This window comes from Chaetodon trifascialis, chromosome 1 (assembly GCF_039877785.1).
Source record: "Chaetodon trifascialis isolate fChaTrf1 chromosome 1, fChaTrf1.hap1, whole genome shotgun sequence".
Classification (NCBI taxonomy): domain Eukaryota; kingdom Metazoa; phylum Chordata; class Actinopteri; order Chaetodontiformes; family Chaetodontidae; genus Chaetodon; species Chaetodon trifascialis.
Window position 1 is genome coordinate 25,158,757 of NC_092056.1, and position 144,179 is coordinate 25,302,935.

Below are 144,179 nucleotides of genomic sequence, written 5' to 3' on the forward strand. Positions count from 1 at the left end.
CATTTCAGTGACTTTATCAAAGTAAAACAAGAAATAAACACCTCACCTGAAGACAGAGGCTATTTGTTGTTTCCTGCTGGTTGGTCAGTTCCGTTCATTGACATCTCTTTAACTTTGGAAGAAGAAATAACACAATAGTTCTCTTACAGATGAGACTTGAATTCATAAGCTATAAACACAAAACCTGATCGAGTCAATACTCTCAGGGCTTCTACTGTCTCAGCCGTGTTTGTTCTGGTAAGGCCATTATCTTAAGGTGGCTAAAGGTAGTGAATGTTAGCAGGTATCTGATATTACTGAGTCAGTTTTCTGACTCTGGTGCAACTGTTCTACAACATTTTAGCATGATAATTTTCACTAGAGTGAATATGAAAGTGACACTATTGCTGTTTGTTCAGTAAAAGTTCCGTAGGTTTGCTTAAGGGATGCTTCTACAGTTTGGGCACACATGATCTGACCGCTTTAGACGTGGGTCTTGAGTTGAGGACTCATATATCAAAGTGTTCATTCCCAGAGCACTTTTATGGCTTTTAAATTCTGCCAATTAACATCCAGCATGATGTGACTCTACTTTGCAGATGTGTTTGTATCATTACCTTTCATCAGAATCAATTCTTGTAGTTTTAAATTGTTTTGAGTGCACCTATTAGTCTAAACTGATCAAATGGGGTCCCAGACCTTCAGTACAATTTCAATTGCATTTATTAATGCACTCATTACGCACTATATACAGTTATACTTCATATTTCCCAAGATGCAGCATGCCATATCTTCTCTATACATCATCTTGTCATCTTGTGGTGACCCTGAGGTCTGCCTGAAGCCTCATACTCCATCTGTTTCTTGTGAGAGTTGCAGCTTTGTTTCTCTCTCTCTCTCTGTCACGCACACACATGTACACACACACACACACACACACACACACACACACACACACACACTCACACTCACAGATGCACACAAACAAGTCTCAAAAACATCTTCTGGCAACTAGCTACATTAGCAATGGCAGCTAAGATGGGTGTGTTGGTGTTCAGAGGATACTGATCTATTCATCTGCTTCCATAACACACACACACACACACACACACACACACACACACACACACACACACACACACACACACACACACACACACACACACATTCCTCTCCCCACATGCACATCCATGCCAGCATCATGCATCCTTTCCTCCTTGTTACATAACTCCCCTCCCCCATCAGCACAATGAGAAGTTATGACCTGAAGTCTGTAACACACTCCTCACTCCTGTTTCTCCTGCAAACACACACACACACACACACACACACACACACACACACACACACACACACACACACACACACACACACACACACACACACACACACACTCACGCATACGCAGGCTCTGCTGTCACTGAAGCGATGACGTTTTCCTGCACGGAGTCACATGCAGTTGAGTCACGGCAGAGGTTGGCTTGTTTTTACATTCAAATAAACACAGTCTTGGTGTGTTTACACTATGACCACCAGCTCCCACAGTCTGACCTCAGAAAACCTGCTCTCTGGCCTGTCTTAACCTGGTCTGCTCCCACGCAATGGGTGAATTCTAGGATTCAAAGCAAACAAAAGAGAGGAAAAGAAAAGAGAGCTTCTCCCTCAGGAATGAGAGCGATTTTCAGGATTTTTCAGACCCTCGTGGCAAAGACGTGCTGCCTACAGCCTCTGCAGCACACTGACCCAACTCACGCCAAAATATCCTCGCCGACCATGTGTGTATCTGTGTTTGGCTTTGCGTGCAGCCTCTCTGTCTGTCCATTCACTGGAAGTGTGTGAGCACTGATGTTCACACAGTCCCAGCGGATATAAGCAATCTGAGAACAGCTGAACCGCTGCAAACATGAGGCCTTGTGGAGTCGGGGCGAATCGGAACGAGGGCATTCTTACGTCCTATAAATAGTTGTCCGACATTGGTGCTTTATGAGCTTATTAACGGCAGCATGCAAACTGTGTGTTTAAGTCTAGCTCATTATGGTCTGAAACATGTCCACTGTCATATTCTGTTAATGACAAGCAAGACTTCAAGGGAAAAAAGCTGATTAAAAGCATATCTCCACTCTCTCAAACTAGCACATTTATCTGATTATTCTCCATTTGGTCTGAAATATCTTGCGTATCTATTTTGTGTGTTTCGTATATGCTGAATTTTTGCTCTTTTGGACACTGAAAAGTGAACATTCTGACATATGCTGCAGTTAAGAGCATCCTCTCTCCCTCAAAAACACATACAGCTGACTTCCTCACAGAGCGGCGGCTCAGGACAAACTCCTCTAAGCTCGCCATGCCTGATGACCTCGTCTGATCTCAGCCCTCACACATCACTGCCTCTGAATCCCAGTTATCCTTAGAGGCCTCATATCTGTAAACACCAAATATACACAGACAGAGTGATTTAGTGAGAGGCTGTGCTGTTCCCCATGTGAGGAAGGAGTATGAGTCAGTGTGTGTCTGTGTGCACGTGCAGTGGGGTGTGTGGAGGTGGGGCTAATCGCCCTCATCCTGTCACTTCCTCTGTTCCTCTGTCTTCTCAGGTTCTGGGACGACCATACAGATAAACAACAGACTACAGACACAGAACAGGTTAGAGACCAACTGACACACGAATCGGCGTCCTCTTCACCTCACACTGATGGTCACAAAAAGTCTTTCCAAAAAGGACATTTGGTACATGCATCAAAACACCAGACGTACAAGGAAGTGAACAGCAGAGCAGGCCTCATTTCTTCACTCTGTGATAAACAACCAGCCTTGACTTCTACAACAAGAAGAGGAAAAAGACATGAAAAAAAGCATGCATGTTTTTCATTATCATAAGCAATACATTGATTACTGAATATATCAGGTGTTGATCATTCATTAAAGGAACAGTTCACTAAATCAAGACAGGAACATACTTGCCTCGAGTGATATTTAGCCACACAGATGCAGTAGATTTGCAAGTATTTGCACTCAGATTTGACAAAAACAAATCTCTGCAGAAACAGTGTGAGAGTTACTCTGGTTAATCCACATTTTTTGTAGGGGCTATTTTTTAGTAGAAAGTAGTTTTGTGCAAGGCTCAGTTACTGTGCAGAGCAAGCAACTGACCTGGAAACTCTCAGTACTACCACTTACTTCTTGCTTTGATGTATTCTGAATTGCAAATTTGTTATGAAAAATGCACCTCTAAAGCATAAGAACAATTGAAATGAGAATAGCTTTAAGGTGGATTCACGTGTTTTGTCAAAACCTTCTCAAAATCAAATAAAACCCCAACTACATAGATGGTTACAGGTACCTCCAGAAGTGGTTAAGACAGAATGTTTTTGTGAAATGACCCCTGAAAATGTTGGCTACAGAAAAACAAAATGATAACACTGAACTCCCCTCTGCTTTAACATTTGAGGCAGGTATCTCCACAGCCCCTCACCCACTACAGCACAAGGAGTAGTTACATAAGATCCTGTGTATTGGTAAATGTCTCTGCCCAACCTCACGCGGCCTCTACCAACCCAAACAACATGAAGCCAGCGCTGATGAAACCCACTGAAAACGGCTCATATGCTCTACTGAATCGAGCCCTCAGCCCAAAGGCAAACTCATCATCTTCGTCCCTGCTGGAGCGCTGACGTCCCGTCCTCTCCTCCCTCTTCCCCAATGTCAGACCTTTGCTCACCAAATTCAATTAACTCTGGCTCAATCAGAGCGTCTCTGCACGCGTCACGGCTGAGGGTGAAGGTAGGGTGAGCTGCCAAAGTAGGCCGTTGACATCGGAGAAGTCAGGGCTGAACATTAGAGCCATCAAACTTCCGGAGGCCGGACAGGATGGAGGATTTATGTGACAGGCTGTCTGAAGACGTCACAGACCTCTCCATGCCGATGGCCTCCACGTGACATAGACGTCTGAACGTAGGCTGCGTAGACGACTCCCGTCCAGGAGAGAATGTCCGTCACGGCTTGTCCCCGCTAACCATGCAACCTGTCACAGTCCAACACTGCACACCTGGCTGACACATCACAGGAACCACTGTGGTTATATAAACATCACAACAACCAGCAATAACAGAGTGTAGGACTTTCTCTGGTGCTGGAGCATTGTTGTGTTGCTATTTTTATTTAACTAACAAGTTCTTCTTTCACCACTGAATAATATGAACAATTACAGACACACATTGTTTTCACAGTCATTACACCCAGTCCCTCTCCCCGCCTCTCATTGCATGGATATGGATCCTACAGTTTGTTCATTTGGGGAATTTGATATGGTGGCGCCTCAGGCATGTTCATGCATCAGTGCAGTAATCAGCTGGACCAGACTGATGCAGGCCAGTAGATGTAGGACTGGGTATCCATAAAGCTACTGTGTGACACACCTTAATATCAATCTCTAACCAAGCGTGGTCTTTTTCAGCTTCATTTAATTCACATTAATTCAGCGTTTTGTTGTATCTGTGCCTGTTTAATGTTCTATTTTTATGTTTAATACACCAATGTTGCATATTTTTTGTGTGGTAAAGTAAAATAACAGTCATAGGAGCCGGTGCACAACAGAGCTTTCACAGTCTATCTTGTCATGAGATGATGGACGTTCCCTCCTTCTTTTTCTCTGCCATCAGGTCTAAAGCAGGACATTCAAACCATCTCCTGTCATCCTCCTTCAGGGATACAAGTTGTTTAGATTTCAAAAGACACAGAGGTCAACACAGTCTGATGGCTGAAGTAATAGCCTGGAACAGTTTTGTATGAGTACATATTTATTTCTCTAGTAATGAACCTTATTTTCTAATATTTAAAAAAATGGGCAGTTGGCATGATGGCTGAATAGTCAAAGATATTCTCATAGATTTCATCCTATAAAGTCTCTGAAAATGTAGGTTTACTGGTTGGCTGCTGGTTTAAATCGCTGGACCTGCTCCCAAAACCTGGATAATCAAAATAAATGACAGACATTTCAGATCTGTCCCCTGACTCTCTTGACTCTGAGGTGCTCTTGCTGGTCAAGGAGACGTTGACCGTTTGAACTGGGCAGCTGTCAGTGGATATTGATGAATATGGATCAATATGTGGTTCCCAGCAAGAACATTCACCAATAAAATTGACCAAGGTCAGACGAAATGGTATTGTCGATTCAGACTGATTCACTGTGAACACAGGTAAAGTACGTCACCTTGAAATGGGCCACTCAGGATCCCATTGTATGCCACATTTTACTCTCCCTCCCTCCAAGTTTTCACCACCACACAACCAATCATCTCTTCCAGCCAGCACTGAAATAAAATGAACATTCTTGAGAGCCACGTGAGTCATGCATGACGTCGCTGTCCACGTCTGCGTATGGGGGCTGATGAGTAATCCAGCTTGGACTGAGGCAGGAGGCGAGCCTTTGAAGCCAAGTCTCAGTGGAGTTTGGAAATATTGAAGCACAGACCAGGCTAAACACACCGCTAATGCAAATCAAAGGCACACTTAGTCACCTTGATTTCACCTATGATGTGTTCCTATTCAGGGTTTCACACCTCAACGTTTCAGTGAAATAACATGATAACAGGATCGTAATTCATTAATACAGCCAGCTGAGCAGGAATAAACTGCAGACTCTTGACTCAGTTGACCAAAAGGTCACCATTGTAGCAGGAATAATCTACAGCAGAGCCGCTGCGAGAACAAGAAAACAGTGATGTAAAACTGGCCGCAGGCTGCATGAAAATAAAAGCTAAATGTAATTCTTTTGCAAAGTGAATCAGTGGAGTACTATCAGCTGAACCATCAGAAGCAGGGGTCAGAAAGCAGCCAGTCCAGACCACTAATCAACCAATTACACAGAGACAGCGGACGACCCACAGGAGGAGCAAGCACCAAGCACCAATCAGGAAGGACAGAAAATTAATGTTTTCAGAAATGTTTAAGCTATTTCTCAAGCAAATAAGAGAAGCCTGTCCAGGTTTGAGCTCTTCCAGGGAGAAGATTTGGACTGTTGGTCGAACAAACAGCAACATAACACAGAGGGGTTTGTCAGCCTGTCAGCAGTAACATGTCAGGCACCTGCATCATCAGTGCTGTCGGCAATGATGTCAGACGAGAAGTACCGCCTTGCGTGTTTCAGTTCAAAATTAAGTGCAAAGTCTCTCTTTCCAAATGTCACAATGCACCCGGAGATTAGTTTTTTCCACATGCATTCAGCTGTTCCACACTCTCTGTCTCTTATTAATATTTGGCATCTCCACATGCTGCTATTTTCCTAGTGGAGACTACCTTTACCTTGGCATCAATGACAATTTATCCACTAGAATATTGACTAAGACTGAAGCAGGGGGCAGTGTGGAAGAGAAAGTCTGAGTGAATAATTCACCGGTGTTTTCAGTGATACTCTGTGATTACGTCTGATTGAACATTTGTGTGCACAGAGATATTTATTTCCAAGAAAACACAGGACTGATCGAACAGCAACATCAGACACCACAACCATAAATCCAGAGTGTGCCCCTTCTGTGTGGGCCCTGACATGCTGGGTCAGTCCACAGTATCCACAATATAACTCAGTTCTTTAGTGCTGCTGTCCCACAGGTCATCAACATGAATGTTAAACTGAAGAAGTCAATGAAAACAGATGGTGGATGATGGGAAATTGACATTAAATTGGATACATTTGCAAAATAAGTGAAGTGCATCTTTTTCAATGTCCACCTTATGAAAGAGTGGAACATGAAGCCAAGAAGAATTTGCTTTTAAGACAGCTGGTGCTACTCTACAAGGCAGTTGACCCTGTCTGTCTTTGTTTGTCCTTTTCGTCATGTTACAAAATGTGCATGGGGTGGAGGCATATACGGCCGCGACTAGGCGGGGAATTTAATGGCAGCCTTAACTTGTGCTTCCATTTCATCAATGAATCCCACAGGGACTGTGGAAGGGGATGGGGGGAGTCAGGAGGAATTAGAAAGCTAATCCATGAGCTGGTTATCATCATACTGACACTGAGTCTGTGATGTTTTGTCTTTGTGGCTCTGAGGATGCTGGGTGTCAGGGTGCATCATCTGAGGCCTGGCCGATGAGGTGTCACAGACTGAGCCAAAAATGGTACATCAGGACTCCAGATCTGCTTGGGTGGAGGCCATCAGCCAAGAAAAGACGCATGAAAAGATTGAAGCAAATAATGTAGTTTAGCCCTGAGAGTCTGCTGAACCTGTTGACCTCTGTATTGATGGTTGACATTGGTCAACTGGCCTTCCAGAGTCCAGACAGTTCAACAGTTCACTTTAATGCCCAAGTTTCTGATAATGGCGTCCTCTACAATGACCAAAGTTAGAGCTGCAATTGTCACTTTAAATGGGTTTTCTCCCCTTTGCTCCATATGAGACTTTTTTTTCTACTTATTTCTGCAAGCTGCCACCCACCATGATACTCCCATGTCCAAACTTATCTAAAGTCATCTCCACTTCTGTCTCACTGAGATTTATTAATGGTCCAAACCTATTTTCCAGCTGTAACATCATGGTTGACTGTGGTCTACATTCATGCAGTGATGTTTTGGGTATCAAGATAGTTCAGAGTGGATAAAGTTGTCATCCTCCGTATGTCCTCCTAATGAGGAAACCTCCATAAAGGTATTATAGTTAGTGACAGGTAGGAAGAAGCAGGAAAATCTGCACTGCAGCAAAGCAGGAAGGGTGCATTGAATAGAAGATTCTCAAAATGCTCTACAATAATTACAGGTGGTAATCAGAAGCATCTGTTTCACAAAGTAATGAGGATTAACCAAAATCATGCAATCATTCAGCATTTATGATGCTCAAAACACAGTGGTGGTAGCATGCTGTGATGATCAACAACATGGTTTTAAATAGCTGGTCTTTAATGATCACATTATCACAGTTTCCACACAAAGCACCTTGTTATAACGCAGCAAAGATGCATCAGGCCCACAAATCATGCAGCGCAGGAATGCATCAGGCATCACAAGCCACTGAGGCAATGATCCATTCAACTGACAACACAAAGGGACAAAAGGGTCAAGCACTGCCCTGAGTGACCTACGGGACACGACAGCAGCGGAATCATCCATACGTACACGAGCTTTCATACATTCCTCCACAGAAAGCTCCTGTGTATTGCCTTCTGTTTGGCGATCATGGAGAGCGTGTACTCACAAACAGCTTGCTTTGCTGCAGCAATGTGATTATACATGTCTGTTCACATGTGAGTTGCCACGATGCATCAACTTAATTAATGTGAATGTGCTCGGAGCAGCCCGCAGTCATTCCTGCCCACGGTAGGGAGGCTGTTACATCACTCACACACAGGGCAGAAAACACAGGAGCACACACACACATGCATACACATACACGGCTATTTGGAGACATTTTTCTGCCTGTGAATGTGGAATAATGGCCTCCTTGTAATATCAAAGACACATCCCTGTTCATTTGTTGCACTTGGTGAGCTGTTCTGTCCTCTGTTTCCTTTTATTTTCAGCCCAGCTCCTGTGAAGTAGTGTGTGCTGTGGAGCTGCAGCTGCTGAGCCACACACTGACTTCTGGCTGCATTCATTACCTTCTGTGTTTCTACGAGGGTCTGGCTAACAACCCTGCACGGGCTTTCAGCCCTCATCTGCGTCTCTCCTCCCCCAGCCCTCCGTGCCAGGCTGCAGGAGTAAAGCTCAGACGGTGTGTGTGGTCCCCCCGTGGGTGCACGGGGGGCACTGGGCGGGCAAAGGGAGGGGGCTTTGAGTACTCACACAGCCAGTAGCCCCTTCTTTAAAATGTTGTTTTGCATAAATTTGTCCTCATAAACAAAGGAAAACCTACCTCAGTGTCAAGGTTAACAAGTTATCGTCTTTTTCTGATTAAGTTATAACATTCATAACAATTTACTTTTTATTGTCATCAAGATTTTGCTTAATTCCTTAAAATAATTCAATCCAGAATTTTTTGTGTCTTGTTGTTTAAGTGTGACCTAAAGACAGTCTTAAGGACTGTCTTTTACAAGCATCCCCCACCAAAAAAATCCCAGAATGCAGCTGTGAACATAGAGTTGTGACAAGCCTTTGACTGCATGGTTTTATTTGCAGTCTCCGAGGCATTTCGTGAACCTTAACATTACTCACGGTTGGCTGCAGTTCCTCATGTGTCACAACAGTTTATAGTGTGCCCTCTGTGGATGCTCGCTAAGTCACAGAAACAAAGCCTGGCTCGTTTGTGGCGGCGGAAAACCCGAAAGACAGAACATTAGTTTTCATTTGAGACAGGAGATGTTCAGGCGTCTCTCCTCCTCAGTTTATCATTACATCTGTACAACTGTCACATGCATGTCAGTACGTACCTCTTTGTGGCTGCACTGAATTCTTGTATGTTGTATTTGTAGATAACTGGGATTATATTTCATATATACTTGTGAACACTAACAGACCTGCAGGTTTCTAGTAGGTCCTGTGTGATCTCACCAGCTTCTGGGAGGTGAGGTGTAGTTTTAGCATTCTGTTACAAATGGCAGCCTAGACGAGGATGCTGTCTGCTCGGCATTCTGCCACCCAGCCAGCTGCTCTTCTAAAAAAAGCGATAACAAACTCTTACTTCTGAATGACAGCAAGCATGACGAGTCTTCACCATCAGACTGTTGCTCTGACTCATAAAGTGAGGATTCATCAAGCCTCACATCGTCTGCCAGACCTGTCAGAGGAAAAGATTCTTTCAAGCTGAACAAACAATCTTTGCTCACCAGCGTCTCCAAATGGCAGCGAGATGTCCCCGGAAACTATTGGAACTTCAAAACCCAGAAATCCCGAAAGCTGATGTCAGTAAACTGAAGTCAGCCTGGTCATGTTTACCAACCCAACCAGTACAGATGAGAGCAGGCTGATGTCACATTCCTGTCGTCAGAACGTCCACGACTCCTTTTGGGTGAAAACAAGCTAAGTGCTGTCAAAGTGCTGACCAATCACCTCGTGTATGCTTGTGGCAAACACTTCATCACAGGTTTGTTAAATATGGCGTCCCATAAAACACCTGCTTTTAGAATGGAGTTTGGTGTGACAGTCTGTCCACTGTAAAGGCTGCCAGGAGTATTTCAATGTTAATAAGTCACATAAATTGAGCTGATCTCCCTTCCAATAAAAAAATATTGCAGACAGCATAAAGTAATGAAGGAAATGGGACTGAAACTGTTCTGTTTTTGTACTTCTCTCAGCTACAAAGTAAAAAAAAATCAAATAGAGAGAGCAGATCCATGTCGCCACAGCGGTGTAATTAGTTTACAGCAGGGGTGCCAAAACTTTTTCCCTTGAAGGGCCAAAACTGAAAATTAATGGTGGGCCAAGGGCCAAAACAAACACCTGCGGTATTATATTGTACTGTAAAGATGCAAAATGGCACTTTGGTCCCAAGTTCCCTTAACTGACTGACTTCCTGCACAAAGTATCAGTTTGCCTGCTGCGCTCAGATTACGAACAATAAATGGATAAATAATAATAATCAGGACTCCGACATATTTACAGAGAATGTTTAGTACTACAAAACAACATAAACAGTGATTCAGATAAGATTTTTTTTTCATTAGAAGCATCTGGCGGGCCAAATGGAACCTTATGGTGGGCCAATTTTGGCCCCTGGGCCCCACTTTGGACAACCCTGATTCACAGTAACATCACATTGGTTAGACTACCAAAACAGCAAAACAAAGCATCTTAATGGCAGAAAAAGTGACAAATGTCAGAAATACATTACCTGCAGATTCAATGAGGCAGTTGTTAACGTCAACTCTGGCCAATGGGTGGGGTCGTTCATCCACTTTGTGAGTGGAGTATCTGTCTATGCTCTTTCAATACTGCTACCCGACATAATGATGGATGGGAGACCCGACTACAGAAGCTGAGAACAGCTGTGCTTTCAATTATATTTAATGCTGTTGTCTCAAGATCACAAGTTACTTATTTCGTTATCTCAAGAACATGAGCTTTCTTATCTTGAGATAACAAGATCATCGACCCTCTTCTTACTCATTATGTTTATCAGAGATCAGCAGGGCCATGCCAGCATACATAGATCGCATTTGGACAACTTTAGCATCTGATTTAAGATGAAAATTTCAGCTCATTGAGCCACTTTTATTGATCGACACAGCAGATGTTATCAAGCTGAAATATTTTGGTGTCATAACTTTGGTGTCATAAATCTTCAGTGGATGTGATCCATTTTCATTACACATGACATCCCACTAAACAAGCTACACCATAAATGTGTTGATAAAAGTCCAGGTGAACAGGTGTCTGCAGGCTGTGTGGACATGCTGTGGGTGTCACTATACACAGTGGGATGGCCTTAATAATGTCCTTACCTCTGCCATCGCAACAGGATTTAATGGAGCAGCTCCTGACTAAAGCAGAAAGAGTCATTGCCATGATAAATGATCTTGATACCTCAAGAAATCTGCCTTTTGTTTTCTAATGAGATAAATTAACCCATTAACAGGATAAAACAGGCTTTGCTATCTAGAAATGATGAAATAATGAACTAGTGATCGCCTGATAACAGCATTAAGAAAAAGAATTACAAGGCTTCATTTGAATACGTCACAGCTCCAGCTTACTCATAGAGAGGACATACTGACTTGAACTTGCGACATTTTTGCAAAACACTGAGCAAAGCATCCCACCCCAGGCCTGTCTCTCACACAGTGGCAAAGTTACACAGCTACCAGTGGCAGTTACCTGCTGAGAGATGGCACCTGTCAGCTGAAAACCTACACTATTAGATTAATCTCAAGTGGGATCATGCACTACAATCCTTGTTTCACTCTCCTTTCAGCTCTGTTTTGGTCGCCACCAGCTTCTGAGAGAAATGTTGACTATTTCTGTGAACAGTTGTTAATCAGAGCTTTCTCACAGGAACAGCTGCCTGCTGTGATTGGCAAACCAGATCAATGAGAGATTAAACTGAACTCAAACATTTCATTTGTTAACTGTTATGCCAAAATAACGAGTTAAAAGTAGTGGTGTTAAATTGACTGATTTTACTTTTTCTCTGATGCAGCTCTATTTGTAATTTTGTGGCTTAATGTTATTTCTTGGTGCAGCAGAAATGTTCCTCTCTCATGTAGCTTTTGTCTGCATTTGGAGACAGTCAGCAGGATAATGTAGGCAGAAAAAGTTACTACGTGGAGTGAAGTGGTATCAGAATGGTGGCTCCCAGAGGCTGCAGGGCCCGTCACCCTCTCCTTATTGGGATGTGTGTTGGCACGGTTTCCCCCCCGCTGGCAACCAGCAGGCTGGGGGCCCGGGGCATGGGGAGGTGAAATGTCAAGCACAAAATGCAAATTCATGCTGACAAGTGGTGCAGAAAACATGTTCTCTGCGACTCGGGGAACCTTGATATTTCACAAAGTCAAATGAACATGTCAGCCAACACTGCAGGGCAAGTATTGGGTTATTTAAAGAGGAGGTTCAGAAAGCAGGCCGGTGTTACATCACAGGCAGCAGGGACTGTTTACGTGCAGCTCAGCGGACAAGGCTAGCCTTTGTTGTGGTTGTTATCCTCCTTCTCCAGTCTCCCTCTGTCTGTGAGCCATCGCAGTCTCTCATAGTGAGACACAGCGAGGTTGGGCTGATAGATGTGACACATACTGGTTCACATTAGTCCGTCATTACATCACGGCTGCGATCCCATCCGCCAGATCCACTGTCGGACCCAGTCCCCATGTGTTCTCTATCTCCAGCACTGAACTCCGAAAAACACTATGTGGCTCACAGCTTGAGCTTTGATGAGCAGCAAGACACCTTCAAGAATTGAGAAGCAGATTTAACCTCAGACGTTATTAATTCAGGGTGCTGTTGCTGTTGAGTGCTGTTAAAATGGAGATCAGAGTGTGATGATCTTCATTGAATGGACTGCCTCTGCTATGTTGAAGGACAACTGCATAGAGCTGCTATAAGTCTAGTCTTGTTACGATATATGGTACATGGTATCATCATGAGTGCTGTGTTACTGCTGCTTTGCACAAGCAAAGTGCAGCACTAACACTGTCACATGATAGGACAGGTTCGCATTTTCCTAAAAATCCCCACATGCCCAGATGCACAGTGAACGTGTTATTGGTTGTTGCAACAGTTTGCCCTCAACAGGCCATGAAGGGATTCCTTCCTAACGATATTTTAGACTCCAGGGTCCTCATTCGATGTTAAAAAAACATTCTGACAGTCAGCCAAAGCAAATATGAGGCTTTAGCAGTCTGACAGATCAAGTGCACATTTTCCAAAGTTAGTCTTTTTTGTTACTATGCATCCACTGCAGCTCAGCAAGGAGACACAGTCCATGAATTTAGGAAATATTGTACTAAAAAGATGGTAATTTTGGAAGATTTCCACTGTGTTTAACACAGACTTCTGAAGCCTCAAATTGCTTTGGCTGAGCTTTAGAGTGTTGTTTTTTTGTCACAGAACACAGACTGTGGATTTTGTCCCTCATTAATTACAAACAATGTGAGTTAGGAAGGAATCTCTTCATGGCTAGTATGGAGAAAAGAAATGATTGCAAGCACCAACAACTGTTTCACTGTACATATGTGGGTGATGTTTTACAACACCCTGCAAGAAATGATAAGCTTTCCTGCATTCAACATGTATGCACTGTGCAGTGTGTACAAATGGAAAACAGAATTTTTATATAAAACATGTCTGGATAAGGCACGAGTTCATTATATGTGCATTTAATTCATAGCTGAAGATCTGTTCCTTCAGTACAGGATGTCCAGATGACGCACACCGACGTCTGAAGTCGTGCTGTCTCTTGTCCTGAAGTTGATGGATCGACGCTGTGCTGATCAGCAGCTCTGTTTATGAGGTCATGCCTCCTGCAGTCAGACATGAAAAATACACTAAGCTGTCGATGCAACTGAGAGTCAGAACTTCCAAATGTGACGTTAAGGCGCCAATAATTACGTGGCATAACTGATGCTGTATTAGAGTAAATAGAGCATGTAGAAGAATAAAAGTCCATATGTTGCATACGGCCAACAGGGGAGGGATCCAGCCTGCTAAAACTACTTAAACTACGACACTGCGGTGACACAGCACAGGGGCATGAATTCAGTGCCTCCACACAAGGACAAAAAAAGTGGCACCCATGTCTGGAAGGCTAACATCCCTGTCTGAGCGATTGTCCCCAAATAGAACCTAATTGCAACAGGAAATTGTATATTTCAGGCTGTTTGGCAAAGTGGCGAGCCCAGACAGAGGAAGGCAAGTGATGTGACCATGTGAAAAGATCTCTGTCACTGAGCCCATGTGCACATTGGACACAGTCAGTCACAAGTTGGCCTGATAATGTCAATATCATTTCCTTCATCTTCTGTCAGCTCCACGCCTGCTCTTTGTCACTGGAGGAGGCTGGAAATGGAGAACTCCCACACTCACTCAATCACAGAGCTGGAGCCGTATAAACAAATCCCTCAGTGTCAGTAATTCAGGGGTATGTGCCTTTCTCCCCTGCAATCTCCCGCATCACTGAACTGGCTTTAAAGGAAGAGTTCAACATTTTGCGTAAAACGCTCTCTTGCCGAAAGTTAGATGAAAAGATGATTGCCGCTGTCATGCTTACAGGCTAAGATATGAAGCTAAGACCAGTAGCTTAGCATGAAGAGCTAGCCTAGCTCTGTCCAAAAGTAAGACATGTGCATTCCAATACTTAAATTAACATCTCTAGAAATGCAATGTATTAGTTAGTGAGCTTCAGAGGTGATTAAAAACATTTTTATCCAGTTCACCCACAATGGGTGTGAAAACATGCACGGGTTTAATAGATTCACATACTGGCGTTAAAAGCCGGAATAACTCTGGGAAAGCATCATTCCGTTCCATAATCGTGTGCTGAGGTGCCCTTGATCCATTTCTGCAACCTCCAGCTGCTTCAGTGTAACTGACTGATTTTACAGGGTAGCTTCCATGCAGCAGTGGTTCATCTGTGCAAATATACAGCAGTTGTGCTGCAAAAACTATGATGCTTGGGAAAAAAAACACATCCCCCTGAACACTGACAGTAAAAAACTGTTAATGCTGAGTGATCCAGACCAGAGACAGCATGCAGATCTGTGTGTCTTCCTGGTGAGTCACGTGGATTCAAGAAATCTGCCATCATGTAGGCCTAACCCAGCAACAGCACAAGAAGCCAAGGCTGACTGCAAGTAAAAAAAAAACAAAACTTCACCACCTCACCCTCATTCTGTCACACATGTAAATCTGTCAGGTGCAGCTTGACACACAGGAGAACAATGCACATGCCAACTACACAAAAACACACGCAGCCCTCAGCATCTTCCTCGGACTCGCCCAAAAAATTGTGTTGGTGTAATCAGATTAATTCAGGAGCTAATTTGTTGCTGTTGAGTGTGCCTGGCTGCAGTCAGCCTAGCACAGATCCATAACTTATTGAGAGCAGATTAACACATCAATCCTCCTGCTGGTCCCTGCTAAGAACGCAGAGCTGTGTGGTTGTCAGGATTATTTAAGTGTGAACGAAAGACCGAGGCATCCAGATGCGAGAGCTGTGCATTAACTCTCACTTCTGTCATCACAAGCTCTCATCACAGTGAGAGGCTACCTCTAGTTGGGCTCCACGTTTTAAAATATATTATCAGAATTCATGTTTTATTGAATTAAACTGGTTTACTGCACTAGCGGACTAGAGACAAGATCTGGACAGCAGCAGCAGCAGCTGTGTCCATCTCTAACAGAGCGTCCTTGAACGAGGCGCTGAGCGTCATTAAAGGGTGCCGCTGCCTCTGACCTTTGATGGAACATGCACATCTCCAAATATAATCTCTGATATTTTGAGTAACTCAAAATGCAATTTAATCTGAGATTAGAGTTCTGTGCTGCTCCTTCTCAGATCCCTTGGGAACTCAAGATTGTATGACGCCTCCTGGTGGCGACTTTTGGCAGTCAGGCGACATCCAGAAACGTTCCCTCAATCTGCTAATGAGCTGTACTCTTTGCCAGTGAGTCGAGGAGACAAAGTGAGTGGGGGTGGGGGGCCTCTGCAGCGGGCTGGTCTCGTGCGGCCGGACGGTAGCTGGCGTGATAAGTCCTGACAGCAGCACAGTCTTGGCCATGAGCACTGACTGCCTTGCTTACGTAACCTGCCCATTGTTACCGCCTGGTCATTGTCGTTAAAATTCATAGGAATCGCATGAAATTACGCTACAAACAGTTGTTTTCTGCAGCTGCAGAAGATGCAGGGTTTGGTCAAAGTCACAAAGACGGGATTTGAGTTAAAGAGGAAACACACGACAAACACGGACACATTCAGGTAGACTGGTCACTGGTCTCCTGTCCTCTGGTAAGTTACTGCACAGGGGCCAATGGGCTCTCTCTAAAGAGCAGAGGAGGCACACTGAGGCCGGCGTCTTGTTAACTGGGACCTGCTCAGTTGGCAGAACACCAACTGCTTCACACCTACAGTATAAGGCTGTGTTGACACTTCACCACCTGTTCATAGCACTTCTGCTATCAAAAGTGGATCACAGCAGGATTATTTATAGCTGTGAAGAGGCTCTGCTTTGAGACAGACGCAAGACACGCTTCTTTCATCACTTCAGTCGTTTGGTCTCGTGATCCTCGCCACAGATTGCTGGAGAGCTTAATCAAAGAACTATTTTGTCTTTTGATGTGATTTGAGGGGGCAGGGAGGCTAAAAACTCAGCAAAACCTGTTGAGAAAATAGCTGTCATGACAAAGTAAAAGTGTTTTCCATGCTGTAAGCCATCTCACTCAGTCTGAGTGGCACCAATGTAACAGCAGCTAAAAACATGTTTAAACTAAATGATATTTTTTATTTCTGTGCATTAGTTTGAGCTGCTGGCTTACGGGCTCCCCTTTGAAACTGGGGTGGCCCTCACCTCTTTCTCATGATAAGCGCAAGCTCACTGTAATTGACGGGGGACAAAGCTATAGTCCAAGTTCAAATACTCAACGTGGTACTGTTGACTCAGCTGCTGAATTCATCTCTGCTGAATATTTCCACAGTAGTATGAACACGAGGCGATGCGAGGTGCCATTTGAAAATCCTTTATGTAAAACCCTGATACAGTGTGCACTCAGATCACACACAAGCAAACACACAGGAAGGAAATGTGTTTATATGAACACAGTCCTTACCCTCACACACACACTCTCCCTCTCCCTGACACACACACACGCTGATATAATGATGCAGGTGTTGGCACTCTGTTCAGATGGAATGATTTATTCATAATCATGATAGCATAATAAAACAATGAACATTGAAAGCACTGACAGTTGAACCCAAGGCCTCTCACACACAGCATGCACCACCCCGACCCCAGCGTTCCCAGAGACACTGAACATTCCTAACGCCAAGAGACTCCTGGCTTCTCAAAGTCCTCCTTTTTTATTCTCTGCACAAGTCAGTTTTTTCCTTGTTCTTTTTTTTATTCCTTTAAATATATTTTGATATAAAAACAAGCCCACATATGATGAATCAACCATGTTTGTGAACTGCTTCTCCCCCTTCTCCTCCTGTTATTGTCCCGCACCCCCCCACCACCACCACTCCTCCGGGCTGTATTGGGTGAAGGACGAGCATGATACTGGCGCCCAAATCCTCTCTCTTCCTGTTCACACTCTCCTCATGGACACTTGGAAAAAAAAGAAAAAAAAAAAAAGAAAAAACAAAACAAAACAACACAGTCTGGTGGGGTGATGGTGGAGGTGGGGGAGACAGCACTAAAAAAACGGTTTGATAACCTCCCTGAAAAAAAAGAAAGCAATAAAAAAGATCTCTTAAAAAAAGTAATTAAAAAAAAATCAAACCACAACAGTCCAATTGAAAGAAGTGCTGGAGGGAAGTCTGGAGCTCTGTAGACTGGAGGCACTTTGGCACAGAGCGAAGGCCCCACACCTGACACCACGCCGAGGGGAGGGGGGAGGGGGGGGGAGGGAGGGAGGGATGGAATGACAGAGCTGGGCTGAATCATGCAGAGCCACACGGTGATACAAAGATCCAGGAATGATAGAGACGGAGGGAAGAAGAAAGAGCACCTGACAAACGTGGAGGAAAAGGCCAGCCTCCCCTCCAGTTAATGCCATGTTCAGGAGAGGAGGGGAGGAAAAAAAAGAAAGAAAAGATAGAGGAGGAGGAGAAACTTGGACCAAGAGAAAAGAGGCAGAGATGGAAAGAGAGAGAGAGAGAGAGAGAGAGAGAGCGGGTGAGCAGCAGCAGGTTTAGAAGGAGGAAAGAGCAGTGGCCCGTCGAGAGAAGAGGAAACTGTCTGGCAAAAGCTATACAACACAAACAGGAAAACAGTCTTTGTATGGAAGCAGAGGGCGGCTGGTGGACGTCTGAGGTCAGGGGAGGGGGCACAGTATGGCAGTCCCACAGGACAATGGGCTGGGCAGGCAGGAGGAAGGTACTGTGGTCCCTCATCTCCTCCTCTTCCTCCTCCTTCTCCTCCTCCTGCTTTACAGCTGTGCTGGGCTGTGTCTCCCCCCCTCCCCCCTTCGCCCCCCCCGTGGGCCTCCTCTTCACAGGTAGAGCTCCTTGGCTCTGATATGCTGCAGCTTCTCCCTCAGCATGCGGAAGGAGGGCCGCACCACGGAGTCCAGGGTCCAGCACTGCTTCATCAGGTCGTACACCACGGGTGGGCAGCCGTCTGGGGCGTCCATCTTGTATCCCTTCTCTACCCGGGGCACCACCTCTTTCAACGGCTGAGAGACAGAGACAGAGCAACGATGACACAGATTCTTGCTGTGGACATGTTGGTCAATACTCGGCGAATGCAGCTGACAATGTGACTCAACTGCACAACAACAGGCAAAGATTATTCTCCACAACGACAACAAAAACTAAAGACTAAACATGTAAATAGAAATAATTCCATTCATAAGTTAGAGTACATAGTGCGTCACACTTGCTCTTGCAGTTTTGAGGTCAAGACAGTTCACTTATCTTTACAAAGATAATAAATAAAGAAAAAAATAGTGGTCCCGGTAACAAAGACTGCCATCTGCTGGTACACCTCGGACCTTGGTGTTCAGGTACTTACAATTCTAGGGTAAGGCACGCGGCCAAAGGAGTAGATCTCCCAAAGAAGGATTCCATAACTCCAGACGTCAGACTTGGTAGAAAACCTCTGTTAGACAAAAAACAGAGGAGAAAGAAAGAAGAAAAGTGGAGCATTAACTCATGTTCAGAGAGTGTTTCCTCCATCCATCAAACCTGAGGCTTGGTTTCTTTGTTTTAGTGCTTTTTCAGGAGCTCAAGTCAGGAAACATGAATAACACGACACTAAACACAATTCTGATTGTACTTTGTTTTTCTCAAGTAAATATTAAAGATATTTCAAATGCGGCACCAGATGCTTTCAGTGAGCACAGACTCCAGAGGTTTCACCTGAACTCGTTAACAAACCCGGTGCCAGGAGCATCACAGACAAAAGCTCTCTAAGCTTTTCTGTGAACACACTGGGCATCACACAAGAACCACATGGACGAAGAGATTTGCTCTGAATTGGCACATTAAGAGATTTTGCTGCCAATTTTTTCCTCTGTGGCATCAATGAAATTGACAATTAGTCCAGCCCTGTTGTACAAAACCCTGTTGTCCCTCACAGGGAGGGAGTGCACAGAATTCGAGTTAATAATTGCGATCATCCCCACTCACTACTTCAAATCTTAGCATGCTGGTGCTGAGGTTAAAGTAGGTGAAGCACGTGCGACCCATCCACATGCTGTCTTCTCTCACCTTCTCTCTTAGTGCTTCTGGGGAGGTCCATTTAACGGGCAGCTTGGCAGTGTCTTGTATGGAGGAGGCCTCCTTGGTAAGGCCGAAGTCGCTGACCTTGGCGATGTTGTCGTCAGACACCAGCACGTTACGAGCTGCCAGGTCTCTGTGGACGAAGTTGTTGGCCTCCAGGTACTCCATGGCTTCACACACGTCACTAGGTGACACAGCAAGACAGGAGAGATGATGAGCGAGGACTGGATGACTGGGATGATAACAACCCACAGGTGTGCATCTACTGCTTAATCTATGTGGACATATTTGTGGCTGTGCACTCATGCCAGGACACATCCAATGATGACTACAGTGCAAATAGAATTAATGCAAAAAGATGGTGAAGGTGGACAAGAAAAAACAGGCTAAACCAGAAAATACTACATCAATACTTGCTTTATTTTCACAAAGTTAAATCTAACCTCTTGCACGTCTCCTGCAAGTTCATTTAAGGATTACACGATCTCCCTCTAAAGATGAATCATGAATGCTTCCTTGTGGGTGCATGTGATTTATGTGTAGTGAACAGAGTGTTCACACTTATGTAACCGTAGCATTCATTTTAGGTTGTGCTGGGTTACAGCATCAGCTAAATGGTGTTAAATTAAAAATAAATAAAGACTTTAAAGCACTTGACTTGCAGATAAAGCAGCCATTTATCAAGGCAAACAATCTGAGGATGGTTGCTTCAGTAAACAAATGGGTCTTTTATGTTCCCAGTCAAGTACGTTACACTAGCTTTTTGAAATTCCATTCCAATCCTGACAGCGAAAGAGCAGCAGTTCAGCTCTAGACCCTGAGCTGTGCTGATTAAACATTTGTCTTTGGTACAAATGTAATAAGCACTTGAACAGAGATGAAGAGGACTCACAGGGAGAACTTGAGTAAGCAGTCCCCACCAAGCACAGTCCGTCCTCGAGAGCGCAGGTAGTCCACTAGGCTGCCCTGTGACACAGTTCACATTATGAACACAACATGTGGAGGACATGCAGCATTTTTAGCACCCCTCAAGTGCTGATGTCAGCTCAACTGAGCAACATGAGGCCACACTATGTTTCAAATAAGTTCATACAAATTCAAACGCTGAAGTGGCTCCAAACATAAAATCATGTCTTTTTCTATGACATGAGCTATTTGGATGATCAATTCTTCATGAGTTATTCAGGTGATTATTAATAGAAGCTTTATTTGTACTAATTTCTTCTTTTTAGTTGCTTTCTGTTGGAGGGTGAGATGAAAACATTGATACCACTCTCACAAAGTAAATATGACACTAGCATGAGCAGTGTTTAACTTAGCACAAACAGTGGAAACAGAGGGAAACCTCTAGTCTGCTCACAATGAACCTGTTGTATCATTTTGTGAATATTAAACAAGCAATGTATGTTTGAAAATATAAGCATATTTTCACTACTCTTCCCACACGTTTTTAAAGATGTTAAGGCCTGCAAAACAAACGTTTAGTAGATTAACATGCGAGAAGACTGAAGAAAGATTGTGTGACAGACCTTAGCCATGTACTCTGTGACGATGTAGAGACTGCCCCTCTCCTCCACAATTACCCCTAACAACTGCACCAGGTTGTTGTGCCTCAGTTGCCTGCACAAAACACAAATAGAACCAATCAAGTGTGCTGGAAAACATTTGGGTGTCTCTGTGTATCCAAAAGCATTTTTTTTCTTAAAAGATGTGGACAAAAAAAAACCTGTGTTAGAAAATGACTTGGCAAAACGCAAGCAAATTCTACACGTAGCATGAAGAACAAAGACATAGTTGGAGCATCTTACGTCATGACAGAGGCTTCGGCGATGAAAGCCTGTGCTGTGGCATCATTTTTGATACACTTGACCGCCACTTTGGTCCCTCTGTAGTCTCCTACCATCACGTCTGACGAGGACACAGACAAGGTGACATTTTAGTACATCATCATTTTAGCACGGGCGACTTTGGTCTCTGTTATTATGGCTCTGATGTATGAAATTTAATTATGCAGAGATCCTTGTGAAATCAGTTCCTCACCTCCAAACTCCCCTTTGCCAATGGTCTGCAGGAGTTTCAGCTCCTTCCTGTTCAAGGCCCACCCGCCTGCCAAGACAAGACAGATAACACTCAGCAGACTACAGTCAACGACAATCATGCCGCAAGTCTAATAATATTACCATGAATCATTCTAAGCATTCTAAATATTATAAGATTAAGTTATAATCACAACAAATTTATACTATTTTACATGCAAAACATTAACATGAAGGAACCAGAATTACTTTACTATTCCAAAAATGCATTAAACAAATTCATGGGCGAGTTTCACATGTCCTCTGGTCAAAGCTCTTTCATTTGGAAGGAAAGGTGTTGATTTATTCAACCATTTAGCTTTTCCCAGTTTTCTGGTGTAACAATTAGCTGGGTCAGATGAGTGTATGAAGCGAGGCTGAGGTGGAGGAAGACTCGGATTGACCTTGAGAGCTGGTGAAGCCCAGCAGTTGTCCCCAGACACACAGAGACTAATTACTCTCTGCTGATTAATGCTATTAGGACTAGGATGATAGCGCATTCTTGCAGGGATGCAGGCTTTGTCAGTAAACTGCGTATGTGCCACACACGTTAAGCCTGTGAGGTTTATGTGACGGTATCTAACACAAGCACAATAATGTCCCTCCCTGTGTGCATCAGTGTCCCTGCAGAGCAGAGTAATGAGCTCAGTATGTCCTTACTCCTGGAGAACTCGTCCTGCGCTGCCACCGTTCCCTCCATCAACTTGGGTTTAATCAGCCTGGTGCAAAGGCCATCGGCATCTTTGGTGTAATGCTGGGGACAGAATTAGAGAGACATACGTCAACATGTTTAAGTGTTGGAAATACAATACAATAAAAATCCAAGTTATCTATCAGATTTCATTAGAGTTTCATTGTCTACACTTTTATCTAATCTAACATTTAAAAGTCCGCACTGTATACAGTAATAACTCACTCTCACATTTTAGACCGAGCTGAATGACCACTATTAAATCTGAAGGCTGAGCCCATATACAAGCTTTTGATATGCAAAACAAAAGTGAGGCTGTGGCTTCCAGCAACACTCAACAAAAGAACATGAAGGCAGTGATGAAAAGAAGAGTCAGGCTGTGTTGAAAGAGTTGATGTGAGGGGGCTCCATCCATTTAAAATGTACAGGATATCAGTGGTGTTTTATCGTCACGCATGAGAGAACTTTCATCAACAAGCATCAGCGTTAAGGGAAGAGAGGTTGTCTTGAGGGACAACAGACTCTCCGCCTTGTATCCTCCTGTTATGAAAGGTTTTGATCATCACAGCAACATAGGAAACTAATTTTATGACACACAACCAAGACGAGAATAAACACAATTCACTGTGCGTCTGTACTGCAATTATGCATCAACTGAGTTGGCGGGATCATTGGTGGCTGAAGTGAATAAGCCGCTGCTGCACGTGTAAGGCATCTGAAAAAGCCTCTAGATTAGCTCCCATGCTGAGAGGGGTGAAAGTTTGTAACATTTATTATGGGAACCAGCAGCAGAGGAGTGCGTGGGTGTGAGAGAGGTCACTGCATTTGATCTTTCACCCCCAGAAACACACCAAAGCAAACAAACCACAAACCAAAAAAACATCTGCTCATCATCATGAAAGCAGGTTAGACACCATCAGCACCAATGCACATGTCCCAGTGTGGTGATATTCTATTCATGTGAGAGATATGTATGAAATCTGTCTTCTAACAGAGCGCTGAGGTTGCACTAGCCATCAAACTTTGATGTGAACAGATTAATAAGACAGCATTAGGGGAAGCTACTCCACCAACAACAAAACCAATGTTACACAACTGCAACAGGGCCAACAGACCACACAGTGTAAGGTACTCTGACAACCACCAGGGGGCAGCATGATGAAGGGGGGGACAGCTCCTGTTATTCAACACTGATGCTCACATATGATTAACAGCAACTGCACCACCCTCTACACATCTGTACATGTATACACAGCTACACATATTTAGACCTAGCCATGTCATTTGTTATTGTATGCTCAGTGTTTTCTAGATCGTTGTGGATAACGTACAGTAAAGCCGCTTGTTTAACACACTGCATTTACTGGTAATGTATTGAACACTTCACGGTTAAATTCTGCCTTTTAATGCATGAAAATGTATTTTTAGTACACAATGGTACTGGATAAATAAACATCTCACCCATATATAATTAACACAGAAGCTTGTAATCACAGAGTAAAAATACAAAATGGGCATTGTAGCTGGAAATACTTTGACCATCGTGTTACACCCTTGTATAAATCATAAGGAGCCATCTTTGGTTCAATTCACCAGTATCATTGCATAAATGCAGATGACAGACATATAACTGTGGATGGAATGATTGGTAGAAACGAGGCCTGGGTCTCTCGTGGTATACATGCTATATGCATAAACATATTCAATGGGGAACATCCCAACTCTCTTAAACTGCGTCCACTTGCATCTTAGCCTGTCGCATTGAGGTTGTGTGGAGAGACGGAAGGAAGAAACCAAGGCAGGAGAAAAGGACGCAAGGAAAAAATGTTTCTGGAGAAATGAGACGTCCTTTCCTCTAAGCATCCCACAGTGTCCAATAAGTAACTGATATCCAATGAGAGTGCGTCTGTGTCTTGTGTATCCTCGCTCATCCTCAATCCCCAGAGCAGAAACAGGGTTTGAAACAGCATTCAAAACGGCCAGAAAGACTTCAATTACAAGAGAGGGTTGAGGAGCGGGGAAATATCAAATAAGAGACTTGAGATGTACCCTATGTGTATGCATATGTTGGTCTACATGAGACCTGCTGTGACAGACCAATAAGAGCAGGGCAACAGTGAGAAGGCCAGAAAAATACACAAGAATGCAAGGAATCCTCTCATAGGCTATTATAGAGAGAAAGAGAAGACACAGGGGAATGCAGGCAGGGGAGAGGATAAAGATATAGAGATATTGGGAGACAGAAATGTTGGGAGGGGAAGCAAAGTAAGAAGTTGAGATAGATAACAAAGAAAAGAGGGATGAAAGCAATATGTCAGGTACACAGTACACAGGAGGGAACGCAAAGAGAGAAAGAGAAGGAGGGAGGAAGGTGGAAGCAAGTCTGGAGGCTGTGAACGAGTGAGGGAGAGAGAGCGCGAGCAAGAGAGAAATAGAGACAGACAGAGAGAGAGATTGTGGGTGGCTGATAACAGGAATGCAGGGGGATGTGGATGGCCTCTGTGCCAGCTGGCACATTCCTGTCGTCCACTTCCAACACCCCGCAAGGCACAGAGATGAGGTCCAATTAAAAGTGTGATAGACGCCAATCCAGCTCTTCTCTTTATCTGAGAGGATGAAAGGTCTCGCTCTCTCTCTCTCTCTGCCATCGTGTCTCCTGTCTTCGCCTCTCCACACTCTGTCCTTCCTCTGAACCGACTCTCAGATAACAGGCAGAGAGTGAGAGGATCAGACAGCTTTTTGAAGAATGTGAACATGTACTTGAGTCTGATTTTGAGGGAAAGTCCAAGGGGACATTGAATGGTGTGTGTGTTTGTGTGTTTGTGTGTGTGTGTGTGTGTGTGTGTGTGTGTGTGTGTGTGTGTGTGTGTGTGTGTGTGTGTGTGTGTGTGTGTGTGTGTGTGTGTGTGTGTGTTGCAACTAGGTTTTATTTTCCTAAGGGTAAATATTGAGGGAATGATTCAAATCTCAATCATCACATCATAAATATATAAAGAAAACTGAAATATGGACCCATTTTTTATTCCCAATTCCACACAGACAACACCCAATTTGTAATAAATCGTAATAGACTTCTTCCAGTCAAAACCAGAACTGGTAACAAAGGCCGACAAGTGTACAACAAGATAATCACAAATGTGACGTTAGCTGAGAATTTAGTCAGTAAAAGGATAAAATAAAATTGACTTTGACTACACACGTATGATTGACTGAGTGTTGATCCAAGAGGCAGTTTGACAACATACATATTACCTGAAACAAAGCGAGGAACAACACAAAGCTGATAACTCCCACTTACTCTTATGCTATTCAACTTTTTACCGTCTGTAAAGAAACAATAAAAGCTTAAATGCTGCTCACCTCAACCAGCTGCATGAGGTTCTCGAAGTACTCCTCCTCGTCAATGGTGAGCTTGCCGTTGTGATAGATGATGCGGTAGTGCTCCACCTTGCCATCGCAGCTGACGCACAGTGTGTAATCGCCGGGATAGTTGGTGCTCTCCCTCACCAGGAACAAGCCTGTCTCCGGAGGGTAGAGGAGCCGCTCGGCCTGCTCCCGAGTTATCTTCCCATGAAACCAGCTGCAACGAGGGAGGACAGGCAGAAAAAGAGGGACAAGAGGGGGGAGAAAAAGGGGAAAACGTAATAATGAAGGAGAAAGCAACAGAAGAAAGAGTGAAGACAGAGGACAAAGAAAATGAGGAAAGAAAAGGGGAAGGGAAAAGAGAAAACTTGTCAGGGTATTGTTTGAGATTCAAAAACTTACCTATACTGTTCTCACGGACACACGCATGCATGTGCACAAACGCGTACTAAGAGTCCAGTCTGCTCCATGTACAGAAATTCCACATGTGCCAACAACTGAACTCCTCATCTGCTCTGTGTCAGCGCTAACAGCATCAGATAGGCCTTAATCCTTCAACAGATCACACAGCTTTTCATTTTCACTGCACTCATTTTGTGCATTTCCAACTTCAACCACATAGAAGGATCCACTTCCGCGTCCACAGCCCACAGCTCTCCTCCGAAATGAGAAGTGAAAGATGGGAGTGTGGCGGTAATAGGAAGCCGGCAGCAGTACTTCCAGTCAGTTCAGCTTGAGCGGTGCAGGAGCAGGGCCGTCTCAACTCCAGGAGTCAGTGAGAAAGTATCTGAAGCCAAATAACAGGAAGCATGGTGCTCACAAACACCCATGCATGCATGCACACGCACACACAAGAAGCCTGAGGCAGACTTGGAAACTGACATGCAGGAACAACAGGAAAGTGCAAGAACTGCTCAGACGACGTGGTGGGTGGCAGGGACCCACCCCTGACTGAGGTCAGGGAGTTGGACTGACCATTAAACACACTGGAATTTAAAAACCCCAAAACTAAAAAGATCTGCTGGTTTTAACATGTTCTGAAAACAAATAAAGCTCTTTTTTCTTCATAGCCCCGCTTCATCCTCACCATATGGCCTGGTGGATGCATCTATAGGCTTCTAATGGATGGATTAGGGAGCTGCATTACAGTGAGTGTGTGCGTTTACATGCACATCAGCATCCTGGTTTTGATCATACTGGGAATGTGGTGTGTTCGTGAACCCAGACAAACCTGGCTATTCATGTTTACATGATCATAACAGTATCCAGGTTTGTGATGGTCTGTGTGCAGATGTCCTGATTCCCGATCATTATTTCTGAATTACCTCAACAACTGAGAATGAACACAGTTGGACTTCTGGCTGTCTGAACCCCACTGCTTTTATTATTCTACTGGATTTGGTTTCTCCATCTGATCATCGGCGATGGAAAACAAAAGTGACAACACATTTCATGATCTTCCTTGCCAAATCAGACTTTCCTGGTCAGCGTGTTGATCATCATTACATCATTTACCAGCAGATATTTTGCATTACTGACTAACTACAATGCAACTTGAGTTGAGGAGGCACCTGCAAACATTGCAGAAATTCGTGAGAAACCTGGATCAGGTGTTTACTTGCCACAGTATCCTGGTTTCCACCAGAGTACTCCAGCAGCATATTCAGGTTTCTCAAACCAGGGGTAATGGCTTATGCAGGTTTCTGCTCTATGGTCTTTACAAATCTCTTCTATGGCAACACATAAATATTTCTCACTGTTGCTGTGTTTCTGTATTAAACAGCACATTAATTGTTAGATGTGATCTGCTAATGTTTAAAGTGCCATGTTTCTTAAATTTCCCAATAAAATGCAGTTAATGAATGACAGAATCTGAGCTCTCATTGTAAGGATTCAGAATTTTGATATTACGTCTCTTGTGCCTCTACAGACCCGTGGTCATGAGCTCAAACACATCACCATCCCGGCACCGTATCCCATCGATTTATGTCACTCGCTGTGTGAAAGGTCGTATTAGCCGCAACAGTAGCAGCCCACAGGGTCTCTCTATCCATCTTGGCTGGTGAATGGGTGGTGATCAACAGCTATAATTGATTTAGCCCGTTTTCCTGTGGCTGCCTCTGTTTCTCCCTCCTCCTCCTCTTCTTACTCAGCCTCCTCAGACAGCAGAGGCCCTTGTGGTGAAGCAGCTTAATCCGGGTGGAGTTGATTAGATCAGTGCAGGCAGCTTCCCCGATGGACAGCAGCTCCTTAACTCCCACTAATCCGAGAGCAGGCGCCAAGCGTGGACGGCCCAGAGACACACACAGGCCTTTGGTGGACACACACTAGCTGTTCTGTCCATGGCAATTAAGTGCAGTTTTCAGGCATTACATCATATTGAAAATAACAAAAAGCACAAAAATGTGGTGAAAAACTTGGTGGGGACAGCAGGGAAGGACAGGGCAGCTGGGCTGAACACCCCAGCTTTCTTTAGATGTGGTGCTGTTATGTGTAGCAGATCTCTGCCACATGGGGGCAGCAGGTAGAGCAAACGGCTTCCAGTGAGGGCAGCGAGGACTGTATCTACTGCTGAGTATCAATGGGTCAGGGTGAGCAAGGGGACAGAAGACCACAGCTGAACCCTTATGTAAGCCAGACGAGAGGGAGAGGTCTTCTCAGAGACATCTGTTAGTTATCCACACAAGAAAATCAACAAGTCCCCGTGGGTCACAGCTAATGGCTCCAGAAGAACCAAGTCTGATGACTTGAGCGTTTAAAAACAACACTTAACTATGCAGTGATCTCAAAGGCAGCAGTACGGACACGAGGGGAGCAAATGTAACCATGCAAAATATTTGGGGCTCTATTCTTTCCTTTAAGTGAGATCAAAGAAATACTTCTATCAACCAAAAACACATTTATTACCCATTCATTTGCCACATTAAGGTGGATCCTTTCGTACTGGTCACAGTCTACTCACTGGTCTACACACACACACACACACACACACACACACACACACACACACACACACACACACACACACACACACACACACACACACACACACACACACACACACACACACACACACACACACACACACACACACACACACACACACACACACACTGTGGACAGGCAGTATGAGTGGTGGGAAAAGGAGAGGTTACAGCTTTCAGCAGCAGTTGATGAAGTGAGACAAAGAGGGTCAAAAGTCTATTTAAATGTTTCCTGCTGATGTTACAGTGACACACCAGCAGCTCTGTGAACAGTGCTGAAGTAGAGCAGCAGTGCCACACAAGACAGCCCTTAATATGGACAAAGGACAAATGTGTTGTGACAAGATGACCAACCAAAACAACAACTCATCAAACACACTAAACAGTGTGTTTGTGTTTCTGTAAAAGCACAAAAACACAACACACAGACTAAAATACTGTATGTTTAAAGACTGAGTCTGACTTAATGAACACTGCTTGATTTATTTCCAAACAGCATCACTTCTCCCAGGAGAGCGACAATCCTCTTCTTCTAATTCTACATTTCCTCACATCACACTGAAATGATCTTTCTACTAATCTGTGAAGTTTAAATACTTGTTTATTATCAGTTAGGAATACACACAAAAGCGCTGGCTTTCAGATGACAGCATCTCATAGCTATGCGATGATACTGTAGCAGCCTGTACGCTCTCAGCTTTCCTGTCTCGTTTCATTTGCATATGCCTCTCGTTATGTTTTCCTCTTTATGAAATAGCTGCTGTTTCAAAGAGGCTGATTCAAATGCAGCATGCAGCTGGTCCTGGCCTCAGTGGCAGCCAGATACAGACAAGGAGAAGACACTGATACACAAACCAAAAGGCTGTAAGAGATGGAATTTCCATTTTGATGATTTGACTTTTGAAATCAACACTATATTTTCCCTCGCTGCAGGGAACAGAAGTGAACGGGGCACAACAACTTGTTCCCATCCTTAAGAAGGAAAGAGAGCATATGTGGCAAAGATGTAGAAAACAGTTTAGATTTGGTGTTTTGATTACTGCTGCATATTGTCATATTCCTGCACAACATTGACAATATGTGTCATGATTTTCCTACAACGATACTGCTTTTAATTAAACAAGAGGAAGTGACATCAAGGGACTAAAATGATGTGTAAACACAATTGCAGTGTAGAGCCTGATATGCATAACATTTGAGTGGGTGTGTTTCCAAATAAATACTAGACAATGATGAAATCCCACACACGCACATGCTGCACACACACATACAAAGTTACTTCAGGTTTCTCCTCCGTTTCCTGTCTGGTACTTACGGCATAAGACTGAGCTTCCCTCCTGACTTGACTCCTTCCCTTTTCTGGACATAGTTAGCTGGGATGGTGCCCTCTCTGCCCACCGTGTTCCTCGCTCTGTACCAGTTTGGATCCTGAAACACATGACAACACAACCTTAATACTGGTGCTCATAACTGCAGTATGCTACCAAGTCATCCTGTGGTAGAGAAGAGTTCCTGTCTGTCTTGTCCCTCTCTGAACACACTGAGGTGGCAGCAGAGGTGAAGCAGTGGGCCTGGAAACCTATAGTGCTCTACATGTAGTGGAGTGGATGCAGACAGTGAGGCAGCCGTGTGTCTAAAGCACAGACGGAAGAGAGTTTCCAGCTAAAAGGAAACTCACTGACAAGGATTTAAAACCTATTTGATGCAGCTCAGTTCACTGGCATCTTGAGCTGCTGCTCTGCTGTATCATGTACCTCTTTGTGTTGTGGCTTGCTTTCACACACTGTATATTTTGCTAGTCATGTGGCTGCTCTCATTGTTCACAACATGCCTCCTGATATACTAATGTAATACGATGTAAGAATTGAGGGAAAGCTATTTGGTGTATCCAACTTTAACTACAAACTACTGGTATTGGTTCATAATTTTGCAAAAAACATGAAGAATTTTACAAACAGTCTGTCTTATTTCTGGCTGAAGCTATTCAGTGACATGAAATTGCTGAAATTTGCTAGTTCAAGCTCCAAAAAGAAGCTGTTCTTTTAGTCTGTGATCATTAATACAAGTTGTTTTCTGGGACATAAAAAATGCAGAATATGAAGAACATCAGAGATGACTTCAGCTGGGCTGCTTTTGCGGTGGGTTGTGGGAAAGCAGAAACATGCACTGAGCCTTCTGGAGGTGTTGTGGCCTTAATTCATTTAGATTCAGTGGGTTGAGAACAGTACTGTTTGTGTGACAGCCCTGCAGATTCAAGCTGACGTAGTCGTATCCTGTCACATTTTTCTTCTTCTGTATACTTGTTTCAATATTCTGCACATGATCAGTAACTGTGGAAACAAAACCTGTGACATATAATCACGTACAGCTCATGAAGAAACAAAAAAAGCTTTCGACAGTTAACTCTCAACTGATTGCTCAAATAATAATCATCTGGCCATGACAGCAGCGTTGAGGGCTCACAGTATTTAGTACAACCTGCAACATTTCCACTACATTCTGAGCCAGCTGCCTACTTACCCTGGTGACTCCAATGATGGTCAGTACATCTCCTTTACAGAAAGGCAGGTCCTGTTCGTTGGCAGTCTGGAAGTTGTACTTGGCTACACACTCTGTGCCAGTTGACCACGGTGCCTACGTCAAACATGTGAGATAGGAAGCAACATTAAGTCTGTTGTGAAAGTGCTCATGCTGTGCAGTTAGCTATACAAACACTCAAGGACACTACAACCGATTAAAGGACACAACAAAACTAAATTTGTTTTGTTATTTATAGCCCATAGCTTACAGGAATATTAAGTATCAGTCTGCTATTCAATATCAATATTATAAACTAATTCACAATCGAAACATACTGTGTATGTGACTAAACTGAATCACATGAATTACACTACAGTCAGAAGTTGTGGGGGAGCTACTGAGATCTGCTAAACGCCTGCTAAAGATAATTAGCTTAACAGTCTATTCAGTGTCCATCAGGACTGATTTTCACTGCTGCAGCAATTTGCCAACGTTTCAGTTCATCAAAATGGATGTTTTTCCATTTACAGCTAACAACTACTGTGGTTAAAAAACAAAAGACAATATGTATATTTAGTTTTACCTTTAGCTAAGGCTAACTGGCCATCTCACCAGCTAGCTACAGCATTCTTGATACTGGAGATCTTGATCTTCTTGATACTGTCCCATATAAAGAGCGGGCAAATGCTCAACATAATTGGTAGTAATTGCCATTTTATTTACTAATTATTAAACAACTGACTGAAATGTGCTGTACTGTTGTTGAGTTTGGACTCATCTCTGCTGCTGACCTGTCCGAGCTAACTGACTGCTCTGCCCTGTGTCTGCTGGGACAGTCTTTAGCCTCTATGTGACCCCTCACAAGATACAGATATGTAGAACAAACAAATGAAACATAACTCACAATGCTGTGCACACAGGTGAGACAATGATCTACCTATGCGTGTGGGTGTGCAGCATCTTTTAAAAGGTAAAATAATCTGTGCTTTGTGTGACATTGCCTGTTCTCTGGCACACGTTAAATGAAGTCATTATACCACAGTTGCTGCCTCAGAATTTGCTTTACTGAACATTACTTGAAAGGCTGTTTGCACTCATTGTCAGTCAGACTGAAAACTGTGAAAGTGGTGGCTACATGCTTAAAATACAAATGTAAATGACAGCAAGGGTAAGGATCTTTGGTGTATTCAGTTTGCACTGTTAGATCAGCGCAGCGTTGTGATCAAAAACGCACCACAATACAGTGAATGAGATGAAATGAGAAATCTAGAGTACAAAGCAGCAGGTGTGAGCGAGCGGGTAAGGTCCTTGTACGGGCTGCTTTATTCCTGACAACACAAGGCAGAGCTGAACGTGTCTGATGCAGTCTCAGCCAATGCCACATAATGAGTTTGGACCACTGGCGACGACTGCGACTGAGGGAAACATAGATACAGAAAAACCTTGCTTCTCTACTGTTATTAATTTCCATGTGGTCTCTTGAACCAAAAGATCGTTTTTGCTGGATAGAGGGTATTGCTGGGGAAATTTCCTTGAGGATCTGTAGTAATTTAAGATGTAGCCTAGTGCAACACACAAATCAACTGGGGAAGGAAACCATGCGCTACATTTAACTTGAAGTTGCAGTCACATATTTCAGCGCCAGCGTAGGCTTCCCCGTGTGTGCGCCTCCAGAAAGGACAGTGCCACTAATTATTACGTTTTACTGGGATCTGATAACTTTTAAAATGGTATATTCAGATGCCAAGCATCTTCCCACAATGGCCAACTATAGACAGTATGTCATTAGTGCTTGACATTCAGTTCACCTCCTGAGTGGCCTACAAGTCACTTTGGTGGTTAACTGTATTTTCTTTCTCAAAGTTTTTTTTCCACTGAATTGCTGGATGCTGAGAGATGAATAACACTAGTGAATTTTCGACCTTTTGGTCACAGGCTGGTAAGATTACCAATAGGTCACAATGCTGTCCCGCAAAATATTCTGTGTCAAGAACATTGTGTGGCCTCTTGACCTACAGAAACCCACTGCATCGCTCTTGAAACATAATCAATCCTGAGCCAGAATCCATGATTCATTATGTTGCTGTACACTACAGAGTTTTCTGTCAGGGTCTGGAGGCTCAAACATGCTGAGTAATCTGACACGGTTATGGACTGTGGCATTACAACATAAATTATTAATTGAAACTTAGATTCACTGTCAAGAACATAATCAAAACTCTAAAAAGCTAGTAAAAAACACAGCATAAGAAAACTGATCCAATACATACAACCTGACTCATGCTGGGAAATATCTAATTGCCTCATTTTATGTGATTACACTTGCATAAGAAATTTCTCCTGACTGTAGTGAAGCACTGTAGTGTGACAGATAAAAACAACCTGGATCAATAAGGACATGTAACAGCAGTGGATGCATGAGTGAAAGTAATCCTCCTCTGGAGCTCGCACTAGAGGCATTAGTTAAACCACTGAGACAGGCAGGTGAAGTGAAACCACCAAAACTGAGCCAGACACTTTGACAGATGTGTGTGCACCGGCGTGTACATTAATACATTACTGCACACTATTTCAGCACCTTGATGTCTTGTGCAGATTCCCATGCATGTGCCTGTATGCTCACATTTGTGTATGTGTGTGCATGTTAGTTAATCTTCATACAGTAGTCTCAGTAAAACAGACTTATATAAATGTGGAAATTAGCAGCTTTTTTCCTGTTTTGTACCAAAATATACTTAAAGTGAATATCTTTTGGTTTTCGACAGTTGGTTTAATAAAACAAGGCATTTAAAGATGTCACATTGAAACTTCACATTTTCTTATGTCATTTTACAGACCTAGATATTCACTGAAAATATTATAGGCTGATTAATTGGTAATGGAAATGATCACTAGTTGCAGTTAGTTCCACGATTACCTTTAACTTCTACCTTCCTTGCTGATAAGTGTGTTATCTGTGAAGTAGCTGAGTATAACTTCATTAGGGCCACGGGGCATTCGCCCGGGCCCTATTGCCCCTACAGCTATGAAATAGCTGTAGGGCAATAGGGCTCGGGGCGAAGCCCCGAGCCCTATTGTTATTCTGCGGGTTTTTTCTTATTATTAGTGATACAGTGCTGAGCACTGAACACAGCAGGGGCGAAGCCCCTGCTGTGTTCAGTGCGAAGCACTGAACACTATTGTTCTTCTGCGCGTTTCTTCTTCTTCTTCTTATTATTAGTGATACAGTGCTGAGCACTGAACACAGCAGGGGCGAAGCCCCTGCTGTGTTCAGTGCGAAGCACTGAACACTATTGTTCTTCTGCGTGTTTCTTCTTCTTATTATTATTTTTTTTCATCTTCCGTACTTTTTTCGGTTCGCTACTAGTCCTAGAGTTTTGAGAGCACCCAGGCGAATTATATATCAAAACGTGCGGCTCGATCGGGAATGGTGTGCTATTATTTTTCTCTACAGAATACGCGTTTTTCGCGTCGTAAGACGCGAAAAACGCACGAAAAAATCCCATAAGAAATGAATGGGACGAGCCGAAAAATGCGAAAAAATCTCCCCCTTTTTCAAAGGGTTACTGCTCGGGCATACTTTCACCTAGAGACGCCGTTCCAACTTTAAAACGTAGACACAGGTCTCGTGTATAGGTGTAGTAATTCTCGTTTTGATAGGTCGTATAGTTTTCGAGCAGTCGCAGTTCAATGACCGTGAGCGTTTTGGGAGAAATTCTGAGTTTATAATGGGTGTGTATTGCACGGAATGTTCGCGCTAGAGTGGAGGGGATTAACTGCCAGAGTGGAGAGAAGCTGTGAAAATTGTGTGAAACTTTTGTCTTTCCACGCTCCTCCAAAGCACAAATTTCGCTCTACGTGCGCGAAACTTTCCAAGGTTGTAGTGCCGCTTGCGCTGATTCTCACGATGTGCCTGGCTAAGCGACAGGACTTACGGTTTTTGAGTTGTGAGCCTCTGAGCGAGGAGAGCGCCTCTGACCTCGCCCATAAGGTCCAATACAATTGAAAAATGGGAGAGACAGAAACCATCCGTTTTTTAACTCGCTCTAAAATCCGCATTTTTTAGCCCAGCGAAAAAAGAAAGTGATCAGAGTGTACAGCAAAGCCTTGTGGCTCTCACGGTGAAGAAATTTCGGCAATAGGAATTTCGGTGTCGGCGTGAGAAGCGTTTGTTCGGAGGGTGCGCAGAGGCCAAATTCAGACGTTTCTCAGAGTCTCACAGACCCGCAGGTGGCCTGATCTCAAGTTGCCGTGGCAACCTCTGAGCCTAATTGCCTCTCCCACACACACACATATGTAGCTTTAGCTGCAGCTGTGCAGCTCAGTCAAATGATCAGTTCTCCATTAAGCTCTATAGTGACATGCTAACCAGCCACAGCCAAGCTACCTACTGGTGAGTTGTATGTGTTAGTGATGTAATGAGTGATGTTGGGCTGTTAGCGTTAGCCACAATGCTAACATGCTAATGCTAACATGAGGTCCTATGAACTTGTTGGTGCCTGGAGGTATACCTGTTGATGTCGGTTTGGTGTGCTAACATGCTAATGTTAGCATGCTAATGCTACTATGCTAACTTAGGCTAAAATGAATCTTGAAGGCGTTCTAATAATGGTTCAGAGGTTTTTAATGTGTTATTTGACATGCTAATTTAGCATGCTAATGCTAACATGCTAACATATGTTAAAATGATTGGTAAAGGCATTCTAATGGTGTTTGAGACCTTCTCAATGTGTTTGCTGACATGCTAATGTCAGCTTAGCATTGTCGCTGATGCTGAACACTAGGCATGCGCACGGCCCGGCGATTGCGCACTGTATCACTCTCCAAATTTCCCGCCGAGGGGAATTTGTCTAGTTATTTTTCATCTTCCGTACTTTTTTTGATTCGCTACTAGTCAAAAACGATAGCGAGCACCCAGGCGAATTATATATCAAAATGTGCGGCTCGATCGGACTCGGTGTGCTATTATTTTTCTCTACAGAATACGCGTTTTTCGCGTCGTAAGACGCGAAAAACGCAAAACGTCGTCCCCACGGCAACCGCTGGATTTTCAATGGGTGTGTATTGCGCGGAATGTTCGGGCTAGAGTGGAGGGGATTAACTGCCAGAGTGGAGAGACGCTCTGAAAAGTGTCTGAAACTTTCGTCTTTCCACGCTCCTCCAAGGCACAAATTTCGCAATACGCGCGTGAAAATTTCCAGGGTTGTAGTGCCGCTTGCGCTGATTCTCACAATGTGCCTGGCTAAACGATAGAACTCACGGTTTTTGAGTTCTCAGCCTCTGAGCGAGGAGAGCGCCTCTGACCTCGCCCATAAGGTCCAATACAAATCAAAAACCGGAGAGACAGAAACCGACCGTTTTTTAACTCGCTGTAAAATCCGCTTTTTTGAGCCCAGCGGAAAAAGAAAGTGATCATCTTGTAGAGCAAAGCCTTGTGGCTCTCACGGTGAAAAAATTTTGGCAATAGGAGTTTCGGTGTAGGCGTGAGAAGCGTTTGTTCGAGGGGTACGCAGAGGCCAAATTCAGACGTTTCTCAGGCTCGTCTCATGCGTTTCCCATAAGAAATGAATGGGACGAGCCGAAAAATGCAAAAAAATCTCCCCCTTTTTCAAAGGGCTACTGCTCCGGCATACTTTCACCTAGAGACGCCATTCCAACTTTAAAACGTAGACACAAATCTCGTCTATTGGTGTCTTAAATCTCGTTTTGATAGGTCATGTAGTTTATGATCAGTCGCCGTTCAATGACCGTGACCGTTTTTGGGAAAAATTGTGACTTTATAATGAGTGTGTATTGCACGGAATGTTGTGTTAGAGTGGAGGGGTTTAACTGCCAGAGTGGAGAGAAGCTCTGAAAATTGCCTGAAACTTTCGTCTTTCAACGCTCCTCCAAAGCACAAATTTCGCTCCACGTGCGTCAAAATTTCCAGAGTTGTAGTGCCGCTTGTGCTGATTCTCACGATGTGCCTGGCTAAGCGATAGGACTTACGGTTTTTGAGTTATGATCCTCTGAGCGAGGAGAGTACCTCTGACCTCGCCCATAAGGTCCAATACAAATCAAAAACAGGAGAAACAGAAACCAACCATGTTTTTAACTCGCTGTAAAATCCGCAATTTTGACCCCAGCGAAAAAACAAAGTGATCAGCGTGTACAGCAAAGCCTTGTGGCTCTGACGGTGAAAAAATTTTGGCAATAGGACTTTCGGTCTTCGTGTGAGAAGCGTTTGTTCGAGGGGTGCGCAGAGGCCAAATTCAGACATTTCTGTGTCTGCTCCTCATTGACTCCAATCAAATGCATGTGTGTCCGCACCTGTGTCTGAGTGGGTGACATCATGGATCAGGCCACCTCAAGTTTCCATGGCAACCTCTGAGCCTGATTGCCTCTCCCACACACACACATATGTAGCTTTAGCTGCAGCTGTGCAGCTCAGTCAAATGATCAGTTCTCCATTAAGCTCTATAGTGACATGCTAACCAGCCACAGCCAAGCTACCTACTGGTGAGTTGTATGTGTTGGTGATGTAATGAGTGATGTTGGCCTGTTAGCGTTAGCCACAATGCTAACATGCTAATGCTAACATGAGGTCCTATGAACTTGTTGGTGCCTGGAGGTATACCTGTTGGTGTCGGTTTGGCGTGCTAACATGCTAATGTTAGCATGCTAATGCTAATATGCTAACATACGTTAAAATGAATGTTCATCGCATTCTAATGGGGGTTCAGAGGTTTTTAATGTGATATTTGACATGCTAATTTTAGCATGCTAATGCTAACATGCTAACCTTGGCTAAAATGATTGGTAAGGCATTATAATGATGTTTGAGACCTTCTCAATGTGTTTTTTGATATGCTAATGTTAGCTTTGCGTTGTGTTTTTAGTACTGGACACTGACCTCTGTCAGCAACACGGCCCGGCGTTTGCGCACTGTATCACTCTCCAAATTTCCCGCCGAGGGGAATTTGTCTAGTTATTATTTTTCATCTTCCGTACTTTTTTTGATTCGCTACTAGTCAAAAACGATAGCGAGCACCCAGGCGAATTATATATCAAAACGTGCGGCTCGATCGGACTCGGTGTGCTATTATTTTTCTCTACAGAATACGCGTTTTTCGCGTCGTAAGACGCGAAAAACGCAAAACGTCGTCCCCACGGCAACCGCTGGATTTTCAATGGGTGTGTATTGCGCGGAATGTTCGCGCTAGAGTGGAGGGGATTAACTGCCAGAGTGGAGAGACGCTCTGAAAAGTGTCTGAAACTTTCGTCTTTCCACGCTCCTCCAAGGCACAAATTTCGCTCTATGCGCGTGAAAATTTCCAGGGTTGTAGTGCCGCTTGCGCTGATTCTCACAATGTGCCTGGCTAAACGATAGAACTCACGGTTTTTGAGTTCTCAGCCTCTGAGCGAGGAGAGCGCCTCTGACCTCGCCCATAAGGTCCAATACAAATCAAAAACCGGAGAGACAGAAACCGACCGTTTTTTAACTCGCTGTAAAATCCGCTTTTTTGAGCCCAGCGGAAAAAGAAAGTGATCATCTCGTAGAGCAAAGCCTTGTGGCTCTCACGGTGAAAAAATTTTGGCAATAGGAGTTTCGGTGTAGGCGTGAGAAGCGTTTGTTCGAGGGGTACGCAGAGGCCAAATTCAGACGTTTCTCAGGCTCGTCTCATGCGTTTCCCATAAGAAATGAATGGGACGAGCCGAAAAATGCAAAAAAATCTCCCCCTTTTTCAAAGGGCTACTGCTCCGGCATACTTTCACCTAGAGACGCCATTCCAACTTTAAAATGTAGACACAAATCTCGTCTATTGGTGTCTTAAATCTCGTTTTGATAGGTCATGTAGTTTTTGATCAGTCGCCGTTCAATGACCGTGACCGTTTTTGGGAAAAATTGTGACTTTATAATGAGTGTGTATTGCACGGAATGTTGTGTTAGAGTGGAGGGGTTTAACTGCCAGAGTGGAGAGAAGCTCTGAAAATTGCCTGAAACTTTCGTCTTTCAACGCTCCTCCAAAGCACAAATTTCGCTCCACGTGCGTCAAAATTTCCAGAGTTGTAGTGCCGCTTGTGCTGATTCTCACGATGTGCCTGGCTAAGCGATAGGACTTACGGTTTTTGAGTTATGATCCTCTGAGCGAGGAGAGTACCTCTGACCTGGCCCATAAGGTCCAATACAAATCAAAAACAGGGGAAACAGAAACCAACCATGTTTTTAACTCGCTGTAAAATCCGCAATTTTGACCCCAGCGAAAAAACAAAGTGATCAGCTTGTAGAGCAAACCCTTGTGGCTCTGACGGTGAAAAAATTTTGGCAATAGGACTTTCGGTCTTCGTGTGAGAAGCGTTTGTTCGAGGGGTGCGCAGAGGCGAAATTCAGACATTTCTGTGTCTGCTCCTCATTGACTCCAATCAAATGCATGTGTGTCCGCACCTGTGTCTGAGTGGGTGACATCATGGATCAGGCCACCTCAAGTTTCCATGGCAACCTCTGAGCCTGATTGCCTCTCCCATACACACACATATGTAGCTTTAGCTGCAGCTGTGCAGCTCAGTCAAATGATCAATTGTCCATTAAGCTCTATAGTGACATGCTAACCAGCCACAGCCAAGCTACCTACTGGTGAGTTGTATGTGTTGGTGATGTAATGAGTGATGTTGGCCTGTTAGCGTTAGCCACAATGCTAACATGCTAATGCTAACATGAGGTCCTATGAACTTGTTGGTGCCTGGAGGTATACCTGTTGATGTCGGTTTGGCGTGCTAACATGCTAATGTTAGCATGCTAATGCTAATATGCTAACATACGTTAAAATGAATGTTCATCGCATTCTAATGGGGGTTCAGAGGTTTTTAATGTGATATTTGACATGCTAATTTTAGCATGCTAATGCTAACATGCTAACCTTGGCTAAAATGATTGGTAAGGCATTATAATGATGTTTGAGACCTTCTCAATGTGTTTTTTGATATGCTAATGTTAGCTTTGCGTTGTGTTTTTAGTACTGGACACTGACCTCTGTCAGCAACACGGCCCGGCGTTTGCGCACTGTATCACTCTCCAAATTTCCCGCCGAGGGGAATTTGTCTAGTTATTCTTCCTCTTCCGTGTCAAATTTTAATTCGCTACTAGTCCTAGAGTTTTGGGAGCACCCGGGCGAATGATATATCAAAACGTGCGGCTCGATCGGGATCGCTGTGCTATTATTTTTCTCGGCAAAATACGCGTTTTTCGCGTCGTAAGACGCGAAAAACGCAAAAGTTCGTCCCCGCGGCAACCGCTGGATTTATAATGGGTGTGTATGGCGCGGAATGTTCGTGCTAGAGTGGAGGGGATTAACTGCCAGAGTGGAGAGAAGCTCTGAAAATTGCGTGAAACTTTCGTCTTTCCACGCTCCTCCAAAGCACAAATTTCACTCTACGCGCGTGAAACTTTCCAAGGTTGTAGTGCCGCTTGCGCTGATTCTCACGATGTCCTTGGCTAAGCGATAGGAATTACGGTTTTTGAGTTCTCAGCCTCTGAGCGAGGAGAGTACCTCTGACCTCGCCCATAAGGTCCAATACAAATGAAAAACAGGAGAAACAGAAACCAGCCATTTTTTAACTCGCTGTAAAATCCGCATTTTTGAGCCCAGCGAAAAAACAAAGTGATCAGCGTGTACAGCAAAGCCTTGTAGCTCTCATGGTGAAGAAATTTCGGCAATAGGAGTTTTGGTCTTCGTGTGAGAAGCGTTTGTTCGAGGGGTGCGCAGGGGCCAAATTCAGACGTTTCTCAGGCTCGTCTCATGCGTTTCCCATAAGAAATGAATGGGACGAGCCGAAAAATGCGAAAAAATCTCCCCCTTTTTCAACGGACTACTGCTCCGGCATATGTTGACCTAGAGACACCATTCGAACTTTCAAACGCAGACACAAGTTTCGTGTATTGGTGTATTAATTCTCGTTTTGATAGGTTGTATAGTTTTTGAGCAGTCGCAGTTAAATGACCGTGAGCGTTTTGGGAGAAATTGTGAGTTTATAATGGGTGTGTATTGCACGGAATGTTGTGCTAGAGTGGAGGGGATTAACTGCCAGAGTGGAGAGAGGCTCTGAAAAGTGTTTGCAATTTTTTCTTTCCACGCTTCTCCAAACCACAAATTTCGCTCTACGTGTGTGAAACTTTCCAGAGTTGTAGTGCCGCTTGCGCTGATTCTCACGATGTGCCTGACTAAATGATAGGACTTGCGGTTTTTGATTTATGAGCCTCTGAGCGAGGAGAGTACCTCTGACCTGGCCCATAAGGTCCAATACAAATCAAAAACAGGAGAGACAGAAGCAAGCCATTTTTTAACTCGCTGTAAAATCGCCATTTTTGACCCCAGTGAAAAAAGAAAGTGATCAGCGTGTTCAGCCAAGCCTTGTAGCTCTGATGGTGAAGAAATTTCGGCAATAGGAGTTTCGGTCTTCGTGTGAGAAGCGTTTGTTCGAGGGGTGCGCAGAGGCCAAATTCAGACGTTTCTCTGTCTGCCCCTCATTGACTCCAATCAAATGCACCTGTGTCTGCACCTGTGTCTGAGTGGGTGACATCATTGATCAGGCCACCTCAAGTTACAATGGCAACCACTGAGCCTCAGTACTTCTCTGAGCACCCCTCTCCCACACACACACATATGTAGCTTTAGCTGCAGCTATGGAGTGGCCTGACAATGAGCCACAGCCTAGCCTACTACTAGTGAGTTGTAAATGTTAGTGAGGTATTGGATGATGTTACCCTGTTAACATTAGCCACAATGCTAACATGCTAAAGCTAAAATGCTAACCTTGGCTAAAATGAATGTTCATTGTGTTCTAATGGTGGTTCAGAGGTTTTTAATGTGTTATTCGACATGCTAATGTTAGCATGCTAATGCTAATATGCTAACATTGGCTAAAATGATTCTTGAGGGCGTTCTAATGATGGTTCAGAGGTTTTTAATGTATTATTTGACATGCTAATGTTAGCCTAGCATGCTAATGCTAATATGCTAACTTAGGCTAAAATGACTCTTGACGGCGTTCTAATGATGGTTCAGATGTTTTTAACATGTTATTTGACATGCTAATGTCAGCTTAGCATTAGCAGCTGTTCGCATGGTCCGGCGGCGGCCCCCGTGGCCCTTTCAAAATTTCCCAGGGGGAAATTGTCTAGTTATTCTTCCTCTTCCGTGTCAAATTTTAATTCGCTACTAGTCCTAGAGTTTTGGGAGCACCCGGGCGAATGATATATCAAAACGTGCGTCTCGATCGGGATCGCTGTGCTATTACGTTTCGTAAATTTATCGCAGTTTTTCGCGTCGTAAGACGCGAAAAACTGCGATAAATTCTCCATAAGAAATGAATGGGACGAGCCGAAAAATGCGAAAAAATCTTCACCTTTTTCAACGGGCTACTGCTCCGGCATACGTTCGCCTAGAGATGCCGTTCCAACTTTAAAACGTAGACACAAGTCTCGTCTATTGATGTTGTAATTCTCGTTTCGATAGGTCGTATAGTTTTTGAGCAGTCGCCGTTTGATGACCGTGAGCGTTTTGGGAGAAATTTTGAGTTTATAATGGGTGTGTATTGCACGGAATGTTCGCGCTAGAGTGGAGGGGATTAACTGCCAGAGTGGAGAGAGGCTCTGAAAAGTGTTTGCAATTTTTTCTTTCCACGCTTCTCCAAACCACAAATTTCGCTCTACGTGTGTGAAACTTTCCAGAGTTGTAGTGCAGCTTGCGCTGATTCTCACGATGTGCCTGACTAAATGATAGGACTTGCGGTTTTTGATTTATGAGCCTCTGAGCGAGGAGAGTACCTCTGACCTGGCCCATAAGGTCCAATACAAATCAAAAACAGGAGAGACAGAAGCAAGCCATTTTTTAACTCGCTGTAAAATCGCCATTTTTGACCCTAGTGAAAAAAGAAAGTGATCAGCGTGTTCAGCCAAGCCTTGTATCTCTGATGGTGAAGAAATTTCGGCAATAGGAGTTTCGGTGTTGGCGTGAGAAGCGTTTGTTCGAGGGGTGCGCAGAGGCCAAATTCAGACGTTTCTGTCCCTGCTCCTAATTGACTCCAATCAAATGCATGTGTGTCTGCACCTGTGTCTGAGTGGGTGACATCATTGATCAGGCCACCTCAAGTTACAATGGCAACCACTGAGCCTCAGTACTTCTCTGAGCACCCCTCTCCCACACACACACACACATGTAGCTTTAGCTGCAGCTATGCAGTGGCCTGACAATGAGCCACAGCCTAGCCTACTACTAGTGAGTTGTAAATGTTAGTGAGGTATTGGATGATGTTACCCTGTTAGCATTAGCCTCAATGCTAACATGCTAAAGCTAAAATGCTAACCTTGGCTAAAATGAATGTTCATTGCGTTCTAATGGTGGTTCAGAGGTTTTTAATGTGTTATTCGACATGCTAATGTTAGCATGCTAATGCTAACATGCTAACATTGGCTAAAATGATCCTTGAAGGCATTCTAATGATGGTTCAGAGGTTTTGAATGTGTTATTTGACATGCTAATGTTAGCCTAGCATGCTAATGCTAACATGCTAACTTTGGTTAAAATGACTGTTCAAGGCATTCTAATGATGGTTCAGATGTTTTTAACGTGTTATTTGACATGCTAATGTCAGCTTAGCATTAGCGGTTGGCATCGTCCGGCGGCGGCACCCGTGGCCCTTTCAAAATTTCCCAGGGGGAAATTGTCTAGTTATTATTAGTGATACAGTGCTGAGCACTGAACACAGCAGGGGCGAAGCCCCTGCTGTGTTCAGTGCGAAGCACTGAACACTATTGTTCTTCTGCGTGTTTCTTCTTCTTCTTCTTCAACTTATTATTATTCCTCTTCCGTACTTTTTTCGGTTCGCTACTAGTCATAAACGATAGCGAGCACCCAGGCAAATTATATATCAAAACGTGCGGCTCGATCGGGAATCGATGGCTATTATTTTTCTCTACAGAATACGCGTTTTTCGCGTCGTAAGACGCGAAAAACGCAAAACGTCGTCCCCACGGCAACCGCTGGATTTTCAATGGGTGTGTATTGCGCGGAATGTTCGCGCTAGAGTGGAGGGGATTAACTGCCAGAGTGGAGAGACGCTCTGAAAAGTGTGTGAAACTTTTGTCTTTCCACGCTTCTCCAAAGCACAAATTTCGCTCTACGCGCGTGAAAATTTCCAGGGTTGTAGTGCCGCTTGCGCTGATTCTCACAATGTGCCTGGCTAAACGATAGAACTCACGGTTTTTGAGTTCTCAGCCTCTGAGCGAGGAGAGCGCCTCTGACCTGGCCCATAAGGTCCAATACAAATCAAAAACAGGAGAGACAGAAACCGACCGTTTTTTAACTCGCTGTAAAATCCGCTTTTTTGAGCCCAGCGGAAAAAGAAAGTGATCAGCGTGTACAGCAAAGCCTTGTGGCTCTGATGGTGAAAAAATTTTGGCAATAGGACTTTCGGTCTTCGTGTGAGAAGCGTTTGTTCGAGGGGTGCGCAGAGGCCAAATTCAGACGTTTCTCAGGCTCGTCTCATGCGTTTCCCATAAAAAATGAATGGGACGAGCCGAAAAATGCAAAAAAATCTCCCCCTTTTTCAAAGGGCTACTGCTCCGGCATACTTTCACCTAGAGACGCCATTCCAACTTTAAAACGTAGACACAAATCTCGTCTATTGGTGTCTTAAATCTCGTTTTGATAGGTCATGTAGTTTTTGATCAGTCGCCGTTCAATGACCGTGACCGTTTTTGGGAAAAATTGTGACTTTATAATGAGTGTGTATTGCACGGAATGTTGTGTTAGAGTGGAGGGGTTTAACTGCCAGAGTGGAGAGAAGCTCTGAAAATTGCCTGAAACTTTCGTCTTTCAACGCTCCTCCAAAGCAGAAATTTCGCTCTACATGCGTCAAAATTTCCAGAGTTGTAGTGCCGCTTGTGCTGATTCTCACGATGTGCCTGGCTAAGCGATAGGACTTGCGGTTTTTGAGTTATGATCCTCTGAGCGAGGAGAGTACCTCTGACCTCGCCCATAAGGTCCAATACAAATCAAAAACAGGAGAAACAGAAACCAACCATGTTTTTAACTCGCTGTAAAATCCGCAATTTTGACCCCAGCGAAAAAACAAAGTGATCAGCATGTACAGCAAAGCCTTGTGGCTCTGACGGTGAAAAAATTTTGGCAATAGGACTTTCGGTCTTCGTGTGAGAAGCGTTTGTTCGAGGGGTGCGCAGAGGCCAAATTCAGACATTTCTGTGTCTGCTCCTCATTGACTCTAATCAAATGCATGTGTGTCCGCACCTGTGTCTGAGTGGGTGACATCATGGATCAGGCCACCTCAAGTTTCCATGGCAACCTCTGAGCCTGATTGCCTCTCCCACACACACACACATATGTAGCTTTAGCTGCAGCTGTGCAGCTCAGTCAAATGATCAGTTCTCCATTAAGCTCTGTAGTGACATGCTAACCAGCCACAGCCAAGCTACCTACTGGTGAGTTGTATGTGTTGGTGATGTAATGAGTGATGTTGGCCTGTTAGCGTTAGCCACAATGCTAACATGCTAATGCTAACATGAGGTCCTATGAACTTGTTGGTGCCTGGAGGTATACCTGTTGATGTCGGTTTGGCGTGCTAACATGCTAATGTTAGCATGCTAATGCTAATATGCTAACATACGTTAAAATGAATGTTCATCGCATTCTAATGGGGGTTCAGAGGTTTTTAATGTGATATTTGACATGCTAATTTTAGCATGCTAATGCTAACATGCTAACCTTGGCTAAAATGATTGGTAAGGCATTATAATGATGTTTGAGACCTTCTCAATGTGTTTTTTGATATGCTAATGTTAGCTTTGCGTTGTGTTTTTAGTACTGGACACTGACCTCTGTCAGCAACACGGCCCGGCGTTTGCGCACTGTATCACTCTCCAAATTTCCCGCCGAGGGGAATTTGTCTAGTTATTATTCTTCCTCTTCCGTGTCAAATTTTAATTCGCTACTAGTCCTAGAGTTTTGGGAGCACCCGGGCGAATGATATATCAAAACGTGCGTCTCGATCGGGATCGCTGTGCTTGTACGTATCGTAAATTTATCGCAGTTTTTCGCGTCGTAAGACGCGAAAAACTGCGATAAATTCTCCATAAGAAATGAATGGGACGAGCCGAAAAATGCGAAAAAATCTTCACCTTTTTCAACGGGCTACTGCTCCGGCATACGTTCGCCTAGAGACGCCGTTCCAACGTTAAAACGTAGACACAAGTCTCGTCTATTGATGTTGTAATTCTCGTTTCGATAGGTCGTATAGTTTTTGAGCAGTCGCCGTTTGATGACCGTGAGCGTTTTGGGAGAAATTTTGAGTTTATAATGGGTGTGTATTGCACGGAATGTTCGCGCTAGAGTGGAGGGGATTAACTGCCAGAGTGGAGAGAACCACTGAAAATGGTGTGAAAAGTTCGGGTTTCCACGCTCCTCCAAGGCACAAATTTCGCTCTAGGCGCGTGAAAATTTCCAGAGTTGTAGTGCCGCTTGCGCTGATTCTCACGATGTGCCTGGCTAAGCGATAGGAATTACGGTTTTTGAGTTCTCAGCCTCTGAGCGAGGAGAGCGCCTCTGACCTCGCCCATAAGGTCCAATACAAATCAAAAACTGGAGAAACAGAAACCAAGCGTGTTTTTAACTCGCTGTAAAATCCGCAGTTTTAAGCCCAGCGTAAAAAGAAAGTGATCAGCTTGTAGAGCAAAGCCTTGTGGCTCTCACGGTGAAAAAATCTCGGCAATAGGAGTTTCGGTGTTGGCGTGAGAAGCGTTTGTTCGAGGGGTGCGCGGAGGCCAAATTCAGACGTTTCTGTCTGCTCCTCTTTGACTCCAATGCAATGCATGTGTGTCTGCACCTGTGTCTGAGTGGGTGACATCATTGATCAGGCCACCTCAAGTTACAATGGCAACCACTGAGCCTCAGTACTTCTCTGAGCACCCCTCTCCCACACACACACACATATGTAGCTTTAGCTGCAGCTATGCAGTGGCTTGACAATGAGCCACAGCCTAGCCTATTACCGGTGAGTTGTAAATGTTAGTGAGGTATTGAATGATGTTGCCCTGTTAGCATTAGCCACAATGCTAACATGCTAAAGCTAAAATGCTAACCTTGGCTAAAATGAATGTTCATTGCGTTCTAATGGTGGTTCAGAGGTTTTTAATGTGTTACGTGACATGCTAATGTTAGCATGCTAATGCTAACATGCTAACCTTGGCTAAAATGATTCTTGAGGGCGTTCTAATGATGGTTCAGAGGTTTTTAATGTGTTATTTGACATGCTAATGTTAGCCTAGCATGCTAATGCTAACATGCTAACCTTGGCTAAAACGATTGTTCAAGGCATTCTGATTATGGTTCAGATGTTTTTAACGTGTTATTTGACATGCTAATGTCAGCTTAGCATTAGCGGTTGGCATCGTCCGGCGGCGGCACCCGTGGCCCTTTCAAAATTTCCCAGGGGGAAATTGTCTAGTTAGGATTGCAGCTCTGTAGTAAAGCAGGAAGCCTCAGTTTTGCTTAAAGACAAACAAAGAATGAAGACATTCTTGAGTGGTCAGTCTTGATGTCAGAAAAAGTTGATTAGTTAGTAGTTTAGTTGATTTATTTTTCAGTTTTAGTTACTTAGGTAAATTCTGAAGAATCTTCAGAATCAGTTAAAGAAATGACCAGATGCTGATCGACATCCCTTCAACTATCATCAACATGTCAACATGGCTGCAAAGAAGCCAACAGGAGCAGATGCTGCTTACTGTGAGCAGTTCCTTGTGTAGATGTGTGCAGTTGTATGAAATGTAGAGAGGGTAGGGTTTAAGAAATAATACCTGTTAACCTGTGCACCGCATGGATAAATCTGAAAATGAAAAAATAACACCATAATGCAATGTGTGTTTCACTTACATGCATCCCAGACATGTTGAAGGGAATTGGGCAGCAGGTGTCCTCAGGCAGGAAGCGGTCACTGTTCAGCTAGTACCATCAGAGCTGTAAAGAAAAAAAAAAGTATTAAAAATACAATTGGTTTATTTTAAAGGCTGTATCCTGAAGTGAAGACACACAGACCTCTGCTGAAGTGTGCACACTGCTAACATGGACAGGTGCATGACCACAGAAAGTGACAGTGAAGCTCAACTTAGCAACCACATCAGCCTTCCCAGGCAAGCAGAAGAGCGACCATTTCAAATGTTTGGGCCTCAAATTACCTGACAGTATTTCACTTCACGTATGAGCTTCTCCTACAGTTAGGGTTGGTATAACTGGTGAAGCTTGTAATTCAGAGAATTATGTAGCATGAAATAGATTCAGCTACACAAGATGTACAAAGGGTTTTAATGATCACACCACATAAGTGAACAATGGCCGTCAATGCAACTGACCGCTTACTGTTTCCCTTTGACTTAATGTTAACCGGAGAGAGTATGCTTCACCAGTATTTCCTCTACATTCATTTAGGAGTGGCGTGCCGCCATTCCTAAATCCTAGCCGCTGCTCCTTCAAATTTCTTTTTTTTTTTCTTTTTTTCTTTTATTGTGGCAAATACACCACGCATGTCTCCACCTTCACAGCAGAGTCTGATGCTAATTACTTGTGAGAGTGCGGACTTGAAAGTGACATCACGTCAAGCACCCAGGCACCAGGTCAGAAAGTCAGAGGGGTGTCCTCTTGGAAAATAGGGCAGCGACTTACCAAAGAAAAGGTAGAATTATTAGCTTAAGATAACTCATAATAGATTTTACAAGTTAAATAGACATTTGCAAAATATTGATGGCCAGCTAACATTACGTAACATATCGGTAGTAAGTTAATTGGGCCCAGTGCCAACTCAGTGTCGCTAACGTGAGTAAACTAATTGATAGCATTAAGCTAATATCTACACGCAATGGTATAAGTGCTGACTGCATTTTCAGATGAGCTTGTTCAAATATTTCTCTAAGAAGAGAAAGACAGCTGATGAAGATGACGCTAGTCAGTAGTAATGTGTCGGTCGCGAATGAAACGGCTCTCAGAGCCGCTCTTTGAAGTGAACGATCAGAGCCGGCTCCTGCCTGGAGCCGGAGCGAGAGCTGCTTTGGCTCGACTTTTTTCTCGACTTTTTTTCCGTTCGAGCCGCACATGATTGGTCAACTACATCTGCAGTCAAGAGTCATTTGTTTATGCCACCACGGCTCCCCAGAGAGCCTGCCCCCGCTGCTGAAAAAAATCCTAGAGGAAACACTGTTCACCTTTGTGAAAAAACTAAGAAATGGTGGCTGGAGATAGTACCTCACAGCCAGGGCCTAAAGATGAGGAAATACAATATGTCTGTAAGAAAGTGGAGTAGTTAACAATAATCAGTAGTTAAAATAATGATTCATAGTATCTATGCCATTTATATTCCTCTAATGAATAAAGTTTAGCTAAGACAGCTAAAACATACGCTGCTAGATAAAAGGTGACTTTCTAACTCTGTAAGTATCTTTGTTTTCTCGAGATATATGGATGGATGCAAAACTTGACATTGTGAAACAGTAAATGAAGGAAGCTTTCTGATGTTAGAAAAATGTGTCAAACATCTTTGCAGCCAATTACTCGACTTTTAAAGGTGACCTTGACACAGTGACAGAAAGGCAAGAGAGTGAAGGAGAGAGCTGCCAACAGAGAAAGAAGAGGGGGGAAGAGTGATAAAGAACGGAGAGACATAAACTGTGAACTGTAAGTGATGAGAGAACACACACCTGTTTACACCTAAAAAGAGTCCATGTGTTTGGATGGATGAATGTGCCCAGAAGAGCATGTGTGTCAAATGTGTGGTTGAGTCCTTTCAAAGTGCGTTTTTTTTTATTTAAACTGTGATCCTTCATGGTAATTCAGTGGCAGCATACTAAACATTGAAACAGTTTGGAAGTGTAACAGTATCTGAAAAAGGCCTCCTGCAGTAGCTTCCATTCAAAGCATCTCACTTCCGACCAGCCAAGAGAACAGGAAGTTGAAATGGGGAGGGAGAAGGAGGAAGTAGCTGACACGTATTTTCCAGTACTTCGTATGAGGCAGGGAGGGGGTTGTAGCTGGAGTCCAACGTTAGCGTGGGTTCTCTGGTCACTGCCTCGCATTACACTGACTGCAGCCAACAGAGTCATGTCAGAACAGATCAATAAACACAGAAAACAAAGCACTGCACACAACGTCAGTGTAATCCATAGCTCAATTCTTCTAGCTAAGAATGTGCTCTGTAACATCTCCTCTGCCTTTGATTTCCTCTGCACGTCTGAAGTGGATACAATGAATAAGAGGCCATGCCTTTCACTCTGATTCAGTCTGTTTCATGGACGGTGACGTTTGGTCCACTGAGCGTAAGCCAGTTGTTTTCCACTTAGTGCTTGGTGTAATTTTAGAGCCATGAAAATGATGCACCTCCTTCAGAGGGCCTACTTACTGGCTAGCATGTGCCCTGAGAGCGTCTATGGCCAAGCTTCACAGCACTGCCATATCCTGTGTTGAAACAGGAAGCAGACTAATTGCAGACCATTGCAGATCTGTATGCAAACTGACAAAGCCAAATATATCCAAGGCCAGGCTGCTCTGCTGCACTCAGAGGGCACCCGCTTCTTTCCCTTTGCCATTCTTTACTTCTAGAGCAGCGATGCTCACCAACCCACAGTCACACTGGCGAGCCAACAGAGGAGAGACAAGTGAGTGCTATTCTTATCTCTCTCCTGTGCTGAGGAATGCCTTCGAGCTATTCAAGAGCTTCAGCATCACACTGCTCACATCGCTCTCCTTAAGGTATTCAAGTGGTGCTCACTAAAGCAATGCCTCTGTAAGCATTTCGGTACCAAGAACATTCTCCCAAAACCCATACTGAAAGTGAAAGCATTGTGATAGCATACATGTTTGATGCTGAAAGACAGCTTCAACAGTACTACTCCTCCAAGTGTTATGCTATTGTATGACGCAACATCACCCTTGCTGAAGATCTATATAGAAACCAAAGACTGTGCGCAGACCAACAAATGCTCTGTGTTGGAAAAAAAAAAAGCAATGAAGGTACACATGTTTGGGCGTGTTGCTACAGTTACTGGTCAGAAGACAAAATACAAGCCAGGAAGCAAGATGCTGAACAAGTTTATGTCCTTCAAATGGGATTTTTCCGCTCTGCAAAGTTATCACTGCAGTGATGACTTGCTCCTCTGTCTTGTTGTTTTTAATATTAACAGTAAATTAGCAATGCTAAATGGCGCAAGGTATTATACCTGTTGTGGGCTTGCATCAATTTGATTGGCTTGGACTGGATACAAAAGGCTTCTGGCTAATGAAACTTCTATTCTAACCACGATGAACGACCAGCTGGGTGCTAGACTCCAACTATATGGCTCCTCATATTTTAAGGTCACGCATCAAAGTGCATATTTAGCATTCTAGTTCACTCCAGCTGTACCACACAGTGGAAATCACTTCTTTCTCCACTCCCCTCCACCTAATTTTTTCCTTCTGTGCAACAGGAGCTGCCGGTGACAGCCGGGGCAACACACTAGGACGTGCGACACCAAAGGCTACGGTTAACATCACTCAGAGCGCAGCGCTGCTTTTTTCAGTGCTATGCCAGATGACAGTGACAGTTTGTGTCTTATGTGCTATTTTCATTGTAACTAATATACTGTTCCACTTAAAGCACGTCTCTGTGCTGTAGCCGACTGCTCTGGAAGTGCTTTGATGAACGCAGAAGAAAGTGATATGTGGGGTCCTGTTGCTCGTCTACAAACCACTTTATGTCTGCATGATTGTTTCAGCACAGTAATATTTTATTGCACTGTGCCTCGAAGACACATTCATTACACTGAGAATAAAGCAAAGATAACTTATGTCTTGAATCCTGAAGCTATGCTTTGTTCAACACAAAACATAGCTTCGTTGAGCAGTCAGAAAACATTCGATGGCAAGGCCTCGCCTTTGCTCTGAAGGCCTTTTCAGACACAAAATGTGAGATGCACTCGCCACTGGCTTCAGCCGTTTGTCAGCCAGCTTGCACTCAAAGTTCACCAAAGATTCATTTGGGTCTCTGCTCTTTTTCAGCAGTTTGATCATACCTTCTCATTATGCAATGCGCTTCCCTTCATGCAGTTGGAATTTGTTACAATTTAGGCATAATTTTACATTTTGTATAAAAAAAAAAAGTTCACCACATAAGCTGTTCTGAGACTGGATGAGAGACTGACTTGATCCACTGACAGTAGAGACAATGATGATAGAGGAATAGCACATTTGCCCATTCATAATTGTCAGCGCTGCCACGAAACTAAGCTCATCTAGATTAAATCACCATGTTACAATAACACCTGTCTTCAGGTTTCTTGTCAGTGGAGCAGATTTGTGTTTTGATGGAGTTAAGAGCCTTCTATCTCCATATTTTTGCTTTCGTGGCAGGTTGCAATTTACAGTTTAGGACATTTATCTTACACTCTAATTCAGCTCTTACCATCTGACATTCAACCCAAGAATCACAGCGCTGTTTGTACTGGACACTGCTGATTGTTGCTCTGTCAGCTTTCCCTGGATAACTAAAAGCTTGAACAGAAATCACCAGAGAGGGCTGGTGTTTAACTGAAACTGCTGTTGTCAGTTTCTAAAACTACTGTGGCAAAGCCTCGGGTTATATAAACAGAAGACTGGCCTGAGCAGGCCCATGACCATCCACAGATTACAGTCGCACTAGGACAGCGTCTACCAGAGGTTATAAAAGTCCACTTTTACTTGGGGTGACAATTTAGCTTGGCCCAGATATATGGCTGTTTAAATCAGGATGCCATTAATTGTCCTGAGGGAAATTCAATTTACTGAGCCAGCATTAAACAGCACATCCCATAGCACTCAACAAGGGACAGCCTTATATATATTAACCAGTAAACAACATTCCCATCAAATTCCATGTATGCTTAGTCAAGTAATGCCACACAAGAGCTCTGTGTGCTGCAGAGAGAGAACTGAACACTAAATGTTTTTAATTTGTAAAACAATACGCTCAGAAAGATACTAAAGTTTTGCCACAAGTTTCTTTCAGCCTTCTATTATTCACATGGGCAACAAGTAGGAGAAAGCATAGTTACCTATAAATCAAATTCAGGCCACGACTGTCAACCACATATTCAGCCATGAACTAGATAAGACTGGAACATATTCTTTGTGGTTAATGCCATTTTGAATTAGTTCATGTATTATCATTATCATCTATCTTCTAATCTACATAGTTTGTGCAGTGTATGTGGCTAACTGATTTGAAAACGAGAGCCACAGTATGTTTAGTCGACTTTGGGTGCAGACAAAGAAACCAGACATCTGCTTATGCACAGACCTGCCTGTGACTAACTGACTTCCTGTATGATCTGAGTGCTTGGTAACAGCCGGGAGGATGCACACAATCACTTCACAATCACTTTCTTCTGCAAACAACAACAATGAATATATGATTTCATTTATAGGATTGTACAACCAATGTTTGGTATACGGTAAATAACCTGTCCATTTTTGACCATGACATAACATACTTTTTTTCAAAAGGGATTTAAGGCAGAATCTTACGCATAGGGCAGTTATTGCTGTTGAACTTTGACTCAGGCTCAGTACATTTGTATGGTGGAGCGTGCTGGCAGTAAAAGAAACAGGTGAAAAGTATGGAAATGTGACCTACTGGGTATGCAAATATACACTCTCATGGTGCTGGAGGCTCTGCAGAGTGGACAGCGTGGAGCTGTCAACAACAAATGACTCCTGGCTGCATCACATTTCCCCATGTGTAAAGTACTTGACAGCTGTTCTGTTTGCAGCTGCAATGCACACATATTGAGGCGAATCATGGCATACAGGGAACAAATATGATAGCCCTGTTTCGGAAATATGGAAATACAGACATGTGTACAAAAGTACAGTTGCCATTTTTCATATTCAACACAATTTGCATCTCACCTCAGTCACCGTTTCACATTTACATTACAGACATTCACCTGAGGGCGACAGGCACTTGCAAATGAGTGCGCATGTAAGAGTACTGTTGTCGATTTCTGACAGATCAGACATTGCTATTTTGTAATTACAAGATAAACTCTTCAACTATTTGAACAATCTGCTGTTCACAGTGTGAGCTTTGGCTGCCAGCAATAAAAATATTGACCAACAAATTCTAAAAGGTCATTTTAAGTGCAACCCAATGATAAGTGCAAGTCTAACAATAAGGAGCACATACAGTAACAACAGACAACCTCTAAAAGCTTGTGGCTAACCAGACTATGTCTTCATCAAATCACAGCATAGAGCAAAACCAACAGGCTGACAGCTGAGCGGGAAGCAGCGGATAGAGACGCCATAGAGACCCCATATGTGGCTGAGTGTCAGAAAAACACTGAGTCAAGTTTTAATAAACCCAACAACCTCTGGATTTTTTTTGTACCAACAGCAATGCATATGCTATAATGTGGCATGGCTGTATCTGTATTTAAAGAAGTGGGAGAGCATATCAACGTGGCCACACACAAGCACAGCAGCCTCTCTTTGTGTCCAGCTCTCTCCCTGCATCAACAACTATGTGGATGAATGTGTGAGTACATCTGTGTGAGAGGAACCAGGAAGTGGGCTGCAATTAGAGCAAATGCAGAGAGATAATGTGCCCAGAGATGGAAGCTGTATCCCCAGACATGGAGCAGGCTTCACTGTCCTCATGTCCTTTTCATCTTGATGAGCCATCTCCCACCACAGCAGGCAGTCACTACTGGGCCTCCACACGCTTCAGTGATCACATGACTCTGACAGACAGTGTTCAGTGAAGGGACGAGGCAAAGCCACCATCATGGAACACAGCCAAAAGCAAAGCAAACAGGGTTTTTCCAAAACAACATTAAAATAAGGTGGTATTTAAAACTTTTGATTTTGATTGATATGAATAGCCATTGATCCTGGCTCCAGCCAGCTTCTGAGCTCTCTGCTTTCAAATGTGAAATCATCTGAAGTGAAATTAAAGCTGTGGCATGTTCAACTGGAAAGAGGTAACTAAAGCCTGCTGTGACATCTGAATATGCTGCTGAGTGTGAAAACTCCTCCAGGCATTTGGTGAGAGGTTTCAGGACAAGAAAAGTAAACAAAAGAAAATGAACATATTTGTGATGCCTTTTAATGTGGAGCCAGCTGATGTGCCTGACAACCTACAACATGAAGTCATTGAGCTGTAAAGGAACAACGAGCTCAAAGTCAGGCAGAACAACCTCCATCTGCTCGAAGTTTGCATCTCTGTAATATGTTATTTAGTATGGCCCAGAAGAAGGATTTTAAAGGCTTGATACTGGCTGAAATAAAGTCAATCCAAATCCAACCTTTTCTTGATTGTACTGAATACAGTGTAAACAAATGACACTTGACTGCAGATTTTACTTTTACAAAAAGGCTAAAGGCTGAATGTGTTTGTGTGTGTGTGTGTGTGTGTGTGTGTGTGTGTGTGTGTGTGTGCGTGCGTGCGTGCGCGCTGTGTCTGTAACACCCCACTCCTCCCCCTCCTCCCCTCCACTGCACATCATGTAGTTGGCCAATCACATCATCATCAGTTACATCATATATTAGCTTAATGCCATCAATTAGTTTACTCACGTTAACGACACTGAGTTGGCACCGGGCCGAATTAACTTAAGCTACCGATATGTTACAGAACGTTAGCTGGCCATCAATATTGTTGATTGTTAATTGTTGGTTTCTTTGTAGATAAAAGAGCTTGGTCTGTACCAGCTCTATATGGAAAGTGTCCTGAGACAACTTCTGTTGTGATTTGGCGCTATACAAATAAAATTGAATTGAATTGAATTGAATTGAATTGAATATTTTGCAAACAAGAGCTAGTAATTCTACCTTTTCTCCGGTAAGTTGCTGCCCTGTTTTCCAAGAGGACACCCCTCTGACTCTCTGACCTGGTGCCTGGGTGCTTGACATGATGTCACTTTCAAGGCCGCGCTCTCGTGAGTAACTAACGCCGGACTCTGCTGTGAAGGTGGAGACATACTGTGGTGGTGTATGTGCCACAATAAAAAGAGAAAAAAGAAAAAAAAAAAAGAAATTTGAAGGAGCGGCGGCTAGGCTTTAGGAATGGCAGCGCGCCACTCCTAGATGAATGCAGAGGAAGCACTGGGATAGTATACCTTAAAGCTCATTTGTGTGCTTTAAAGCATAAATGCATGCATGTCACCTCGGGCATGTCACCTCCATTCTGAGGTGACATGCACTGAAGTGTCATTTATACCCTGCAAGATACTCCCTAATCTCCGGGTGTATCAATCATGAAGTACCTACATCTGTCAGCCCTAATTTATTCATATTCTGAGAAATCTGATGATGGAGTTTTGCTGCTAAGCTTGTGCGAGCTGTTCCTCAGTTAATACTTAGTGGAGAGGTAGTAACACTAATGCTGACAATAATGTTGGAGCACATGCTGGGCCATTGATTTAGTCAGGAGGAATAATTAACCACAAATCACACCCCTAGTCAAACTGTCAAAGATTAGAAATGTATTCCTAAATATATTTCTGGAAAACTGTCACTACTATACCAAGGAGGGAACTACAGTTGAGTAAGTATTCTGGTACAAACAGGTGCATGGAGGGGACACTGAAATCACAAGTAGAGCAGGGAGACAGAAGAGAGCTGCAAGGGATGATAAATAATAAAGGAGAAGATCATGGGGCAAAAGGAAGTTACTGTGACTGTGGCTTACTCAATCATTACAACTGTGTGAATGCCTCTGCCATCTGCCACATGAAGCACTTCTAGTCATCTTCACCTTTTTTTAGCTGTGGTGCTGCTTCACTGTGCCACAGAAACTCTTTCCCTGTTCTCCTTCACTCTTTGGCTCAGCGGCAGCAGAAAGGAAGACAGACGCAGTCCTCTGGGCTGAGGTTGTTTTGTGGCCTTTGAAACATTTATTTAACTTTAAAATACTGCCAAACAAAAAATGGAGACTTCTAGCATCCACCAGCAGCTGCACTACAGGGATTAGACATATGTAAGTGCCTTGCTCAAGGGTATCTCATGTTTAATCGTTGAGGGCGGAGAGGAAGACAAGATTAATGACACATTTACCAGATGGCTCAAAGATTTGAACCAACAACCTTCAGTGCACACTTCTGTAACTGTATCACGTTTCTGGCTTTATTTTATCAAGCATCCATTTGTCCTGCTCCCTCTAACTGACAGCAGTAAGACATGACGGCTGGAATCAGCCCGGATGTGTTAGATACACCATTTGTCACCAACTCCCGGACGTGACCAGCAATACCAACAAAGAGCACTGGGATGGTCTACCGGAATGCTGAACTGTACAACAGGGCTAAAAAATAAGAAAATCACATCCTTTCGTTGCAGTAGAGCAAAGGAGTCATGTGCGTGTCTAATCCACAGCTGTCATCCCCCATTTTTATCTAACGGAATGAAAAATAGAGCAGCATGACAGAGAAACCTCTCCCACCAAAGACAGACAGACAGACAGACAGGCAGACAGGCAGACAGGCGGGGAGACAGACAGGCGGGGAGACAGGCAGGCGGGGAGACAGGCAGGCGGGGAGACAGGCAGCCCTCCTGCCTGCCTCTCTGACGTAACAAGTGACAGGCTGGGGCTCGCCACTGATGACAGATTACAAAAAGCAGGGAGGCAGGAAGTGGAAGAAAGAAAGGAAGAGGGACAGAGAACCAGCCCCCACCCCCCCTTGAGCTCTGGGAGGCTGCTGGACTGGAGAAAGCAGAAGGGAGGAAGGGTAGTGGTGACAGCTTATTGTTTGAGCTCTGTGTGCTGTGGTTCCAGTCCCAGCGCACACTCATCCAGGCCCGGCTATTTATATCCTCTCAATATCCATGCAGGCGGAGGCAGGCTGCAGTCGTTTTCATAAATGCATACATTATGGAGACGATGCATTAATGACTTTGCCTGCTGTGAGTGAGCACTGCTTGGATCACTTTACTTTCAGGATTTCCCTCATTATATTTTGGGGGGTGATTTTGGATTCTCTATCCAGGATTGCAACCTGTTTTACTGTTTTTAGAAACACATTTGTACAAGTAAAAAAATAAAGAACCATTCACTCCAGGGAAATAAAATCCTCACAAAAATTGAATTCTTTGATAATGGTTTTGACTGTGTGGCAGTGCTGGGTGCTAAAATGATAACGATATGTCTCACAGTAGACATGCACTCAATATCAATATAAAATGCATTTGATAAAACATTCGATAACTTTTTTCTTCGTCGGAAGAAACCAGAAGCTGCGAAGCGAAGTTGGTTGCATGAACGAAGGCACTCGCTCTCAGGTAACCGAGCAACATAGGGAGTAATCACTGATCAGTGGGAGGGACATGCTAACACACCAATCATGTAACAGTATCAAGTTCAGTTGCGCCATCTCGTCTCTCGCAAGGAGTGAGATGAGAAATAGAAAGTGAGTGCTGCAGTGAGCGAAGAAATTGTCGATAAAACAGGGAAAGTCAGCTCGCCAGTATGGAGTTTTTTGGATTTTATAAGTCGGACCGTAGTCAGACCGATGTGGTCTGTAACTTATGCAAGACTGTCGTCCCCACCAAGACCGGTAATACCGCAAACTTATTTAACCACCTTAGCCGCGCTCACTCTTTGGAGCGCAGCCGTATTCGCCAACGTCCAACAACATCTGCAACTGCAGCACCACCGCACAAGCAGCTGACCACCATGCAGAGGTATCTGCTTCAGTGCCTGATAACAAATCATCTAAAAGGCACGAAGACGTAACAGAGGCAGCGGCATATCATATAGCTAAAGACATGCTTCACTGAGCACTGAGGAGAAGCCAGGTTACAAACATCTCTCACACGTGCTTTTTTTTTCTTAAACACACTTGCAATAAAAATATAATTGAATAGTTCATCTATGTTTAGAGTAAGAAGAGTGACTAAAGTTGTTCATATGTCTAGGCTGGTTTTATAGTTCAGTCAATCTTACTGTGCTGTCTATCATGTTTGTTTGTTTGTTTGTATGTTACAGATGTCAAGTCCACCTCAGTTTCTGCTATGTTTCCAAAACACTGCACATATTTGAAAACATTTTATTCACCAGAAGGTGAGTCAGCTTGTGAATTTTCTGCACTAAACCTGCAGAAAAAAAGTTCTCAGGTTTCTCTGTTTACATTTTTACACTTTTTTTACATTTATTATTTGAGTGTTTTCCATGGTTGTGTTGACATTTCCTTTCCTTTCTGCCTTGATAGCTGAGGGGATTATAATCAGAGGAAGGTTAAATTTCAAATAAAAAGGTTTGAATTGAATGTATTTTTCTCCTGGTCCTTATTTTAAATAGGTCATAAAAAATATCAATAACTATCGATATCGACCGATATAAAACACTTATATCATGATACAGTTTTCAGCCATATCGCCCAGCCCTACTGTGTGGCACCAAATACATTAAAGGGGCAGTCGACCAATTTAGCATTGCATTTTCATGAAGCTGGGGGACTTCTTAACGACATATAAACAAAAAATGATGTAAATCAAACCAGCAGAAGTTGAGATATCCTGTCTTTTAGTCCCCAGAAAGGGTCAAGCACATAACACTGAACTCTACATTTCCCATAATGCATCTCAACAGCATCTGTCATGAGCTTTCATGATCACGACAACCATCGAAGATGTTATGCAAGCATTTTCATGGGCTGTACAGTTCTCCTCGTGACCAATGAACTGAACTTAATAATGGAGTGCCTCCTTAAAGTTCATTCTTCTCAGCTCATCAAACTAACAATGCAGAGTAACATTGCGGACAAGGATGGGGTTACTCTTGAAGATTGGAAATGCACTTGCAGAGAGACAAAAACTTGTTAGATAAATGTATTGTTCATTGGAGTCTCATTAAGAGAAATACACATATATTATCTTTCATATGTATTATTTTTACTGTAGCTGCAGGCAGCCCATACTAGCTTCCATCACTTGAGAATACTGAATACTGACATATCAATAAACAGCAATAACTGTATCTTCACTGCAATGAGCAATACGAAGAACTCAACTTAGGCTCCTGGAAAATGTGATCTAGCTTTCCCTATTTTCACATTATATAGACAAAAATATTAACTGAATAACGGATAAAATGATTGGAAGATTAATCAACAATGACAATAACAGCTGCCTCAGTACCTACGTGCTGGATTAAAGACAAACTCAGCTCATCACATACAGCTGTCTTCTTTGAGCATGCAGCGATGAGAGTTAAAGAATTAAAGCGGAACATGCTCAGAGGGACAGAAACAACAATGCATGTGTGTCCATGGCTGTATTCCTTGGCACCATCCATCCATTAGCAACTGCATGTGAGATGAACCGGCAGTGTTGTTGGTGAAGGTATGGATATGTCTGTGTTGAAGGACAGAATGACTGAGAACTACTCTGACCTGCATGCAAAATAATGTGCTGAGGCAGGTAAGAGCAGGAAGGTCCTGAAGGGGATGCAGGATGCCTGAGGGTTGTGGGATTCTGGGAGGCTCGGAGCCCTTCTGACAAGACATCTGCATGGCGGGTGCATGTGTGCACACATACACACACACTCTCTCTTCAGACTTTGCTTGTCCTGTCAATGGTACTGAACTCTCACTGACAACATACACACAACCACAAAAGTACAAACAAAATGCCCCTCATCCTCTGGCCTAATATATGCTCCCACTTACATACATATGCATACACATTCTTCAGCCGTGACCTAATGTATGCTGTCTCTCAAATGTGCACACACAAACATACAAAAGTGGCTTCAAACATCCCTGGGGGTGAGTCAGAATGAGGGAGTAGGAAGGGGGAAGCTGCTTGTGGCTGCTTTTGCTGCCTCTCACCCTCCTTTGATGGCAACACATGACAAGTCCTCCATTCAGACCAGAGGAGGAGGAGACGAGGAGGCAAAGCACGGGGATGGAGACACAAAGAATGTCATTAGCAGCAGCAACAGCAGGGTGCTGGTACAATATGGCAGCGGCATTAGTGGTGACTGCAGCTCCAAATCTCTTAAATAAAAGAAGCATTCATTGGCAGCAGCACTGACACCGTGGAGGAAAATCAGACTCAGAGGACTAAAAAGAGGGGACTGAGGGAGGAGAGAGGCACATAGGGAGAAAATGGGGACTGGGAGGGTGCGGCTAAAAGCAAAATCCAAACTGCAAAGGACACTGGAATACAAGTGGGCTCAAAACTGAGCTTGTACAGACTACCTGAGCAGAGAGGAATCACAAATTGACAATAAAATTGACTATGTGCCGATGCAGCCTATAAACAAGAAGGCAGACACAGACAGACCTGCTTGGCACAGAGAGAGCATGAATCCAGAGAACTGTGCTTTCTTCTAAAAGCTGAGATGCACTCATCAGGTTATCACATTCAACCGGCATGTGGGCAAACACAAGGGCAGACAGTGGTCCTCCTTAACTGCAGTGTTTCCCCTGTTACCTTTTGTTTTGAACTTCAGGTTTGTTTCAGCTGCAACATTTATGGAGCACAATGACTCCATTCTTTCTCTGTATTTCTGTCTCGTCGATGTTAAGTACCGCTGTTATGTTGGTAAGACTCATTTCCATAATTAGTCTTTTTGGAAATGATGTCTGTGAAGACACTTAGCCTTGTTAAGTGTTAAGATAACTGGCTATCACAGCTACATGTCCTGTGTTACTGTATATGTATAAAGAACAAAGCAGAGGAGAGACAGGTGAGACTATAATCATGTTACTCAAGTTGACAACAACTTGTTAAAACGAGAGTAAATTATATTTATGTAATCCATCTAAAAACAAGGATAGGTTAGACACCTAAATGTCTGACATTCAAGCCAAAATGTCTGCATTCTTTTAAACACACCCAACCTGAATCTGGTGAGCGTGGCGAAGATGCTACAAGTTCTGCTGTTGATGGGAGGGAAGCTGGTCCTGGCTCTCCTGCTGATACAGCCGTTAGCTCCCCTGCCACCATGCCAGATGATGCAGGGGAGAGAATGAGATGCTCACAGACTGAGAGGACAGAGATCAGGAGACATGAAATGAAATTCATTTTTCAGCATTTAAATGCTTCACAGAGAGGGATTTCTATGTTTTACATTGCTGTATATATACTATCTCACTCTCTCTCTCTCTTCTCTCAGTGGTCATCTCTTTGAGCTGCATCAGCATCCTCCGTCTTTTGTTCAGTGGCCCCTTTTCTCTCATCTCCCTGCTCTGTTCTTTCCTTGTATTCCGTCTCCTCCACTTCTCTCTTTCCACTTGATAACAGCTGTTAAAATCAAACTGCTCTGAGGGAGAGCTAAGCTCTGAAATGAGTATCAGTTTGGTGAAGTTTGTATTACTCAGTGAATTTCTGAATTTAGTTTTAATATGGCTTTGTCATCTGAATCGACGTTCACATGACACACTTTCAATAGGTAATATCATAGCTGTCTTGAGTGTCTTGAGCTTCTCCATATCATTAAGTTTCAGTGCATGACTCAGTCGGTGCAGAACAGTCAGTCAAACTGTTGAAAGGAAAATGAAGCATGCGAGCCACTGGAAACCATGACTTGCTTCAGCACTGCAGACTCTGCCCAAACTTCCTCTGCACTGACACTGCATGACAAGTCAGCTTTTCAACTTTCTCTGCTCCCTTTTGTCACAATGACCAAAATTTGAACCATGACATAATATTCATTGTGTTAGCAGGGAATCTTCTGTCAATTTCAGTTATCAAGGATCCCACACTCTTCGTGTCTTCATGTAATCAAATGCTGGTTTTGGGATGTTGAGGTCAAGTTGGTCTCCTTTAAACGTATTACCATGAAGAGAGCTCAAGAAGTCCTCTTTGCAGGGCTTTGACTTTGTCAAGACTCCTGAGTGTTGGAGGCAGCCATGTTCCATTGTGACTGCATGAGAGATGAGCCAAGAAAGTTTTGCTGAATCTTATTTGTTCTCATGTTCTCATTTTAATCACATTTGAATGAAGTACGTGTACGATGACAAAAATCACTGTTTCTGTGAAGGGAGTCTGGTGGCTCGGGCCAGAGCAATATATCAGCTGTTTCTGCTTCAACAAAATGGATCTTATTCTTTAAGAAGAAGGTATTTTCCATGGTGTTGTCAGGCACTTCATATGACAAAAACAAACACCTGGAGGGAAACTGCAGCGTGTTTCATGGCTGCCGGCTGTTTTACTCTAGTTCAGTACTGAAAAACTTTGATAACTGTTGTCTCCATTAGTCACTTGGACAAAAAAACATTAGAAAAATAGGGTTCAAAATCAGATAATCTGTGAGCGGAATTCCTCCCGCTTGAAGTCTTCCAGGATGCGTGGACCTCTGCCACTGCACACACGTCACTTTCATTGACAGAAGATGGAAATGTAGGTCACGCTGAAGCGAGCATATTATTCAACGCAGGCGAGGAATTTGTTTGGTTTGGGGTTTTTTTTTGTAATGTGTAGGTATGTGGATCTTTTAAAAGATGTTTCTGTTGAAACAATATAAGTAGTATCTCTCATACTGGTTTACCTGCTTGTGGATGTAATGCACAAAAGCAGGTATTTGAAAGGTTCGAACCTATGTGGTTTTTTGAAGGGAATATCCTAACCAATTTGACAATTGTGACACTGTGGACTCATCCTGTACTTCAAGGAAACACACAACTTTTTAGCAAAGTCTTGTAATTATCCTCCACAAGTATACTTCCAATAGCTTGGAGTATTTCTGACAGACTCTTCTCATTAAGGTAACTTCCATAATTTGATGCGTCTGCGAGGACACTCCATCTCCTTCATGAATTTAACCAGATGACCAAATTTTGAATTAGCCAATTTGTTTTCTGCTATGAAGAAGGCGGTTTTGAGAAGCGCCTTTGTTTTCTCCTCACACTACAACTGTACAACTTCAACAGTTTTAGCCACTGCAGTCTGGTTAGTGGGGACATATAGTCTCCATTTCAGGAGCTCTGCTGCATGGAGAACACTTGCCGAGTCTATTTTTGATGGAAGACTGCACACTGGACGTCAATCTGCACAAAGCAGATATAGCCAGACAGGACGTAAAACACAGGAAAAATGAAGAGAATCTGGTAAATTTTGAAAATAAAACTCACTTTTCAAACTCCCGATAGTACACCAACAATAACCATAATTAAAACAGACAAAAAAAAAAAAAAAAGAGAGAAACCATTTAACTACGAAGTCTACCTAGCCATGGCAGAAGCACAAAAATCAAGGATGAAATGACGAAGCACAATCTGAGCAAGTCAACAAAGCTCAGCAAGCAAAACAACTTCTGAAACAGGACCCGTGAGGATTGGAAAAACGTGGAGGATGGAGCAAATATGCTCCACATATGCGCCATCACGGGTCTGCACCTGGTGGAAATCTCAGGTGAGGATCCCTGACGTTGTTAATGTTGACATCACTGGCACTGCAGTTTGCGCTAGTCGCTAGGAGTTTCAGTGTCCTTTTCTGAGTGGGTTCCACTTCAGATGATATGGATTTCAATTTTAGCCAGCGGTCTACTTTTGCACGTGTTCAAGTTCAAATCATTGAAACCTGTCTGTGTATGCTAGTGAAAGATGCTGCAATAGCATAATCTTGTAGAGATTCAGTAAGTCTGATGGGATATGACTTTCCTGATTCCACAACAGGGAAATTTAGTTGTTACTACAGCAAGAATAAAAGAAGTAAACAAGAACAAACAGACAATAAAAATGATAGGAAATAAAATCAACTATACAGGCTACGTACATTATATATGAAAGAGTATAAAAAATACTGCCCTGTGAAGAACGGCTCAAGGCTGATGCGGCTCTTTCAGCCAGTCGTCCCACATTCTGCACTGGTGCAAACACTGGCTGAACATTATTAGATGTGAGAGTGAATTTCCCACATTACAGGTGCCAGATTTTTGGGAATCGATGAAATTATGCTCAATACCTGCAATCCTGCACTGAAATCCAGGCCCTGGGAGAGCAAAGGCATAGCAAAAGAGGAGTTAAAGGAATGCTGAGGAGTAGAGAACTGCAGAGTACAGAGGACGAAGGATAGAGACAGACATGAAAGTGTTGAAGATTGCCTGGCTTCTTGGTGGAGGGCTGCGTCTGCTGGTCCTTAATATTAACAGCAGTCATCTGTCGGTTCCAATGCCAACCATGAATAATAGAGGCTCCACCCAGCATGCCAGCACTCTGAATTATTAATTCACAACCACAGACTTGCATTAGCACACAGTGTGGGGCACTCTCTACTGTGGTGTGCAGGCACATTTGCCTGCTTAGAATGAACCACACTGTGCGCTCACACACAGGAGGTGAAAATGTGTGTGTGTGTATGTGCGCACAAACACATGCGCACACTTGCATGCATATTCACGCAGTGAATTCAATCAACTTTACATTCAGTAAGTCTGTTACCAAAAATGTAACCACACTGATACAGAATACAAAAAGTACTTGGTTCTCCAAATTTTTAAGCGATGAAAGAGATAACCAACTGCTCTCACAATGTCTTGTAAAATAACCAGTTAATAATCATTACTGTTTCAGCCACAATAGTACAACCCTAGAGACAATGTTAACTAGGTCATTAGTTTCTTTTCATAGGCTAGGTTCAAAAATGTAGCCTAATTAGCTGAAAGGAGAAGTGCCTGACAGATAGAAATCAGTACAACACTGCTCTGATAGTATGTTATGCATTGCATATGTACTTGATATAAATGAAGGTCTGACGCCTGTCTGACGGAGTGTGTGTGTGTGGGTAGGTCATTGATGAAACACTGAGGCATGGATTATCACTTCTCTCCATCACATGCCCTAGTTTAGGCCCTTATCAAAAAAAAAAAAAAAAATCACACCACACATAGAACAAGTCACACGCAAGCACAACCATGTGCACACAGACAGCTCTTATTCTTATCATCAGCTTTGCATCTGCTACAAGGAGTACCTCGTCTAGAAGACAGCTTCTCCTACACTCCACACCTCTCTTGATCAAAGCAGAAAACAACTCTGCTTCCCCACACACAACGGCAGCCAACACAGCCTGCCAACCAGTCTCTAGAGTCAGGCAGGAAAACAAAACACAACAACAGCCCAAACAGAAAAAAACACCCCTGAAACACAGTGAAAAGCCTGCAGTGAACAGATTCATGTCGACTAAAAGAACGTACAGGTGTGTTAACGTATTTGAATATGTGTGTTCTACATAGAGTGTTGTGTAGGCTGAACATTTGCATTTGGGCACCACACTCAGAGTCTGTTTTCACCTGTACAACAGGACACTGGGTTACAAGGTGATGGTAATGGTAGACAGTGACACACACACACACAAGAGGTATCACAGAGGAGAATTTCTCCTAACGCAGAGCCAATGTTTGCAGAGGCAGCAACTGCAAATCTTGCCCGTGGAGAGCAGGGCTCAGGGATTTCTTCGGTAAAGTCACAAAAGCCTCACACACACACTGTGTGCAATGATAACCCTGTTCACTCTCACAGCTCAGGGACAGGCATCCAGCCTTAAAGAGAAGAGTGCAAATAGGCTGAGCAGCATGACCTGAAATCTGTATCACAGGAACTGTACTGTGTATTAGGAGAGCTCTGTCCCTTGTAATTTGTAGTGAATGTCATTTTATTTTTCTTGCATTTCACTCTGCCTAAACTTCACCAAAGACCACCCCAGGGTCCCAGAGTAGCACTCAGGCTGTCCTCACACCTGTAGTCCAGTTTCATTGGTCCGGTCCAAATAAAATAAAGTGCTGGACTGATGAAACCACAGGTATGAACACAGCATTAGTGTTTCTCTGGACTCTCTGGTTCTTCAAGCTTCTCGAATGTGAATCTTTTCTGTTCTCCTTAGACTTCTGGAACAATTAAACACAACACTTTTGGGTTTTGGACTGCTGTTTGGTCAAAACAAGACGTGTGAAGACATCAGCTCGTGCTTTGGGAAATTGTGATGGCCATTCTTCACTATTTTCTGACATTTTGTCGACCAACTCATTAACACAGGGCTAGTTATTTTCATTATCTATCAATCAGTGAAGTATTTCAATTAATTTTAGCCTAGAAAATGTAGTAGATTAGCACAAAATACCTGCTGAAAATTCCAAGAGCCCAAGCTAATGCGCTGCGACAGCTTGTTTTCTTTCAGATCAATAGTAACAAATCAAAATTATATTGAATTTAAAATGATATCGTTAGCAACACATTTGAGAAGCTGAGAACAAGCAATCCATTACTTAGCCTATTAATAAACAAAGTGATTGTGGATTTTCTATCATATCATATCATATCATATCATATCATATCATATCATATCATATCATATCATATCATATATGTTTAGAATGTGTTGTGACACACAGTAGAGAGAGCAGGAAGGAACAGCAGCAGACACGCTATTCAAACCTGAGCAAACATCCTGACCATGCATTGCATTTTTCTGCTAAACACCGCAGACACAGGCCCGTAAAAACGTACCAAAATAAGGTTTGAGCCATGTGCTGACAACAACACAGCATTCAGCGCATGTAGTTATATGACCATTAACTTCTAAAAGTGTCCAAGATTGGTCCAAGAACACTGCTTTACATGAAAATAGGAACCGAACAGCACTTTATCACTGCAATAACATCATAGTGACAACGAGCAGCCAATAACAACAGACAATCTTTTGGCTCCCTGGCTGAGCTAAATGCAGGACGCATATCTGGCAACAACCATGGCAATAATCTGCCTCCTAACACTTAGCCAAAGCCTGCCCCTAACTTGACACAATCAAGTTAACACTGAAACAACTTGCAGATTATGCAGGGAGTGGTCTGTGTATCCTAAATGGTTGGTATATTCTTACACTCCCAGGAGATTTGAGACGGAGCTTAGCAGAAACTTGAGACGGATGGCTTTATTTTCCTCTGATGCTGACTCCACCATGGTCTACTCACAGGCTTGGACATCAGCATGAACAACAGCTGATCTGCATGTGAGTGAGGCAGATAGAGAGTGGTAGATTTTTTTTTAAATATTTAACAGAATTCCTGCTGTATTCATTAGTGGTGCGTTACTTTGATACTCCATGGAAACAACACTTGCACTGCACTTTTTTTTTTTTTTTTTTTTAAATAACACTAATACAACAGTACAGTAATACAGTTTAGCATCTAGGGCGCCACTGGCCCACGTGTGGTGCCGGGCTAGCTGGTAGACACTGCCAGCTGAAATGGGTCCCAAGAAGATTTGCTGTTGCACTGATAGCAGCAAATGGGAATCCAAATAAATCAGCGAAGGTGAAGAATATGGGGGCACCCTGGTAGCTCACCTGGTTGAGTGTGCCCCATGTAATAAGGCTGTACAGCAGCCCAGGCTTAATTCCAAGCTGCAGCCCTCTGCTTCATGTCATCCTCACTCTTCAGCTGTACCATCAAATAAAGGCAAAAAGAAAAAAAAAAAGTGCAAGTTTTCTCCAGCAAAGCGTCTTTTACATTATGGCTGAAAGCCATATTTAGAGTGTTAAGCACAAGAAGAAGATAAGGACAATTTCCCTACATTTTCAACATCATTCTCTATCTATCTATCTATCTATCTATCTATCTATCTATCTATCTATCTATCTATCTATCTATCTATCTATCTATCTATCCATCCAACACTCAGAAAGCCATGGAGCTCATCAGCTGTTGTATCACAAACAAGGCCAGATGTAGGGCATGGTCAACAACAAACATCTACACACTCCGCTGATATTCTGGTTTCATTTCTCAAGTGAAAACACTTGCAAAAAAAAAAAAAAAGGTGATTTTCTTTGACAGATCACTTGAAGAGAGTTCCACACACAGAAAAGATCAAGTGAAATCTTCCTTTAATAGAAATCTCTGTATTAGAACCGACCTAATTCAGGTCACCTCACTTTTGAGCAGTCTGTGACATCATTAAAGCGGAGGCGTTTACTGCATCTTTGAAGCGCATTAGATGAATTGCACAAAAATGACTCTGGAGTGCATCGAGCAGCAGATAAAAGAGGAAGCACTGGAGTCTCCCTGCTGAGATGGGATTCATTGTCATTATCATCATCATCAGTGATTCATCCTGGATGCATTTACGGACATTCGTAACAATGGCAGAAGAGTTTAATAGTGCTATACTGACTACTTCCTCTGTAGGTTCCCGTATTGGTCTAAATGTGAAGGACTTCAGCAAAGCAGAACACAGGTGGTGCTGTGTGCAGGGACGCAGAGACAGTGGAGGTAAGCAGGGGAAGCCCCAAATATAAATGACACTACATTGACAAATGACATTTTGGCACATGTCCAGTACAGTCAACTTGCTGCTTGTCTCAGGAACTAATGTCCAGAGTTAATCCACTGGGTCTTCACTTCCTCAGATGGTGGGAGTAGATGAAGACGTCTGTGTTGACTGTTGCAGAAAACAGAGAAATTGTGGTGCATTATAGCAACAAAAATGGTAATTATTGGATGTAACTCCAGTTCTATGTGTACTTGCGTAGCTCTCTACTTGAATGTTATTGCAGCCACAGTGAAGCACATTATTTTTTAATATGCTAAAACATTTATCACAGTAATGGTGGTATTGCATAATCCATGTTGCGGCAGAACATGACACCTGTGAAGAATAGCTCTGTCCAACAATGTTGCTTTACATGAGAATATGAACAGAACGGTACTTGATCAATGAAATAACATCATAGTGACAACATGAAATGCCTCCTATGCTAATAACAAAGGTTGCTGTGCTATGCTGACTGCAGCATTAGTGACTTTATCAAATAGTTTATTTTTCAAGGACAGAAGTCTGTTCCTCCAAAACATCCTGTGGTTGGAGTTCCTTATCACGTACCTACAGTACTGCAGCTAGCAACAAAACATTCCCTATCAATGTTCTGTCACTTCTTTATCTTATTAGATTCAATCATAATGTAGTTGTGTAAACCGTGCAGGATTCACAGGCAGAATGTTAAACAAGCAACAGGGACATGTGACAGACCACTTATAATAATAAGTAGAATATCATTTTAATTTGTCTGGACTTATACTGTGGTGAGAATGTGACTGCAGGACACACAGGAACGGTGTCTGTGAAGCTTCGAATGTCTGTTATCAGATTTTATGATGGAAAAAAATACAAATCTTTAATTTGAATAAATGATTAAATTAGTAAATGAGTCTTTTTTTCCAATCAACTTTCTTTAATGAATGTAACTTGTCAGTTTTGTCAACACAACACATAAACATCTTTCTAGTCATTGGTATGAAAGCGATGACGTCTTGATGGAACGCCAAGTGGATGCTTGCTAACGACTTAAGTACTTTCCAATAATAGTGTTCGAGCTGAAATACATTTTTTGTTATTGTGGTTCTACAACTGTAATTTATGGCGCTGTTAGATTGCTGATAGACCGCCCCGTTAATACAGGCGTGGGAGAGCAAACTTTTTTGACCACAGTGAAAAATGTTGTTTTTGAAAGGCTAAATACTGACAAGTATGGACTGAAACTGAATATTTTGTTAGATAAAAACATGTTGTGAATTTTGGAAATGATTATATCCACCTTAGCCAATTTTGGCTTTTGGACTTCACAACACTCTGGAGTTATTGGAAATTGGATCACCTGAGTCAGACACAATCCACCACTACAATCTAACTCTACAAGTAGTATAATACTAAATATATGAGTGTAGCCTTAGTCTATGAGCAGCTGTGCTGAAATACTGGGTTTACTCAGAATGAACAGACATGCAAAACAAAAAGGGCTGTGCAGCATTTGAATGTCAACATTATGAGTGAAACTTAAAACTATTTGGTACAGCCCTAACATGATCATTATCAGCCCGGTGACCCTCATCTCAGCCAGACACTGGCTTGATGATGTAATAAACATTTAAACAATATCTTACTGATAACAGAGAGACAAAGAGAAACTAGAATACTAAAGTTGTGACAATGGCATTTGCCTACATCAAAAGTAGGCTATGCACAAATGTATAAGTAGACCTGCATCTCCAAAATGAAAAGATGCTCCAGGCTCCAGCTTTTCTGCATGGATCCACTCAGAGGAGGAAGTGTCCAGCACATACGCCTCAGTTGAAATGTTTCCTTCTGCTCATTAATTCAAATCGGCTCTCACACAACTTCACAGAGCAGACTGATGTCATCTAGCTGATCTGTAATTCAAGTAACAAATCACTGTGTCGTGCTGGTTTGCACCATGGGCTAGCTCTGGGTAGAGGTGGTGGTGATTAGTAAGGGACCCACAGGCCATATGAAAACTGGTGACTTGGTCATTTTGCTTGATTTAGATGTCATGGGAGATGAGAAATTCTTCACCATGCCATTTCTAAATGATCACCTCAAGGACACAATTGTTATGTGGATAATAAAACATTTCAGTCACGGGCTACAGGAGTAGTAGTCATCTGACAGATGAGGCTCCTTATATGATATCAATACCTCTTAAATGTAAACAGCATGGAAACATTTTGAAGAAAAAAACTTAGATTTCTGTCATATATCGCAAGTACAGAGTACTGTAACATTTGCAATATTTTCAAAATGAAAACATTGACAGTCTCTAAGCTTTTAATTGCACTGCAGGTTCAGTAACAACACACGGACAATGCAAAAGGGAAAAAATCGGGTATGTCTTTGTCTGAAATAATATATTGTAGAAATGCTAAAATGTTGGATTATCCTTCCCAGTGAAAAAACTCTGGAGACTGTGGACGTGCTGAAAGACTAGGCATGTGTCAGGCCTGCAGCTCTACTCATTGCCTACACTGTGCAGCTAGCCAGCAGGCGTGGTGGCAGAAGCCTCCCAGCCGTCAAGGAGCCGCCTGACTGACCAGCCGCTGCCCAGATGGAGAGGCCTCGCTGAGTTTGCAGGCAAGATGGCAGCCACAATGCCACTATTCTACTGGGCTGCATGATCACTAGTAAGGAGGGTAGTGGGGGGGTATATCTATCATGGTGTATATCATTGGGTTTTGGACAATTAGTTGATCAAACTTGAAGTCTAAAGTTGAGCATTTTGAAGACTCGTGTAGACAGACTTTTTTTTTTGAGTATTTTCTGACCTTTCATATACTAAATAAGTAATTGATTGATAGAGATAATAATAAGCAGATTAACTGATAATTCAAATAATCTATAGCTGCAGCCCTAGTATGTACTCATATGTAAACAAATAAACAGTATGGATTGTAGATTATGATTAGTAGCATGGTGAGCAGGCAACACAGTAGTATTATTATTAAGTATCAGGAATGTTGTGCCCGGTATCCACAATTCACAAAGACTGTCTTGATTGCTTATCAGCTGAGAGCCAATCAAACAGTCCTGTCGTATGATACGCCAATTCGGTCTCTACTCAAGTTTAAAAAAGAGGAAGCACTGCAGGTGCAGTGCAGAGTTCCTGCCAGTTTCACTTTCTATCACACTTCCTAAATAAGTGGACCGTGGCACTGCTGCCACTTTGCATCTTGCAATGCCTGCAATATACCTGCATTACTCAGAATGGCACATACCATCTAATCAGGCACAGTAAAATACATCATGGTGTGCCCTGCGTGTGTTTGGGCAGAAAGACTCAGCTCAGCTCAGAAATCAGTGCACTCTCTTTCCACAGCTTCTAACACACTTTACCAGGCTGCTGAAATGCACACAGCCATGAAGTAAATGCTGTTGAATGCGTCTATGCAGAGTGATAGAGCCTACTGTGCGGAGTATGTCTTGCACCATCTGTGATGTCCTGTTGCTCATGAGTGTCAGTATACTGTTAAGCTCTGCACCAAAGTCACCACGACAAATCCCTCCTCTGTTATTGCACTTGCTGATTAAAGAGACAGTGGACACCGAGAAGACGAGGCTGGAGGGGAAGAACGGACTAAACGTGGTCATTGTGTTGAGGTCAGCAGGGACTTGGACAGGCTTCAAAATGTGCAATGAGATGGTCAGTGGACAGACAGAGGAGCCATTACATCCCTGCTGAGCACATAAGCCTGGCTCAGAGCTTAATGTAAGACAGTAACACAGCTCAGCTCCTTGCAGCTTTAAGGATTGACCGGACAGCGATTTTTTCCCCCTCCTCATAACTCATTGCTAAAAAGCAGAGCCTACATCTAGCTGGACTTGCAGACATGTCCTGTCACCCCCTGGACCTCGTCAAGCTGCACCTCGATTAGACTACTCCGATCAAGTCATCAGTCAGATGGGAAGGCAGCTATTGATGAAGAGAAGATTTAATCTGGGATTCTTCTGCCACTTTACTAGATGGGTCTGACTTCACAGATGGAGAGCTGTACAGACTCACAGCTGAGACCAGGGCTGAGTCACGCTGGGTTCAGAGGACTGGTACATTACAGTGTGCTGGAATAAAACATTTTGTGCTTCAAATTGTCGCAAAGAAATGACTTCAGTTCTTGAACTGAAAGAAAAATGCATTACTTCCAACTACTTTAAGCACAGACTCTTGAGACACTTTATTGGACATCTTAGCATACCTGCAGCAGGTTAGCCCTGACAGACACAGCATATGGGTTCCTCACATGTTGTAGTCTGGTTTAACAGATTCCTCTGAGGATAATGAATGCGAAGCCCTCACACCCCCACTCGTTCCAACCAATCTTGGTAACAGACTTCTCTAATAGAAAACCCAAAGCTACTGTGCTGCCTCATCAGCACTCAGCACTCACTGTAATCAACACAACAGTCAAGACAGGTGGGCATCAAAATGAGTCTTTCAAAGTAATTATCCATCAAATCAGACAGTCCACATGACAACGTCTCTATCCGGCAATTACAATATAAAATCCAAGTGCTGGTCAGCCTCAAACTGACTAGCAATCAGTTCTTACCACAGGCAACAAGATCTGGAGGGATGATATGTTTTTTAGATTCTGAGCAGTAACATGTCAGATAACAAGAGTAGACACTGAGATAATATGCTAATTATAAGATTTGTTGCCTAAAAACAACCCAGGAGTAAGATTGCAAGTGATTAGGCATGTTGCAAAGCAGAGCAGTCAGGCAGGCAGTCTTTACCAAAAGTACAGAACCCTATGTAAAGAAACAATGTGCTACAAACACTACATCAGTTTTGTTCAAGCCACAGCTTGCAAAGGTATGTACATTAAAAAAAAAAAAAAAAAAAAAATCACTCAGTTACCCTGAATTACTGAGCAGGAGACTCATAAACAAGACCAAAGCTGCAGGGACAGCAGGCCTCATGAAGGTCTGATTCATGAAACACCAACTACATTTAACAATGTCACCATTTATTTTAAATGCATTTAAAGAGTTTCAGACTGCGGGTTTGCATACATGCTCGAGTGTCCTTGAGCGAGACACTGGATGGGGTTCTGTAGCTTCACCTGACCTCTCTGTGGAGGGGTGCAAGAGGAAAACTATTTCTCTGAGGGATCAACAGTATCATCAACAGTGTTTATTTCCCCCCAATTATCTGCTGTCATCATCTACTTGACAATTCTGCTGTAACACTGTCCCTTCTCCACGACTATATACACTGATGTGTATTCCCCCAAAAACCTACACAAATACTAAGGAATGGAAGAGAACACTACACATTATATTAAAACAATAGCAGTGGGGAGATACGGATCAGTGTTTCCTCAACCTAAGGGGCTCAATCACAGCTCCAGCCTTGTTTTCTAGCGCAGCGCGGAGGTGGCTAAAATGCCTGGATCCGTTGTCGGACAGGACCAGTCTTGTCTGAATGCAAAACAATACTACAAGCCCAGACCGCAGAGCTAGCACAAGTTTAAAATGCACCTAATTGTTATTTCAACGAAACACTAACTGTCCCTCTACAGCCAGCTCTACCACATTTCACACTAAACCCAAAACGACGCATCCGCCTGTCACACAATGCTGCATGGACTTTTTTTTTTTTTTAACTGACTCCCAGCTTTATCTGTGGGCTTCCCTGCAGTGTCGGACCACACCGTGTCCACAAAGACTGAAAGAAAACAAGGAATGAAGTCAAAAGGAAAGGTCAAGAGCACAAAGCGTTCGCCGTGACCAAAGCGTCTGACTGTGGTAAGAGGGGAGAGGAAGGTGGGTGACGAGGATTGTTTGGGCAGAGCCGCAAAATCGCCCTAAACAAGATCCTCATTGTAGATAACATAAACCAATAACGCATCGTTTCACAGTTGCCTCGTTTTGTTAGAGTTTCAGTGTTTGCTGCAAACTGTCAAACCTACTCAATGACTGTATGTACTGGGAAACGGGCTGGAGGGGTAAAATCTGTGAAGACCTAGCATTAAATTTTGTCCGATAATGGATCTCATGACGTTACACTGTATGTTGACTAGCAGCTAAAGCTAACGCTCGCAAACAGGTCTAACATTAGCTCCGCACAGTGAAAATCGTCTGTCACAACCGCACACTTTAAACCCGGCGGTGAATGTGAAGTAAATCCGGGACAAATACAGACCATACAGCCCAGTAATGACAATCGCCTGTGTGCTATCCTGAAGCTGCCCGGGCTAAAACGTTGCAGCGGCAGCAGCAGCAACACAACGAGACAAAAACAGTGACTGCGCTGAGGGCAACTCACCCAAAAGATACCACTGTAGAGTCGACCAGATGTTGCTGCAAATTAGCGATGAAGGCCCATTAGGATGACTCCTACGGTCGGGGGGCATCCAGGTTTAGTGGCGTTAAGGTAAGACAATCCCAAATGTGGCTTTGCTTTGACGGTTGTCCGTCCTCTGTCTTCATATGTGTGTGTTCGCGTGCGTGTAGCGAAGCTCAGCGAGGCCTGCTGCTGGAGGAAATGGTCTCCGCTCCCCCGTCAACGCAACGCGCATGCGCAGAGCAGCAGCGCCGCCACTGAGCGAGCGGTCTGTGAGCACAACCGTGTGGCCAACAGGTGCGATTGTCAACCGATGGCGGACTTGTTACTGTGGGAGGTTTCTCCTCAGCTGTCTGCTCTGCCTGCTGCTAAAACAATGACCTGTCGCAACATACCGGTGCGTCTTCTGCTTCTGTATCCAGGCCAAGTGGTCCTTCAGTGCACGATATTCACGCTGGACTCTTACACAGGTGTTTGATTGACGTCCCTGAAGATAGCTATGAAATATTCCATGCAGTAATTGAAAACAGCTGTGTAGAAGCAGAATACACTGCTATTACAAAACACACCCCGTTTCTACCGTTACCCATTAAATATACATACATACTGATAGTTAATAAATCCCCCTAAGGTGGCCTCACGTGGTTTGTGTAATTTGATTATTAATATACATTGTGTTATATTGTTAATTGTATACATTGTATACTCAACTTGTCTGGGGGGCCCCATGTCGAAATTCATATGCTGCACATTCTGAAATAAAGCTATTGAACCAATTACTGTAAACCACAATAACTATAAACAGGGGTCCAATAGCTGCCCCCTTGTGGGTTAATCTGAAGGGTGTGGTGTTCACAGCAGACATTCTTATCACAACAGGAGCAACTAATGACATTAATGATGGCTCCACTCTATTTCAGTAAGCTAGTTCAATAAGCAAATATGCACAAACCAGTGGTCCCTGGAAGTGGAACACCTAAATGAAATGCAGCTGTAATGGACGTTATTGGTCACGCCTGTGCTTGTCATGCTATGATGTGTTCAAGTGTCTGCTGTACCAAATCAGATTCAAAACTAGAAAACAAAAGTCCAGGGCCTCCAAACCTCTGGGAGGCTTCTACAAATGTTACCGTGTCACTGAAAGAGCTGGACTCTCTATTAAAACTAACTATTATTCTAACTGTTAAACATGATCTCTTTTTTTTCCCGCACAGAAGAAATTTTCTTGTGTCACAGTATGAAAAGCACACTTGTAAATAATAAAATGAGTGATGGCTGAATTCCATTTAGCTGCTTCAGTTCCACGCTCCTGGTATTGTGCACGTGTTGTGCAGGCTGGCTCTCTGGGACACTTGAATAGAATGGAGCCATTGTTAATATTATTTGTAGCTAAAACCTGTGCTTTTCCTGCTATCACAAACCAAAATGTCTGCTGTTAAAAGGATTACTAGAATGTGTACAATGACTTTGTTCCAGTGGATAGAAGTGTTCATATGCACTTCACTAAAAAGGGTCACTACCAGAAATTAACTCCACTCCAACTGCCATAACAATATTATAAGAACTATAGCATCATAAGTAAAATAACTCACTGTGCAGATTGACCCCTGAGTGAATAACTACTTATGATGCATTAATGTATAAGCAGCATTTGAATGTTGCAGCTGGACAAGGTGAAGCTAATTCTACCTCTATAACAACACTATTTATTATATATATTATATATTTTGTATTTCTAATCTTTATATTCAAAGTAAAAACAAGTAAAAACTGCAATATTTCCCTCTTAAATGTATTGAAGTATATCAGATCCTTAAAACAAAATCAAGCGTATTTTCTCAATGATCATGACACAGATTTTACACAGTTCACATCACTGTTTGCAAGATCATTTTTATTTCATTTGCATATACAGGAGCTGCACTGTCACCCTAGCATCTGCATTTTGTCCAAAGATCAATGCTGAAAAGATTTTTTGCAGCTTCAAATGCTTTGCCCGGAGCTTTATGTGTAAACCTAAGACACATTCAAAAACAATGTTATCTATATCATGTTTTCCAGAGGCCATCTGCAACAGGCTTACAAAAGCTACTTTGTGCTCACATCAGTGGCTTTCTCAGCAAAAACCAAGCAGGCTGGCAATACATTAATGAAAACCTCAAGTATAAAATATTCTCAAGATTTTCCAGAGTTGACCACACCTGAAACCTGTGAGATACAAACCCATCACCAATGAATTCACCTCATTTTGTACTGTCGTGTCTCTTCTTTTTCCTCTCAGTCTCATCAATCTCAAGATGGGACTTCTTCTCAATTAAACTTGCAAGGAATGTTTTTACACATGGTTTCTGAATCACAGTCATGATCATTTAAGTGCTTTGTTAAGTCTTTGCTGCCATGGAGAAGAAAACGAATGGTGGTTCTGAGAAAGCACAGTCTTAAACTGCCTTTGATTCCTGAGTGGAGGCTATTTTCTCTTTCCATTAATATTCAGATCTCTTATTCAGAACTTTATAGAGTGACACATTAAGCTGTATTTGCTCTGCCTCCCTCCACCAGCTTTACACACTGGATCTGAGCAGCTTCTGTTTTCTGGTTTGGGCACGCAGGAGTTAAAGTACAATTCCTTGATTTCTTGAGGAGCTGTCAACTCTCTTGTTCACCACAAATTCCTCGTTTCTTTTTAACCATCTTTGTCAGAATGACCACGTCCATTGTTTTAACCAAAACTGATCACCACTCCATCTCACATTAGGAAAAAGAAATGTGTGGAGAGGCTGCTGTTCGGTGAAGTACAATAAAGGATTCATTAAATCCATTGTGCAGAAATTCAGTGAGAACTCTGCAAAGCCTAGAAATTTGTCATTTATAAATCATGACTCCGGTTTTTTGACCCTTTGATTTTTACTTCAAGTACTGTATTTTATGCAGTCAAAAAAGGAGTTCATGAGAAGTTCAAGGACTTAAGAACTCTTAGTAAAAAAAAAAAAAAAACAACTACATAATTTCAAAAGTGCATAGCTGCCAGTCTAAAAATACTGTAAGGCTGCTTCCTTTGTTCTACTAATGTTGACATTTTGCTGATGTAAGGTTTTCACGGAAAGTAGTTATTCTGACCAAAAAGAGGAAGTTGGTTGGTTGGAGTGGTTATTTCACTGAAGGAGGCTGAATATGATGTGTCTAAATGGAAAGTGTTTAATAATCATGTCTCACGACACCTACAGTAACTAGCAATAATCCCTCGTGATGAGCGTGGTCCAAGATGTTTTTGATCCTTGGGAATGTGTGCTTCAGATTACTGTCTAATCTGCACGACTTCAGAAACACAGGAAATTAATCCTTTGGAGTGTCTGCTACCACGTTTCATTTTCAGTGTTGGTGGTTATAAACTCAAGAAACCAAGTGCAGAGAGAGTGCTATTAAATGTAATGGAAACGCAAATATAGAGTTTTTCCTTTCATTATTCCTGAGATGTATTCTACAAATAAATACAATATTGATTCTGTGTACTATGACCTTTTCAGAGAGACATGTTACAACCAATACATTACATAAGACAAATTACACCCAAATGAGCAAGAAAAAAAAAACCTGCATTGAATTGAAAGACAAAGGACATGGACATGGACTGTGGCACAGATAAATGGCAGATTTGGGTTGGCAGACAGCTATAGGCTGTGCCGTGCCGCGGGTCACAGGGCCAGGATCAGACTCTGCATGCGATCTAAAGGAGGAAACAGGAACTGTGTCACTGCTGCTCTGACTGGTCACAGGGTCAGAGGTTACAGACAGACTCACAGTGGTCAGCATTTTGTAAACATGTTCACATCTTCGCAGAGCCCTTATCAAAACACACTAAAGAACAGGAAACCTTTCTCTTTCAAAAACAAGAGGTGTCGCACGCAACAAGCAGCAACCCGCGGGAGTTTCCAGGGGGTCAGAGGAAAAATCCACACCATATGCTTTCAGACGTGTCATGACGTTTGTAACAAAATATTGGTTTGGTCTTATAGTTGCGCTTCAGCTTTGCCACAGACACAATGGTACCTTTACCCACTGTGGAAAAGCTGACCATTCCCTCCTATTGTCCAGTGGTAACTAAGTGTCAGTGGGTATTCTGTCATGCTGAGTGCAAAGGAATGACAAATTTACATCCAAAGGGTGAGTGGTAGCAGATTCCAACTTCCTGGAAAACCATCTTAGGAATCCCAATGTCACAAAGATAGACCCTGCTCTCTGCCTCAGCTAAAGGTAGCGGAAGGCCCAAAGAGAGGGTCCACTTTGCCTTGACAGTCTGATGCTGCTCACTGACCGCAGGATCCATACTCAGGACTGGGGCCCGGTTCTGGTTGGCCCAGTCAGCAGCTGATTTGTACCAGGACTGCTCCCTCAGCAGTCGGTTCTCGTGGCAGTCCAGGCAGTTGATGACCAAATCGACGGGGCTTGCTGGCAGGTCTGCGACAGAAGAAGAGGAGAAAAAGGAGAAATAATATAATACATCTACAGAGATCTCAACTGTGAGTGTGTCATAAATAAACATCAGAGATGATACAGCATGAATCAGGACTGTTTCACAAGGTGGTGTTCCACTAGAGGGCAACATTTATCTGTGCAGGTCTGTTCCAACAGGACAACATGAACAGATCCTTTCACAGATACTCTCACTCCTGCTTACATCCATCACAATCGCTTCTGACACAGACCAGGCCATACACCAAGCATCAAGGTTAGTGAATTCTGAGCAGACAGGGATTTAGTCATGTAAAGGCTATCTCACTTGGTGTGGTCTACCTTTGACGCTGGCCACCTGCTTGCCGCTGGTCCTGCTGTAGAGGTTGACCTCACTGGTGACGGACTCCTGCATTTTGAGAAAGTTGGGCAGGAACAGGATGACCTCCACTTCGTGGTTGGCTAAATGTCGACCACAGCTGATGCCCTGGGCTCCCTGGATGTGTGGCCCACACAGAAGGACAACAGTGGGCCTCTGGTGGACATTTTTTGGGGTGAGTCTGGGGACATTAAAACCATGACCAAGAGATTACTCCACAAATAAAGACAACCAATGTAATATTCCTATGTTAAACCAAGGGTCCTCAAAGTGCGGCCTGTGGGCCAGTAGCGGCCCTCAGAAACATATGGCAAGGATTTTTTTTTTTTGAGGCCCTCAATCATATCCTGACTTTCTTAACGTCACTCAGACATCAAAAACTTTGAGAACCCCTGTGTTAAGCAAGTATGTTATCAGAGAAGTAGAGTCATATCCACCGTCATAAGAAGATGATGCTGACTGGCGGATAGGGAGCCGTCTATCCTGCCAGTGTGCAAAGCATGTGCTATTCTGAACCTGCACACAATGTCGCCTCATATTATGATTCAATCAATTTGACACACATGCAACAACGATAAGAGCTACCGACAGGTAGCTGAAACACACTACATCCATATTTGCTTCAAAAAGATGGGACAGAGATGCAGCAAACCTGCAAAAGCCTTTTTATAAAACATAACAAACATTACAAACCAACAACAACAAAGCCACTCTTCGTAAAAACCAAAGCATCTGCAATGTTCATCTTTGGTGTGTCTGATGATCCTACTATCCAAGATCTCTATAGTCTATGACATCATCACTTACTTTTGCACAGTTGGGATAAAAACAGGTTTGTTAAAGCAGGGATGAGTTTGCTCCCAAAAACGCCCCAAATTTTGTTCCATCAGTGGAAGAAGTCATTCATTGTTACAATGAGACAAAGCTGTCCATTTATTATTGGTGTAACTAGTCAGACAGTTGGTGAGCTGATTGATGTGCTGTTATTTATTCTTATGTATCTACTCCCTTACGTGCATCAATAACTTTGTTCTCAGAGCTGCAGTCCTGCCAGAAGGTTCTTCACTGTGATGACTGCGGTGCATATCTGTACCCTTCCTGAGTATGAATTAAGTGCCTGTTGCCTGGAAATAGTGGAACACCTTTGCAGCGTCTGTGATCCTGGTACTACAATACAAAGTTCAACTTGATCTGAGTTCACAGCACTTCCGCTGTATTACAGAGCTAAATTGATAAAGGAATCTGAGACAGTAAACCTGTTTGTCATACGAACCTCTGCGCTGAGCTCTTCTGATCTTAAATAAGACTGCACCACTCATAAAGGTGCAGAGAAACACCACCAAACAGGCTGCGTCAGTCTATTCGGATGTTCTTGACCTGCAATGGGACTGCTTGCTGCAGTGCTTCCCAACGACAACAAGCTCTGGGGGGGGGGGGGGGGGGCAAGGTTAACGCCATCTAAGCCTTGCAGAAACATAGTAGTAAAGATGATTACCATGGAAACTGGAAAACATTGCATGAAAACACAGAGTTGGACAGACTTGCTCTAATGATTGAAAAGTGACTGAGACATGTTTGAAGCATTGCTGCACATTCCTCCTATTATTTCACAAGTGACAGTGGCTCTGCACCGTACTGTACATCAGGAACAGGAACTGATTAAATGCCTCATTTACACCAGAGCCCAGAGTGGTACTCCTTACCTGTTTGGTCCGCCCAGCAGAGTGAGAGCCATCTGACTGGAACAAACACCTATTGTCTCCAGCCTGCGCTGGAGAGACAGGCCCCAGCGCTCTGCAGCCGCCAGCAGACGCTTATGAAGCTCATAGGGCACGCTGGGAACCACCAGGCCTGAATCTGCAGAGACAAAACATGAGGTGAGACAGAGAGCATTTTGACGGCGCTCTGGGCTTCATCCTTTCTGGTGTAACAGAAAAGCACATGACAGGATAATGGCTATGGAAAACTTTACTCGTGTCCTAGCAAATATCTAGCCAGATAATATTCCTCCATTGCTGTCTAAGTCATGTCAACTGAACGTAGTCCACTGGTAACCTTACTGTGAAACCTGATCTATGTAACATTGCTGATTTTATGGCACAGTGGGAGTCAGCAGTGGGAGATATTTTGCGAGGATAAATCCCACCAGATATATTTGATGGATGAATCTAAAATCTCAAAATCTCACACAGCCAGACAGAGCAGTGTTTAGCAAGTTTAGAGAAATGGTGGTAAAACTAATCTGGGAAACTTTTTATCCAAAATCCTGAAAAACAGCTGAAAAACATTCATAAACACATTTGCACTCATATTCCGGCATTCACTGGAGTGGTCTGACATCATATCATATTTCTAAATTAGGCTTGACAGCTTCATTGATTTTTGTAAAGATATGCTTATTCTGATTTTGATGCAACCGTTGGGACAGGAGCAACTAAAGACTGGGAAAGGTGTAGAATGCTCCAAAAACACCTGTTTGGAACATTCCACAGGTAAACATGTTGATAACAGGTGATAGTATATTACTATGGACTCTTTATTTACGTGTTACACAAAGTCTGAACTTTTTTGGAATCGGGAAGTTACCATGTTAATTTATCTTCAACAGTGCACCTTAAAAAAACCACAGCTGGAACAGAAGTAAATTCCAGAAACCTGACCTCAGAGATAATGACAAATGTTGGCCTACAGATAAACACGCTCCCAGGTTCTCAGGGGGTGGTAGGTGTACGTGTAAGCAGCACAGATCCTCATGTGAGGAACCCATTCCCCAGGGAAAATCCCTTCCTCCTCCTCATGACCTGGTCTTGTCCCTATCACGGAAGATTCTCCATTTCCTCTACTGTTTGTCACTGCTGTCTGCAGCAACAAAGGGAAGATTGGCAGCCTTTACAAAACACGACGAACACAAGGCAGCCAGAGTGAGACGCCTATTCCCTGCGGGCCCTGAGTTCACACGCACTGTCACATGGTTTCTGACCAATCCTCGAACCCTTCGCTCTGGTATGGGGCTGCACTGGGCTGGACCCCCCACATCGGCTGCTGTCTCAGTCAAAACATACAGCAGGTTGGCGTGACAAAGAAGGGGACAAACATCATATGCATATGAACACCTGTACCTGTATCCCAGTGTCTCGTGGTGAGAGATTGAGGAGGACTAAATGTGAGGGAGGCACGGTACTGACCGGGCTTAACAGGGGATTCTATTCAGTTCCTTCAATAGCTATATCTATTGAACAAAAAACTTTTTCTAAAGCAGCCAAAGGTCTGTTCCATCAATATATTTTTTTTTTGAAGCATCACATTAGACAAGGTTGATGGAAATGTTATAATTCCCCCTAAAATTCTATCTATGAAATAGATGTCTTGCTTTTGTATGGAAAAAAATCAGTCAGGTGTGTAGCCAGTGGATGCCTTTAATAACTTTTACCTTTACGCTGTCACTGTCATGTTGACCTTGTTTGTCAGAAGCCTGTTCTGTTCTGAAATTCACCTTCTCTTCAGTAACAATCTTTCTTTTGAGAAAAAAAATCTTAAATCCCATCGCTTTTATGTGTCTTGTCATGTTAAGTCACCTAACCTTGTCAGGATTGTTCTCCTCTGTGTATTTTTTGAATTAGTGTATTACAGAACTTCAATTCAGCCTTTTATCACTGTACAAACTGAAGTGTGTGGAAACCTTTAAAGAGCCTGTGCTAATCCCTAGCTGTCTATTGCCTGTGGCACATTAGAAGAGTAATGAAAGTCAAGCTGGGGGAACTGCACGGCTCAGGATCCCTTTGATAAATAAAGCTGCTGGGAGGCAGTTAAGTCCTTAATGGCCTCCTACAGATCTTTGACCTGGTAGCTGAGAACTTGGTGGCCTCCCTGGTGTGCACGAGTTCACACGGACACACACACGTATGCTGGCACACATAGTGCACTCACAACGAGCTGTGGTACAAACACAACTTTTCACCCTGGCATGCAACACAGAGTGACACACACGCTCAACCAAGCAACACACACACACGCATCCTCATACACAAGACAATTAGGTATAAACTCAGCGACTCATGCCGTGCCTGACTGAAACCCTCATTTATCTTAGGTTTGCCCTGCTCCCCCCCCCCATTATTGTTTAATTGATACTGCACAAAAGAATCCTAATTTATTTCAGTGGACAACCGTCATCTGGAACATGCCAATCCACACGTGAGCGATAAGCACAGGAAAGTCAACTGCCTCTTCTCATGCAAACTGCTGCCTTGAGTGCCAAGCTCAGGGGAAGTGGGAGTTGCGCTAGTATGCACTAATTACTTTTCAACCATCCCACCAGGTGTGCTTCTTAATAACTCTTGCTGAAGTTGCCGCTACCAAAACAACCCCCCCCAAACATACACACGCCATCTCCTCCTCCTTCACACTCTCACACACACGCAGTGATTATGCAGACACACACACCCACTTTCGATGTGGTGTGAAAACAAACTCTGCAGTTAACTAGCTAAACCGGGTAGCCGTAAGTATGCAGCAGCACTAAAATAAACTGAGCTGGAAGCAATCCTTCAAGCATGACAAGGGAACTGACGGGACTGAAAGCAATACACGCTGGCTGGATGCGGGCCATGTGAGACTGAGGCTTGTGCTGGGATAGGGAGGGTTAGACGAGGCTGTTCCTTTCCTCTCTGCTGCGCCGCAACACTTGAACTATGTTGACCTGCACTCTTGGGAGGTGGCAAGATGGGGAGCTGGTTAGAAGAGAAGCTTAATGCGGTAATTTGTGAGCTTCTTTTTCTAACATTTTGCTGCCAACAGCTTTCTGCGCTGTGTTTCGCATGAATCACTTATTTCTGCAAAACCATGACTGACTGACAGGTGCATGAGATCAAAAACTCCTTCAACTTCACCTTCATCAGGTGAACAGAATGCCCAGTGTTGATCAAGTGTATTTTCAGTTTCAGTCTTCAGACATTTGTCAGGTAAAATGAATTGAGGATTGTAACTGATGAGGGTTTGAGGACCAATATGTTGCAAATAAAGAAAGTATAACTGATCAACAGTGGCGAGGGCTTTTGGATTCTTTCAGTTTATGATCCCACATATCTGTATCTTTAAGACTTCTGGAGTTTAACAGCTTTGCATCAAGTAAAATTCCCATGAATTCATATGAAGGTCTATGAGCAATAATGTCAAAACTGCATCTTAAAACTTAAAATGCATCACGTCCTCATGTTTCTCATGGTTCCTGCTGTGCGTCTCTGCTTGCTGCAGCTTCAAGAGAAGATCATAACACACAAGAAGGTTCACATCCATCCCAAAGTCACTGGGACAGATGGGTTAAAACACCATAAGATGACCCAAGTTTTCAAGTTTACGTCCTGCTTTTTCCAAAGTGATACGGCATTAATTCATTAATAGAAGAAAACTAGGAAAACCAGTTGACAGTTGGCTTGGTTGCAATTTGTGTTGTGGCCTGGCTTGTTTGCACTGAGGTTTCACATCACAGCTGGAGTCAATCACACCACGGGAAAGCAAGACAATAGCCGAACTAAACTTACACAGACTGCAACCTTAACAATAAACAATGCCAGTGCGTTATGGCAACCCTAATGTACACCTCGGCACTTTGTTTTTCTTTCTCCATTCTTGTATTGTTGATTTATCTGTTTACTGGCAAAGATTCCAGGTCAAGAGCACTGCGGTTTGTTCCTGCTTCAGAGGTGCTGTTTATGTAAGGCTGCAAGGCGGCATGCTAATTACAGAGTGCAGAGGATGGGGATTATGATGACAGCCCTGGGAAGCAGATCTGCCTGCACGGTAAGAAAGGGAGGCTCTGCTTGGCAGCTGTCTGCTCAGTGGTAGACAGCTGCTGCTGCTGAACTGTGCTGTGTCACCACAATCAGATGCAGACTGGGACAGGAATCCAAGAAACACCATCATAACTACAACTGGCCTGTCACGCACACAGTCTGGGAAAGAAGCAGCTAGAAAACAAATGAGATTGGTGCTAATACTTAAGAGAAGCTTAGAGAGAAATTTACCAACACAATATTTTTTGTCACTGTCAATTCTGACAAGCAACATGGAACAAAAGTTAGTAATCAGGCTTTCAATTGATTTGTTTGATTTATCTTATTCCTTTAATCAGGCTTCTTATCACATTGAATCTTTATTTGTATCTTATTTTAGTTGTGTGTTTTAATGACATGTTTAATTACTATTTATTTCATTTATTCATTTTATTTTATTCTATGTTTATGTCTTAGTCCTGTGGTTTTTAGCTCCAGTGTTTCCTCATGGGGGCCCCCCACACGGCAAGCTGCTTTTGGTCTACTGATGGGGGTGCTGCCGAGGGGACAGCTCTGGCCTGGATGGCTGGGGGCTTCTGCACCTTGGTGTGGGGCCTCCTGTCTGCCTGGGTCGGGTGGTCTCGGGCGGCGCTCCCTAGTCATGGGCCGGGGGCCCTCTCAGTGTGGATGGCCCCCCAAAGGTAGCTAATTCCTTGCCTTGTCCGTATGGGTGTGTGCACGGGTGTGTGTGTGCGTGCAGGACTGATGCTAGCCTGCCGTCGGTATTAACCTGTTACGCAACACTCCGGTTCCTGTAGTGTGAGAGAGGACAGGTTCATCATCTCTGCAGGCCCCCTGGAGGGGGGTGGGGGGGGGGGGGTGGGGTTCATAAGTCACCTCTATGATAAACAGTCCAGTTTAGATTCCAGTCTGCCTGGCCCAAGGTGACCTCTCTCTGGCCAATGAGAAAAAGCGTGGCACCCACTGTGACCTTTTTCTCATTGTGTTCAATAGAAAAAGACACTACAGCACATTCCTCAGTGAGAGCTTCTCAGTATTGTGCTCAGGATCAAGTATTTAAAAAGTATGTCAACTTTTGGCAAGAGCTGCAACTGTGTGTCGAACCAGTGACATAAGATAAACAGATGGTCCTCCTGGTCAAAGTTTAAACACAGTGGAAACGAGTGCTCCTTCCAGAACAAACACTGTGCTTACAACACTGAAATGCTCACTGATAAAATGCCAAACAGAGGAACTTTATGTTATGTCAAGGTATGCCGCAGTACAAAGTGACAATGTTAACTGTCTCATGTGAAATTAGATTACGGTGAGTGCACACAATCATCTTGAAAGGCACAGGAAATGGTCGCAGTGGGCGAGAGCAGGTGTACTAGTGAGGTTCTTAAAGTGGGTCCAGACGACCTTAAGACCCGCTCTGAACCATGCCTGAATTATTCTTTTCCTTTGCTCATATCACATACACAAAGCCTCATATGACATTCTTGTAGGCACACACCTTGTTCCTACACACTGCTGTTGAGACTGATGTGCTTCATGAAAAATCTGCCCTCAAGCCAATAAAAGGATGTTGTTGTTTTTTTTTTAAAGGAATAAACTTTATATAGTTATGCTGATCAAGGAGGAAAAGACAGTATTTTGATATACAACAGCTACTCGACCAGGTGCTGAAATGATTCATCAGTTTATTCAGTTAGAAAATTAATGGAATTGGTTTCTAATTTTAAAGCAAATTTTCTCTAACAGGAGTAAATAGTGCAGCCAAATTTCCCCACTGAACACCAAATGGGGACTATTTCCATTCTATTTTGGCTCCTCAGGCAATACATGTTCTGAGAATATTTAGTAGTTTTGGTCTTTTCATGGCATTTATGATATATGAAAAAAATCCAAACCAGCTACCCTGGAAAGAAGTCACCCTCTGCTCTGGCTAACTGCAACAGATACTGCTCACTACTTTTTGACAGTTTCTACAAACCAGCAGTCCCAGTTCTCCAAGAGTCATGTCAGGATCTGCTGACAGTATTTCAATATTTGTTCAAATGTTTGTTGCTACCATATTGACTGACAACACTACATCAAGGAATCTAGAGTAACAAAAGAGGCCATAACCACCGCCATGTGTGAGTGTCTGTGTATAAGTCTGCACATGCATTTTGTTCTCACCGGTACAGTACTCTTTGCCCCCATGCTGGGGTACTGTTATCTGTCTGTATATGACGGGCTTCCCCTCCAGAATATTCTCATCATGGCGATAGGACAGGGGCTTCTGTTCGCCCGGTGTGCTGTGACGCTGTGCTCTGTTGCTGTGGCGGCTTGTCCCGTCAATCTGGGAGAAGACGGCAGCTTTGTCGAACAGAGCTAGGTTTCCCTCAAAGTCAAAGTCCGCATCCAGGTCCTCATCAGTCCCGTCTCCGAAGCACTCGTCATCCTTCATCCTCATCGACCCTCCAGCACCTCCATTCCTCGCACTGGTTTTCTTTGCTGTGGCCTGTGTCACCCCTTTGCTGTTAGATGAACCTGCAGGGGCTGGAGAGCACAGAGACATCAAGGTGTAGGCATGCATAACTGAAGATCAGGGTTGACCTACAGATTTTATATAACTCCTCATATAATATGAACACTTTAGGTCAAGTCCCTATATTTAGCTCTTATAACCAAGACCTAAAGATGTAAGCAGAAGTGTTTATTAATGCATTTGTCAACAACTGTAACTCATAAGAGAAGTTACAGTTGTTGACAAATGCTGTAAATTAATAAAATGCCATAAAATGTTTATTAACTGTTTGCATACTGCTTACAAATGCTAAAAAGCAAAGTGTTAGTGAAATCTTGAATACATCCAGAGTGCATGATGTACGTATGTGAGCAAACATTGACACCTTACGGACAACAAGTGATATTTGGAATCAGCAATAATACATTCTGTTATACACAGCTGACATATAAAAATGGAAAGGAAAGCAATAAATCCAAGGACACAAAGTGGTAATATTGAAAAGGCAACTGCAGATGGTAAGTTTAAGGGCAGTGGAATGGGATTACATTCAAATATTATCTGACTCCAAACTGAATTCATGAGGAAATATCCCAACAACAGCATGAGAGTCATAATGGACCATACAACGCAGACAGTCATGTGAATGCTAACTCAGTAGCATGCAGCTTCTGTATCGGTCCTTAGGACGACATTTTATAAACTATAAAGACAGAGAGACTAGGAGGCTTTACTGTGGGCTACCACAGGCCTCTTTCGGCATTAATCTCAAACCCAAAATGCAAAGATTACCCAGAAATCCTCCCATCTCTCAGCCTAATCACCCCTGAAAGGAGCTATGAGCTGTCTCACTATACATCATCGTGCTGCATAAATGCTGTAATCCACACACAATAAGTTCCTGCACTCTGCACTTTCAAATTCTGACTAGATGCTCGAAACTCTTTTATATTGTGTAACTCTGACTGGCAACTCTTGTTATCCTCTCACGGTTAGTTACTATAACCCGTTGAGAACAAAACACAGCTGACACACAAAACATACAATGACCGACTGAGTGGTGCGGAATAAAGTTTACATCCATGTAAGCACAACCCCCCCAAAAAAAAAAAAAAAAAAAAAAACTGGAAAAACCTGGTCTTCAACCCCAACCAAGCTGAGCTCTCACGCTAACCAGGAGACAGAGAGGCACAGTCGCACGCTACTGTCACTGTGACAGCTAAGGTGCTTTGGACTCTCTCACGCAAGACACTGGGAGGCTCAGTCATAGTAAACTGGCATTGATACAAAGTCGCTCACTAACTATGAGCTTATTGAAACCTGCCTCAATATCACAATATGAACTTAAAGCCACCACAACAGTGTCAGACAGATTCATTTGCACTCACTCAGCAAAGAGTTGGTGTGTCAACATGCAATAAGAGCTTCCACCACAGCTCTGACAAAACACAAAGTTACATAAACACAACGAATTTCCCTCTAAACAGACAAAGTACAGGTAATTTACTAATTAGATTCGGGTAAAGCCTTATTGAGACTGGTCCAACATGTTGGGGAGAAGGGTGGTGGGTTGATGTGCACAGATGTGAACAGGGATAAAAACTAGCGTCCTCACTGCCACAAGCCAACGATGTCTTTATCTACAAGGAAGTGTTTTGTCACGCTTTGAATCAAAAATCTGAATGAACTGGGCAGGGCTCCAAGTCAAACAGGCTAATGAATAACAAGTAACGAGACAGACGGTTCACTTTACAGATTTCAGTTTAGACAAATTTACCACCACAAATTAGTACAACTACTGCACAAAGTCCAGGAATATTTCAAACTGATACATGAGTTATGGCCAAATTCTACTCTTAACCTGTGACAATTCATTAAATGAGAAAAGAAGATTGTTTTTAAGTGATCTCCCAGTTGCTCCTTGAATATCTGGTATTCAATTTTGATTACTCTTGCTAGTATTTTCACATAGTTCTCAGGCCTAGAATATGCTACACTTAAGATACCTGTCCCCATAATGCTGTAAGGTTACAAAAATAAGGGGAACATGAATGTGCAGCGCTCTTCACTGACTCAGTAACCACAGCTGATGTGCCCGTCAGATTTGAATGTAGAAATCGTAACTTCAAAACACACAAGAGTTGCCGTGTGGTTAACGGTGGATGTCTGTAATCATACTGGGAAGCTCTCAGTGTGAATGCGGGAAGTCGTGTGAATGTGAAGCTAAAGCAAACATGGACACACAGAAAACCTTTCTGAGGTATATAGAGGTTTAAAAGAAATCTGAAGCAGGGATTTATGGGAAACAGTTTTCACAAGGACAGACTCTGGAGGCTCTCTTCCAAAATGCCCTTTCAATGCTGTTTTGGGTCTAACTTCTGGAGGCCTACGCTATCCTATCATTCACAAAAGCACTTTCTAAACTCCCAATCTACTCTCCCAGAAAGATCAATGACAGATATTCCGAAACCATTTCTGGAATCCGTGATCTTGTGTAAGCAACAGCCCACCCTGCTTTCCTTTCTTTGTGGCTGGGGGCTTCTTGGGAGCATGGCATTGCGTGTGAAGGGACCGGCCCTGCCCAAGCCACTCAGCACTTTGGCCCCATGCAATTTGGGCATTAGCTCCCTGGCCACCAGTCTGAGAGCTGGAGATTAAAATAAAAACTCAAAAGGTAAACATTGCTTCCACAATTGATATCGCTTTGGCCTTCCGAGTACACTGGGACAACACAGCTTCCTGTCGGGGAGGGGGGGGCCTGGTTTCCTGTGCTGAGCAGGACAGAGAGAGAGAGAGAGAGAGAGAGAGAGAGAGAGAGAGAGGACGGCACTAAGGCACAACAGCCAGACTTTGCATAACCTTCTCTTTAGGAGCGCACACAGAGAGGGAGGGGGAATGTTTATTGATCTTAGTCACACACATATTGTAAAGAGGAACTTTGGTACAAGCCTTTAGCACGCTATGGGAATCTCAGGGGGGAGTCATAGCAAGACAATGTTTGGTCCCATGCTCGGGCTTCTTAATAGGAATTAGTGACACACAGGGAGTAGTGCTGGGTCATTGAGCTACGACAAAAAAATGCAGACTGGAGTATGAATGTATTTCTTTTCGTACAAGATTTTTTTCCACTGGAAAAAAAAGAGAGACTGTGTTGCTGTTGTGCAAACTTCATATTCCTAGAGCAGGAAAGGCATCAAGGCAGGTATCATTTTCACAACCAGGCCGAATAATATATTACACATTGTCCATAAGCCAATTCTACTGACCTCTGACTTCTCCATTGTTTGGTGATCCTGAGTGTGAAAGTTAACAGACTTTAACTGATTCCGGCAGAGGCCACAGAGCTGTCCGAGCAGACTTCCTGCTGACTGGATGCTGACAGGGGGAAATGCCGTTTTTAACCTTTATCTGATCAGGAAGGCTGAGCAACACATTCTTATTTTTACAACTACATGTACAGCTTGGGTCAGGAGAATGCAGATGTGCTTTTCTGTATCATCGTGTGTCAAAATGTACCTTCACAGCTCATCACTGTCTGACTGAGACATGTGACAGCACACAATTCATCATATCTTGTACTTAATCTAGTGGTGGACCAATATGAGTTTTTCAATGGCCGATGCTGAGATTTAGAGAGCAGGGCAGGCAATGGCGGATATATAATGCGAATATCATGCTGCTGTTTTGTTTTTTTATATCTAATAAGACCATTTAATAATGATAACAAATGAGACACAAATGCTAAACTTAAATGAACACTTATCTAATACTAATGTTACTGTCTTGAAAAAACTTTTTCTGAATGAAAAATGAAGGTTTTAATGCACTTAACAGCAGCAGCTTCTTGTTTCTGAGGGAAGGAATATTTGTAGATTTACATACACATTACATAGAGCATCCAAACAACAACACAGCTTTGGTATCAAACTAACTTCAATGCTTGTCGCAATGACATTTCCTGACATTAACTGTGTAATTCCTCTGACCTTACAATGTAATGTCAGTGTATGAATCAGTACACAACCAGTACTCCACCAAGTACTTACAAAGTACTTGCAGTATAATTTGTTTCTCCTTTCCTCTCCTTTCCTCCAAGGTACTCGGTAGGTACCCAGCACTTACACAACTCTTTTCCCTAATGCAGGGATCAGACTGCACCATGTCTTTGACGATGGTCACCTTGTAAGATCTAACAATCAAGACTACATGAAATACCCCAACTAATGGCAGCATGTCTTCATGATCAGGCACAAGGTCAGATGTCATTGGGGAGGTGGTGAAGCAATTGCCAATCAAACTGACAGAAGCGTTGTGTGTGATCATGTGCAGCCAAAAAAAAAGAAAAAAAAAAAAAGTTGAGGACAAAAAGAAAAGGCAGCTGTGGATGTGTTGTAAAATTGAAAACAAATGCAAAAGAGTGTAAACTTGGGCCCATTCGGCCATTATTTATTCATGTACTGCGTAGCATCCGGAAAACAATTAGGACAGGTACAATGAGTTTCACGTATAGTCATTTTATTTCCATCGTTATTTATTCTATAAGGCGCAGGCTTGGCTGTGTTGGCCACATCAAACAGACTTAAATGTTAGATCTGAAATTAGTAATCAGCATATTCCCGCAGTTAGGACCGGGGAAAATGTTCTGACAGCACAGCCAGCTGCTCACTAGCTGATCAAGAGCTTTAGCTGTGTTTCGCCAACGTTTGTCTTTTTTGACTCGGTCAATTCCCTCCTGAAAATGCCCAATAGACAGGGGTACTGTTGCCACAGCTTGATAAGGTTTCCCTCTCTCTCGTTGTCTCGCCTGACAGCAGCCCTCCTCCTCCTCCTCTTCACCATGGTTACATGACTACGCTCACGAGAGAGCACCTGAGTGGCAAACGCTCACGAACATGTCGAGGAAGATGTCACACAAGTGATGTCAAGACATAAATAATGGTAATGATAATTGATATGCTAGTCTTGTCGTCGGGGTGTCCCGGACGCTCCGCGAAAGGTTGTTTCACATGTCACACTCCACGAGCACACACGCACGATTGTCGTTCATGATTGACCATGACGCTGGTAATTGGTCAGCCACGACAAAATCCACATCGAGATACGCCTTGGGCGGTATATGTGGTATTAACGCAAAAAAAAAAGTGCTCATGTGGATCCAAGTGAGGGCACACGTCATCCGTGCAGTTCTGTAGATTATTATTGTGTATGTAAAAGTGTGTGTGTGTGTGTGGGGGGGGGGGGGGGGGGGGGGGAGATCAAAGGCACAGATCACAGTAACATAAATGTGGCTTTAATGCGGTATGAAGATGGGATGGGTGGCTTTGTGACGTCATCGTCACGTCGGAGCTTCAGTACTATAAATTCTAAATTCTAAAAATTCAAGAGACAAGCCATATTTCAGGAACACATTTTTTCACAACAGCAATTTTAAACTAGTTTTGAAGCTATTTCTTTTCAGTTCTGATAGGTCAATATGGACGGCAGAGGAGATGGTCAGCACAATGGCCCAAATCGGCCACACATTAACAGGCATATGGGTCTAAGAGGAAATGGGCCACCATTGGAAGAACTTCGTTCTTGGTTCATTCAATGGTTAGAAACGCTCAACCATGACAGAATGCAACATGACATCGCCATGGATTTATTGTACTTGTACTATGCATTGGATTATATTGACAACAATGAAAACCCTGTCTTCAATGAGGTCGTTATCAATATGAATGCTGAAAACAATGACAATGACGGAAACGGTGACTTTGATAATGCTAACAACCTCAACGCTGACATGGAAATCGAAGAAGACAACCTCCTGCCTGGAAGATCGGAGCCTGATGGCTCCTCTGACAGTGACACTGACCATGAAAATAATAATACAAGACAAGACTATGCAAGAGAGCATGATAAAGATGGAGATGATGAAGATGAGAGCAGCAGCATACACGTCAGATGGTGGGAGTCAGACAGCCTCTCTGACAGTGACACTGACTGCGAAAATAATACAAGACAAGACAGGAAAACTGTTAATTGTCCAGACAGACATGCAGAGGCCAGTGCTGGAGATGAAGACCCCATGCCTGCTTCATCCTGGAAATTGCTAAGAGAGCATGATACAGATGAAGATGAGAGAAGCAGCAAAGAAGTCAAATGGTGGGAGCCTGGCAGACTCTCTGACAGTGACACTGACTGTGCTACCGCTTCAGATGAGGACCCTCTCCCCGGTCCATCCAGGAAAGGGTTAAGAGAGCATGACAGAGATGCAGATGAAGATGAGAGACGTAGCATACAAGTCAGATGGTGGGAGTCAGACGGCCTCTCTGACAGTGACACTGACTGTGAAAATAATAATACAGGACAAGACAAGAATACTGTTAACTGTCCAGTTGGACGTGCAGGTGCCACTGCTGAAGGTGCAGATGAGGACCCTCTCCCTGGTCTATCCAGGTAATGCAGCAGCAGCAAAAAATCAAAATGGTGTTATGAGCTTGTCGACAGCAAGTCTGACACTGCCACGCCCCCAACTAGCCACGATCTTCCTCACAGTATTTGTGATCTCAGTTTTTCTGAGGATGCAGGTGCTGTGGAAGAGACTGAGCAGGACATCAGCCAGCAGATGGAGGTGGACAACCTACATCCAAGGTGCTCTAGTAAGAGACCAAGGGAAGACGATGAAGAGAAAATGGGAGGAATCAAACAATTTAAATGTTAAAATGAGACACCATCAATGACGGCTGACTTGTACAGTGAGATATTGGACTGGTTTTGACTCTATCCCCCGTCTGTCCGGCAGTCCCAGAATGGATAAAGGATACTCTATGGTCAGCCAGTTCGTCCTCTCCCCATGCTAATGTATTCCAAAAATACTTAATTAATATACTTACATGAGGCAATCAGTAAGACACGCAGACAAAAATCATCATTACAATCATTTTGTGGCACCTATCAGCTGACTGTCCTGGAGGGGGATCCTTCTTTGAGTGGGCCCTTCCGAGGTTTCCTCTTTTCGGCCCCTTACTTTATTTAGGAGTTTTTCCTAGCTCTCGCTGAAGGTCTAAGTTCTGGATGGGTGTCACTTTAATTTAGCTACCAGAAATCAATCAATTCAATCAATTAATCAATGGTAAATTTTAAACTAATTAAATAAAAAAAAAAAAATAAATAATAAATAAAATACATTTAAACTACCTAATAATCATCTTAAAAATGTTTAAAATAATATAAAAAATAAAGTTAATACACCTGCAAATAACATGCATCTTGGGCAGCTGAGCCACACAGCTGTTCACAGCTGTGTCTATCGTGCATCTCCAATGTGTCCAGATGACCACTCACACAGGGTTTTTTCCAGTTTGATATAATAGCAACATTAGTTGCACTGCAGCAAATCACATTTTGCATGTATTTACATCTTTGTGCAAACCAACCATATGATGTGAAGACTGAAAAAAAAAAAAAGGGTTAGGACCACTGGATTATACACACTGAAGCTGTGTTTCATATCTGTGTGGATTTAAAGTCAGAGTATAATCTGAAATTAACAAATGAGGTGCATGAAACAGTTAATCTGGATGTGGAACTTGCACAGCTGATTAATGAATCAGATCTGGATCATTTACTTTTCTGGGCCTGTGTCCCATTTTACATTTCAGAAATGTTTGTTTGTTTGTTTGTTTGTTTGTTTGTTTGTTTGTTTGTTTGTTCCCTGTTTCATTCCAGGACAAATTGAAACTTGATTGCAAAATGATATATTTAAACCTGTGATGAATGCAAATATATTTTTACACCTTTCTAATAAAATATAAGTAAACACAAAGCACTTTGCTGTCTTTATATTGACTATTTGTAAGAACTGAGTGAAAATCCTACATGTACACACGTATTAACTGAGTTATGTATTCAAATATACAAAAAAAACTGCACGTTGCATTTTAGCTGCAATTGTTGCAGCAGGGATCCTTTAATAATAACCAATCTATGGGTTTACAGGATGGTTGAAAATGCCAAACTAAGTTCTCAGCTTTGAAACATACCACTTAAGATAGCATGTTCTTAAACCGAAGACAATGCTCATCAAAATAAATGGCAAAGACAGCACGTTAAAGCTGTGACACTCAGTGAGGTCAACTATGGTAGCTGTAGGACTTCCTTCATGAGGTACAAATCTAAAAAAAACATGAACCTCCAATGGCAGTCCAGTTCCTGTTGGCTGAAATATTAGCATCTTAAACAATGTCCATTACCCAAGCTGCTTTCTAAGACTTTATGCACTTGCTGCTGAAATCTGGGTAGTTGTCATTACTGACTGGCAACTCTGAGTAACAATGGGTCTTCTCTGAAGTCCCTGAACTTGTGTGAAGCTGTCAGTGATGCTCTTTCCTGTCTGATCCAGGGCAAAATCTGAGGAAAAAGGAGAGTTCTGGGTGTGACTCTGTAAGGTATGTACTTAGACACTTGACAGTTTGTTTCTCCTGGACATCCTAGGTACTGGGGTGAGTAATTGGTCTTTGGTGATGTTGGTTGTAGCTTTTTATAGACTGCCGCAATCCCTTTCAGCTCTGATCTAACAGGTGACCGTGTGTTGCTTCACTGTTCGATCAAAAAAGCAGGCTTTTGAATCAGTTTTTAGGTGGGCAAGCTCCCTCAAGAGTTCATTGAGGTACTCCTACAGATCACCCTCCACTGTCCTAAAGATATCACTCTGCATGAGCCCAAAACAGCTTACTCTAGAAGTACAGGTTCAAGTTTAAAGGCACTTTTCTTTCTGCCAGCCAAATGTGATTATTCAGCCTGCACTTCCCCATTCTTGTTCACCAAAATCATGACGTACGTATGGCACTTTGAGGCCATCTCCCATAGTGCGCTCCTCAGTAGATCCCTCAAAACACACCATCACCCACAGACTGTTCAAGCTTTCCATCAGGAAGAATGGCTCAAAAAGTCAACGTCATGTCATGTAAAGATAAAAATGGTTAAATATGCAGAGAGCATGTTTATGTATGTAGAGCTCGGAATTTATTTCAGAGCTGTGAAGCAAAAAGAGATTTGTACAAAAAGGCTATTATTTGACCCAGCTAGCATTAAGATTTCTGTGGTATTGTTCAGTTTCTATTGAAAGTGGACTAGAGTACGGCTTCATGTTATGGTCCCATTGTGTTTTTCAGCTGAGGCCCAGATATAGTCATCTGCAAGCATCTATTTGCATAAAAATACTCAGGCTTAAAACAAATCCTTCTCCTTCAGTGTATTCAAACTGGTATTACTCATGTATTACTCAAGGCCAGTAGCATTTACAGCGATTCTGACTGCTAGGGATAAAAAATTTCCGAAAGAGACCCGAACCATGTATGTGCTCCAACTGGTTCAAGAACAGCTATCAATTTACTTTGTTCCGATTCTGCCTTTATGCCTCTATTATGAAAAAAGATAACTGAGTGAAAAGGATAATTGTGCCACATTTCATTTTGATTCAATGATTCTCCTTCGTTTGCCTTGTGCTACAAATCCAGCACGCCCCTTTCCTTTACAGTGGTGCACCCTTGCCCCTCCCTTAAAGGCCAAACAGCCAGGCTGCGGCATGTTTACTCACTGCGATCAAGTGAATCGTTGTTTGCAAAAACCCAGTCAAGCCAGCCCGTCGATCCATGCTGTTTACGCATTTCATTTTATACAGCAAATAAAAAAGACATATCTTATGTTAAATAAGTATATTTATTGCATTATATGTTATACTACTTTTCTATGTTTATTGTTAATACAGATTTATTTTCTTATGTTTTTCTGTTGAATTATATCTAAAGGTCAAAGATATCCACTGTGAAAACAACATTTTTTTTTTTACTTTAATAAATGCAAGATGTCACGATGTCAATGAGAAAATCGAGCAGCCCAAGAGAACAGCATATTAACTTTGAAATACTGCCGGCAAATCACAGCTACTAGAGCTCCAAATGAATCAACACAACATCTCAAATGACATCTGCCACAGAGGAACAGCGGTCACAAGTCGACCCTCATCGCTGATGACTGGAAAACGCTAGACAAGACACTCGCTTATCAACACAACATCACAAATTACTCCACGAATGACTTGAACGTACTCTTCTACAACACAGTCTAAGCTCTAATATAAACAATAATACAAGTTTCGCAACAGTTGAATGTTTTGGCTACAGCCACTGTGTTGGACTGCATGACATTGTTAGTTGTTCCTGTTACTTTGTCTCCTCTTTATTTAGACTAGTCGGGCAGCTGTGACACAAGTGTCTGTAACACTGAAAAAAGCTCACATTACAGTAATTAAACTAAATTCTCAAAGATCTGCTGACACACACTGACTCTTTTAGATGGGCCACAGACACTCTGTTGCTCTGAAAGGGTTACTAGTTCCCAAAAATAAAGCCTTTTTGCTTAAAACATTGCTCTTTTAGTGGAGTACCATGATTATGCTACTGTCACCGTGAAGTTATTAACAACTTTTAAAACAGCACAATCATCCGACATTGGAAAAATTATTTGATCTGCAGAGAAATTTGACTTCCTTCCAACTGTAGGCTGGAAAACATCACGTGTGTCTATTGTATAATCAAGATCAGTGATGTTGAGTGACTTTGCATTTTCAGCCCATCTTCAGTGGCAACTTTCTGAGAATTATAAACATGGTTGGGTAATATGTGACCATATTACCCAACTCAACTGTGTGTCATATTTCCTTCAGTCAATGAACAACAGCAATTTTATGTTCTTCAACAGAAGAGTATTGTACAGCCAAGGCTGTGGTAAATTCCAGCTATGTTGTACATGGCCACCAATATGCCCTTTGCAACAATAGCTCTGTGATTTGAGAACTCAGAAACGCTGCATCACAGTGAACAAGCAAAAGCTTCACATTAAACCAGGCTTCCCTAACCTATGACAACTGAGTATTTCACTGCACAATCATGCTCTCCTCCAGCATTCAGTTGCTGTAGCTTGATTAGCACCGGCAGCGTTGAGTGTAAAGGTATCAGGCTTCATTACAAAACCTGACTCTGTTATCTACGTATTCATTAACCAATCACGATAACTAATATCTTTTCATTATGGTCTCAACCAAAGACAATTAACTGTGAGGGTGACTGGACCACATGTCACCCCTGTACCTACCTCTGCGTAGGACGGTGATTGGAACAGTGCTGGGATGAGAGCTGTTGCTTGTCACATGAGGGTGAGTGACTCTTTCACTCTGACCATGGCGCCCTGGAGGTATGAAGCTGGGTTCTGCTGCAGGTCTCTGATCAGCGCTGGGCTTGTTGGTTGTATTCTGGATGTCTAGAAACTTCAACTCCTTGATATCCATGGCACTAGAAGACAACAAATTACTGACCTTACTTGAGCTTAAACTGTGTTGTTGCATTGACGCACTGCAAAATGTGCTGCTTCTCATATGGTTCTTACAAATATGGCCCCATTGAAGATGTAAGAGGTCTCTACACTTGAAGGGGGGTGTGAAATACAAGCATTTGACTACTTGTAGAGCCTTCAACATTGCTTAAGGAGATTGGGTTAAATCTGTGTATTTGCTGCTGGATAAGCAGATTTGTCAACATCCCTCTCCTTTCTTACCTGAAGGTGACCTCAGGAACAGGACATCTGGTGCCGTTGTGGTAGGGCTGTCTCAGTGAGATGGTCTGGCTGGCATGATCAACAGATGACACCTCTCCTTGATAAACTCCCAACATCTGCCCACAGTTTATCAAAACAACGCTACCCAACCAGTCTGTGGCCATTCTGTTCACTGTGCTCCTGTGACTCAAAAACACAGACAAGAGAAATTATATCAAACTACAGCTACTAATGTAATGCAGCCGCTGAATTGAATGAACTGACCGTATTTCACGCTGCTGCCCTGAAGAGTTATTTGAGGGTGCACAGAAGACATGGATGGGGATGAAATGATGATAACTTGGATAACTAATTGACAGCTTGTTGTTACGGATTTCTCGGCGTATTAAAAACTGCACCCTTAACTTACAAGGCTTTCATTCATGTATGTACCGACCACTGTGGAGATATTAGCTAGCTAACATAACATAATAGGATTTTCGAGTGTTGCGTGAATCTGTCTGAGGTAGAACTGACTATTAAAGACTAAGGGGGGATAATTTTAAAAATAACATCCATGGGAGGGCAGTGTTTAGAGAAATACACGAAAAATCAAAACATTTAGGTATGACTGACAAACAGTGAGCGGTGCTGGCTAGCTGCACAGCTAACATTAGCTTCGCTTCTATCCGCCCTATTTTCTTTTTGTCTTGGAGGCCTGGTGTGAACATGCAACGAGTACTTCGTATTTTTCAATACTCAGCCTGAGGATACTCAGATGGAAAGAGTTACCTTGTCGATAAATCTGCAGCGAGTTGTTAAGACAAGCCAAAGCTCCAGCTGTTTGTTGTTTGTGCTGTTTTCCGGGTTGATACGTAACGTCACTTCCTTTATCACCCACGTGGGTTTGTTATGATTTTTTTTTTTCTCGGTGTAAAAATTAAGTCTCTTCAAGTGAGAGCTAAAATTCTGTCACGGATTACCTGTTTTGCACATCATTGACTGTATCGTTTCTATATTACTGTGCAGGTGACTTATTTTTCTTTCAAATCAAGCAACTAAGAGGAACAAGACAATCAGTACAACATATTTTATTTGTATGGCTAATTACAGGATGCTCCAATTTCACGCCCTGATATGTTATATAATCATTGATATATTAGAGATAGAAATACAAAATTGTATAGTCTTGAACTATATTCCAAAAATCACTGGACCTTTTGTGGTCTCCTGATATTTCATACAGATACACAGCAAAACTAGCTCACCTCAAATATATACAAACGCTAGGCACATAAAAAATTACTTTATAAAATATAAACACTTGATATACATACAAAATCACATTTTGGGATACAAATATAGCTTCAGTGTCTTACATCCCCATATAATGTAATCAAAAAAATTAGCTTACAAGTGTGAGTGGTGTCAGATGTTAAAATCTGTTCAGTTCAGAGTCCCGTGTCACAGAAGACGCATGTTGTGTACAGTGGTCTAAATAGTAATGCCCATCCAGTAAAACATACTGTTTGTCCCAAAGATGAACAGGGTAACTTCACCTCTGAGTATTTTACAACTTCTTAGTGAGAGAAGTTTAGTTCCTCACACAACGTAGGAGAACCGAGTATATTCTTATACTTCACTGAGAAGCAGCAATCATGTGCAGGAATTTCTTACAGAATCAAAAACATGTCAGAGATATGTTCATACAAATCTAGACATCTCTGACAATGTGCGGCAGGCAACATTCATTTGTTTTCTTCAATGCCATTAGCTCTGTCAATCAAATTTGGCAACCAGGGCCTTACATTCTGAGAGAGATGCTTCTTTCACTGCCTCTTAACCTGTCGGTGACCTATACAGTGTTACAGTCAACTTACACCACCTGTTGCGTCATGCACTGTACATTCTAAATAGCTTCACTGCTCGTTCCTTGCTCGCATTGTGGCTCTCAAGTGGCAGCGTTTGTGCTTCATTGTGAGACCGTATTCTGGGGTCATGTCCAGCAGCTCTCCAGGCATCCCGTGGAATTGCAGCCTCTGGATGAGGATTGCCAGGAAGAGGTAGACTTCTTGTCGCGCAATGACCTCGCCAATGCAGCGGCGCTTTCCCATGCCAAAAACCATCACCTTCTCCCCCTCCTGCTTGTTCACCTCAGTGCCATTGCAGCTCAGGAAACGATCTGGGTTGAAGGAAGATGGATCTTTCCACAGCTCTCTGAAAGGTGCAGAGAATGAAGGAATAAGACAAATAACATGGAGACAAAAATGCAATTAGAGGTCTATATATCCTCATTCAGCCATTCAGCGTGGGAATGAATGAACACTTCTGTTGTCTTCCTTCACAGCTACCAATGGGATGTCCTTGAGAGAGGCTTGTAACCTCCCTCTGCTTTAACAGAGTTCTCTTTATTGGATGTACTGGGCAACTCTGAAGTGTGTGTGAATGTTAAGTCAATCATCTGCAACCGTGTTTGATAAAGACAAAAACAACTTACGGATCTTGGTTGATCTGCCACTGATTGATGAAGACACAGGTGTCTTTGGGAATGAAGTAGCCATTTAGAGATGTGTCTTTTGTCGAGCTGAAAAAGGACGAAGTGTTAAACCTGTTCATAGGTTTATATCACATATAGTCTTATGCTTGTAATAGCTATATTTTTGGTCCGTGAGACCTTATCATGTCATCCAACATAGGCACATGTGGCACTCTCATGAATCTGAAATGAGATGAACCTCACCAGTGAGGGATAGTGAAGGGCAGGAATGAAGAATGGCGAAAAAGCTCCAGCATGAAGGCCTCCAAATAGGGTACACTAGATCTGTCAGAGAGAAGAGGTGTGCGATCCAGACCCACATTGTCCTCTGGAAAGGAAAAGAGATCATTTGAGTATTAGCTCAGGATGAGGATGGAGGTTGCAATGTATAGCCATGTCTCACATTTTTACTCAAAAAATCTAAATCAAATATTTAACTTTGAGAAGAGCAAATGTATGTCCCTGCATTAAGTTTTACCAGCATAAGGATGAACACGCCACCTTTATATCCACTACCATCAAAGCCAGGCATTTATCTTTTACTGTCCTGTGAGATAAATGTAACATCCAAGAAAATATTTTGCGTAAAAGAGCTATACTTACTGATTTCTTGAAAAAGCCTTTCCTGAATGTCTGGGTAAGCCACCAAGTACATCACTGACCAAGACAGGGCAGTGGAGACAGTGTCAAAACCTAGAAGAGAATCATAACCTCTGTGAGGACAGATTTTTTTTTCTGTACTTGTGGAGAGGTTACTTCCAATCAGATAATTCAACAACCAGAGAAATTCCCCCTACCAGCTCCAAACAGGTCGTTGACAATTCCAACAATCTTATCGTCTGACATCTGGACATTGCAGTTCTCATCCAGCTTCCTGTCCTCACAGTGATCAATGAGGGAATCGGTGATATCACGAATATTGTTCTGAAATAACACAATTGAACAATCAAAATTAATAACTAAAAGTGGAAACAATGTCTCATTTTCAATAATAATGTGGAGGAAGAATGGACAAAATACGTTTTCAGTAGCAATTAAGCGTGTGGAGTACCTTGTCAAAGGTGGCATAGTGCTCCCCAACAATCTTTGCAACAAACGTGTTGAAGTTGGCATTGATGTCCACAAACTTCTTCATTGTTGCACTGGGCAAGAATCGAAGAATAGGGATGAAGTCTGCAGGGTTACCGCTTGCCGCCACCTGGCCAAACTCATCACTGAGGTTCACCAATCTGAGCAGTTCCTCATCATTGTGGTCGTAGCGTCGGCCAAAGCACATTCCACAGATCACATTAGCAACAGAGACAACAATGTGGCGGAAGGGGTCGAAGCTGCCGTCAGCCTTCATGACAGTGTCGAGCTGGTTGATCAGACACTCTCCCTCTTTGCAGATGTGTTCCTCCAGCATGCAGGAGTACTCTGGTGTTGTGCCGTCCAGGGTAGAGAAGGAGCGCAGGGCACTGTAGGCCAGCTTCCTGCGGGCACGACTGATGCCGGCCTGGTCGGTACCGAAGGCCAGACTCTTGCCATCGTTGATGAAGCTGAAGCTGTACAGGTCAGGTCTGCCTGAAAAATCATCCCCTTGCTTGATGAGAGCCTGTCGAACTGTTTCACTGCCACTCAGCACGACCACAGGACGCATGCCTATCTGGACCTGGAAGACATCACCGTAACGCTTGCTCATGGCAGTGAGACTCAGGTGAGGTTGGCTGCCCACCTCCAACACATTCCCAATGATAGGCAGGGGCTTTGGTCCAGGCAGCTGACGAAGCCCAGCAGGAATCTCAGTCCGGAAAAACTTGAGGATCAGGTAGACCAGACACACCACTGTCAGGGCCACTAAACTCTCAGATACTGACACTGATCCAATGAATGGAAGTATCATTAGCGCCATGATGACAACTCCTTTTTTCTAGCTTCTGCACAACCTGGGAATTAAATAGGAGGGGCATTAGAGTAGTGAAGGTAGGGAGGAAGAGAAGTGTTGTGCAACATGTTGCCTGCATGCACCATAAAGATTAGAGAAACTGTCACACAAGATTTGTTTGTTTTAATTTAACTCTGTAGGTTCACATGCCTTAAAAAACACAAACTTAAAAATGTTTGCAATGCAAAGGAGGGGGCTGTGTAAAGTTTATTATCACCATGCTATGACTCATAGAAATCTCATTAATAAAAACCATTAATTCAAAAGAATGTGCTGACGAAAAGTTGCAGCTGTAAAGTCCAAATGCTTATTAACAGTTATGCTTGCAAAATAATTTCCAGTCAGCCCTTGGCTCTTGTCACTCTGACTTTGCCTGCTCAGTTTGAAATCAATCCGTCGTTACTTGCATGTATTAAGCTTACCTTAGTAAGTAGAACGGTGTAGGAACAATGCTGTGGTCCCACAAGTGCTTGTCAGTAGTTAAGAATAGCGAAAATATGGTGCAGATAAGTTATTGTCCGAGTACACACTCCTGATGTCCTCCAAACTAAGAACGGGCTCTTGCTTTATAGAGCGCTCCGCAGCTTCATTGGATGCTGTTCATGACGTAACCTCCCTCTCTCTCGCTCGCTCGCTCGCTCTGTGTGTGTGTGAGAGAGAGTGTGTGGTGTTTGCGTGCGTGCGAACTTTAAAACAGTTTGAAGTTTCATTATCAATAAAGAAATTAATCGCGTGCTTTACGATCGCTGTTGAAACAAAGCCTCGGGTGTACGGCACTTTATTGCCCGGCTGCGTTTCATGTTTTATAGTTTATGGACAGATAAGACATAATAGCCATCACAAGTATAATTTGCACTACTATAAACCCAATCTGCGATAACAATGTCCAATTTCTCGCATGTCAGTTGCTGTTCTGCAGCTTGCTTTACAGAGGTTTGCAGCTGCAACAATTATATTGATATATTCTTTTTTTTTTTGTCAGCAATATTTGAGTTAGAATACATGCGCTGCCATCCGCACTTTGACCTCACCTGCGCCAGTGTTGTTTGCTGATGCAGAAACTTATTCTTTAACTGTCTTCTGATCCAATAATCACCCACTACGCTGTTGATATCTCATGCGCTACAAATGACTTTCCTACACCTGTCATCTTGTCGGGGTTCTCACTCAGCAGGTAGCAGCTGTTGAGCACGCGATGTTCGAGCTCAGCTGGTGCTTCTCTGTGATGATGTGATTTCAGACTGAGTTGAATCAACATTTTGTGAGAGTTCGTTATTAAGGTGCTGTGAATTTGGAGGGTTTTGTTGGCGAGCACTGTGAAGAATGATTTGTCTCTTGCGTGGTAAAAATAAACTGTTACATCACTATATTAAAGTCAATCATCTATATGTAAACGTGAGGAAACTTTCCCCTCTGGAAATAATGGAATATTGACCCGCCAAAGAACGACACCTTTACATGCATAGTTTTTCTTATTGTTGGCTTCCTGCCGTCTAAAGTCAAACCTGTTTGCTCCAGTAATAAGATCAAGGTTTGGGGTGAGAATACAGAACACTCAAATGCCCTGTCGTGCTTGTATCTGTCAGCTCTCCACTGGGTTAAACATTGGCCAGTTGCGTGAGAGCGCGGTGATCAAACCCTCACCTCCCCTTTGAGGAGGATGCTGGGGAGGGAGGGAAGGAGAGGGAAATCGTGCAGAGCTGCTGGAGTACAAGGGTATATGACTTCAATACCATTCCTCTTTGTCCCCCTTTCAAACTTTTATACCCACAGAGCATTTTCAGAGTGAGCTTTGAACAGTTGCTCTGTACCATTTGGCGCTTAGGAAGCATCATTTCTCACACATTCTTTGCATGTGAGCTGAGAAATGGCAGTTTTAAGTGTTACTGATTTTCCAAACCCTAAAACTGTTCCATGTATAGCCGATCACACCTGGGGTTTACGCAGTGCAACCACATTCGTATGGCCTCAGTCTATGCGGACTTGTGCAACAGGTGTTACACCCAAATCTGTGACCTGGGAAAGTCTGTGACGCTTCGCGATAGATAAAAGAAGGAATTTAAACTGGCCACCGGTTTCTGCTATCCCAGCTGTCCTAATGTGACTGTCTAAACAGGATCATGATGAAAGTGCTACCGCAAATATGATCAAAGTAGGATTATGTTGTGTTTTTCAAAGTAGAATAATTAGGCTCGCCTCTCTAATCTGCTTTGCTTGTATTTTCATTTGTCCATGTTCCTACTATTGCAGCTTTTACACAATCTAACCAGATGCCAAACTAATGTATTTACAGATTTGCAACAGATGTGACCAAAGATTTAAATACTTTAATCAAAAACAAACAATTGGATGTGGATGAATGCATTTTTGTATTGACTGATTTGTGTGTGTGTGTGTGTGTGTGTGTGTGTGTGTGTGTGTGTGTGTGTGTGTGTGTGTGTGTGTGTGTGTGTGTGTGTGTGTGTGTGTGTGTGTGTGTGTTTTATAGGCTGCACTTTTTGTCATCAATCATCCTAATTTACGTCATCAAGAAGCTCATTTCTCTAATAATTGTTTACTGTATTATCTGTCTGACTGCACCTGGAAATAAAATCTGAAAGGGAACAATTTTATTCAGTCTGCATTGATTCTGAGATTTGGATCCCACTAAAGCCACGTGAGAATTGATGGATGAGGGTGACGTGTAAACAGTTATATCCTTGAAATGGAATCTATGACTGCTACAGGAAGAACATACTACAGTTTTTATGTCCTAAAAAATATCCTTTTTTAAAGTGTGTCCAGGGCCCATGTACGCAGTGCGTTCTCAACCACTTTAGTGGTGGCATGTGATGTCATGAGAGGCTCAGTCCCCTTCTTTTGTTTGAAATACTACAGAATCTAGGATAATGTAAGAGTCCATCACAATTTTGATGAAAGGATACCAAGTTGGTGCTGTGGGATTGTAATTTCTGTTTGCCTTCCTTGTATGATGTATTATTTTTCCAAGGATCCATAATCACCGGTTGTCTAGTGAAATTGAACAGAAAAGAAAGACAGACAGTAAAAGTGCCTCACAACCTAAAATTAAAAATAGAATTTATTCTGTATCATATATACCGTAAATATTACTTATGCATAACCTCACCATAGCATTTCTTAGTTTTCCGGAGATCAAGTTATGCAGACGGTTGGTTCCAAAATAAAATGAAATATCATACTTTTTTTTTTTTCTATATTGTCCTATAGAATTAACAAAAAACAATCTCAATCTGTCGGTACACTATAATTTATATAGCTCGGCGTATACTTAGAAACTCACGGTTGAAGTTACTTTTTTGTGTTTAGAATAGACATCATCTTTCATCACAGAGCCAACAGTACACAAAGTCACGGGAAGGTAGTGAATTAAGGAAAGGTGCGGTAGGTAAAAGTTGTGCTTGTTCATTTCTTTCGCGTAATCCGCGCGGCTCAGCGCTGTCCTGATCCTCCCGGACTGTTTGTTGGCTCTCCGGGGACTCTCGCCGTGCGCCTCGGGGCTGCGCCTCTGGTGCTGCAGGTTGCGTGAGAAGCGGAGCTGCCGTCTAAAGGGGAGGGTCTCGGTCTTCTGGACAATCCTAAATCTGCTTGGTCAAGTCACGCGAAGGCAGCAGCCTCTGGAAAAGACACAAGGGTCTTAAACTTGCAGAACAAAGAGCGCAGGACGCGAGACTCTCTTTTTTCCCCCTGCTTGGGCACGAAGGTGCACATATTTGCGCGCTTTGGCTTCTGTAAATGCGAGGATCTTGGGGCTTTGGAGTCATGCAATCTGCCACTCAGGCTTCATTCATTGCAGTCATGCAACACGGTGGGGCAGTCACACAGGCGAGAACCCACCAAACGGCAAAACAAGTTACGAAAACTGGAACTTATAAAACAAGGTGAACGATTCGCCCCCTCTCACGCAGCGGGTGGTACAGTGGAGCCTGAGATCGTTGGAGAGGGTGCAGAGAGGCTTTCGTGGGTTCACATTCTGAGCTGATATACACTGAAATAGTTATCCACTGTAAAAATGTACTGCTACTACTAATACTACTACTACTAACAACAACAGTAACTTAACATGAACATTTTAATCAACCCAGACATATATACACCACATATAATTCATACTATTTATATCTCAGTGAAGTAGAGTATATAAACAGGTGAACCATGGTTCTGAAAACCTTTGTTATATTACAGCTGCAACAATATGCCACAGTGCCTGTTGACAGATATGAATATAGTACTATCTGTGTGGTTCTGATGGACTCAGTGCTGGTTATAAACTGCACTCCAGGTGACATCCTGTTGCTCTTGTGGGTCAGTAAAAGGAAAACACATCGTCCAACAGTTACAGAACTCAGTTCAAATTCTAAACACAAGAACAGAGAATCACTTGTCAGAGCAGACTAATTTCTAATTAACTGCAATGAAATCTGGAACAACGTCTCCAAACGAGCTCCTGTTTCTATACTGTTGTAGTTAATCTGTGTGATGTGTAATCTGTGTGTCTCTCTGGGATGAAACCTTGATTAAAGATCAGTGTGACTGTGACCTGAGGTGAGAGCTTGCTGCGTTCTCAGAGAGTGCTCAGGAGTGTGTGACAGATCACTCCAGGTGAGCAACATTCACAGCCGGAGTCAAGGCACCTGCAAATGTCACACAACTAGGATGAAAACTGCACTCCACCTTTTTAAATTCATATCGCAGGCGTTCAGCCAACTGCCCTCTCATTGGCCAAGGTTCAGTTTCTACGTGGCAAACATCACAACTAGATGATCCTGCAAGAAAAAGAGCTGGTGAAAGAGTGGGAGAATTTAAAAATGGGAAAATTCTTTCTGAGTGAAAACAGGGGGAGCAGAAGAGGAAGGATGTGGATGTGAGTCAGTAGGGAGATTCTGTGGTGAGGTAGTCTGCTAACTTCTTAAAAAGATTAAAGAGATTACAGGCTACTACGGGAACTGAAGAGTTGTGCTACTGTACAGCTGCAAAGCCGTGTGTAGAGTTTACCACAGTGAAAGCAGTGGTGTGCTGTGTCAGGATGCACAGGACGGGCTGGAATGCAGAGCTGGACGCTGGCCTGGAGGTGTGTGGTGTAGTTTGCCTGTGTCCATTTCACAGAACTGGGAGGGGGAAAAAAACAGAGAAAAATGTTTTGCCCACAGCCATTTACCTGTTAAAGAATTCTTGGACATAAAAGCAGGTGTAATGACTGTGAAGGTTGTTAGTTTCTACTCACGCAAAGGCTGTCATGTACACACCTTCAGAGCAGGTGTGTACCTCTGTTTCGCTGTCTGCGTGTCTTTCTTTGCATACCGCCGCTGTCAGGAGGTTGTTTTTACTTTGAGCAGGTATTCATGATTTAGCATGAGCTGGATGAATGAATGTACCTCTACGGCTTGTCATCAAGCGATAAAAAGCCCAAAACAAGCAGATAAAAGTAAGAAAGTCATGGTGGTGAAACAAAAAAGCTGTTGCTCATATTGTTTTTAACATTTTACACAGGCAGCATTCTTTCTCACAGGTGCATTTTAACTTTGGAGAGCATAAAATCAAAGATTAAGAACCGTTTAGATAAAGGTGTCCTCAACACAGAATACACCTGCTTTAGCGCTGCCTTTGGAGTGTCTACACCATGAAATCACTGATCATGTTACTACCACCCTGTAACAACAAAGTTGCACATATACATAGATAATTTCATGTCACTTTAAATTTGACAGGGCAGAACACTGAGACCTTTGAAATCATTTCTGTTTGTTACCTGTAACTAGGAATTAAAGAGGTGGGGTACTGGGGTACAATGTGTACCCAAATGAGTTATATTACGTGTCTTTGACTACCACATACGATATCTTTTGTATTTTAACACATGTAGAAACAGAAGACACATCGGGGAACCCTATAATTCAGAAGGATTTACTGACCATCCAGCAGCTCAATTAGCCATGCTGACTGCACGTACCTGTGTCTAATGTTAGCGAGTGATCTTAGAACATACAACATGTGAACTTCTAGGAATCACATTTGACCTCTTACCTCAAAGCCCTGCACCAAGCTAATGTGTACTGGGAAGTCGCACTGAACACAGAGTCCACACTGACATTAACCCTCCAAATGTCAAAGCAATAGACTGGGATTAGCAACTGTGATGTGATTACTTAATTTCACATTGTAATCCCATTCCTGTCCAACATTTCCCATGAGAGACCAGTTAAAAAAAATGTCAGAATTAAAGCATCAGTAGTTGAGATATCCTGACTTCTAGTTCCTCGCATGGGTCAATTTTTTGGATCATACATTTACCAACTGACTCATACTCTCACTCACAACTTCTATGGCCCGTGATGTCCGTAAAGAGCAACAAAAGTTCACCTGTGGGGGAGGTTGGGTGGTTGGATTGGGTGGCTGGATTGGGCGGTTGGTGGTTGGGTGGTTCATGTCATACATACATAAATTACATAAATTATGTCCATATTTAACACAATGATCTTTTCTTAAAACTAACCAAAGTGTGGCTGTCTCACGACATTAACCATGTGTTTAACTTTATTCTCAGCAAGCTTTATTTTGAAAGTTGAACCAGATGTCACTAACCGGATGTTAGCCCTACAGGTTGAAAATTATGCTATCAAGGTACTCAGTGACCCAAATTGTCCTGACCAAGCCTCCATATGTGACGAGCTTGGAGTGAGGATGTGCTGATTATACAGCTCAGTAGAATCGTTCATGAGACCTTACCTGCATCACCAACTGGGTTATTTTTTATCTTTTCAAACTTTGGGAACATTTGGGAAAGTCTGGGATGACTTGCAGCTGTTTTCACAGTACTGCTCCTCTTGAGGAGCTGAACTTCATGTGTAAAATTGTTGGACTGTGGACCTTTAATGTTTCCTTTGCTGTTGCATTAATTATAAACCGAATAGGTCAACCTTACTGTAAGGTAAACGTAATAATGCAGTTGCTCTGCTCTCAAAGAGAACAATGGCTTGACCAGTAGGACATCAATGAACACACTCCTGGCCTTGCGTGTGCCCGATCGGGCAACCCTTAATAGGATTATTTTGGACTGCAGGTCATGACACCTCACATGAATGTTGCGTATGACCTAATACAAACTTACAGCATATCCCATTCAATGCGTTGTGGACAAGAATTAATATGGAGCTAAAAATGATTGTGACACACACTCAAAAGATATACATTAATTAAGTTTTCGCTCAACTTCTTGTGCTGCACAAAACTACATTTGATGTTTTCCACTAAACTTTATTATCTTATCTGTTGCATGCCTTATGGTCAAAGTCGATTTTACAGTAAAACAATGTACAACTCCTTGCTGCATGCAGGGTGTAAAAGTTGTTGTTTTATTTGTTGGGGCCACACGCAGCTGTGATTATATATTACCTTGAAGGTTGGCTAAAGTGTTGATATAGTTTTCTTTCTCCTGTTGTGTCCCACTTTTTTTTTTTTTTTTTTTTTTTCCAGTATATTTTAAAACTTGTGAATGGACTAAAGCACTCCTTTACAAGTGAACCAAAGAAAATTTTGGGGGAAAAAAAATATAATTTTAGTTTTGTACTTAAAGCTGTGAGTAGTGTATTTTAGAAGTATTTTTTGTCAGGCCTATGTTTGTTGAACTTCTCTGTAAATCCTGGCAGCAATCAATAAATAAAATGCTCTGACAAAAGAGGAAAAAACTGCTTTCGTGGCATTGAAGGCCTGTTATAAGTTCATAAGTTTATTCAGGCTGAATGAAACGATTGGATGGCTTACCTTCATACCTGCCTACCTGCACACACTCTGCATGTGCACTCACTGTGCATGACTGGGGTCTTCCACACTGGTTTCTCCAGTATTACCCACCCTAGTTTTAAGTGTTATTATAATAATGGATCATCATTATTGATGTATTACAATCTAAGTGGTACTTAAACGTTGTTTCTGGTCATTATGGAAGTAGTTAACTCCTTCATACACTCTTGTATAGTTTGACATAAATCAATGCATCATATTTTGTAAGGCGATCATTTGTTTGGTGTAAAAAATGGAGTGGAGTAAAAGTACAATATTCCCCTCTGAAATGTAGTGGAATAGAAGTATTAAGCAGCATAACATGGAAATACTTTAGCAATGTAGAAGAATTTGAAATGTTTTGTATAATGTAACTCACTTTAGGTGCACAACCAGTGTTCAGATTCTGAACTTTTATGAGTATTTTATTTTATGAAACATGCCTATTGCCTTCAATAAAGGCAGCTGTGAAGCTCTGCTCAATGTAACTCAAAACCAGTATCAAACTAACATAGATGTTAAGGTTTAGGATAAGATAAGACAAGACTACTGATCCCACACCAAATCAACAAGTATTACAAAAAGCAAAAACAGTTGCACAGAATTGTCAAGACAGAAAATCAACTATGTATATTATGTACAGATTAGAAAAATACTATATGCCATAAAAACCCCATCCCATCATAAAAATGCTACTGCCAATATTATGAGAAAACTACCTCCCTACTATGTCATATGTCGCATTGCACTTGAGAAATACTTTGTATATGTATATGCACAATGTGCATGTTGAGAAATGAAAAGCAATACATACAGCAATCATTCTCCTTGTAATTAATCTGCAAATGAGACATGATAAGACTGCGGTTTATCAAAAGGCCAACTGCTGGTGCAACAGGTGATTGCACTATTTCAGAGGACAGAGTCAAATGGATCTTACGTAAGTTCGGGTCAAAACAGAGACCGTCAGGAGATAACAGGGTCAGAGCGGGTCACCGTGTGAGCATCAAAATCAGCTGCTGATATGTCAAACACGGGACAGCGTCCTCTTCAAGTATTGTGTGTGTTTGCATGCCGGAGAGAGACAGCCCTGTCTCACTCTCTTTCTCTCTCTTTGTCTCTCTCTCTCTCTGCGTGTGTGTGTGAATGGGTGGGGGTACCGGATCACCTTCCCTTCCTGACCAGGCGTGAATACCAGATTAGTAACTGAGCTAATGGTTTCCCCTCACTCCCACCCCCACAACCCTCCTCCGTCCTTACGCAAGCCAGTATTTGCGCTCTGAGGCAATAACAATAGTTGCGTGCGGAAATATCTCGGTCATCCATCTTTCTGTCACCTCTCCCTCTCTAGTGGATCACGAAGGTGTCATAACTGAGTGTAAATAGGTTGGGCCAAGGAAGGGGAGCTCATAAAGGGAAAAGCCTTTAGATGCGTGTCTGGGGAGAGTCATGAGCAGTACAGCACCAAAAAAAAAACAAAGTAAAAGAAGAAGCAGACACGCGAACACGTTGGATATTTGGCTTAGTTTCAGCTTGATACAGCAGAATGAATATAACTTATAAATACGAAAGTATTTGTATGAAGGTTGTTCATCAAAAATGCAACATAGTTGTAGAACAGTTTTCCATTGAACATTAGAAAGACGAGTGTTTTAAAAAAGCAAAATGGAATTAAAATACACTTTCAGTCAAAACATCTGAAACAATCAAAGAATGTTGGTACTCCAATAACCAGAACATGGAGCATCCCTGAATATTTATGAAGTTACAACTTGCACATCCGTGATGTGAATCTCTTGTAGCACCACATGCCAAAGGTAATGCTTTATCCTGATGGATGTATCCATTAGACGATGGAGACACCGAGGTCATAAAGGGACAGACATAGTCAGCAACAACACTCATATTTAGGCTGTGGCATTTAAACAGTGCTCACATGGTTGGTAGTGCTTGAGAAAAAAGGTGCCTTTCTGTGTGGAGTTTGCATGTTCTCCCTGTGTTCACCTGGGGTATCCTCCTTAAAAAAAAAAAAAAAAAACATAAAACACATGCAAGAAGATCACCACCTGACCAATGGTGACAAAGAGAACTGGGTCCCGCTGCTGTCGGCTGGCAGCCCACCGCTCCTGGTCTGCCGCGGAGGAAGGACGTGCCGGGATGGGTTAAATGCGGAGAAACGAATTTCACAAATGCATGGCATGTGCAGTTTCCCCCTGTAACTCTATGTGTGACTGTGACTAATAAAGGGATATCTTTCTCTTTCTTTCTAATGAGCCCAAAGTTTGCCAAGACAATACCCCCCACACCATTACAACACCACCAGCAGTCAAAACTGCTGACACAAGCCAAGATGGATCCTTGCTTTCACGCTGTTCAATATTCCTTTATTCGTCCCTCGAGGGGAAATTCACGCCAAACTCTGACCCTGTCGTCTGAATGTCACAGCAGAAATACAGACCTGGCAACATTTTTGCGGTCTGTATATGTTATTGTGTATGTTAGCATAAAATGCATTATCCATGCACATGGCGTTTTCCTGCTTTGCTAAGCTTACTTCATTGGCAAACACGAATACTTTGGCCTGTTCTGGCTTCATTTAATCTGTGCATAATCAAGAGTATGCCTGTGTTCTCTAACATAATGCTCGAAAATAGGATACAACATAATATTCAGCATCAACCAGACCAGCTAATGACAATTAGGCTGTATTCTAGGCATAGTTTCAAGTAAACAACATAAAGAGCCCATGAAAAGGTCTATTCATTGCATCTACCTACATAAGACAATATTCAGACTGTCATGGATAGGCCCGTATATAAGATATCACATTAAAAAAACTAGAAAAAACATGTGTAAAGCAGAAGATAAAGTATTTTCAAAACATATTTTGAACACATAATGTATTCTTGACAAAATGAGAAAAAGGGTTCCTTTGTTCTTTAGGACACCTATGCTAAATTTAAAGCACTGAAAGTCAGTGTATGTTGTTCAAGTTTTGTGGTGGTGAGACAAATCCTGACTGCAAGCAGCTTCACACATCTTCCACCTGGCACTGCGAGTGAGTAAATTGGGTAAATTGAGGTCATGATCCCAATTAACTGTCTGGCCATGGCCGCGTGCTGGCACCGTGGAAAAAGAAAAAGAAAAGAAAAACTTTCTGCCATATTCAAGGAAAATATTTAAAGCTGCATTATTAACTTTGAATAAAATGACAAATCCAGAACCTTTGGTTTTACGTTCATGTTTTCAGTCTTGTTTCCAGCGTCGTTTGCAACTTTAGATGGTGAAGATTGGACTTAACTCTAATCACTGCCCTCTAGTGGATAAATATTGATTAATGCAGCTTTAAAGCGAGCAACTTAAGACTGGGAAAGATGTGGAATGCACCAAAAACACCTGCTTGGAACATTCCACAGGCAAACAGGTATCATGGTTGGGCACGAAAGGGGCATCCTGGAAAGGCTCAGTCATTCACAAGTAAGGATGGAGAGAGGTTCACCACTTTGTGAAGACATGATTGGATAAAGGAAATTACTAGATGGGCTCAAGAACACGTCGTAAAACTGTTGTTGGTAAACAGTTCATTTCCAAATGATTGCATTCTCTAATATTGAATAATATTGTTTGAAATGAAGTATTTTTTTGTATGCCCTGTAGGTTCCTATATTCCTGTAATATTGAGCCGTGATTCACTACGGCTGCTGATCTCAGTTTGTGGTGACTCTTATTTTGTCTTTACAAGCCCATTTGTTCTCTATAGGTTCAATATTAGAGTATAGTTTTGCTGTTGCATTTGTTCTGGTAGCCAGCCCTTTTTTTTCTATGGGGAAATAAGATATGGATAAGCTTGGCACGCAAAACAAGTCATGCATGACAGAAATTAACCTCTTTTGCCCCCTCCACACACACACACACACACACACACACACACACACACACACACACACACTGCCCCCTCCACAACCTTCATTCTCTCTGCAGTGCAAACCAACGGGCCATCAACCAGCCTATGATCTCCGGGTTAATCACAGAGACTGATTTTAGCAAAGAGGTCTCACTCTGATCCATTTTCTGGAGACCATAATGAATGGGTCAGAATAATTGCTTGGAGTGGATTTGCATCACTGAAAATGTAGCTATTCGCACAAGTAAACAATGAGAAACTTGTTCGTTGCACTCTTTTTAAAAAGTTTAATTTCATTTATTATCATTTTTGGTGGTAAAAGCAGCCAAGATACACCAGCTGTCTAATGACTTGCTCTTTACTTGCCCTTTACTGTGACCGAAATTGTCTTTTTGGATTTCAAGTCCATTCTTATCTTTTCATGTGGAAGTGCATGAATGTGTAGTCAGCTGTGAACTCTGCCAAAATTAATCACCACACTTGAATAACAAAAACTAATAAGGATGAATGAGGTAGGATAATCTAGCCAAAGAATTATCTAAATACACAGATGGTAGATTGTAAGTCCTAAACATTCTTTGCAAAAGTGCATAGTTTCAGGTTTCCACTCGTAACCCTATCATTGGCTGGTTGATAGGGTTGGTTGATGGAAACTTCATACATTGTGTGTTTGTATGCTAAATGTGGTGTGAAATGAGAGAAAAAATTCCATAGACATGATCAAAGTGTGTAAGCCAGCACCAAAACTCTCTGATTTCCGTTGGAGACCTGCATGCTGGCTTGTAAAGGCACAAGTTAAAGATTTATAGATGGGTCATATTACCATTGAAACTGTTTCTAGCATCAACAGAGTGATACTGTTGCCAAACTTTTTTTGCCTACTGAGTGGTTCCTCCCTCAATAGACGAGCTACGGGTTAATCATTGTGCATTGCGTGCAGACTGTGTTTGCTTGGACAGAGCCAAGGGTCGGGAGGTTGTGTACAGAAAGAGCTGAGGGAGGTATCAGTCACCCTTTTCTATCAAAACAATCATGGGTCGTTTTTTCAGACAGCACGCTAAGTTGTGTAAAATAAAAGGAAGAGAAAGAAAAAAGTTTGCAGTTATGTATTTGCAGGGCAACTGTGCTTTTGTACTATATCAGCTGGGCCACTTGGACGTGCTTTATACTATATTTTCCTAAAGATGAATGTTCAGAAGTAGGTTTCCAGGCCAGAAGTTTTTTTTTGTCAGTTTGCTGGGATAACACAAGACACAAAATGAGGTTGAAATAATACTGTGGAATAAATGAAAACCTCTCACTCTGTACACAGAAGCTCCCCATGGTGACATAATAAGATAAGATGTTTTGTGCAATCCAAAATGATCCACTTCAGCATTATCTGACCTGCTGCCCTTATTGTTAAAGATATGGATATGTTTGGGCCTCTAAAACACTCTGTGAAGGTGAAGTAACGCTTGTGGACTCAGTCAAGCAAACTAACATTGGCTGATAGGAGACAAGACACAAACCCTCAGTCAGCAGTCTAATACGTACATCCATCCATCTGCCACACGTCTACATGAACATCACAGTATTTAATGCTTTTTAAACTGAACCAAACATAAGTGGTTTTAAACTGAAACTAATCTGAAGTGACTAATGCTGTTTGTCTTGAGAGTCTTGTGTCTGCCCTCTGTCCTCCACGTGAGCCCCCTCTGTAGTAAAAACAGAAATGATAGACAGAAAAACCAAAATTAAAAAAGCAAATGATCTGACTAACAGACAAAGGGTAAATTCTTTGCTGTGCACTATGGAGTACATGGAGCTTGATGAGACTGGCCATGGTCATCATTCTCCAAAACTCAATCTAGAGAACACAGTCAAGGATAAATAAGGTGAAAACAGAACCTTTCTTGTGTGAACTCATGTGGAGTGCTCCTCCATGCATGATAATATCCCAAATATCTTGGTTTCAGGAAGCTGCAAAAGCTCTTATAATGGTTCAGAGAAACCCAAATAAGCTAGCTGTAGCACTCTTACGCAAACCAAGCATGTTTGTCCATGTTTCGGTCACTGTCCTCAGGCCTAATCACAGTGATGATAAACAATGTAATGCTGATCTGTAACCTGAAAAGACTGTGAAACCCTAAAACAGTAATGTGGTGGATGAATGTTTATTACATCCTTCTGTTTTACTGCTAATCAGGTAAAGCCAAGTCTAGTAGAGAGGTAATAGAGAAGTAACACCTACAATCACAAAACAAATGAATCACAAGAAGATGAAGGCTCTGGAGATAAATGATGCTTGAGCATGATCTGCCTCCACTGTTGGTCTGAGAGATGGACACAAACCTGTCAACAATCCTGTCAAATCTGCCAAGTGTAAGTGCACCCAAGAGGCACAAAAACATGCTCCACCAATGGCTGCATTTATATCATGTCTGCAGTATATTTTCAGAATCATAATGTGTCAGTGATGTGTACATTTCCTTCAAGTAACACATATTTAAACTAAGTGCTGAATTTTTCTGCCCTTTAGTGTTTTCATTATATAATGCAGGGATGTTCACAGCATTTCACTTTCAACCAGGTATCTGACTCTGACCACCTGACTGTAGTCACTTACTGTAGGAACTACTTAACCCAAATCCTTGTTGCTTTGATATTTCAAATAGTGCTGTGTCATGGACCAAACAGCCAAGGCACCAGGACACAGGCTTTTGGATGGGAAGTGTTAAATTTATTTCTCTAAAAAAAACCCCCAAAATTTAACAAAGGCAAATGAAGACCACCAACTTAACAAAGTAACAGGCCCCATAAAGGAGGTCAACGAAACATAACTCTACTGAAAAATAGGGCTAACAAAACAAAATGCAAGTATGTATAATAAAGGACTGAACCAATAAACAAACACAGGGGCCACTATACTAAACAATAACTCAAACTCAATACAAAATAACCCTGAACCCCCCTGTGTTGTCAGAGCAGTTGGTCTGGTCCTTGGCTTGGGCCTCTGCATAAAGTCATGCTCCACCCTCAGTCCCATCTTTTGTCCAAACCAGGAAGAGCTCAGCAGGTAAGCAGCAGGTAGACAAGTCAAAAGAAAGAAAAAGGAATTAATAACTTAAATCACATGGCACTCTGACAAACGATGGAAATTAGATGTGCTTCAACAAACATATGCAAAATTGTTAATAAAACAAATTCCCAAATCAAACTTTGTGTCGTATGTATTGAAGTGGCTGCAAATGAAAGCAGCTTAACATGTGGTGATGTGGCTGAATGTGACAAACCTAACTTAATTGTGTGGCTCTGGCTGGAGCCATCACACACTCCCCCCCTTCAGAGCTCCCGCTGGGACAGCGAGAGAAGTAATCTGCTGCACAGTTGTCGTTTCCTGGAATGTGATGGATAGTGAAGCAGAAGGGCTGCATTGCCAGGTACCACCGTGTTATCCTCCCATTTGTGTCCTTCATTTTCTTGAGCCACTGGAGAGCCTTGTGGTCAGTCTCCAGTGTGAATTTTCGTCCCAGGAGGTACTACTTGAAAGAGTACAGGACCCACTTGATTGCCAGGGCCTACTTCTCCACTGTTGAGTACCGGACCTCCCTCGGGAACAGCTTACGGCTGATAAAGGCCACCGGGTGCTGCTCCCCTGCAGGGCCCTGTAGGAGAACAGCCCCCAGACCTCTCTCCGAAGCATCAGTTTGCAAATAGAAATGCTGTTGAAAATCTGGACTGTACAAAATTGGGCTCTTACTCAGTGACTGTTGGATGTCCCGAAAGGCTCCCTCCACCTCCATTGGACTTGGTTGGGACATCTGGATCCAGTCAAATCAGTAAGGGGGGGTGCCCTAGCAGAGAAATGAGGGATAAACCGATGGTAAAATCCTGCCATGCCCAGAAAAGACCTGAGTTGCTTCCTTGTCTCTGGCCGTGGGCAGGACTCAATGGCGTGGACCTTATTCACTTGTGGCCTTATCACCCCATTCCCGATAACAAAACCCAGGTACTCAGATTGATGGTCAGCCCGGCAGACTGAATGCACCTCAGCACCCTTTCAAGATGCTCAAGGTGCTCCTCCCAGGTGGTGCTGTAAATGACAATATCGTCAAGATATTCAGCTGCAAAATCTGACAGATCGCACAGTACCTGATCCATTAGTCTCTGGAATGTTGCTGGGGCACCGTGCAGTCCAAAGGGCAAGACCGTAAATTGAAATAGACCCCAAGGTGTTCTGAAAGCAGTGAGCTCCCTGGACCATTGCATAAGTGGTACCTGCCAATAGCCCTTGCAGAGATCTATGGTGGTTAGATATTTAGCCTTTCCCAGTCACTCAATCAGGTCATCAATCCAAGGGGTAGGATATGAATCAAATTGTGAGATTGCATTTAAATACCTGAAGTCGATACAAAACTGTAGGCTGCCGTCCTTTTTTGGAACCAACACTACTGGGTTGCACCACTCACTCTTTGATTGTTCGATGATCCCCAGTAACAGCATTAGGTTGACTTCCTCCTTCAGCGAGGTCAGCAAACGTTCAGGTATTCTATAACTCAAGTGTCTCACAGAAGCCCCCTCTTTTAACATAATGTCATGCTCGACAAGGTTTGTCCTTCCAGGATTTCCCTGAAATATTTCAGTCACACAAAGCTCTCACCTGGAGTTGCTTTTCTTCAGAGAGGTGGCCGAGATCCAGGTCCAGGGAAGCAGCTGCAGGCAAATATTCCTCCTCTGGAACCTTCCTGATCACTAAAACCTCTGCTCTCTTATCAGGTCTCTCCACCCACTCCTTAAGAAGATTCACATGCAGCACCCTACTTGAGCGGGGCTGGCCTGGGGTAGACACTTGGTAGGTAGTTGGTCCAATTTTCTGCTGGATCTCAAAGGGTCCTTGCCATTTTGCTAGCAACTTGCTTTCATCACTAGGGAGAAGTATGAGCACCTTCTGGCCGGGCTTGAAGGACCTCTGTCGGGCTGACTGATCATACCAGGTTTTTTGGTGCTGCTGGGCCTCTGCCATATGAAATTGGGCAAGCTCACTCATCCTTTCCAGTCGGTCCCGCATCTGGACAACATAAGAGGTGATGTTAACAGTCCCCCCCCCCTCACCGGTTCCCCCTCTCAATAAAGAGAGAAGGCCCCTTACTTCATGCCCATATAGAAGTTCAAAGGGGGAGAACCCAGTAGAGGCCTGGGGTACTTCTCTATATGCGAAGAGGAGGTAGGGTAGCCATTGATCCCAGTCTGTGCCAGTTTCATTCACAAATTTCCACAGCATCTGCTTTAAGGTCTGGTTAAAGCGTTCGGTGAGGCCATCTGTTTTAGGATGGTAAGGAGTTGTCTTCAAGCTCTTAATACCAAGCAGCTGGTAAACCTGTTTCAACAGAGTGGACATAAAGTTAGTTCCACGATCTGTAAGGATCTCACATGGAAATCCAACCCTTGAAAAAAACTGCACCAGACAGAGGGCCACTGATTTTGATTTTATGGATTTCAAGGGAAAAACATCGGGATATTTTGTGGCATAATCTGTTATTACAAGCATGCAACGGTTGCCTGCTCTTCTCCTTTCAACCGGGCCAACAATATCCATTCCCAATCGCTCTAATGGGGTACTGATGATCGGCAGGGGCTGGAGTGGAGTCCTGGAAGGGATTTTGGGAGAGGTCTTCTGACACTGAGGGAAACTTTTACAGAACAAGGCTACATCTGCACGCAAGCCAGGCCAGTGGAAGTGTTTTTTAACACGAGCAAAGGTTCTGTGCTTTCCAAGATGGCCAGCCCAAGGAACCGAGTGCCCCAAAGTCATTACAGTTTCCCTGGCTGCTCTAGGAACCACTAGCTGAACATCTGACCCCTGCTGACGATACAGGATACCACCTTTAAGGAAGAAGTCCTCATGGCTGCAGGAGTCTGGATCAGTACCTTGTCCCTTCTTCTTGGCTCCCTGCAAAAGGGGTGCTAACGTTGGGTCATTCTGTTGCATGACATTGTTCGGGATTCCATAACCCAAAGTCAATTCAGGCTCCAAGCTAGAAGGTGATATTATTGTGTGGAGGAATTTCTCTTGCCTCCTCTGTCTGCGTGACTGACGAGACTTCCTAGGTGCCGTTTCCAGATCTGCATCATAGAAAGGCAGGGTACTAAGTGTCTGAGAAGGTTCCTCCAACTTCTTAACTTGAGCTCTGGTTACTGCTACATTACATCCATTGCTGGAATCCAATAAATCAAACAACACAGGCAGATTTCGACCAAGCATAGCAGGAAATGGCAGATTATCAGCAACCCCAACATTTAGGGGGTACGTTTGCCCTCGCACCTTAACGTACATGTCTGCTGTTGGATAGGACTTTTCATCTCCGTGCACACAACAGACAGGAATAGTCTCCTTAGTGCAGATAATATTTGATGGGACAAAATACCTGTGTACAAGGGTCTGGTCACTGCCTGAGTTGAGGAGGGCTGAGTGTTTCACCATTAATCTCAATTGAAGTCATTTTTGCACGTTGGTCAAATTTAACCCCAGTTTCAACACTTCGTGGTGCAAAACACATTTGGGTTATCTTCGCTGAGTTTTTGGGACACACTGAATTTGTATGGCCTTGCAACCCACAGAGATAACAAATCAGCATTTTAGCAGAGGACTTTGAGGACATATTAGCTGGCTGGTTCTCCCTTAAAGGAGGCTTGTGGTTGGTCTTCGATGGTACTGTGGAGCTGTCTTTCCTTTCCCATGTGGTGTAGCCCCATGGCTGTCCTTTCCTCTGTGCCGCCACAAAGACATCAGCCAGCTTAGCAGCCTCAGCAGCAGAATGTACATTGTGCTCTTTTATCCATACCTGTATTGCTCCAAGATTATAATCTCCCCAATTTCCTGGACTGTTTTACCCAGTGGTGTAAATGACGTAGGGTTGGTGGGTTTTGTAAACCCACGGGCCCTCTTGTGGTCAAACTTTTTTTTTTTTTTTTCAAATTCAGCACGGAGTGTAACGTCAGACTGGGTCACTGCATTATGTTGCATATAAGGGGGAATACGAGCTCCCCCTCCCAATTTGAACTGATCCATGCGTCTATTGATTGTAATTGGCTCAGCCGCTCAGATGGCAACCGTTATTTTTCTGGAAAAAAAGAAAGAAAGAAAAAAAAAGCAAGGTAGAGGCAAAGATGCTTAAAAGAAAGAAGCCACCAGAAAAAGAGATGTGTGGTGCAGATAAGCGGAGGGCAAAAAAGAAAAAGAAGTGAATTGAGGATGCGGCCAAATGCACAAAGCTGACAGATCTGTTCTGTCGTGGTGGGAGCAGCCAGGCCAGTGATGTCACGGGTCCGAGCAGCAGCAGGTAAACAAGCACTGTCTGCTGTAACACGGCGCTATCATGACCTCAGACTTGAGACTAGGGTTGCCACAAGAACCGACACTACCGGTAATCTGAACGTGACTGAACCTGGATCCACTCCAGCTGCTTGGTGTGGCCACAGCCACAGGTGAAGCCCATAAACATGACGTGCCATGTGTCTTTCTCCGGTCAGTTGTCATGGGAACAAGATGCTCTGGCGGTGGTGCGCATTTAGACCATAATACATCCATGGTTTGGAGCAGAGGCAAACAAACGTGTGTGAATATATAAAACGGAGCTGAAGAATGAAACAATAAGTTTACACCAGTCAGTGGAAACAGCCTGAAAGTGAGTGAATGAGAACAACAGTTCTATCATTGAACTACTAGGAGAATAATAATAATGGCTACATGACTTCCTGTTTGTGTGGAGGCATATTCACCATTTTACCTCATGTTTCTGCCTGAGAAGTTGTTTAAGTGCAGCTAAAACAAGTTTGATGTGTCAGTTGTTATAATTATTGTTGTTGTTGTTATTATTAGGCCTATTATTATTATTATTATTATTAGTTAATAAAGTAGCCCAATGATTTTAGAAGCACATGCTTTTTTTTTCAGTTGTGGTATCGAATAGAGTATCGAGAATTTCAATTCTAATCACTGTCATGGTGTATTCCTGGCTTACTTATTCCTTACTTTTTTGGCTTTTCTCTGTCCTCTATTCGCGTGTGCAATGTCAGGCCCCTTTGACCTCAAAACCCATGTGCAATACAGCCTAGCTACGCCACTGGTTTTACCTTTTGGATTAATCCACTTCCCATACAACTCCTTCAACCGTGCATACAACTCCTCTGGGCTCTCATCAGGGTCTATGTCATGGGACCGGAATCTTTGTCTATATGTCTCAGGAATAATGTCATATTTATCAAGAATAGCTGTTTTGACTTTATCATAGTCAAGGGAATCATCAATGTCCAATGTCCAATGTCCATCAATAAGTACATACGCACCTCTAGCTTTGCCAGTGAGTAATGGTAGAAGGTGAAAAACCTAGTCATTTTTCTGCCACCGACAAGCCAATGCAATGCGCTCAAAGGTAATTAAAAAATGTTCAACATCGTCATCATCCATAAGCTTTTCCAATCTGGGCTCATGAAAATGGGACTGACCTCTTGAGCCACAGAGCTGGCTGACTGTCCTGTTGCCAGGAGCTGCTTGTAGCAAACTATTCTCCGATGGCTCCGGGTCTGCTGATTCAGGTTCAGCTGATGGAGGGTCAGGGACCTGGGTGGTGCGGGCATGCACTTCTCCCTGTAGGAGCTGAAACTGGTCTTGGAGTGCGTTGAAGCGCTGTTCTTGCCGGACGTTTTCCTCCCTCTGCCTGGCCTCGCGGGCCTCCTGCTGTCCCACATGGGATTGAAGAAGGCAAAGCAAGTCTGATATTGTTGGCTCCTTACCTTGACCCTCACTGCTATCCACCCCTCCAGAGGCTCCATTTTCCTCCTCACCATCAGTTTGTGCCTCTGTCAGCATCTCCCCGTGCTCCTCTTCCACTTTTTCCACTTCGATGCATGGTTTTGGAAGTACAGAAGAGAGAGAAAGAAAAAAAATATATAGTGTGCCTTTTAACTGGATGATCCCACCACTGCCACCAAATGTCATGGACCAAAGAGCCAAGGCACCAGGACACAGGTTTTTGGATGGGAAGTGTTAAATTTATTTCTCTAAAAAAAACCCCAAAATTTAACAAAGTCAAATGAAGACCACCAACTTAACAAAGTAACAGGCCCCATAAAAGAGGTCAACGAAACATAACTCTACTGAAAAATAGGACTAACAAAACAAAATGCAAACTCAACTAATAGACCTGAAAAAATGACAAAATGTGACAAACCTAACTTAATTGTGTGGCTCTGGCTGGAGCTAACACATGCTGTCAAAAATATTGCGTTATTAACGCGTTAATGCAAATACATTTTAACGGCGTCATTTTTTTTATTGCAAGATTAACGCTCTTTGTGACCTAGTGAACTTGTAGTTTTTTATAAGCTGTGGCCACTGCTAGTAACGTTAGAAAAACTACAGGATCCGATTGTAAACCGGAAACAAAACAATAGGCACGCCTGACACACGTGTTTGGTTTTGCTTGCTAGCTGTAAAAAAATAGGCTACCAGTTTGTGTGGATGTCAAGCGCGAAACACCGAAATGGATGCGAACAAAATTCTGAATGGAAAGTTTAGTTTCAGAGAGTTGCCAGATGGTTCGACTGACAAGACCAAAGTTATCTGTGTGTATTGTCGGTGTGAACTGAGTTTTCACCACAGCACATTCAGTCTGATATACCATTTGATGGCCAAATACACAGCGAATGCGAATTCTCCGCCGCCTCCTTGTCAAAACCAGGCGACAATGGATGGCTTTCGACAGAGGCATATGGATGCTGTTATGTTCAAAGGAAACTTAAGAAAGGAAAGTTTAAGCCATGGTTTAACTGCACTATAGCCTGAGTCCTAGTTTACAATGATGTGCACTTTGTAGCTTTATTTTGTGTCACCCTGTTTTGATCCCTTAGAAAGGGTTGTTGAAGGGGCTTTTTTGAAACAAAGTTGTTTTTTTTTTGTCATCTGTTTATTGACAGTGTTAACTTGTGTGAGATTCAAACGTGAATGACTGCTCAAAGTGAGAATGTTAGCGTGAAATATAACACTACATGTTGTTGTTTTCAATTAAAAACATTTGCACAAAGCAAGCCTATCCACTTTTCCATGTTGATAACACTATTAAAATGATCATTCAAGGGACATTTAAAATAGATAAAAATGTGCGATTAATTTCTGATTAATCGTGAGTTAACTATGACATTCATGAGATCAATCGCGATTGAATATTTTAATCGATTGACAGCACTGATTTCCAATAAAGTGTTTTTCTAGTAATGATTTTAGGATTCATTCTATACCATTGTGTAAATGTAAGGGGTATGTGGACAGTGGTAAGGGTGGTAGGCCAGTCCAGGGCAGGGTGCCGGAATATTTCCCTTATTTTCAAAACTCAGTGTTGACAGGTATGGATGGACAATCCACACTGGTCACCTTTGAGCTCCCAGGGGAACTTTTTCCTGGAGGGTAGTCTTGCTAAATCATGAAATAGACAAATAAACAGCTTACACGATGCAGGGCTCCAGTGTCCACTATTGCACCACCAGGTCACATGCCAAGATTAGACTGGACTAGAACCACGACACAGCCATACTGTGGCAGCAGCACTGGTAAGCTGCAACTCTAAAAGAAAGTTAATTGGCAGAGAGGGGTCAGTTTAGCATACGTACTTGTTTTAATAAATATATCAATATTTGGCACAAGTGCATTGATGATATATCACAAGAGGAAGCAATACGACATATTCCTGTATTGATGTTTTGTCCCACCCCTAGTACCAGAGGGGGAAAAGAGGCCCAGTAGTGGTCACTGGCACACCAGCACTCAAGTAACTGTTTAGATGTCAAGAGTTTCATATACGCTATATTGTCTATTTTACTTTCATTATAGACAGTGTATGCCTGTGAATATTCACATTCATCCAGGTCATTGTAAGCTTCAGGACATTCAATCGCAACTGGACTTTGTCAGATTGTCTTGGAAGACGTTTCGCCTCTCATCCGAGCAGGCTTCATCAGTTTATGCGCACCAGACTAGATAGGACAGCTCCAGTCCGATGAAATGGTGTTAGATTCAAGTATTTATCCTCTGAGTGAGGCCAACCCCCAAAACCAAGGATGGTATCACTCTATTGTGAGCCAAACGATCCCCCATTAAGTCGGGGTAGCGTGCGACCCTTGGGTGTCAACAACAGTCGTCTTCATCGTTAGTGTCCCATTCTTGTCATTGGGAGGCTCCTTGAGCCATGTGTGAATGGCTTTGTTGTTTATTTTCAGGGGCTAAATTTTTGAATCTCTTTGGAAGAGATGAAAGGACATCATTGTATGTGGGAGATAGGTGGTGTCTCAGACCTCCCCCTCTGTTCAGAGATGGTTTTTCAATCTTAACATGGATGGCTTCTCTCACTCCTCTTTCAAACCGTCTGTCTTCTCTGTCCAGAATATGCACATTTTTATCCTCAAAGGAGTGTGCTTCCTGACTTTTTTACAGATATCTTCAGGTAGTAATGACATAAGTTTGTTCTGTAAGTTGTCAAATTTCACTTTTAGGCTTTCAATTGTGAAATTGACCTGCCTTACTCTCTCAATCAGCAGTTGTTTTTGAGCCTTTTCCAGGATTTTGTTGGTCCTGTAGCCTTTCATGGTGGATCGTAGGCGTAGGCTTACTGGTGTGAGGCTGTTTTGTCTGCATCTCAGGTTAAACCTGAGATGGTTTCTGTAATCCGCCATTTTCCGAGCCATCCTTTCATATTCCCGCACCATTTTTAGGGTAGCCATCCCAAAATGTTCAGAAACATGCCTGTGAATATTCTCATTCATCCAGGTCATTGTAAGCTTCAGGGCATTCAATCGATCGCAACTGGACTTTGTCAGTTTGTCTTAGAAGACGTTTCGCCTCTCATCCGAGCAGGCTTCATCAGTTCATGCGCACCAGACTAGATAGGACAGCTCTAGTCCGATGAAATGGTGTTAGATTCAAGTATTTATCGGGAAGCACACTCCTTTGAGGATAAAAATGTGCATATTCTGGACAGAGAAGACAGACGGTTTGAAAGAGGAGTGAGAGAAGCCATCCATGTTAAGGTTGAAAAACCATCTCTGAACAGAGGGGGAGGTCTGAGACACCACCTATCTCCCACATACAATGCTGTCCTTTCATCTCTACCAAAGAGATTCAAAAACTTAGCCTCTAAAAAAACAAAAAAGCCATTCACACATGGCTCAAGGAGCCTCCCAATGACAAGAATGGGACACTAGCGATGCAGACGACTGTCGTTGACACCCAAGGGTCGCACCCTACCCCGCCTTAATGGGGGATCGTTTGGCTCACAATAGAGTGATACCATCCTTGGTTTTGGGGGTTGGCCTCACTCAGAGGATAAATACTTGAATCTAACACCATTTCATCGGACTAGAGCTGTCCTATCTAGTCTGGTGCATATGAACTGATGAAGCCTGCTCGGATGAGAGGCGAAACGTCTTCCAAGACAAACTGACAAAGTCCAGTTGCGATCCATTGAATGTCCTGAAGCCTATAGACAGTGTAACATTTAAATACACAACAAAAAATATTGTTTTATTCCAGTTATGGTGATAATAGCCAAAAGATAGACGAATGATTCATATATTTTGTCATGAATGGCAGTTTGTGTTGTTTACATCTCGCTCAACAACCTCCAGACTGTAATAACCACTGTCTGATTTGGGCTGCTGTATATTGACAGTTGTGACTGCATAATGATAATGAAATAATATGATTTCTTCCGTGGAGAAGCTGGTCGAACTTTCTTCTCAGTTACCAAACTGTCACCATGCCATGGAGGGGATAGCACTGCTCACTGAACGTCAGTAATTAGTACCAGCCCCAAACAGACCCACTGATAATATATGATAATGGATTCTTTCTAAAACCACCTTGTTTCCATGTGGCCCACGGGTGTACCATCCATCTCAAGCCACATAACTAACAAAAGTGAGCTGAAACATCCTCTGCACATTCCACTTTGTACACTTGAGTGTGATTTGTGCTCTCCCCTTTGAAATCTATTTCGACTGCTTCTCTTGGTTTAGGTTTATATGTATGTGTTGTGTATTGTAGCATGTATTATAGACTTATTATTGATTTTACTACTCTCTTGGCAAATAATCTCACTTAAATTTCTGCACCCCTGTCTCTGTCAGTAGTTTAATTTACCATCAATGTGACCAATACTTTTTGCAGTCCTTGCCCTTTCATACCGTCATTGAAGTCTAAGACAACAAAGAATGACACTGAAGGACTCAACATGCAAATTTGCATATTTACTAAAGATCAATACACATCTTCTGTCCCCTGCGGTCAAGAAACTTGGTATAGAGGGTGTTACAATCCAAACAGAATGATTAGCAGAGTTGAATAATTCCATTGCGTGAGGAAGCTCTGGTTATGCAGGTACACGTGTAGCACTGAGGCTATTGTGTGCCAAGCTTTATCTCCTTAATCAGTTCTCTTTGCCACCAGTTAATCATTTGTGCATGCCAGGGCTCAGACACATTGGATTCATTACACGCAGTGGGAGAACAGAGGCACCCTGCCTGATTTTGCTGACTTTGCCGCTGGACAGTGGTGTAAATTACACAGCCACCATCTGATCGCTCTGTGTCTTAACAGGCTCTTTTTTGCAACACAGTGAGTGACAAGGAGGCAGTTAAAAAGAAACACACTAAGGCTGACATGTCTGACCACTCAGCTTGTGTGTGTGTGTGTGTGTGTGTGTGTGTGTGTGTGTGTGTGTGTGTGTGTGTGTGTGTGTGTGTGTGTGTGTGTGTGTGTGTGTGTGTGTGTGTGTGTGTGTGTGTGTGTGTGTGTGCATGTACAGTATGCATGAGAATATGTGGGTCATTGTGTGTGACAAGGCCCACAGTAACATGTATTTGAGCAGTGTCACACAGCGAGGGCTTATGTGGTTTATGGGCACAGTGATAAAACATAAAGAGTGAGAAAACACCACACTTCTGAGTGCTTACATATGCGTGTATATATTATACAATCCGGGTAGAGGCAGATATAAATGGAGAAGTTAGTTAACTGTGCCTTGTGCAGGCATGTGTGATAAGTAAAGGCAGTAATCCAAAAGCTTGTTGGCTTGCAGGCCCTCACAAAGCAGGAGATTAAAGATGGTGATCATGATACGGGAATGTTAAAGAGACATGACAGAAACCGCTGAAATAACTGCCACACCTAGCCTGCATATACGGTATGTTGCAATGCTTGTCGGTGTGAGTGTGTGCATGCTCGCTGCTGTAGGTATGTATAGAGGTATGGATGGCGTGCAAGCCTCAGACATGAGTGTGTGTCTGCGTGTGGGAATGACATAGAGAGGAGTCTAGTTGTTTGTTGCCAATGGGTGTAACCTCGCTTAAATAAATTTTGATCCCTACAGGGCAGCACAGTTTGTCATCCACCCATCTCTGGGAAGTGAGCATCTTGTAAACACCACAATAAAAATTTGGCTCTCCTCCACTTGTCTCCTTTTCCACTCCTTCACATGTTTACAGATATACAACAGTCTCCGCTCCCCTTATCCATCCACACTCTGGAGGTTCTCTGCATTCAAATAAGCATGCTGAATAAACCCTGCAACCTGATGATTGATATGGAAATCACATTTGATGATACAGTTTAGATTGCGGGAAGAAAAGACAATCTCACAAGGAAATGTTACTGATGTCATGTGTCATATGTGGTGGCAGAACACAGTGTTCACGCAGCCTGGCCCACAGTGCCACATCAAATGAGGTTCCAAATCATCACCTTATTAAAATAATTGTCATTTTTTCAAGTTTTTCAGAATTTTTTTCCAGAGGTGGGCAGCATCATAAGGAGGTGATTAAGGCAAAAGAAATATTTTTTTTTTGAAAAATGACTTTGGCAATTATTTTAATAAGGTGACGAAATAGATCTGTCAACAACCCATCACCCAGCCTGTCAGGTGAGAAATTATTCAGATGTCATGTCAAGCCAGTTCTCAGCTTCCAAATGTAATTTCAATCAGGAGAGACATGTGGAGAAAACAAAGATAATTGTTTATTATGACAGATGATATGTGATAACTAGGCTTTATCAGAAAGTCTTAGAGTCATAGAGTCTACAAGGAGGCTTTGTAATTGAGGGGCATTGCCCCCAGCAGCAGCAAGATAAATCCTCCCATGCAGTCCAGACACAGGTGGTGGTGGGTGATGTCACTGCTGAGACAGACAGGCTGATGAGGATGATGAATTGATGAAGCTGATGGATCTGAGTGGTGATGTGGAGATGAAGTGGTGCACATAATAGGATGAACATATTAAGGTGGTGAGAGAATCATATTAGAAAATACACCAGTAAGATGATGGGCTCACAATGAAGGTGTGTTGCTGTGCTGGGTAGATGTGTCCAGCAGATGACAACAGCTGATGTCTCAATAGTTAGCCCGAGACAATAGCAGTAAAGACATTGAGAGGAGTGAATTTTTTTTCTTTTTTGCCATAGCTGGCAATGGCTAGGACAGCAATACCATGCTTGCAATGAATTGGCTTTGGCCAGTAATGGCTAATGGTAAGCGCCTGAATAGTTGATGAGTCTGAGCTTAGCAAGCATGGCTAGTGTACAAGAGTGGTGTGCATAGAAAAGATTAGGCTTAGGCAATAAAATGTCCATTTCCTAGCATTTTTGCGTTTCATTCATTCATTCATTCATTCATTCATTAACAAGGCACCGGGGACAATGGATTTTGCCAAAATGGGTCAGCAGGGACCTGAGAATGAGTAATTAAGGACTGCAGCTAAAAAATAGGTGAGAAAAAGCTCATAGCAACAGACCACTACTTATATCCAACTTTACACTGTGATAAATTGCTGTAAGAAAGCAGCCAAATTTTGACAGTAACATGCTGTTTTTCATTAAAATGGTACTACACTGTACAAAACAATGCATTCTGGTAAATATGAGCTGCTTGCCATTTCCCAGAAAATACAGTTTTACCAAACACCTTCGAAAACTAACCAATATACAGCCTAGGACCAAATACATGAGAGAAGTGTAAACAAACACTGAAGCTGGATAAAGAGACAGATTGATGGGGACATTTGGTGGTGAGAGATGCATGTTATATGCGAACTGCATCAATTCCCATGCTATAAAGAGATGTGAATGGGGTTACAGGCTAAGGAGCTGTGATGACCAGAGGCCGGAGGAGCACACAGTGAACCCTATATTCCTGCAGCAGTGCGCTATTTGCAGCAGCACCACCCATCAAGGAAGGCCTTACCTTAAGCAATCGGGTATTCAAAGGTAAAGTAAGAGGAAACACCACAACAATGTTTTTCTGTGTTCCTGTTTGTGAAAAAATGTTTTGTAATTTGAATAATGGGCATAAAAGCTTTTAAAAGATATTTTAGTGACATGTGCAAATGAATAATTTTTAAGAGAACATTTGGAACATGAAATATCTAAAAAATATTGCAAATGTATAAAGGGGGCATTAAAAGAAGGGGATAACAAGGAAAGATATTCATGCAAGGGTGTGGCACCAACAATGTCTTCACAAAGCATACGCCTCAGTTTCTTATACATGGACAAAGGCAGGTGAGTAAATGTGCAGGTATGCCAGTTTGCATTCCAGTTGTCACACCATGACTCATACATATGCTTTCGAGCAATCAGCTTAAATGGCCATGACTTGCAAATAGTGAAGAGAGATCATTTGATTCTGTTAAATAAAGAATGAACATGATGATCCTCATAGGGACTATCTGGCAGATAGAGATGCACAACCCTGTATGTTTTCTCTGTGTGTCATCGTATAGATGTCATGATTAAATGCATTACTCAGTATTAAAGTGCACACTGAACAGAAGGCTTCAGATGTAATGCCAGTTGTGCAGATATCCTTGGTTTTTTTTTCCCCAAATCACAGTCATTAGGCTCTGGGCTTAACAGTGAGCATATAAACAACCTTGGAGACACTCCCAGGCACAGATGAATGAAAACGTTTTGTGAATGACAGCAGCTGCTTGACAAAGAGTTCTTTCTGTCTGTCATTCAAGACCTTTCACACTGAGGACAAGTTGTTTTCTTTGGCAGTAGCAGGCCTTCAACTTGCAGAGCAGAAGAGAACTCGAGCTTGAGTCCTCGCTTCGATACCAGGATGAAAGCAGAGTAATATTTTTACAGTAAAAGACAATGATCTCAGGCTAGTGATCTACAGTATGTAGTGGCAGCAACAAAAATAAAAATGGCGCCTGCTGCATGCAGTGGGGCCCCAGTATGCAGAAAGCCATGATGCATTTATGGAGCAACAGTTTCTAAACCTAGTTAATTAGATTGTCTTCTGTTAATTAACACAACATGCACATGCCATGCTTCAGTGAAATTGTTCTTCCACATTTAACCCATCCTGGTAAGTCCCTCCTCCTCGGCAGACCAGGAGCGGTGGGCTCTGAAAAAACCTTGTGCCTGAATTCTTCTGATTTTTTTCATATGTAGTCAGTTGCATAACAGTGTTTACTAGCAGTATTCTTTCAGCGTGAACTCACGTGGCAGAAGTTGAACGTTTGCATGTTTGCCACTCAGTGGGGAATGACACTGGCAAGTAACCACAGCGTGTTTGGTTGAGTCATGTTCATTTGGTTTGGTTGGGATCATGTGGAAAGCCAGATTCTTATGAACAAATTTTCAAGGACATTTCCAGAACATCCTATATGTTTTTTAGATTCAAAATCAAAAGCAAATACCTGTGACAACCCAAAGAGTGGTGTGAAGTGAAGGAGAGGCGTGAATATCCTCTACACGGACAGGTTGAAGTGTTGTCTGTCCTGGTCTCACTCGTGGTCTCACTGTCCTGACCTCTGCTGCACCTCGATATCTTTACACCTTCCATGAATATCACAAATGATAGAGGTGACACCCATGTCAGAATCTGGTATCTTTACTATGCCTGACTTCTTGCCAAGAATGTAAACATAGCTCTAATTTCCAGCATACAGGAAATGAATGTCTTGCTTGCTGCTCCAGTACATCCCACAGGAAAACATGAGTGTTTCCTAGATTCACAAAATATATGCACATTGGATTAACAAATGTGTCTAGATCAAAATAATGTACTTAAGTGCAGCCTCACAGTGGCACTAGCATGGCTGTACACTTGTTTGACAATGATGACCACCACCCTGTATCATTCCATGATATCCATGTGACATTATGAGGACGTGTCACCCACGACAGCTCAACAGTATTTAAATTGAGCCTTCTGGGAGACTAGGGTTGCAAAAACATTGCTTCCACAACAGCTGAGGGACACACACCCTCGCATCATGATATTCATATAACATTTTCATAAATTTTATGTGCTTGTTCCCCAAGAATATACAAAGAAAGAAAGAAAGAAAGAAAGATAAACAGCATACCTTTCACCCTTCAGCAAGCTGTATGAGTCAACAGTGAGAAATGCACAGTTATGCAACAGAGAAATGTGTGAGGAGTCTAACCTATATTACAATAACCAAGGACTGAGTACAAAACAAAAATACCATGGAGAGCTGTGCCAGGGTTAATTACATGCTGGCATTGCTCTGTTGTTGTCTTAACTATTGAAAGGAAACTGATGCACTTGCCAGACAAAGACAGCAGGTCTACAGCACAGGCTTAAACAACCTCTTTGGTGTTGCTGTAGCAAAATCACTAACATGCAATAAACTGGCAGCATTGATTTCCTTTCATTTAATCTATTTTCCTATGTCAAGAATTTTATAGATCTGACTGCTGAGGAAATGCCACTGTGCTCTCTGGATGAATCCATCAAACAGACACGATGAAACTGCAGCACATCCTTTTGATGTTGCCTTAAATCTATGATGGACTATAAATCAAAACTACTTTTCAAACATCAGTCAGACATTTTTATAAGTGGAAAATTTCCTGCCTTACTCCCCACCCTGACTCCTGCAGCCTACACACCTGGTGATGGGCACGCACATTAGCATTACCCATACACACATTCCAGTATGTATGCACATTATGTATTCACATAAGGACACTGAAGGTCAGGCCCACACCTTCAACAGCTAATCATAGGTTGGTGGTATTTTCATTTGCACATAAAAACACAGAGGCTATCATCTCGTGTGATTGAGCTTTGAGTTCACAAAGTGTTTCTCTCTTTTCAGAAAGTGTTGTTTTTGAAAGCCATTTCTGTTTTCTTAATCAGTGGAACAGTGGCTAACACAGGAAGCCTGATACAACAGCATGTATAAAAATGCTGTGCAGGCCCAGCTGATTCTGATTTGGTATCAAGATGGCAAGAGGAAAAGATTTAGGTGACTTTGACAGAGGGTTCATTTTTGGGGCATGGCTGGCAGGAGCTTCAGTCACAAAAACTGCTCAGCCGGCTGGTGTTTGAACAGGAACAGTGGAGGACATCAGAAAATAGGTTTGTAATTTGTGGTCCAAGCGCATTTGATGACCGTGAGGCTCGTGCATTTGCGTGATATGTAAGGAATAACAGAAGAACACCTCTTCCTCAGGAGGAGTCACTGCACACTATGGCCTTTGTAGATCTCAACCCAGCTGAGCACATAGAGTTCCAGGGACTTGGAGAATATATACATATATATATATATATATAAATGTACATTTAAATAAGCATTGAGTGCCGCAGTAAAACTGGAACTTCCAGGTTGTCTTCCAGAAGTAGTAAAATCTCTTTCAGTATCTCATTTTGTAACTACGCTAATAATTAAAAATACAGCTTTGGAACAGAGCCTCTCTCGACAGCATGCCGTTTGGCTTGCTTCACATGATTAGATCCCACTGCCTTTTGAGGACTTTGCTCACGGAACAGGTGGCCGTATATAGAGGGAACATCATACCCCCTGTCTCTGTGTAAAGATGGTCTCTGGTGTCAGATGTGAATACAGGTGAATATGCTCCACCTGCACCTGTGAATTCCTATCAAAGCTGCATATGTTTAGACTGCTGTTGAACCAAATCTAAACATCCATTTAGCATTTTTATTAGCCGGTCATGGGGAAAGCTGAGATGAGTTTTCTTCCCTGTCACCAGATTGTGATAAGATTAAAAAAAACTGTCAAATGATATCAGTAACTGGATACCATTTGGGAACTTGGTGGGTTGGTATTGGCTTTCAGGTTGGGGTGATTAAAGGCATGCTGTTTTTAATGTACTGTCTTTATTCATTGAGACGGACAAATGTATTATGAGCAGTGGCCAAGCAGCCACTGAGTGACGCAGGAGACATTTTATGTGCCATTCAGGAGCCGCAAAATGCAGGACTGTGACACCAGAATCCAGGGTTCTTGTCCAGGCTGTGCTTAGGTTTAGGCAATCAAAGCACTTTGATTAAGGTTAGGGAAAGATCGTGACTGCTGCTGACTTTTTTTTTTATTAAAATAGACCATGCTCATTCCCTAACATTAACCAAGTGCTGTCAGTGCCTAAACGTAAACATGAAAGAGTTGAATGATGCTGTAGTTACTAAGACAACTGAAATACATTCTCAGTAAACATACATGTTCTTGATAGTGGTGGTACCTTGAGCACTGCTTGAAAACACAGGGGGACCATGCAAGTTTCGCACAGAAAGGCCCCACCTGGGAATTGAACCCAAGGCCTTCTTGCTGTGAGGCTACAGGGTTAACCACTGAACCACTGAAAATCTATAACAGCACTGCTGAGTACTATCTATTTTTGAAAGCAAGCTGTCAAATTCACATGATGCTGATTTTACATCTTTCTTGTATTATGTTATATTGTACCAGTGTGAGTGAGGTAGGTTTGATGAGAAGTTAAGCAAGATAAACTCATTAAATGAGTGCTCAGATTAAGCAATTCCATTTCCAGGAAGGTTAAAGAAAAAAAGAGTCAGTAGTCTGTTATAACACTATTACGTGCTATGAGAAAGACAATCACAAAAAGGGAAAATGGTGCGTGGGCCAGCAGTTGCGTAAATCTGTGACTGCCTGCTGCTGTATAAATAACAGTACAAAAACAAGCACTAGACTGCAGTCTCCATGTCCCTCTCCAGCCAGTTCCACGCAGCTGCTGTCTAAGCAATACCTTTGTTATGGTGGGAGTCATTTCGTAATGCTACTGGTGTCTGCACATTGGTTGCCAAGCTCTAATTGAATTATCAGCCTGTTTTCCAAAGCAGGCCACTTGGAAATTCCACTATCATAGATACTTCTATCATGCCAGAAAACTCTCACTCTGCCTGGGCCAAAAACAACAATTTGTGATGCTGTGCTGTGCTGTGCTGTGCTGTGCTGTGCTGTGCTGTGCTGTGCTGTGCTGTGCGCGCGCATGCACCCATCTCCATTTCTTTGCACCAGTGTCAGAAGGATGAGTGACTGCGCATGCATCAGTCTCGACATTCAAAGTGATTTATAAGTAAGCCTGAATGCTCCAAGTGTCTTCAACAGATTTTTTGCGCTGCATGATTTTGTGGTTTGTTTGCATGCCCTTACAGTAACTCAGCTGTGGCTTGGCCCCAAAATATCAACAAGTCCTCAGTTTTACACAACAGGTAATGGGAAGCACAGGTGGGAGATTACCTGCCACTGCAAAGCCAAACACTGTTAAAACTTGCATTTGTTTTGAAGAATGTGAAGACTGTAGGAGCACACGTCATTAAAGCAATATTATTATTATTTTAATCGCAAAACAAGCCAGCGTAAAATGCTGCTATTATGTTGCTGACAGGAAAATGATTGGCATGGTGACACTGTGTGAACCGATCTCCAAACATTAATCAGTGTTCATCATGTGCACATAAACACTGCTGACATTGTGAAATAGGCTCATAGATGTTACAATGACCTGAAGTGCGAGTGCTCATGTTTGACCAGTTTACCGAAGTGTTTGTATATTAAGCAGAGAAAAAGACATACAAGTAAAAATGTCGTCAAAGTTCAGAGTGATCATTTGGAACAGGTAAAGGCTTCGCTTCTGATTATGAATTGATCTCTTAGTCCAAGAGGACAGATCAAGTCTCCACCACCTCAATGCCTGAAGTACTACTCTAAACTAAAGTCTGCAGTGCTTCAGGTAAAATATTTAGCCTGATGATAAAGCTTATGCTAACAGCGAAAAAACTTCACAAACATGTCTCAAAGTAATCATCTTTGCTGGAGTTTGAATGTGTGAAAATTTCCAATTTCCTTTTTAACCCAGCACTAACTCCATCTTTGTTTTTTCAGGCCACACAGTAAGCTGTTAACACAACACTGATACATCATCACCTTATAAAGTTGGTGTGGAAATAAAAGTAATAACAGTGATAACTTACAGTGATATACTGTAATGTTGAAACATGCTATGGCCTGTTTACACATCTAGCAGACACCAAGCAACCTCAGCATAAATGTGGACTTGTTTCTTGCCAACTGATAAATGCAAGTCAAATATTCAGTCTGCTTTTTGTTCTGTTTTGGTTACCACCCACTCTTTAGCTGCTAAATGCTTCACTGTGTTCACCAGGAAGTCCCATCCAAACAATGAGCTGTGATTGTTACTATGAGCACTTTCATGTTACACTTTTTTTTTTGTCAAGTTTACATACAAATATTGATGTATGCAGCTGATTTTCATTGAAAATAAATGTTATCTTTAACAACCTTTCTAACCTTTGGACACAGCTAAAGTCTTCGTTACAAACATAAAGGTCTTTTCTAGAACCTAATTTTTCTAGAACCTGCAGCCTCTGCCAGCGGAGCTTATATATATATGCAACTGTGTACTTAAGTTAACTAGTACTGCTAACACTGCCAGGGTTGGAGGTGTTGTTGATTGCTGTGCAGAGATACGTGCTAAAATGCTTCAGAAAGTCATTTGGTGGCAGCGTATGTATGTTTATCATTGAAAATCTGTATGCCTTCAAGAAACTGAAAAGGAATAAAGCAAGTTGTAAAAGTGCTGCTGCCACAGGCCAGGTCAGGAGGTCTAAAAGATGAAGCTGTTGTCCTCACGCAAGGCAACTCTGCAACCAGAGGCAATGCTCTTTTTTCCCTAAAAGACATGAGAGCTGTGGACTTGCTCGTCCGGTTTTTCGCACTCTTGGCTTTGCTGCGTGCATGCGAAAAGCTTGTAAATGACAGAGGAAGCCGAGGTGTATGGAGACCAAGTGCCTCAGGCCAAGGGAGTTTACACAGCGTGTTGCCATTAATCCGCCCTCTCAGATTTTTCTGTTCAATTCTGTCGTAACAATGCCAATCAAATGCAACTTTCCTGTGAAGTTAAGTAAAAGGCACCTCTTTGAAATGTATTTTTGACAGCTGTGATATTGTATCTATGATAAGTCTACCAACAGGCACGACTGTGGAGAGTCAAATCATAAGGTGAATAAGTCTGGCCTTTCTTACTGTGACAAATGTGTAAAACTAGTGCTCTTGCAGTCATGGCTGAATTTTTACACTAAACAATTTTATGAGTTTTAGTTTGTTTGCCATTTGTTGCCTATGCTGAGCTTCGCTGAGTTTGCATAGAGATGTGTGCAGTAACATACTCAACAGATTGAAAACCGTCGTACCATCAGGTCCTGATTGAGGGATCCGTGCTTCTGAAAGAGCCTCATGCAGTGGCTTCTTAAACAGCCACCTACAGGACAACAGATAATACATACTGATCATGGGATTGGTGCTATGCTTTTGACACAGCTAATAAGTCCATTACTCATCAGACAAGCTCAGATTCTCAGGCCCCATTATGAACAGAATGACAGAAGTCGGTCTACAATCGGAAGAGGGTGTGCCCAGAGACAAGGACTGGAAGAGGAACAGGCTCCAGAGAGTAAACCAGGGTGCTTAGCACTCAGCCTCAGGCACGTAACACAGATTTAAGAATGAGTTAGCGTGTCAAGATAGCGTGTCTTGCAGCAGACCACGCCTGCACCTGTCAGGTGTTCTGTGGCATGCCTGTGTTTCGTGCGGGAGATCATGTGTGCGTGCATGGCTGCATGTTAGATAGTAAGACACGTCTATATGCGTGTGTGCTCCCTCCTCTTGTTGCACGCAGCTGCATACCCTAGCAATGACAGACACCTGTGATTTACTTAACATCTTCACCCGTTACGGATCCCTGGAAACATCTAAATATTTATCAGGAATTGCAGCCGCTGTGCCAAGCAACTTCCTCACTCTTTTGCTGACACATTAAATTTGGTTATGTAAACTAAGATTTCTGTGTCACCCACTTGTTTCCTGTCCCTGTGGGTTTGATTCATGGATTCTGTCGATGGCTGTTCCACCCTGTGTTTTAGGGTGATTTAGCAATTTTATGTTTGTGGAGGTCACAATTTTCTCATTACATAATCTACATTTAAATAAAAAATCTGTGCGTGACTGCATGTCACAACTACAAGTGATCCCTGATATGCAGGTAATAAGTACTCTTCTCATGCCTCTTGCTCAAAATTTGCTTCCTGTAAAGCTGAATCCTCAAATGACAGCAGTACGTTTTTTTTTTTTTTTTTTACAAAAAGTGCATTTAAAAAAAAGCAGCACTAATGAGGGAGCATAAAAAGCTGTAAAGTTCTTAATCTGTTAGCAAACAATTGCCTGTTTACAGACACATACACATTTTGTTCATCTAATGAATGTGTTGCATTTTGACGTAGCTCAGTTTTGGTCTCAGTCAACTCTAGTCTGGCGTCAACTCTAAAGAGCAGCCGCAGAGGAAGCTAATTCTCTGTGGGTTTCCACTATGAGCAACTACTTCTGCATTACATACAGTCATCTGAACCATTGTATTTTTCAAAATATTGATTAGTGCAGCTTTAAATCTTACTTTCCTGGTCTTTTGCACTGGAGGGCAAGAAAGGAATGATGGAGGTGGAGGACGTTAAATAGCTTTCTCTGGATGGAAGCTGGTCCCTGAATGTCTCTCTTCTTACTGTCACGAGGTGGTTTGTTTGTGGGTTACGAAGAAGAGATGAATGATAAACTAACACTCTACTGGAGCCCACATTCATTCTGAAAACAATTTCTATACTTTTGTGAAGTAAGCTTCCTCATGCTGCTTTCAGTGTGAATAAGCTATTTTTCTTATCTCTAGAATGTGAAACTGTGCTGAAAAGTGCAGTACAAAGGTTCATTCTAATGGTTTGAATGCAGTGTCCACATGACTTCATGACAAAAATGAAACAAGAAGTGCACAGGGGGTTTCAGAAATCACACATATTACTAACACCGTAAAAGTCCCTGATGTCACAGTGAAAATCTTAGATTGAACACTTCTTGGATGAAATAAAGATGTGGTCAGTTAGGGGCAGCTGATCTTTGCACGACAGAGGACCAAACTCACTGCTGAAGATTAATGTTTGTGATGTGTGTTTGAATTACCTGAGTTTTTTTCCAGAGGCCGATGTCCTGGCTGTCCCCTGACCTCTGTTTTCTTTAGAAAACCACATGTTGGGCTCACGCAGCTTCGACAAATGCTGGGGTTTTGTTTTGTTTTGCTTATTTTGCTGCAGTGGAGCAATAGGTAAATCATGTCAATCCAAGAGAAAGACTCAGCACCTTCATCAATACCATCATCATCAGTGGTGGCATCTGTTGACGTGTGACTGTTTAGTTGAGTCACATCAGCATGTTTTAGCCCATTTACTGCAAATGACATAGTTTACGATAAAGCATATCACATTTCTTTCTTTTATTTTTTGGGCATTATGGCTTCTGTATTGGATAACTGACAGCAGAGAGATGACAGGAAATGAGGGAAGGGCACCTCACATTTTTAATTGTTGTTTTCCCATTCTCAAGGCTAAGAGTGGAAGATCTGAAAATGAACTTGCAGAGGCTTGAGACAGGCATTCATTACGTTGGAGTGATTTGAAAACTTTTAGATAGATTTAGATAGATTACCTTGCTGTGATGCCATAACTTTATATGACATTCACCATGATGGATTATCTATTACAACCTTTGAAGCGAGTTTCCAGTTTCTGCATGTTGATTTTGTTCTGTACTGTAATGAGCAGAAGTCACGGATTGCCTGAAATGTCTGAAATGAATCCCAAAATGTCTGGTATACACTGTTCACATCTGAAAAAACACTGGGATTGTTCTTTAATGGTGACTGGGGCATTGAGAGTTTGAGACTGTCTGACATGCCTTCTGACCTTCTTTAGCTAACGAATAAATTATGTACTGCATCAGACTGTGACCTCTGACCCTCGCCTGAAGGCAGCCAAAACAAGAAATTTCCAAAAGCACATCAACAGAAGATCAATCAACTGACCTGGATATACGCTCAAATACACACTGATGTGTTAAAAAAACACACACACATACACTATAAACACCCTCTGTCACACAGGCCCTCACTAACAACACGAGGCCGCTCTCATAAGCCTCATCACACATGTAAACACACGCTGTGTGCGTGTGTGTGATGCACATTTGTGTTACTATTACTGTTGTGGACATTACATACACTTACATTTATTTCTTGGAGACTTCTTCTGACCATAACTACTACTTGGCTAATCCTAACCCTTACCTTAACCTTAGCTCAAGTTTTCACCCTTCATTTTAATGCTTTTCAATATGGGGACTTATGTTTTGTCCCGCGGCATGGCACCACAGCAGGTAGTGCGCGTGCCTCACAGCAAGAAGGTCGCCGGTTCGATCCCCGGGGCAGGTGGGGCCTTTCTGTGTGAAGTTTGCATGTTCTTCCCGTGCATGCGTGGGTTCTCTCCGGGCACTCCGGCTTCCTCCCACAGAGCAAAAACATGCTCATTAGGTTGGTGACTCTAAAATTGTCCTTAGGTGTGAGTGTGAGTGTGAATGGTTGTCTGTCTATATATGTTGCCCTGCAATCGGCTGGCGCCCGGTTCAGGGTGTACCCCGCCTCTCACCCGTTGACAGCTGGGATAGGCTAAAGCCCCCCCGCAACCCCGAAAGGGATAGGCGGGTATAGACAATGGATGGATGGCTGTTTTGTCCTCATAAGGAAGGCAACTGATTTATGTCCCCACAACATGAGTAACACACATTCGCACACAAACATGCACACGCAGAGGCTGAGAGACCCAGACTGTTTGAAGTGACAGGCCTGTCGTGCATGAGGTGTATTTATGAATGGCCATAGTGTGCCAGTGAGGAAATTCCTCTCATACAAGGAAACATCTGGCAAAATATATCTGTTATATCTTTATTCTCATCTAAAGATGCCAGCAAATAGTTACATAACCCTCTTCACAGTACATCGCTGTAGTCTGGCATCCCAGTAGCCTCGATGAAAACTTGTGAAAATTGTTACGTCAAAGATAGTCAAAGATACGACTGTATG

At 42.8% G+C, this 144,179-nt stretch overlaps 3 protein-coding genes across 5 annotated transcripts; all 3 read right to left on the reverse strand.

The window, feature by feature from the left end:
• Positions 1–17,230: 17,230 nt before the first annotated feature.
• LOC139334888 (tyrosine-protein kinase CSK) lies at positions 17,231–76,223 on the reverse strand. Its single transcript, XM_070968137.1, has 13 exons — positions 76,012–76,223; positions 48,331–48,414; positions 31,409–31,522; positions 30,204–30,316; positions 25,902–26,121; positions 22,511–22,604; positions 21,816–21,881; positions 21,584–21,683; positions 21,305–21,395; positions 20,668–20,741; positions 19,764–19,959; positions 19,066–19,152; positions 17,231–18,727 (listed from the first exon to the last, which is right to left on the reverse strand). Exons 2-13 carry the CDS (start codon positions 48,343–48,345, stop codon positions 18,545–18,547), a joined length of 1,353 nt encoding a protein of 450 aa, XP_070824238.1. The 5' UTR covers positions 48,346–48,414; positions 76,012–76,223; the 3' UTR covers positions 17,231–18,544.
• A 1,680-nt stretch (positions 76,224–77,903) lies between these two features.
• Positions 77,904–101,641, reverse strand: LOC139333699 (enhancer of mRNA-decapping protein 3-like). Of its 3 annotated transcripts, none has more exons than XM_070966435.1 (7): positions 101,513–101,641; positions 100,742–100,927; positions 100,283–100,479; positions 88,813–89,175; positions 82,561–82,714; positions 80,821–81,038; positions 77,904–80,484 (listed from the first exon to the last, which is right to left on the reverse strand). In XM_070966435.1, the coding sequence occupies exons 2-7, from the start codon at positions 100,903–100,905 to the stop codon at positions 80,150–80,152; spliced, it is 1,431 nt and encodes a 476-aa protein (XP_070822536.1). In that variant the 5' UTR covers positions 100,906–100,927; positions 101,513–101,641; the 3' UTR covers positions 77,904–80,149. The 3 variants fall into 3 exon arrangements, with proteins under 3 accessions (XP_070822536.1, XP_070822615.1, XP_070822455.1); XM_070966514.1 differs by having other exon boundaries at positions 100,742–100,921; positions 101,513–101,597; XM_070966354.1 differs by lacking the exon at positions 101,513–101,641 and having other exon boundaries at positions 100,283–100,873.
• Positions 101,642–101,795: 154 nt separating this feature from the next.
• On the reverse strand, positions 101,796–105,723 carry cyp1a (cytochrome P450, family 1, subfamily A). The gene is made up of 7 exons (XM_070966228.1): positions 105,603–105,723; positions 104,308–105,181; positions 104,054–104,180; positions 103,860–103,949; positions 103,461–103,584; positions 103,218–103,304; positions 101,796–102,937 (listed from the first exon to the last, which is right to left on the reverse strand). The coding sequence occupies exons 2-7, from the start codon at positions 105,145–105,147 to the stop codon at positions 102,640–102,642; spliced, it is 1,566 nt and encodes a 521-aa protein (XP_070822329.1). The 5' UTR covers positions 105,148–105,181; positions 105,603–105,723; the 3' UTR covers positions 101,796–102,639.
• Positions 105,724–144,179: the final 38,456 nt, after the last annotated feature.

Bases quoted from the DNA above. Each gene is read 5' to 3' on its own strand.
- LOC139333699 (XM_070966354.1), bottom strand. From the start codon at position 100,664: ATGTTGAAGGCTCTACAAGTAGTCAAATGCTTGTATTTCACACCCCCC. The intron at 89,176-100,282 runs GTAGGTACAGGG...TGTGCTCTCCAG, and splicing joins AATCACCGTCCTACGCAGAG to CCCCTGCAGGTTCATCTAAC. The intron at 82,715-88,812 runs GTGAGAACAAAA...TTGTCTCTGCAG, and splicing joins GGGCAAAGAGTACTGTACCG to ATTCAGGCCTGGTGGTTCCC.
- cyp1a (XM_070966228.1), bottom strand. From the start codon at position 105,147: ATGGCGCTAATGATACTTCCATTCATTGGATCAGTGTCAGTATCTGAG. The intron at 104,181-104,307 runs GTACTCCACACG...GTGTTATTTCAG, and splicing joins ACTATGCCACCTTTGACAAG to AACAATATTCGTGATATCAC. The intron at 103,950-104,053 runs GTAGGGGGAATT...ATTCTCTTCTAG, and splicing joins CAACGACCTGTTTGGAGCTG to GTTTTGACACTGTCTCCACT.
- LOC139334888 (XM_070968137.1), bottom strand. The intron at 30,317-31,408 runs GTAAGTAGGCAG...CATGTGTTTCAG, and splicing joins CCATCATTGGAGTCACCAGG to GATCCAAACTGGTACAGAGC. The intron at 19,153-19,763 runs GTGAGAGAAGAC...TTTGTCTAACAG, and splicing joins CAGAAGCACTAAGAGAGAAG to AGGTTTTCTACCAAGTCTGA.